The 115,395-nt window shown below is 31.4% G+C and overlaps 9 protein-coding genes across 13 annotated transcripts; 2 read left to right on the top strand and 7 right to left on the bottom strand.

Annotated features, from left to right (window-relative positions):
• Positions 1-5,339: 5,339 nt before the first annotated feature.
• On the bottom strand, positions 5,340-7,282 carry LOC114384611. Its single transcript, XM_028344316.1, has 2 exons — positions 5,903-7,282; positions 5,340-5,809 (listed from the first exon to the last, which is right to left on the bottom strand). Exon 1 carries the CDS (start codon positions 6,737-6,739, stop codon positions 6,047-6,049), a length of 693 nt encoding a protein of 230 aa, XP_028200117.1. The 5' UTR covers positions 6,740-7,282; the 3' UTR covers positions 5,340-5,809; positions 5,903-6,046.
• Positions 7,283-8,685: 1,403 nt separating this feature from the next.
• On the top strand, positions 8,686-9,485 carry LOC114384152. Its single transcript, XM_028343813.1, has 2 exons — positions 8,686-8,822; positions 9,074-9,485. Exons 1-2 carry the CDS (start codon positions 8,686-8,688, stop codon positions 9,483-9,485), a joined length of 549 nt encoding a protein of 182 aa, XP_028199614.1.
• A 5,069-nt stretch (positions 9,486-14,554) lies between these two features.
• LOC114383400 (universal stress protein PHOS34) lies at positions 14,555-18,654 on the bottom strand. Of its 2 annotated transcripts, none has more exons than XM_028343072.1 (5): positions 18,301-18,654; positions 18,014-18,123; positions 16,817-16,935; positions 16,141-16,282; positions 14,555-15,118 (listed from the first exon to the last, which is right to left on the bottom strand). In XM_028343072.1, exons 1-4 carry the CDS (start codon positions 18,512-18,514, stop codon positions 16,186-16,188), a joined length of 540 nt encoding a protein of 179 aa, XP_028198873.1. In that variant the 5' UTR covers positions 18,515-18,654; the 3' UTR covers positions 14,555-15,118; positions 16,141-16,185. The 2 variants fall into 2 exon arrangements, with proteins under 2 accessions (XP_028198873.1, XP_028198875.1); XM_028343074.1 differs by lacking the exon at positions 14,555-15,118 and adding an exon at positions 15,444-15,511.
• Positions 18,655-28,005: 9,351 nt separating this feature from the next.
• LOC114384799 (ubiquitin carboxyl-terminal hydrolase 17-like) lies at positions 28,006-34,622 on the top strand. Its single transcript, XM_028344594.1, has 11 exons — positions 28,006-28,692; positions 29,612-30,764; positions 30,847-30,935; positions 31,148-31,233; positions 31,329-31,491; positions 31,586-31,706; positions 31,895-32,052; positions 32,200-32,284; positions 32,364-32,573; positions 33,644-33,705; positions 33,826-34,622. The coding sequence occupies exons 1-11, from the start codon at positions 28,391-28,393 to the stop codon at positions 34,532-34,534; spliced, it is 3,138 nt and encodes a 1,045-aa protein (XP_028200395.1). The 5' UTR covers positions 28,006-28,390; the 3' UTR covers positions 34,535-34,622.
• A 15,641-nt stretch (positions 34,623-50,263) lies between these two features.
• LOC114384254 (AT-hook motif nuclear-localized protein 28-like) lies at positions 50,264-51,457 on the bottom strand. The gene has a single exon (XM_028343910.1). It carries the CDS (start codon positions 51,304-51,306, stop codon positions 50,545-50,547), a length of 762 nt encoding a protein of 253 aa, XP_028199711.1. The 5' UTR covers positions 51,307-51,457; the 3' UTR covers positions 50,264-50,544.
• Positions 51,458-54,628: 3,171 nt separating this feature from the next.
• Positions 54,629-62,143, bottom strand: LOC114383055 (AP-4 complex subunit mu-like). The gene is made up of 13 exons (XM_028342646.1): positions 62,003-62,143; positions 60,982-61,076; positions 60,254-60,457; positions 59,717-59,833; positions 59,434-59,562; positions 58,157-58,283; positions 57,618-57,721; positions 57,399-57,503; positions 57,051-57,145; positions 55,958-56,045; positions 55,752-55,812; positions 55,576-55,649; positions 54,629-54,965 (listed from the first exon to the last, which is right to left on the bottom strand). Exons 1-13 carry the CDS (start codon positions 62,058-62,060, stop codon positions 54,867-54,869), a joined length of 1,356 nt encoding a protein of 451 aa, XP_028198447.1. The 5' UTR covers positions 62,061-62,143; the 3' UTR covers positions 54,629-54,866.
• Positions 62,144-75,580: 13,437 nt separating this feature from the next.
• On the bottom strand, positions 75,581-78,478 carry LOC114383738 (beta carbonic anhydrase 5, chloroplastic-like). 3 transcript variants are annotated; one of them, XM_028343470.1, is made up of 7 exons: positions 78,260-78,478; positions 78,019-78,146; positions 77,840-77,895; positions 76,872-76,932; positions 76,542-76,624; positions 76,339-76,461; positions 75,581-75,982 (listed from the first exon to the last, which is right to left on the bottom strand). In XM_028343470.1, the coding sequence occupies exons 1-7, from the start codon at positions 78,273-78,275 to the stop codon at positions 75,805-75,807; spliced, it is 645 nt and encodes a 214-aa protein (XP_028199271.1). In that variant the 5' UTR covers positions 78,276-78,478; the 3' UTR covers positions 75,581-75,804. The 3 variants fall into 3 exon arrangements, with proteins under 3 accessions (XP_028199271.1, XP_028199270.1, XP_028199272.1); XM_028343469.1 differs by having other exon boundaries at positions 75,581-76,017; positions 76,339-76,444; positions 78,260-78,453; XM_028343471.1 differs by lacking the exon at positions 78,260-78,478 and adding an exon at positions 77,041-77,154 and having other exon boundaries at positions 75,581-76,017; positions 76,339-76,444; positions 76,872-76,925; positions 78,019-78,093.
• A 3,676-nt stretch (positions 78,479-82,154) lies between these two features.
• LOC114384627 (transcription factor bHLH30-like) lies at positions 82,155-83,477 on the bottom strand. Its single transcript, XM_028344333.1, has 2 exons — positions 83,022-83,477; positions 82,155-82,913 (listed from the first exon to the last, which is right to left on the bottom strand). Exons 1-2 carry the CDS (start codon positions 83,229-83,231, stop codon positions 82,401-82,403), a joined length of 723 nt encoding a protein of 240 aa, XP_028200134.1. The 5' UTR covers positions 83,232-83,477; the 3' UTR covers positions 82,155-82,400.
• A 10,543-nt stretch (positions 83,478-94,020) lies between these two features.
• LOC114383013 lies at positions 94,021-96,695 on the bottom strand. Of its 2 annotated transcripts, none has more exons than XM_028342586.1 (2): positions 95,508-96,695; positions 94,021-94,597 (listed from the first exon to the last, which is right to left on the bottom strand). In XM_028342586.1, exon 1 carries the CDS (start codon positions 96,542-96,544, stop codon positions 95,531-95,533), a length of 1,014 nt encoding a protein of 337 aa, XP_028198387.1. In that variant the 5' UTR covers positions 96,545-96,695; the 3' UTR covers positions 94,021-94,597; positions 95,508-95,530. The 2 variants fall into 2 exon arrangements, with proteins under 2 accessions (XP_028198387.1, XP_028198386.1); XM_028342585.1 differs by having other exon boundaries at positions 95,504-96,695.
• Positions 96,696-115,395: the final 18,700 nt, after the last annotated feature.

The following is a 115,395-nucleotide window of genomic DNA, read 5'->3' on the forward strand; positions in this document are numbered from 1 at the left end:
AATCTTAAATTTAGACTACATATCATCGTAAATCAATTTCTTATTAAGAAAATTTAGTAAAATAATATTTGTATATATATATATATATATATCATACAATTTTAATTTTTACTTACTATAAGGATATAAAATAATATTTTTATATCATCAATTGAAATTAATAGGCTTTAAATTTTCTAAAGAAAATAAAAAATATTAATTACATCATATATATAGGAGTTGTGTATGTCTGTGTGTGATTAACAACTAATAGTCCTCAAAACAATTTTCAGTTTCATATATGCAAAAGGCAGAGATTTGGAACATAGGTCATAAAATCCGCAAATAGAGGTGCTGTAAATGGTCCGACTCAATTATCTGATCAATAGATTACGATTTATATCTCAAGATTAATCAATTTCCCATTTGATTTGAACCTGAGAACCATGCTTTCCGATGGCATGAAAGATATATTGACTTTAATGGGGTGTTGGAGGTGCATGAACGCTGGTGCATTATATTCGGACGTGGCCGTGCGAGAAAGAGCAAACAACATGAGAGAGAGAAAGAAGGGTTCATAAAATAAATTAAATTTACATAAGTATCCTTTAATTGACATCAGTTGAAATATAAAAATGAATGGTTTTTTGTCCAAAACAAAAAGATGCAAGTTGCTAACATAGACCTTTTAATTTTTAAGTGATTTATATATATATATGAGTTGCTCTAGGAGATTTTTTTTCCTATCAAGGTTACTGACATATTGTAAGTAAAATTACAGATGTGTTTCTTGATGTGAAGGATTATTTTTTTTATAAAGCTTTTATTGTAAATACATATTAAATTGTCAGCAATTTTTTTATTACAATCAAACATTGTCTTACTAAATAATATGTAATTATAATATCAACACCTTTTGTTACCTCTCCACTCATAGTATTGTATAAAAATTGAATATAATAATAAAAAAAATAATAGTATTATCCTTTTAATATTTATATTTATTTAAATAGACTTATTTGTTAAGTCTAAAAGATTTTTTTTAATGGTTTCACTTTCAGGTTTAGTTGTTTTAACTATAAATTTTTAAAGAATCTTTAGTCTAATTTATTTAGCAAATAAGCATCTGTGACTTGGTTTTGAAGCAAGCTAAGATATAAGCCGTACATCTATTTTCATCCCTAAATGAGAGCAAGTGACTTTTACGTCACATGTCTTTTGCATTCAAGATTATTGATGAAAAATTGTAATAAGTATGTGCTAAAAAAAGGAGTTTTAGTTGTAACAAAATAAAACTTTAAATGTAATGTCTTGTAAATTTATGGTACCCCTAGGAGTAATTGTTTCGATCTGTTGGTACGTGTTGGTTTTTTTTTTCATTTTACTACAATGCACGAAAATTGATGTAGCAATTAATAGATCAATAATCTAATTCCATTGAATTCCTGGCTGGCAAAGTCTTCTTGTTTTGTAGAAGTTCAGTTGTTTACGCTTCGTTGAACACGGAAGCACGAAAATAGCCCGTTAAAAAGGGACAACACCGACCAAATTTTATTCCCAATTTGAAGAGCGTTTGTTGTTATTCCTTCACAGTTAATTTGTACTATTTTATAATATAAATATTTTTCTTAATCAAATTATAATAAATTAAAAAGTTATAGAAATGACCACTTAAAATAGACGAAATACTTGTTACAATATTGGAGTACTAATATCCCCATTTGGCTCGGAAGAGACTTATCGAGAAAACTTTGGAAGAAGATAAACTACATAAAAGTTTATGTTATGTGAGACTTCTTTTCTGATAAAAAAAAAAAACAAATGGAAATAATTTTTTGCTTCTCTCACCGGGGTTATATATATATATATATATATATATATATATATATATATATATATATATATATATATATAAAATTAAGTTTTTTAAATTACCCATTCGTTTCAATTTAAAAATTACATTATATCACAATTTAAATTATTTATTATAAATCTAAAATAAATTTATATATATGTTAAAATAATTATTTATCATGGATATTTTTAAGAATATTTATTACTACTTTTAATAATAATAATTATTTAAAAATTACCATTTATCTCCGCACGGACTAAAATACTTGTACTAATTAAAATTAGAAGTATATTAATAAACATAAAAAATTCATGTAAGTTTAATGGGACAATGATATGTTGTGAATAACAAACGACAGAAGAAAATAAAATGAAAAATATAATTAATCTTATTTAAATTTGTTAAAACTGTGTTAGTCGTTTAATTATAAAACATTTAAGTTTTAATGGAATTATTATTTTTATATAATTTATATTGATATTTTGAAATCTTTATATATAGGATCTTATTTATTGTTTTGCCACAGACCCATGAAATCCTAGGACGGACCCCTGGGTTTCCCTCACACAATAGTATTAGGGTAGGAGTGCAAAATCATGTGAAACCAGTGAAATATGACATGTAAATTGAATTTCATTTACTTTTTAGTTTTTACCTTTTTCTTACATGTTTTGTGTAACACGGGCTCTTGGTTCTTCCCCACGTTGGTGAAAGACTCGCTAATGTTGGCCATCAACATCATCTTGATCTACGCTTTTGAGTGCGTTAACTCTGTTTCTAGTGGGTCAATATCTTCGCCTAAAGTATATTGGGCTTGGAATGTGGGCTCTTATAGTTGCTTTCATAATTTTGGTACGACATTTCTATCCTCTATCTCCCAAAGGACTTCAGTGAATAAAAATATTCCTTTAACAGCTACCTCATTTAAAACCACTATTCCAAAATAGAATAATCTTCTGAAATAACTATTTTAGAGTATAATTTTTCGTATTACAAAATACTTATGCTGGAGTAAGTTTTTGAAGTGTTTATTCTATTCCAGAATATGAAAAATTGTTACATAATAGCTATTTGAGAAGAGTGTTGTATTCCGAAACGATTATTCCATAATAGGATATATTTTTGGAATAACAATTCTAAAATATAATTTTTGTATTCTAGAATAGCTATTCCAAAATAGATGACAGGAATCCCCTTTCCTTCTTCAAACTAGAACCTATATTGCCAAGCCGTCATGCTATCGTGTGTCGTGTGTGCACCTCTGTGCCACCGTGCACCACCTTCTTGCAACAACTCGGGGTCACCACGTGGAACGATAGGAAATGTTTGAATGACGGTATTTTTGGTGTAGTTGAAAAGAATGACTCTGTTGTCAGCAAACATGAAGAAGTTGTTTCTTAGTGAAGGTCGTTGGTTTGAACAAGAAAGGGAAGAGAGTAAGCGTTTTCAGCAATGGTGTGGGTTTTGGGGAAGAATTCTTGGTTGAATTGTCTTCGACCATCGATGGTGATTTGGTGGCCATCTGGGAAGAGGTGGTTGGTGGAGTACCAATGACGGGCAGAGAAGGTGGAGGAGGGGAATTCAAGTCAATAGCAAGTGGTGGTGATGGTGGGTAGGGGGAGAAGGTGCGGACTTTCTTTTTGTTGTCATTTAAGCCTCCGACTTGGATGAGGATGTCGTTGGGTGCTTGGGCGGCATAGGGAAGAAGGAGAGGAGGTGTTAGGGTTTACGATTAAGACTTTTTTGGAGGTGTAGGATTCATATTGGTAGGTGCAGGATTCATATTTTTCGTATTTTTTTTATTTTTGGGGACTCAAATTTAAATTTTTATCTTTTGAGAATGAATTTATCAATCCTCTACACATTTTGAGACGAAAATAACTATTTACCCATTTAAAAATTAATATAATCCAAGAGTTTAAAATAACTTTCCATTTTAAAATAGGGATGGAAACTAACCTGAGAGACCTTACGTGAGCTCCCGACCCTCTTTTCTACCCCCTCTCTCTCCTCCTTTATCAAAGATACTAGATTTTTTTTTTAAATCTTATTCCATTGTAATCCTACCATGTAATCATATCATTCAAGAATTATTGGATCATATTTTGGATTTTCCATGCCAAGGTTTTACTTGTTTACATATTTTTTATCCATCTAGAAATTAATTTTTGAAATAACAATCATTTGTGTTATAATTTTTTTTAACCTATATATATCTATCTATACAACATTTTTTTTATAAAAAAAAACTCTTTATCATATAATCTATTTTATCACACATTAATTCTTATTCTTTTTATCTCTTTTCTTTTTATATAACATGTTATATAAAACTAATGTACAACCATAGTCCTATTTCCATTTTGTTTAGTTGCAGAGAAATGCTTCATTAATCTCAAAACATTGTGTTCATTTTATTCGGACACAAGCTAATTGTATTATTCATTTGCAAGGACATCAAGATCCTATGTTAGTCACTATGTTTTTTTATTTCAAATTTTTTATTATAAATGAAATACTATAAATCTTTTTCCTTTAAACAATAAATAAATGAATAATGTGCAAGTACAAGAAACATTTATTTAAATTAAACGGTACACAATTCTATGTTTGGCCTCGCGACCAATAGCAACATTAACGGTTAGGAATTAAAGCGCTCACGCAAAGATTTATGAGGAGCTAATAAGCTCTTAAATTAATCATGGATATTGTATATATAAGTTGGTTATTTTAGTTCTTATATTTTAAAAATCCTCCTTTAGTCTTTACTCTTTAGCTTTAAAATGGTAAATTATTTTATTTTTTAAACTTTATTTTCACTATTGTATATTTGTGTTGCACTGAAAAAAATAAAAGTGAACGAAATTTTACAAAGTTGACCGCCAACTAAATTTTTAAATTCTCAAGGACTAAAAATGTATGATAAATGCAATCTCGAAAATTAATTTGAGGATTTGATCCATTTATGAGTTTAGGGTATGTTTAGTTTGTATTTTTATTTTTTGTTTTTATTTTCTGAAAATTATTTTTATTTTCAAAAAATTAGAACTCTAAAATCATATTTGATTTTACTTTTTATTTTCTGTTTTCAATAAATAAAAACATTGAAAATGTGTTTGATAAAGAAAATGTATTTTTAGATTTATTTAAAATTATATTCTTTGTCATCTTGTTTTCATTTTATCCAAAATGAGATTCTTGATTTCAACTGTAAACGAGATTTTATTATTTTCAGTTTTTGGTTTGTTTGAAAAAATATTTTACTGAAAATATTTTTAAAAATCCAACCAAACATATTTTCATCATTATTTTCCATTTTCAGTAAAAATAAAAATAAAAAATAACCAAACGAAACACACTTTTAACTTTTCGTTGCTCCTTTCCCTCATGAACTGTATCATCAATTTCTATCATTAAGGATTCAATTGGAAAAACTTGAACCAGATTTTGCCTTGGTTTCGTATGATCAATATAGATGCATGTTAATTTATGCTTGGCATAGTGGTTCACACACAAATTAACTTCTTTATATGAAGCACTTAAATATATCAAATACAATTAATTCCTAGCTTGCAACCAGTTCAATGAAAACAAAATAAGGGGGATAAAATACAACAGATGCATATTCGTAGCTTCAACATCTACGTGTCATAGAATATAAATGATCACACCATAATCTGAACTTTGACCATAATTCACCCCTCATTGAACAGTGAACACATTCCTCAACTGTTACACCATGGTGGTCATTATTTTCACAATCAACAAATTTCATAAACATCCACAAAGCAGTCACATGAAAAATATGATTAAACTTTTAAAACACGCCACAAAAGAAAAGAAAAGAAATCAAAGGGACAATAGAGAAAATTAAAACTCCTTGGCTTTTTGCTCCTCAGGGGCCACCTCCACTCTTGAATCTCTCTAACACTCTTCACCCTCAACTCCATGTCTTCTTCATCTACACCACTCTCTCTGTGAAACACAAATTCTTAAAACACCCTCTTACATGTTTCTACCAAAATAATCAATCAATCAATCAATGCAAGGTTTTAAAAAATGGTTCACCTCCACGATTTCGATCGCCACACCAAGGTTTTTAGGTCACCACAATCATATCAATTGAAATCGCAACCATATTTGTTTGCAATTTCTCATAACATCAAGAATCACAATGAAACCCCAACTACGACCACAATTTAAAACCTTGAATCAACCCCACCATTGATGCACAGCTACACCTTCGTCTCTCAACTTCCCATACAAAGCCAAGCACTCCCAATAGGCCCTTCCATTCTTCCTCTTCCTATTCCCTTGTTGTGGCTTGCACTCCAAGAAAAGCTCATCCACCAACATTATGGCCTTACTCCTCATCATCTCCTCCACCACCTCAGTCTCAGATTTCATCACCACATACTCTTCCTCCCTCACATTGTTCCTCAACCAATCCGACATCTCTATTTGTGGACCACCCTCCGCCACTGTCTCAATCTTATACATCTCAAAGTCCTTGTTCCTCGTAGGGTATGTCTTGCGAAACCAATCAGTGGCACTCCCTCCATCCTTCTCTGGCAGGCCCACATCAATGAAAACGCGACGAGGGTAACTCTCAAGAGAATCACCCATCAAATCAGGCAAGTATTTCGTACGCTTCAAGTACACCCTTGATTTCCCTGAAGCTGCACGTGGGGGCTCAAGAAGCACGTCTTCTAGGTTTTGCAATGCAGCTTTCTTTGCCTCTGGCACGTACCCTAATAGTTTTCTTTGCGTTCCAACCTTTGTTTCCATGTTGATGGCAACAGGGTTGGGTTTGGTTTCTTGTTGTTGGGTTGAGGTCGAAGATATCAAGGTAAAGGAAGCTAGAAACAATGCCAAAAGCAACACACGGTGAGAAATCTTCCTCATTTCTCAATTAGGTAACCAAGATATATAGTTGGTTGGTTTGTGGCTTCAAAAGCAAGTGTAGGGGATTCAAAAGAGAAAGAAACACAAAGAAGATGACGATGATGACGACCACAGTGTTGAAATTTTAAAGAGAGTTGTTATATATATGTAGAAGAAGAAAGAGAGAGGAATACAAAAGAAGAGATAATTAGAGAGAAAAGAGAGAGAAAAGGGGTTGTGGAATATTGTTTTAGCGAGTGCAAAACCTGGCGGCAGTGTGATTTCCACCCACAAGGGACATTCCCTCGCTTTCAAATGATGACCACAGTAACAGCAACTCCCTCATCCGCTGCATCTCCATGTTTTAAACTTATGATCCTGGTCGATGAAGGTGGTTCAGGAGCTCATGATGTGTTTTTTCTGTTACCAAGGCTCTTTTATGTTAGGTACTTCACCTTCATCGATCTAATATGCATGGAGATGTGGGATGGGGAGAGAGTTTTGAGGCTTCGTGGTGCGATCAAGTTTTGTATTTTTCTTGGTCTCGCAGTTTGAATTAAAGAGGGGTGCGGATTTGGTAGGAGATTGTGCGGGGGTTATATGCATGGGAAAGTTTGGAAATGGTTGGTGCCACGAGAATTGAGTTATGCCATTCACTAATGGTTAAGCACTATTTTAATTATTAGTTATTACAAATATATCTTGTCTTTCTATATATCATGCAAACTCTATAATGGTGTGGGGGTGGAATTGCTCCTATGAAAATGGGGACAGTTAGGTTGGTCTAAGTTGGAAATTTGCTTTGCTTAATTTTGTTACTAGAAAAGATAATGTGCTATTAATGGGTGGACTACTTTTGACAGAAATTGGTAGTTATACAGATCCTATTATATGTGTCTATTACTTACTCGCTTTGTACCCGGAAATCACATATATAGCAATGTTGTTAGTTTTAATTATAACTGTAGCCACTTTATTCAGTGGACCACGGGTGAAGCATTGGATGGGCTTCTCCACGGCAGAAAGCGCCTAAGTTTTACTATTATAAATAGTAGCAGAAAGACCAAACTGGTTTGTTGGCAATTTCTATTTTTGGTAAGAAAAGAAAATTTTAAAACAATTAATTTATGACATAATGCTACTTTAAAAAGGAAATTGAAATCATAAATCTCCATTTATTACTATGCACTAAGTTGGGAGTGAAAAGGATCAAGAAATGTATACACTAAAGTTGAGGAGTGAAATGATCTTTGGTCCACCAAGGGGATTGTTGCTCCTTTACTTGATTATGTCCACAACTCGGATATTAATATGACGATCTGAGATGTGTTTGTTGATGGCAATTGGAGCTGGAACTTTGTTTGCTACTATGGTTCCTATCTGGCTGAAATTGGAAGTTGAGGGGATGATCCTTAACGAGGGGGTAGAGGATTTTATTATCTGAAAAAATGCTATCAATGGTGTTTACTCTGCTTCTTCTGCTTGCCATTGCCTCACTCAAGCGTGCTTGCCCACTGCGCCTTTGTTGGGAACTGGATCCTGGGTCTGGAAACTCCATGTTCTAGAAAATATAAAAATTTTCCTTTGGCTCAGCTCATCAGAGCAACCCCACTTATCTTTTTCTTGTTACTCACCATTTGGCCACTGACCCTTCTTGTTGTAGGTGTGGAGCTCATTTTGAATACATTTTTCATTTACTTAGTGTGTTTGGATGGGTGTTGACAATATTGATTTTGTAAAATTGATTTTGAAGTAATATAAATTATGTTTGGATGTTTTATTTAGGGGTACAGTTCACTACAAAACATTAGATCTAACGTAGAAGCTACTTAAAGGTGTTTCAACTCAGAATCAATTCTAGATCCAAAATCAATTTTGAATTCTTCTCCAACATGAAACCAAACATATGAAAATGTATTCAAAATTAATTATGGACTCAGAATCAATTCCTCAATGCCAAACGAAACATGCACATAGAGACTGTCCAAAGTCTGCCAGATTCTGGAACCACCTTCGTCTGGATGTCAATCTTCAAGATCAGGATATGGAGGCACCAAACTGGCTGCGTTTTTTCTGCATGGGTGCGCGTGGCATCTTATTTGTTGTGGGTTGCTAGAATTTATGGAAATCAAAGAATGAAGAAGCTTTGAATCAGACTTACGGTGGTGATTGGCAACTTATTCATCAAACCCTTCATCTCAACACCCTTTGTATCAATCTGCTGGGGACTCAACCACATCCTCATCAGATCCATCTCATTTGTTGGTTCTCTCCTAGTCACGGAACGTTAAAGCTGAATACTGACGGAAGTTAAAGAGGTAATCTTGGTGTATCTGGTATTGGCGGAATCATCAGAGATAGTAATGGATCGTGGGTTCAAGGTTTTGCTGGTTTATGCGGAGTCAAGACCAACCTCTATGCTGAACTACTGGCCATCCTCAAAGTTCTTCAGATGGCATGGGATTACAATGGTCAAGCTCTTATTTATGAATCAAACTCTCGCACTGCTTTGTCCCTGACATTGCATGGTGCAGATCATACGCATCACTATTTTCCTCTGATCTCAAGAATTAGGAGCTTCCTTCATCACCCTTGGGAGCTTTCCTTTCAGCATGAGTTTCGTGAAGCCAACTACTGTGCGGATTGGCTTGCTAAATTAGGAGCTAGTTCTGCTAATCATCTTCTGGTTTTTTATAGTTGTCCTATAGCTATGGCTCACTTGTCATTTGCTGATAACAGAGGGGTTCTGAACCCGCGTGGCTTGTAGTTTTGTTGTTCTATTTTTTCCTAAAGTATAAAAAAAAAGTTGGTATTGTCTTTATATATGTTGTTATAAATTTGTGGAGATTGGTGATATTTACTAACTTCACTTGAAAATGAATCTTCGCTTAGTCTAATATATAAAAAAGAAAATTATAATAACATGATTTAAATGGTAGTAATTTTTTATATAGAGTATGAGTATTTTTCATTTCAAACAATATTGTTCAAAACGAATGGTACCACTATGGACAACAAAACTCTTCCTCTAAATATTTAATACAATTGCATACTCAGAATTAGAGATTTAAGGTTAATAAGCTGAAATTATTTTACATAAATTGATTCATGTGCTCGATGGCAGTGACAACAATTGCTCCAACTTAAACTTTTATAAAATAAAAAATATACATGTATTATGAAAATGCACATTGATTCAAAATTGTATGAAAAGAATCAACAATTTAGCTTGTAATTTTGTACATGTATAAGAACTTGTTGCATAAGAAATTAGTGGAGAATGTGTATTTAAAATTTTTATTGAATCTTAGAAGTTTTAATCATGACATATAGAAGATTTTTTGTTAAATGAGAATAATTCCAAATTATCTATGGAATTATGACCCTTCTCAATATTAATCCCTATCCTTTAAATCATAATTTCTAGTGTCATACCCACATTATACATTTACTTTGTCATTTGTTTTCATTTGCTTCCTTTATCATTATCATCACCTTCATTATTGTTATCATGATTGTCACTATCACCATCTTTCCTTCACTTATTACTACTATACCATCTATCATTACCAATGTCACCTCTTCCTTTCACCTCTACCCCCTACACCATTGCTTTTGCACCATAATCTCTACTACCATAGCCATTAGGTCATCACTAATTGTCGTCACCATTGCCCACCATTGCCCCTTACTTAAACACACCATTGTCATTATCCTACTTATGTTACTAAACTCAAAATCATACTTAAGATCAAGAGGAGGGGTGAAAGATTATAACTCAGAGGATTGTAACATGGACCATAAGATCCTACCTAAAATGCAAATTATACTTACGCATATAGATACAAAAAAAATAACATAGATAAAGACAATAACCTCTAAATAATAACATTAAACTAACTTAATTTCAAGCATAACCATAATTCATAAGTCAAAAAGATTAGGACCAATATATAACACACAACTTAAGATAATTTTATACCCATTAGAGTAAAAGACTTTAAAAGTAATCAATCAAATTAGTCACCAACAAAACTGTTAAATATTAATTTCACATCACACCTATAACATTATAATCCAAGAAAATATTATCTAACCATGATTTTTAATAAATAAATAAATAAGTACCTTACCAAAAAAAACCAACATCATTGCAATATTAGTTTATAAAATCATTAAGGCTTAAATATGAATTTAATCCATCTAAATTTCATTTTTTCAATTTTGATCCCCATTAGTTCTTTTGTTTATTTTTAGTTAATGAAAATTTATTCCTTTTTAATTTTAGTCCATATAAGTTTTTTGTTTTTAATCGATGTAAATTTGCTTCTTTTTTTTTCATTTCAAACCCACTTGTAATGAGTCACAATTTAAATGGGTTAGCCCGACTAAGACCACAAAATAAATGGTCCAATTTTTTAAGATCTACATCCACTCCGCATAACTGGTAATTTATAGGCTAAATTGTAGCCTGATAATGGAAAAAAAAAAAAAAAAAACTGTTTGGAATTTCACAACTGGTAGCTTATAGGCTAAATTATCACTACTGGGTTTGGAATTTCATAATGTAAAGTTGTTGACTTTAAAGGTTTCGAGTGCCCATGGTTTTGATCTTCTTGTTGTTGGGGCACTCCGACCACTAGAAGGCGCCGCCTGAGTTTGCGCCCGACTAAACCGCACTAAGAAGTGGTGCATGGTGGAGCGTGTGGAGGTTCTAGCCTCCTCAACCACTTGGGTTATGCATCGTGTGAGAGGCACACCATATTCGACGATGGGTCCTGACGAAGAAGAGGATGAGACTCCATCGTCGACATTCACAATCTTCTTTGTGCCGCAGAAAGAAAAAAAAACATTCTAGACCTCGTCTTGATTTAAAAAAACTCATATAGTAAAACAAACCTTTTATGGAAAGACAAAGGAAATAGTTATTAGAAGGTGATCAATGTGCTAAATTCAATGATTGTGACGTTGTCGTTGTGTATCCGTTGACCAAGTGCTTGTTTAGTTCTAAAATAAACTCCTCGATATTAATTTTAAACCAATTCCCATAACAATTATAATAAAGCAAATGATGAGGAGGATTATTAGGATATTGATTAAGAAATTAAAAAAAGATTTTTTATTAAATATATAAAATTGTGTTATTCAAGATTTTTTTATATTCTTTTATAGTATTTATAATAAATATTTTTTTTAATTTATTAATCAATATACTAAGGATACTTATCAGTAGCACCGTAATAATAATCCACTTAAACCTTTTATGTTAATAATCAATGATAAACAAAAATGAAAACCACAAATTCATAAATTGATGTATCATATAGATACTACGACTTCGAAGTTACCAAAACTAAGTATAATCAGAAAAAAAAAAAAAAAAAAAAACCATTGCCTAAAACAAAACAAAACTGAACAAGATAGGCACTGTAAAATACGGATATCTTTGGTTTGCAATTGAAATTATTAAGACACATTCTAATTCAGATTCAATAAATAAAAAGTAAAATAAAAATAAAAATAAAAGTCTTATCCTTTTAAAAAGTACTTTTACGTTCAAAAGTATTTTTTCACCTCATTTTTAAACCTGCATTATATTTTTGTACGTTTTCACGTTGGCTTTCTCTTTCATACGTTGTCCATGACAATAACACACTACCAAGTTTGAAGCAGTCTTTGATTCCCATTCGACTTCAACACTATCACGGTTCATGCCACGAAATTCCTCTCCTTTCAGTACCATTTACGCGTCTCTTATTATAATTTCATGGTTTACTTGTATTATTTTATAGTATGTTCCACAAGGATATTCAAAAAATTTATGTGTTCCTCAAAATTTCAACCACTAGAATATTCTTCATGAACCTATCACATTCCATTTCAGTCAGAACCAAACTCCTTAATTATCTCTTTCATTTTTGTTTGCCTTTTGTCTATTAATTCCCCGCCAAGTCTATTAATTCACCCTCCTTACCAATTCTACTAGAGTTTCCATTTTGGACTTGGATACTCTCAGTAAATAGTACTAAATTGGTATGCTTCCATTGAAACACTTATTGAGGTGATGATATTCAGTGGATTGTTCGGTCAAAACAGCTTTGGTTTGTTGTGTTATTATTTATTATTATTTTCCTCACTTATCATAATAAACTATGCATGTCAATGTTATTGTTTCCATTTTAATTAACCATGCTCAATTAACCAAGAGAATATTCTTTATTTTATTTTTTCAGTGTTTTGCTTACCATGTTATATAACTTAAAAGTTTCAAAGTCACACCTCTTGTGTAAATTGAAGTAGAAGCCGAATTTGTGCAGGCGTTGAAGAAGCCGAATAATGGGGTCTGTTTGCTCGGCTGAGAAAAATAAAAACAAAGAGGTTGGAGGGAAAACCTTGGGGAAGAAGCTTAAGAAGTTAAAAAGCATTGCAAAGGGAAAAGGAGATTGTTATTCAAATTCAAGGACTAGTGATCGTGGTACAAAGCAAAAGGAGCGAAACTCTGGATTTTCCAGTGAATTCAACTTATCCAATCCTAGTCGAAAAGAAGGAAAAGAGGTACTTTCCCTCTGCTGATTTTTGTTTCTAAAGCTGAGTTAATTTGGTTGAGTGGTAACAAAATACATATTACTCTCCTGAAACGTAGAGTAAACACATATTTTTCTAAGATATTGTTTGTGAATTGAAGTCGAGCAAATATTATACATAATAACCTGTGATTGGATAACTGTGTAAAATATTTTTCCAGAACATTCTAACCAAATTCTTTTTTAAATTTGTAAGGGACTTTCTTACTGTAACAATGTTTTGTTAGGAAAATAATTATGAGTTAATGATATATACGTGTGTGTGCAAGTTAGCTTGCCCAATGCCCAAAACTCGTAGGGTCCTACAAGTTAGTGAGTAAACTAACGATCCTAACAAATCAATAAAGAGTTGGGTCTTCCTGACAAATTACTGGCTTTAGGGGTAGGCATGGATTTAACATCACTTATATTTTACCTTACTCAAATTTTTTTATATATTTGGAATTAGAAAGAAGTATTCCCCAAGATGTTGTGGTCACTTCAATGCCATGAAAGTAGTGGAGCGACTTTGAGGGAAAAATTATCATTTGGGCCTAAAATTAGATCAAAGAACTCACTAGAGGAACTGCATATGTAATTATGATATCATCAACTTAAACTAAGATTATCGTAATGGATAGAGCAATGTGTCTAATAGAAAGAGGAATGACACTCTAGTGGAATGAAATTCAAAACTAAGGAGTGTAGTCATCGACTGCTCAAATCAAGCTTTAGGAACTTGTTAGAGACCAAAGAATGCCTTTTCCAATGTGCAAACAAGATTCTAATTCTGAGTGAACCCTGGTTTCTGCATGTAGATTTCCTTCTGCAAAAGCATTACTGAAGTTGAGTTGATGAGTGGGTCAAGACTTAGAGAAAGTAAGGGAGAGAACAATAACGGTAGCAGGCCTTGACTACAAGACTAAAAGCTTCTAAAATATCAAACCCTTCTCTCAAATTAAAGTCATTTCCAAATGAGGGCCCTTTACAACTAATCTAGCTTTAAGCTTTTGAACAAAACCATTTGCATTTTTCTTCACCCAAAACAATCATTTACATTCAGAGGCAATTCTACCAAGTGGGAGAGGAATAAAGCTCCAAGTGCAGTTTTTACAAAGAGCATTTTAACAAACTATACTTGAATTTGTTAAAATACTCTCAAGTTTTAACTAACATGATAAAAAATCAATAGTTGAATTAGTCAAACTCACATTTTGCAGTCATTGAACCAGATGCATGTCCCTTCCCATTAAAAGTAAATCAACTAGTACCATGGCACTCTAAATTTCTTTGTCATAAATCATATAAATATTTATTTAAGCAGGACACTGTCAATAATGCAACAGTAAGACACACTGCAGCCAACACTAGCTGGATTCTCAATTTGAAAATTTGTACATGACAAATGTCAAATGGCCAGTTTGTTGCATATCACAATCACAACTAGAACTGGCTCTGACCAAGGAGCAATAGTAATGCAACATTTCTGTACAACATTGTATAAATTCAGAACGAATACAAACCTGGAGGCAAATATCTCTTTGAACCATTTGGGACAACAATTGACGTTGTGACAGCACAGTTATAAAGCACTCTTTAACTCCAAGAATTTCACACACACAGCAGAATTGTCCACAGAAAGTGAAAACACGTACTTGAAGCAGGGTCTGGCCAGCATTGGCTCAACAAAAGACACAAGCTTCAAAGCTGAGGTACAACACTGGTCTAACAAAGCAAGCAAATTGCAAGACGAAAAAGCCTTCGACATAATTAATTTGGCAAGCAAGGATGCAGCGTCAGCAACTGAAATATGGCACTGACAACCCACCTAAAGAACCTAAAAAATGAAATCGAAATTATTTCAGAACCCTACTACTTTGTAAATTGTAAGTTATGGCAAGATTCTGCTGTAGCAAGAGTTCTAGAAAATATAAAAGCAACTAAATAAAAAAATATTAGTCACATTCCCCACTTTAAAATACACCAAGTTATTTTTGTATTTATATTTTAATTAACTGGGACACATGACTAAATAACAACTTCTAGTTGCTAAGGATAACAGCATCTTCATAAAAACAAGAGTACCAAAGGCATATCCGAGTATGTATAAGTGCATAGCAAGTGCGAGGTGTGACTTATGAGAATGTAATGAGTTATGTATGGATGATCTATCAATTGTGTGAATATGTGACAGGAGTATGATCTGAGTTGATTCTGATTGAAGTATGTTCTGTATCACACAAGAGAAATACAGAGAAAAAGATGGATGAAGGTATCAAAACACAACCAAGGAGGTAAGTCTTCTTATTAGAAACTAGGGAAACTAGAAGAAAATTTTTTTAGAAAGAAAAAGTGGTATTTTCTGTCCTTCAGACACCTTCCTATATTTGACGGAACCGTAATTTAATTCAAATCATTCCTTAGATAAATCTATTTCCGGCTCATAGCTTACATAAAAAGAATAAAAATTTATGGCAATATCACTCATAGAAGGTCCTAATGATTCCAGCTTCCAAGCCATATTTTTACTCCAACTTCGAATCCTAGTTGGCATGTCCTTTCAAATCAAGTCATATGTCAACTTTCCTTTAAGTACATTACACAAGTAGTCCTGACAGCCAAAATCAGTAATTGGCTACAATTTTTGAAGATTTAAAAAGTTCAATAGCACAGAGGGTAGTTATCAAATACATTTAAAAAGGCCTAGGAAGTCAATTTTTATCTGCTCTCCATGCTAATTAGATTGATTAACAAATGAAGAAAGACAGACCCCTCAGTTCTTGTGCCAAATTCAACTATAATACTCGTATCTTAAATCCAAAACAATCTAAGGGATGCAACATAAAAGTGCAGCCTTACCTACTGATCAAGAGACAAGAATCATGGTAGCATAGTAGAAGTGCATCAGTTTCTCTTATTGACAATGTCCTTTTCCTTGATAATAATGACAGGGCATGGAGAATGGTGGGCGCAGTAGTTGCTTACACTTCCCAGGAACATCCTGTAAGCCAAATTCAAATTTTTTAAAACAAGAATTGTCCAAAATGCTAATAGAATCAGATCTATTTGTATCTGCAGATAAAGGACTAATGATAAAGAAAAAAATTATATAAAAGGTTAAGAAGTTGGTTGTGTATTGAAGGCCTTTATAACTTTATAATCACATCATCACTAATGGTTGGCATCGGTTTATAATCACATCACTTCTCTGATATGGACTATGATTGCCAATTTGTCATCTACTAGCATCATATATTGCCAACAAATTTGGAAACATTTTATTGGGAAAGGCATGAAAGCATTGGAGTCTGAAAACTCGAGGTTCTACCCCAGTATAACAACAGTTCTACAATGTCCTAGCACTTGTTAACATTCTCAAAAAGGGTATAATAGTCCACATTGTTTATAAAGTCATTTTTGTGATGTGGTCCAAATCATGCTTTGCTTACTACGATAAAAGTATGTCTATATGCCAGTGTGAATTTATGGACTACTTTCTGGCAAGTATGCAGATTTGTCACTAGTTAATTTGTACCTCTTAATGGGGCCAAATGCACGAGACCCCATCACAAGCACATCAGCATTCAAATCCTGAACTGCTTCACAAATCTTCTCCTTTGGATCTCCTACAAGAACATGGGTTCTGACCTTACTCTGCCATAGATAAGAGAAGAATCAAAAACAGTAAACAATAGCTGACAATAACTTGAAATGGAACACTTGCATAAAAAGGTAGTGTCCCACGGTGTCGTGGCACTAATGTTTTCGGGTTGAGCTTTGAAGGAAAAATTAATAAATATTTTTTTAATTTGATAATTTTTTAAAAATAAGAAATAAATTAATAGATTAACATAAATTATTTGTCCTAATATTATACAGTACTACTATTTATTTTCATAAATATCAGGAGTATATAATTTTCTTAATTTAAAAATAAAAAAAATCACCCCTCCCTTCTCTGAAACCCCCATTCCCAAACACACCCTAGCTTCTAGCAATTTTCATAATATACCACTAGGCACTAGCTAAAGTTCTTTAGAAAAGTCGAAAGAGATTGAATCTTCACTTTCATAACTAGATTGTGAACATTATTCACTTTAGTCATAATTCGATAAACTTTTATTTTGTGTCCGAAATTTAGGGCTAAAATGAAAGTTGTGTAAAGTCGAGTACGAAAGGACATAATGCTTACAATCGGACAGACAACAATGGAAATGTACTTCAAGAGAGAGTGACCAAAATAAAAAGTCATCGGAAAATATAATAAACTTTTAAAAAAAGAACAATATGATGAACGGATTCAGAATTCTGAAATATATAGAAAGTAGAGACAAGGAAAAATGTTGAATAGTAAAAAATAAGACAAATGCTAATAAATTTCCTTATAACATTAGCTAAGTAACCAAAAAAAATATTTGTATTGAAATGTGTTGCGTTATTTTTTTAATTTTTTTTACGTTTTCTTATGTTTTTCATAATAAAGGAGTACTTTCTTCTTTTGATTCATACTATGATTAACATGACATGCATTTAATTAGAAACATGTCTAAATTACATTCGAAGAATAGATAGCCGTAGCCACTATCCAATTCCATCGTTTTCAAACATTTTTTATGGTAAACTGCGTATAAAAGAAATAAGTAAAAGAGAAAGCTACAAAGCACAAAAGGGTCAGAGTCAGATTTTACAAAAATAAAATGTAGTGAGAAAAAAAGGAATAAGAAAAACGCACGGTGAGGTTGAATTCGGAGCAAATTCCGAGGGCGTGATCGAGTACGGCGTTAGTGATGCGCTTTTGGTGCGCTTCAATGGCTGCAGTGAAAGCAGGAACTTCGAGATCACCTGAAGAGAAATCAAAGAAGTATTGGATCAATGCATTGACTTCAACTTAGAGAAGATAATCGATTAGATAATTAAGAAAAAAATATCGCGGATTCGATCCTGTTAATAAAAAACTTAAACTCAAAGATTGAATTGAAAGGTTAGGATGGGAATTAGAGAGAATGTAATGTACGGAACTGGGGCCACCGAAGGGGATGGCACCGGGATTGAGGCCAGTGGCGATGGAGGGCGGGGATTGGACGTGGAAGACGGTGAAGGAAGGAGCATCGGTGGAATCGGGTGCAGGGGATCGGAGCTTGAGGTTGTTCAGTGCCCAACGCAGCGCGTTCATGCTTTCCTCGCTGCCATCCACAGCTACCAACACGCAACTAAGGTTTCCTCCACTCGACATCTCTATCAGGTTTGGTTTCTCAGATGTGTCTGTCGTGTTCGCTTCTGGCCGATGATGATTGTTGTTTCTCTCTCTCCTCTCTCTTTTTCTTTGACTTTGCTTGCTCCTGTTCGATTCGGACACCTCTTTGACTCGTTGCTTATCAAATTGTTGGCTTTTATTCACCGTTTTTAGAATTAGTTAAGGTAGGAGTTAGTATTGAGTAAATTATTTATTGAACCAATTACATTGACAATTTTGATAAGATAAAATAAAATATATATTTATTGTAAAATTAAAAATTTTAACCATCAATTTTATTTCAAATTATTTTAAATGATACAATCCACTCTTTAAATTTTTAAAAGATTCAATTTGATATTTAAATTTTTAAAAATAAATCAATTTGATCTCTAAACTTTTAAAAATTTAATTTAATTTTTAATTTTTTTTAAAATAAATCAATTTATTCTTTAAATTTTTATGAACTTGAGGATTAAATTAAACATTTTTAAAATTTATGAATGAAATTAATTTATTTTTAAGAATTTAAGAATCAAATTAAATTTCTTTGAAAATTTGAAAACCAAATTAATCCGTTTAAAATAATTCAGAAAACAATTAAGAATTAAGTTATTTTAAAATGTACTAACAGAAAAAAATTCCAAAACTCGTTCAACGTGATATCTTTTCTTTATTCAAAGTTCAATAGATGGATCGTAGACATTAGTTTATTTTATTTTATTTTGGAAACCACTTATTGTTTATCTTGTTCAAAATACTACATTTTATTAAAATATGGTGTATGTTGATAAATACGTCATGTGTATTAGTTCCAAATGAAAAATAAAAAGCTTTTGTAAAAAAAATATCAATACATTCTTCTTATATAAACATGTCATAAAATCACTTTATAGGTGGTTGTACCACATTTTTTTTATCCTATGATTTATTCAATCTTTACATTAATACCATGTATTTTTCACACTAAATCAACCCTCTTCCTAATCAGGAGCTCCCCACCACTTTCACCACCAACAAGTGAGTTTGTCGTTGTCACTATCGTCATTACGTGTAATAATTGTTATTCAAGAGTACAAATGTATTAAAAAGTAGCGACATGTCTCTAATTTTATGATTTCTTTTGTGAGATTTGTAAATAATTGATTTTGTTTGAGTTTTATATAGTGGAGGCTTCATTTTGATGATTGATATTGTTATTATTTAGATTTGTAGGTTTAGGAAAGGAAGATTTGGAAGTGTTGCTAAAGAACTCGCTCAGCGAGCCAAATTAGCTAAGCGAGGCTAATCCGCTTAGCGAGGAAGCCAACTCGCCTAGCAAGAGAAGACCCCTAGAGAATGTAAAGTCAGAGAGCAGCGTGCTAAGCGTGCAGCCAATTCGCTCAGCAAAACCATTGTCTCTTCTCGCACTTAGCGCATCCACATGCGCTAAGCACCCAATCACTAACTCTCGCTCAGCGAGACATGCTCGTTGAGCGCACATTCATAATCTGAGAAGCCTAAAAGTCTTTAAAGTTGAAAAAGAAAGGGAAACCAAGAGACATGCAGTGGGGGTGAGAAGAAAAACAGAGCATCAAGGCTAAGGGAAGAAAAGGAAGTTGTTTTCTTCATACCCTCACTTCACCACTCCATTTATATCATGTTTTTAACCTTGTAATATGGAGAGCTAAACACTTCATTGTTGGAGAGTTTTTCCACTGAGCACTCTTTATGTAAAAACTCTAACTATCTATTTAATATTATTTGCTAGTGTTCTCTATTTGTATCTGTGGTTATTTTTCATATATGTGGCTTGATCATCCATTTATATACTTTGTTAGGATTTAAGTGTTGGGAAATGCTTTTAGTCCTTAGAACTTGGTAGAACAGCTATAAGCCTTCATTTCTAGGAATAGTGTGAAGTAATCTAGTAGAATTTGCATCTCATGCGTTATGTGGCTCGCTTAGACTAAATTTGTTGAGGAATCAAGAATGAAACTAAGAGGGTTAAGCTCTTTCATGTGAGGGATTGCAGTTAGAGTAAATTTGACGGTGCAAGAACATTGGGATAATGTTAAATAGAGAAAAACTTCATTAACCACGTCAAGAGAAAGTTCAGTAGAAAACTCTCCAACATATTCACCTTGGTATTTGTTTCGATCCAAACTCAGCATTTATTTTGAGCATTTGTTTTTAAGTTAACAAAAATTATTATAGTTTACTTGATGACGTGAATGAGTTGCTTCATTTCATTTTACGTCAACTAAAAATTGTTTACAAACTGAATATGCGTCATTGAAGAACAAGAAATTTCCTGTGGATACGATACTCGGTCTTACCGTTTTAATTACTACTTGAACGAATTGGTGCACTTGCCAATCGACCAACAACGTGTTATCAAACACTCATCCATTGCTTCCACCATCATCTATAGAAAGTCCATTGGTGTACATATATCAATGTCGTGATAATAATTGCCACTCTAATCGATAACTTCGATATGATTATCATTGTATTGCATACAAATTCATCTTCCTCTCTCACCTCATGAAGGAGAACAAGGCCTATGCATACCCCACCTTTGCATTGCCAAACTACACATCCTCATCTTCGCCTTGTCGGAAAGATTCAAATACATGTGTATTGCCACCACCCTTTGCTATTGTTGTTTTCAGGAAGGGAGAAGATGCACATGCACCCATTGTTCATAATAGTCTATTCCAGTTTCATATTTCCTCTTTCTTTTTTCTTTATTGTTCTTGTTTGGCATGTTTTGGATCTAGTTTCTTCTAGGATGAAGGATTAGCTTGACATTGATGTAAAAGTCACATAAACCCAATCCTTCAATTTTGCTACCACAATTGACTATCCATCGCCGACCATAGTTGCATGTGCCTCGTCGAGGTTGTGAAATTGCCCAAACTCGTCTTATTTGACATGATGATTTTGTTCATTAGAGTTTGATGTTGTTGGTGATTGGAGTTATTATGCATATTCATATTGATCTTAATTTGATGAATTGTTCTATGTTTAGTTTCCATAACAGGATTTTAGATGGAGCTAATTAAACTTAATTGATGATTGTCTAGTTTCTTGCAATTAAATTTAGATTTCCAATTCATTGGGATAAAGTAGGGACATAAGGAAGAAGGGGGAGAGGGGAGTGAAGGAGGAGTTAGTGGGCAACAATGGTAATGGGTGGGGCCATGTCGAAAATCAATAGAGGTGGCAAACAGAGTGGAGGCTAAAGACTACAAGGACTTTGACTAGAAAAAGCTATGGCAATGAGGGAGAAGAGAAATAGTGTTGAAGGTCTACTATAGTAAAGTGGACTTCTGATTAATCTAAAGGCTAAAATTACTTATTCACCAAAGATAACTTAGTTTGTTGGTCCACGCTAGACACCGCCTCTTATATATACTTTAATACAATCTCTTCACCCCATATTATATTAGTGTGAGTAAAACTGAGTTTAAATCTTTAATTGTGAGTAAAATTGAGTTTAAATCTTTTATGCATCGTGCGAAATAATTTTATACCCGTTAGATAAATTGGGATTAAAATCAACGATTAATATAAGTATGGATTATGGTGAAATGGCCTACACTAGATAAAATTAAAAAAAAAAATATTCTCCTTTTTTTCTCTCTCCTCGAAACTTTTCAATTCATAGTTTGCAACCACTCCTTCCTCTCCGACACCACCCCGTCATCACCACCACAAAACCCTTCATCGCAGCCTGAAAGACCGTTGTTGCGTCACTATAGAGGAACCACTCACTCTCGACATCCCCAGTATTGAAATTGGACCACCTACATCGGATTTGTTTTCAAATTTGATGGTGATTCTTGTTATTTTCTTTATCTTAGATCTGGCTATTTCTCTCAAACACACATTTCTTAGTAGCCACAAAACATAACCTTAGATCTAGGAAAAAAATAAACTCAGATCTAAAACGCAACTCCAACATTTGTACGTTCTTGAAGGATTTCATCTTCGCCACACTCAAATCACAAACAAAATGCGTCATCAACCTCATCTAAAAAAGAAAAAAGAAAAAAAAAGCAATCCCAGATTTGGAACACATCACCATGCTCAGATCTAAAACAAAATAAGAAACTTATCTCTAAAATGCGACCTCAACATTTAGCGCGTTCGTAGAGGAATTATTCATTGTGGAGCTTAATGCGCGAAAGGAACCATGATAGTTGCCACGTTGAGACCATGACTAGATGTAGACTTTGACTATGAGTCCTGGCGAAGAAGAGGATGAAACTCCATTGTCAGCATTCACAATCTTCTTTGCGCAGGCAGAAAGAAAAAAAAAACTTTTTTTAAATTTGATCAAATGTGTGCACTTTCACGATAGTCCTCATATTTTTTTGTTTCACATGATGCGTGAGAAGTTTGGATTACACACTCTAGACCTCGTCTTGATTAAAAAACAATTCATATCCAATGGTTACAATTAATTTTACACCACTTTGGCACCATGCATAATAAGTTTGGGTTTTGTACCCTAGACTTTGTCTACAATGTTAAGGTATAATAATAGTAATAAAAATAAAAGTAACGTCACTTTCTTCATTTTTTTTATAGTCCTTTTAATTTGTTTTTAATTTTTAATATTTAGGCCAAAATTAAATGGTTTGTGAGTCAACTTGTTAGCCAGCGAACCAAAATCATTTTAAGCCGTTGGTTATGTGGACTAGACTAAAAAGACTTGTATCTAATTAGACTCTATGTTTAGATGCCTATATCATGTGCGACCCGAGCCTAAACGTGTCATCTTTGTGCCTTACCCACATACCCAACTCTAGTACTAACGGAGGACGATAAAGTCCATGTTTGACCCCACCCACCCTATGGTAAATTTCAAAAATAAAATTTCTCTAACTGATTTTTATAGAAATTAAGTATATAAGGTGATGCCTGATTTTACTGTTTGTTTTGTGTTTTTATTTTTTGAAAATAATTTTTATTTTCAAATTTTTAAGTTTTAAAAAATATGTATTAAGAAAAAAGTATTTTAAGATATCACTTTGTTTTCACTATTTTAAGAAAAAGGTTGAAAATGTTGATTTTTTATTTTTAATATATTTTTTTAAAAAATTTCTAAACAAATGCATTTTCATTCTTATTTTTTTGTTTTTTTAAATGAAAACAAAAAATTACTCAAACCAAAAACCATCTAAGTTTTTTCTTCTAATTTAAAATTCTATACATTAAGAAAAAAAATCAATTAGTTAGTCTATATGAATTAAATCTTGCAAATAAAATTGAGATGGTACACAAAAAAAATGAGAGAGCAAAAAATGGTAATGAATCGAGCAAACTAGTTAAGAACTAGCAAAAATGGAGTAAAAATTGCTGCCATGAATAACGACTCTTATATGAGATATACTCAAGGATTCTTATTATTTACTATTTATCGTGAATTTGTTTTATAAAATATGTAATATGATTCTTTTATGTTACTTCCAAATTTTAGTTAATTTCATTTCATTTTCTTTTATTTTTTATTTTATTATATTATTTTAACACATTCCATGATATTAAAAATATATTTAAATATTATTACTTCAACCCCAAAATTAATTTTTGAATAATTGAATCTTGAGTTAAAGTCTTTATAGTTCAATTAATAACTAGTTATAGTTTTAAAAATATTGTTTAAGACCCGATCTAATTCTTTCCTTTCTCCCATCAAACAGCCACACCATTAGGAGAACAATTAACATAAAAATATAAAAAATAATTAATCACATAGTCTTAAAAATACATATTTAAACATTATACTTCTATTATGGTTTAATTACGATTGAATTATTAAATTTTAAACTAAAGTCTTTATAAGTTCGAGTTCTAATATTCAAATATTGTATGTGATCGCAATTATTATTGTCTGTCTTTTCTTCCTTCTCTTTTACCACGTGGTTTGCACTTGGAAGAATGAATACACTCTAAATCCCACAGGCACAAGACGTATTATTTCATAGCAAATCAACTCACGTATTTTATCCCAGACCAACTATCTTGATTTTCCTTGCTAGTATTAGGTACATACATTGAAGTTGATGTTGAATTATTGGAGATAATTTTATACTTTTCATATATGAAATTGTTATAGTCAAGAACTTTGTGTAAATGATATAAAGTATTAAGATTTACACAATAAATATTTTTTTACTGATAAATATATTTTTAAGTATATGTAAGAATGATTATAATATCCTTAAAAATTAAAGTCAGGAATCTAGGAAGATCATGATTCATGAGGACTAATTTGAGTAGAAATTATATGATCTTGATTTTTCATATGGCATGGTCTTAATTTTTTATAAATTAAAAAAACATGATTATATGTCAAATGTAAATTAAGCGAGACCACATCATTTTAAATTTCAGCATAAAAACATAATGTAATATTTTCTCCAATTTGAGACTTAAGCTTTTTAAAGAAAGTCAAATTTTGCTTATAAAAAAAAAGTCATTTTTTTTAAGGAATCTATCCTTATAAGTTACTATAACAAGTTAACAACAATGAATGTGGCAAGATAGACTCCAGATAAAAGCTTTTTTTTAATCAGCAAAATGGAAATATATATTTGATGAATGTGGCAAGATAGACTCCCGATAAAAGTAATAATCGAATGTCAAGATCAGAATTTTTTATTTTTTTATTTTACTGAAAAATGATACAAAGCTTAAGCTATAGCTGCGGGAAAAAAATAATCATATTTCCGCATTACAAGATCAGAGTTTTCTCAAGGTGATACAAAAATCATATTTGTGCATTGAATGATTGAAATGTAAACCTAAAATCTTTGAATATCATTAAGTTTTTTCATTTCTATTCATGTCGAAGAACAACATAGAAAGAGAACAGAGGATTCTAGCTCAAAGTCATTATCAACATCTTTTCCTAGCCGTGCCTAACTATAAATTTGAGATAAGTCATACAGTTCCCCTCTATTTATACATGATACTCTTCGACATCATTGTTGATGTGTCATGATCTCATTAGTTCTTTTTCGTCATGTCACTGTGTGTTCTCAATCTTGTCCCCCTCATATGTAGTACAAGGTGCGGTGTCGTGTGCCTTTGACATGTTAGGTCGAGTGATTCTCTAATTATGTCGCCATGTCCCTTAGGTATTGTCCTATACCATACATTCCATCACTTCATCTTCTCGGCCACAACGAAAGTTGGATATCACTTTGTCTACCTGATAATATCGAGACTAGTCGGTCATCCTGAATCTTGCCTTATATGAATAGGATCTTGTGGCATAAGCACACATAAGAGCTAACCGTCTTTTCCACCATGATTGGTATCCCAAGATATCTATCCCTGTCAGCGTATAGTCCCTTCAGCATTAAGCCTAATGACCTAAATGCTTAGGTGTAAGCAATGACATATGCACTTATTGAGTTGTCAGGGCAATTGTCCCCCACAAGATTTTTTTTCCAATTGTATATGTATAATAAAAAATATAAGAAATAAAATAAAGTAAATAAATTGATACTACTTTTATTACTATATTCTTTTCATTTTATATAGTATTGAAAATGAAAAAAATTGTAGAACATTTTCAAAGTATAAAAATGCATACATGACAATTATAATTTGTAGAAATCGAAGTATTTTGGATTTTATTTGTCATGCATTATGTGTTTTATCAAACCTTGTGATATTTTTCTTTGGCTTAAGTGTAATTTTGGTTTCTATTTTTTAAAATCCATAAATTTGGTCTCTTTATTCTAAAATAGAGATATTTAGTCCTTATATTTTTGAAAAATTGTAGTTTTAATCCCTCTATTTTAAATAGAGACGTTTAGTTTTCACTTTTGCAAAATTTGCGATTTTGATCCTTTCAAAATATTAATTAGTAAGAGATTAATTTGATGAGACCTAAAATTAGTTATGTGACACGAGATTATTTATTTAATTCATATCATAATCAACGTTAATCTTCTAATAGTCAACACTTTTAGTTTGACTAAATGATCGAAATGGTAGATTTTGCAAAATTGAAGATTAAATGTTTTTATTTTAAAATAGGATGACTAAAATTATAAATTTTGAAAAATATGAAAACTAATGTCTCTATTTTGAAATAGAGACTGAAATTACATTTAAGCATTTTTTTCTTTTGTATAAATCATTTCTTGTCCCCACTAAGAATTTTTTTTGGATATAATATTGGATGTAAGGTCGGTATCTTATGATATTTATCTCAGTGAGTGTACCGTCCCTCAAGTATTGAGCCTAATAACATAAATGTTTGAGTGTAAGTCATTCGATGTTCTCACATTAGCATTCCAATATTTATCTCGAATGATGTATAATACATTAAACTTAAACCTAATGACATATATATTTAAATGTAAAATTGATATCGCAAGATACCTATCCCGGTTGGTATACAATTTCTAATGCCAAAAAGGAAGGCTTGAGCTATATATCTATGAGTAGTAAAGAATGAAGATTTTAAGACATTAAATTATCTCATATAGTGCATTCTATAGAAGCTCTTGTTTCTTTCATTATTTAAAGAAAAAAAATACTTTTTTTATTTATTAGTTATCATTAAGCCTGCTTTGTACTTTTGACTATAACATTATTTCTTCTTTTATCATGTGAGTTCTAACTGGTAAAATCTGGAAAGTCTAATAAAAGAATATTTTGATGAAGAAATATACGCAATGACTACAAACAATTCAAAGATAATGAAAATATTAACTGACTGGTCAAAGATTGGACACAATAAACTACTATCTATTTTCTATATATTTCTTAAATTTTATAGAAGCTTGTGGATTTACTGTTCATTACTTCAATGCTTTTTATTTCTACATATCCTTATCTCAAACAAAATTTAATGAAATAATCTCATTTCTTATCTTAAAGATTACAAACAGAAGACATTAACGTGTTGATTTCCTCGTAAAAACCGTTACACACCTTATACTCAAGGACACATGAAAGATTAGTATTTTTAAATTAAACCAAAGTGCTGAATTCAGTAATTAGGCTCTATTAAAATAAAAATACTATATACTTAGTTAAAAAATTAAAAAAATATTTTTATTAAAATGGACAAAATTATATTATTTATGATTTCTTTTACACTCTTACATTAAAATAAAAAATATTTATTACAAAAATCATAAAAAATATAATAAAAAATTATCAATAACATAATTTTATGTTTTTCAATAAAAAAATTTCTTATTTCAGTTTCTTATGTCCCAAGAAAATTTAATCAGATGGACCATTAAAAAAAAAAAACAGAATTTATCCGAGTAGGAATATTCGACAAGAGAATATGTAATTCAGTCCTTTCACTTCACTGTTCCCTAAGCTGAGGGTAACAAAATTCCTTTCCGTCGACCCTCAATTTCTTAAATTCCGTAACGACCTATCTCAACAATAAATAATTAATTACACATTATTTTATTTACCGCGTCTTGACCAGGTTCTTTTCTAGTTCTCTCTCTTCTCAAATTCTTTTTACCGTGAAATTCCATTTTCTTCATCTTTCTAAGCAGTAGCCAGCAATTTCCCTTTCTTTCTTCTCTCTTGCCCGAATCGCAAGTCCAAACACAGTTTCAATTCCACCATCTTTCTTCTTCTATTCCTCTTTTCGTTTTTTCGTTTATAAATTCTAAAATTCCAAACACAGTTATTCACGCATGACATTTCACCAATCTCTCACTCTGCGTCTTCGAGCTACATATGCCTCATCCTCTCTCGCTCCGCGTGTTCTTCCTCGCTAATCTCACCGGCAACTACGTCACCGCCCAATCGAAAAGAGACTCTTTCCGCGATCGCACTCTCCGTTGTTACTTTCCACGCGCCCCCGCGGCGCGTCGCGTTGCCTTCGCTGGATAAATGCGTGTCACCATCGATCTAGGGTTCTGGAGCCTGGTCGTCGTCGCGGTGGTCGGCCTCATCGTGCCGGCGATCGCCTTCGTCGTCCGGCGCCAGTGCCAGCGGGCGGCTGCCAGGGCAGAGGAGATTAAGAGGCTCCTCGTTCTCGCTGAGGAGGAGTCCGTGAGGGCCGAGTCAGAGTCGGAGGCTTCGGTCTACCAGCAAAACGGCATCGTTTCAGCACCGCCGAAGAACAAAGTATGCGCAGTGTGTTACTCTCCCACCACCACGCGCTGCGCCAGGTGCAAAGCGGTTCATTACTGGTACGCTTTTGATTTCAATTTCTTCTATGCAGTTGGGTTTTCTTTTTTCTTTTTTTCTTTGCTATATAGTGTTGCATGATTTTTTTCTTTCTGAGTGAACTTGGCGCTAGTTAAGCCTTTAGGAATTATGAGGTGATGTGTTCAAATTGAGGTGCTTTTATTGTAGAAAAATAAAATAGAAAAGAAAAATTGAACATTTCTATCCTTTTGTTTTTAAAGGCTTTCGTTATTGCTGTGTGCCGGATAAAGATATTTTAGTTTTGGGGGTTTGGGTTTTGTGCTGTGATTTTTTTTATCTGTATGGTGTTTGCTATTGATTTCTTGGTCTTAAGTGTTTGTTTTTGTGGAGTGGGTTTTGTGTTGTGTTTTTAGCCTACGATATGTTACCTTTTCTAGTAAGCCGCAGATGAAGAACACGCAAAAATTTGGTTTGAGGTTGGGATCATTCAGTTGGTTCATTCTTGAGTAGAATCAACGTTTGCGAGATTAGTTGGTTGTTCCTTTCTACAAAATGATGGGGTATCGTGTGAGGAAATAAAAATTACGTATAGCACGTCACATCCCAGTCCAAAGGAGAAGCTACTCTTTCTTTATAGCTTTTAGAGATCACATATGAAACGCAAGTTCCCCTTGGCAAATGCGAAATCAAATATGCGCTTTATAATTTTCTTCTTAAAGTTTGGAGGATGAAATATGATCGCTGGAAATATTGCGTTCATGGTCTCTCTTTTTTAAAGACTCTCTTTAGGTGTTTGGATTTTGTGTTCTTGCAGTTTGTTGAGTGATTTAGCTGACTTGATGGTCCAATCCATATTACTGAGTTTTTAATTCATTGTTTTTTTTCTGCATATTTATGTCTTTGTATTTTTTAAGAAGTTATCATGTTAATATTGCTTATCTTTGTTTTCATGTGTTTCAGTTCTGGAAAGTGCCAAATTGTTCATTGGCGCCAAGGTCACAAAGATAAATGTCATCCTCCCAGTCCAACTTGCCAGACTGAGGATCTGGTAAGTGATCTTGGAAAGAAGGTAGCAGAACCAGACTATCGTGGAATCCATGATGAGAAGTCTCAGACTAAAAGCACAGAGTATGCAACATCATCTGAGAAACCCCCGTTGTCTGATATGAGGTGTTCTCCTGATATTTCACGTGCAAAGGATGATAGTGTAAGAGTTGAGTCTCTTCAAGAGGGAAATGTTACAGGCTCTAATTCTGAATTATCTAGTAACTCATTCTCTGGATTCTCAGCTTCCACTGGTGCTAGTGAATCATCTGATGATTCTTCTGTCTGTGAGAGTGTCACCTCGAATGAGTATGAGAGATGCGAGGGACATAATTTTGTGGACCCCACCAATGACATTTCTGATACCACTTCAAGTCGTAATAGCATTGGCGAATCCATTCCATTATCACCTAAGTTTGCTAGTTTGGTTGATTCGGTTGATGGTTATCCTGCAATGCATAAATTAAATCAAGTTAGGCCTGCTTTTGGTAAAGAAGAGAGTAAGCTCACATCAAATGGTAGTTCTGGTCTGCGTATACGGAAAGGGGCAGCAATTGAACCTTCTACAGTGTCTTCTGGATTCTGGAATACAACTCGTGATTCCACGAGGATAAAAGATGGCTCTAATAGTGAGCCTCTTTCATCCCACTCTGATGATTCTGCTCCAAAGTCAGTTAATAATATGCCATGTGCAAGATCAGCATCTTCAGAAAATGAGGGTGATTCTTTAGGTTGTGCTGATGCTTTGAGCATCCATAATTTGCAAACAGTTGGTTCTAGGGTATCAAATCATGTTATCAACCCTGGTAGCACCTTGAAGTCATCAGAAAGTAGATGTCTGCCACATGCAGTTGCTGATACTAAGTTAGTTTCTAGAACTGAAGAGCATTCACATTATAGTACAAAAGGTGGGAATAATGGCATCCTATCTGGCACTGCTACTTCAAATTCTAAAAATGACCTGAAAACATCTGTTCTAAAAGTTTCTGGTCAGCTTAGAGGATCAAGGTTGTCTAAACCCTTTCCATCAGCTGTTGGGAGTTATATTACTGGAAAATACAGTGATAAGGTTACACTTGAACAAGTCTTTTTATGTTCTTCTGTGCCTTAAGGAACCATTATCTTACATTGTCTATTAATATTTGTTGCAGGGTCTTTTTCCATATGATTTGTTTGTCAAGCTTTATAATTGGAACAGAGTGGAGTTGGAACCATTTGGCCTTATAAACTGTGGAAACAGGTAATTTTAAATTATTTTTTGTATATGAGAAATAGTGTGCATTATGTGTATTGCTTTATGATTATATGATGTAATTTAATAGTGTGGCTGCATTAAGTTCTTCCCTGTTAAATAGGTAATTAATCAATGTAAATTGTTAGGTTCTTGCCACTTATATAGCCTTATAGCCGTAGGATTTACTTCCTTTTATTAATTTTACAATAATTTTGCAGCTGTTATGCTAATGCTGTACTCCAGTGCTTGGCATTTACACCTCCCCTGACTGCTTATTTGCTTCAAGGACTTCATTCTAAATCATGTATGTATGCAATCACAGTTTCATATTGGAATCATCTGATATTCTTGAATACTGTGTAACTGTTCCCTGGGGTTAATATTTAATGTCAATTCCAGGTGCAAATAAAAAATGGTGTTTCACCTGTGAGTTTGAAAGTTTGATTTTGAAGTCAAAAGACACAAACTCTCCCATCTCACCTGTGGGCATACTTTCTCAACTACAGAATATTGGGAGTCAACTTGGTAATGGAAGAGAAGAAGATGCACATGAATTTCTAAGGTGTTGTTTACATCATTGAATCAGTGTACATTTGTATTTCATAATTCTTGTTTCATATTTCACTTCAATTTAATGAGTCATACACATTTGACAGGCTTGCTGTTGAGACAATGCAATCTGTTTGCCTTATGGAATCTGGGGATAACATGTCAGATTCATTGAAAGAGGAAACTAATTTAATGGGCCTAACATTTGGAGGTTACCTCCAATCAAAGGTAAAATTATTTTTCCATCTTAAAAAATGCAGTTATCTGCAATTTTTTCGTACCTTCTCCATTTATAGGTGCAATACATTATTGGGCTGTTTTCAAATTCGAAATAGATAATGGTATTATTCTTGTCATATGATCCACTAGTGCAAGTAAGATGGGCAATGAACATAAAGCTGATAATGTATTGGCAGATAAAATGCATGAAATGTGGAGGGAAATCTGAGTGTCAAGAAAGGATGATGGATCTGACAGTTGAGATAGAAGGGGAGATAACAACCCTGGAGGAGGCCCTTCAACAGTTTACAAGTGCTGAGACTCTGGATGGAGAAAACAAGTACCACTGTGTCAGGTTAGTTGATCTTGGAGAAGCCTCATGAAAACTTTCAATATTATTATCAGATCTTACCTTTTTTTCAGTGTGGTCATCTTTGGCACATGGTTTGGACTACTAATTATTGCAGTTGAAAGAGTTTCCTTACATTTCTGTGTTGAGCAGGTGTAAATCTTACGAGAAGGCCAAGAAGAAAATGACAGTTTCGGAGGCACCTAATGTTCTTACTATTGCATTAAAGAGATTTCAGGTATTTGTGTTACATTTATGGATAAGATTTTATCACCCATCTTGTGTGAAGATTTAATATTTGTTATGTGTTATTGCAGTCGGGAAAGTTTGGGAAGCTCAATAAACCTATTCGGTTTCCAGAAATACTGGACTTGGCACCTTTCATGAGTGGGACTAGTGATTTGCCTATATACAGGCTATATGGGGTAGTTGTTCACCTGGATATCATGAATGCTGCTTTTTCAGGTCATTATGTGTGCTATGTGAAGAATTTCCAAAGCAGGTGGTTCAAGGTTGATGATAGTGTGGTATGTCTTAGTTTCCATTTATTTGCATATCTTGAGAGCAAATTTCTTTGGTTCTTAATTGTACTTTGGATTTATGCTTTCCTTAATTAGTGGTTCTTCCAATAAGATCATAAGCTAAAGTGATCCTCTGTAGGTTGTTATAAGCAATATTTGAGCAAAATTTTAATTACACAATCTTAGTGGATTAATTTTGTTTTTTCTATGAAAAGAACTTAAGACTTCATTATCAGTAATTCTATTTATAATCCAAATAAAACTCTTAACCATAGCAAGGTACCAGCCTGAACAGGGCTTCATCAATGAATGATTAAGGCCAGGGAAACAGCCTGATTTGAGTATGAATGAAAGCTGCACAAACAAATTTGTTTCATAAAACCAATGCCCTTTCTACCTTTGAGCTGCTTCTGGGTTCAGTGTTTGAACATGCAAATCAGATTTCTACCTATGATTGCAAGAGAAAAAGATTAATTCTGGGGAAATAATTTTTTACGTGCTTTCATAAAGCTGCAAATAAAAAAAAGTGACTATTCTCAATAAATTAATCCAAACATGCATGATAGACAAAATGTAAAAACTGGCAGAGGTTCGTGAATGAAAGATCCCATGGCCAATTTGCTGCCAAAACCTTTTCTTACCTTTCCTTCAGATTTACTGTTGGTGTAATGTCAATTTTCAAAGTAGCAATTTAGTCTGTGTGGAGAGCTTAAGCTAATTAGTGAAGGTTGAACTTTTATGTGTCTGTTAATTCATTGAAATTTACATGAGAAGTTAAACCATTCAAGTCAGTTGAAAAATTAATTCTGCCAATGAGGAAATTTGCAAAACCCCTGATGTGGCTATATTAAATCCCACATAGATTGCATAGAAGACTTAATTTTAGGTTAGTTATTCACTAGATTTAGTGAGTTTGACCACTACACTGAAGGATACCAATGTTGGACTTGCAGTGTGTTTGTGGATTTAAGACACTGTTTCTCTGCAATAATTACAAAGTCTATTTGATCTATTGATATTTCCACTGCAGTTGTCGCTTAGAACTTATTTAATCATCTCTCATACTTGTCTTGCAGGTAACAGCTGTTGAATTGGAAAGTGTCTTGGCTAAAGGAGCATACATGCTTTTTTATGCAAGGTAGCCCATCTGATTATTGATTTCTTTTTTTGTTAACATCTTATTTTTTTGCTTCTGTGTAAGGTTTATTTTTATTATATTATCTTATCTGCATCTCTGACTATCTGAACCACCTGGTAGGTGCTCACCTAGGGCCCCAAGATTAATCAGGAACAGTATAGTATCTTCAGACTCAAAATGGAAACTCAAGGGAAAAACTGCCACAATGAAGTTGAGGCGACTACCTACCGGTGCTGGTGTTAATTTGACTTCTCCAGATGGTTCACCCTCCTTAGATACACTCTATTTGAAGTTTCTCCACCCGAAAATGATTTTGGAAGATGACTCGTCAAGTGATAATTCATCCCTTATCAGCAGCAATTCTGATGAAGGTTCTTGTAGTACAGATAGCACAAGTGATTCAACCGGTACAGATGACTTTGCAGATTATATTTTCAGTGATGCGGGACGTGGCGCAGGCGGCATATTGAGAAATTCTGATTCCAGCATCTCCCCTGCATTGTCATCCTCTCCCCACTCTAGATATTTTCCCTCTTCTGATATAGACCATGATTCAGTAGTTTTGCCACATTCAACTGGGTTCCAGCCATCTCCTTCAGACGGTCTTTTGTACAGGAACAGAGTAGTGGATGTTAAAAGGAGTGGGGGAGGTGTTTTTCATTTTCATCCTGACACAAATATAGAGCATAGGAAGTTAGATACAACTACAAGTAGGAGTAACTGCAGTAGTTTTAGGGATACTGACTCTGTACAGAGAGCAGGATCCAACCATTTTAATGATAGAAATTCTGGTGTATCATATACAAATTCTAGGGACAGAACGGATTGAAAATTTTATTGAATACCATACCAAGGTTTGGTGGCCATGAACAGTAAATTATAACACCATGGAAGCTCCACGTAATGTGTTGTTGTAAGCAGCGTTCTATTTTCACCAAGACTAAAGTCACACCATATGTGCACATCACAAGTCACAATCCCAATCACAAAATAAACTACTAATTATGTTACCAAACTATTGGAGTGATTGATCGATCCTTTTGGGTATCGTTTACAAACTTATTTTTAAAATGGGTTTGTTCTAATGGATATTACTGACGTGAGTTTTTATGTAATTTTTTATTTAAAAAATTAAGGAGAATGAGGATGTGACTTTCACGTAAAGCAGCGATTGCAAATTATGTTTTCAAGGCTAACAATTACATTAATAAAATTGCAGCTGTTAAACACAATGATGACTAATAAATAACTAATGATGCAGTATAAAACAACAAAAATGGATTAGCTCCTTGAGGTAGTAGGAAGAAACAATAACTAAGAATTACTGATTCCTGCAACCAGCTTGAGAAACAGCATAATGCAGTTGTTGGTTCCGGTATCCCTTGACATGTGAACTGCACATGCAGGAAACAGCAAATAGAAATTGCTATTTCTTTTATGCTCTTTTTAAATCTCCTATATGGCACTCTTATATGCAGAATAATAGGCACGTAAATATGAGACAAATTAAAATAGGCACGTAAATCTTAAAATAGATAGGGAATTTTCTTAAATTTTATTTTTATTATTCGTTACCACCTTATTTATTCCTATTCGAACAAGTAAAAGAAATAGCAATAGGAGAGATACGGCACACTAGTTCATAAAAGCCTTATACGATGATGATATTTTAGTAAAAAAAAATTAGATATAATGAATAATAAATTATAAAAAGATAGAAACAAGTATAAAATAAGTGTAGAAAAATGAATTATAAAAGGAATAAGAATTGTTAAATAATATTTTAAGCAAAATCAGTATAACTCAGCAATACCACATAAAATATCAAATTTATTTTTTAAAATGATAAATTATAATATCTATTAACTTAAATTAATATTTTCATATAATATAATAATATTTTAATATTAATATAATTTGAAATAGTAAAATATTTTTATTTTAAATTTGCTAGAAAATATATCTTAAATTATACATTTGCTTGAAGATTGCTACTTCCAATATATTTGATGTGACATTGGACAAAGAAAAGTGGTTGAAGTAGCCATTGACGAAATAACAAATAAAATTTGTTATTTCTATACAAACTGTTACACTTGGGTGATTGATTGTGTTTCCGAAGTTAGCTAGACAACTGGTACCGATGATTGGAATGAAACAACTATTATACATGTCACATCATCAAATTTTTAGTTCGATTTAATATTTGATCAAAATAGATTCATATCAGTAAATATGTTTTATAATAAATTCATTTTAAAAATAAGTTGATAAAAGAAACCCAAAAGAGTCCATCACTCCAAACTATTGACTTCTATTCTAAATCGTCCTTAAAAATAATAAAATTATTTAAGTAATTTCTAAAATATTGAATATTCATCAATTTAATCCTTATTTGATATATATCAGTAAAATTCAAAAACTAATTTGAATGATATTTCAATATTTAAGACACTGCTTATTAGCATAATTTCTAATACTTTTAGGATACGTAAATAATTTTTCATAATTTAAGGACCATTTAGAAGGAGCAATAATACTTTAAGGATCAAATTAACTATTTATTCCAAAATAAAACAGTATCTCGAGGCTCGAAATCACATGAAAACAACATCTCAAGCCCAGGAGAACTACATAGCAAGGGCAAGTGAGGTAGCATCTTGAGATTTCATACTTGAGTTATAGAGGTGCAAGACAAAACGAACTTAATACTCTCTTTGTTATATTCAAATGCTTAAAGGTCTTCTTGTTTGGAGCTTGTATTATTCTTTTGATCAATATAAAGTAAGTTCTTTTAACATTTCTCATATCTTGTACGATTTATGAGGGAATGAATTGGAAAAATGGATTAGGGTAAAAATTGGAGCTCTTCATATATAGTATGATTGACATGACAATAGAAAGAAAAAACAGAATAATTTTAGTGGATCCTACCAAAGTTTGTTTTCACCTATTGGAGACAAAATATAATGGAAATGAAGTGGGGTGCTGTAAGTCAATTAGTAGTAAAACAGCAAGTTACTGTGACACATCACTCCACAAAAGAGAATTTATAAGAACAAAAGTAAAAATGGGGTTGGGGTATCTTTTTCTCAATTGATATTTTTCTCAATTGATATTTTTTTCCTCAATTATCTCCTAACTAATCACATTATCTTATTCAATTTTTTTGCTTTTTGAATAGATCAGATATTTTATTTTATTTTAGTTTCTTAAAAATTAAATAAACTTTAGTAAAATAAAAATAATTAAGTTAAAAGGATTTATATCTTTAGATTGAATTTAATTTTAATTACTATAAAAATATTTTTCGTACACTTTATTTATTATTTCTATGTTCTCTTTTACTCATTTAAACAAGTATAGAGTTTTATTTTATTTCTATTCATCTAAACAATATACTTTTTCTATTCTATTTCTTTCTCATTTTTTCCCTTTCTATATTTCACTTTTAATGAGACAAAGCGTGAGGATTGAAAGATGCTTAGGATTATATATATATAATAAAAAGTCAGTTACATCCAACATTATTTTTTTTACAGGTACATCAATATTTTTAAGACTTGCTCTTTTTTTTTATTGATAAGACTTAGTTTTTCATTCAATAAACTTAGTAATATAGCTAGTGATTATTATCTGGAAATTATTTGTAACGGAAGTGATAATGATTATTAAAAAATCATTTTAGCTAAGACGCTACTGTACATCAATGGAGATCCCATAAGACTTCAATAAGACTTGTTCACAAATGCGGATAAAATATAAAAAACTCAATCGTATTATCTCTGTCAATTAAATTTCTTACAGATGTCTATACTATTAATGACATTTTAATGACTATTAAGAAATAAAAAATCAATTAAGTCTTTAAAATACCGATATCTCTTTAAAAACACTTAGAGAATAAAGATGTATAGATTAAATCCTGTACCAAAAAAATTATACTGTACAAAAAAAAAACAAGTTAACCTTTATAATTTATATATTTTACGCTTTAATATTTGATTTTACTTAAAAATTACGTTAACCCAACAAAAAAGTAAAGAATTTTCAGTTAACAAGATTTTACACTAACTAATGCGCTGTAGTCAACCAACTGAACTATAAATCTCTTAATCTCTTGACTAATAAGATTTTGCTAAACATAAGAAATTACATTTTAGAAAATAAAATATACTCACAATTGTTGTTTAGAAAAAAAAAATCAATGATTAAGAATTATAATAAAATCAAATATATATATATATACAGAAAAATTTAATTTCAATTTCAATTGTTAATTTTATAAACAATAATAACTATTATTACTATACTTCATCAATAAAATACATTTCTTTCATTTTAAAAGAGTCAAATTTAATTTCATGTAGAAAGCCCTCTTTCTATAGAGAGAGAGCCGACTTAAAAAATAAAATTGAAAATATTATAGATGCACTTTAAAAAGTAGTACATGATAATCATTCATAAAACAATACAAATAAATTGTACTATTTTTTAAAATTATCATATTATTTTAATTTATACTAAATAAAACATATCATATACTAAATGGGAGAAATCCTTATGATTTATGGAGTTATGTAAAATTTTGTTATATTTACAATGAAAAATAATTTATTTAATTTTATTTATGTAAAAATTTCTTCAAACAATAACAATCACATATCATAAGAATAATCTATGGCTGAATGGATTCAAGAATACCTAGATTGAATTAAAGAATACCTTCATCTCTTAAGTCTTACCTATAAAAATAAGAGAGTTAGTGTGGATCCAATTTGTCAAGTTGCCCAAAAATGGTAGCAAAAGCTCTAGATCATGTCTATTCAATTTTATGAGGACATTGTCGCTGGGAATCCAATCCATTCGATACAGACAGACAGGACTTGAGGTTTGTCCCTTTGTACCCTTTTCCTTTTTGGGGTTACGAATTTTATCGCGTTCCCATTATCGTATTTCATTTTTTTGGTCTAAAATAATTGAGTGATGAGTGAAGAAAGGGAAATAACTATTAAGTGTTTCAATGCTCTAATCACTGATGTGATAACTATCTAATATGCATATACATACTTATCCATTTGCTTGCTGGTGTTGCCCCAAGTTGCTGATTAGTAATTAATTGTGCGTTCTTTTTCTTAAGTGTGCTCTACTTTCTTGTTAAGCAAGTTAAGGTGGAGAAAATAATAAAAGCAAAGGAAAAAGCAACTCTTTGACGTTTTTTTTCTTCTGTTTTTTTTTTTGGAAAAACAACTCCTTAATAACGTTGAAAGTGCTTATCAATTATCAGTTATCAGGATTGATTTGTTAATTTTAAAAGGTTCTACAATAGTACCAATAAAGTTTTATAATTGCAATGGTGTAAAGAACATGTTTACTTTACATAATTTGTGTATATAAAATATACAAAAACAAACACATGTATGTGATAAAAATATATATGTTTTCGTTTATACAGTGTTAGTACTAAAATTCAGGGTCAGTCAAACATCTTTTAGGACTCAAAACAAATTTTTTGGGAGACTAACCAAAAAAGTTAAAGATCTTGCCAAAAAATAAAAATGATTTTTCGTTTTCTCTAGTATGGTTTGAATCCTTTTCTCTAAAGAAAAACTACATCTTTTAGTTACCACTATATTAGCTAGATCAATTGATAATTAAAATTGTATAGTACTAATGCTAAAAAACTATTTTTCTATAGTACCTAAAGCAAATACTTGAATTGTCTTATGTTTGTATTTAAAAACTTCATGCAACTTATTTAAGGTCTCACTACCAAGATAACCCTAATGTCTTTTATTTTCTTTGTTACACGTTTTAACAAAAGAAAAGAGTGTCCTATTCTCATGCTAATATTGTTGGTATGCTATAGACTTGAATTAAAAGTTCCAAATATATGCATAAGCTGTTAGTAAAAGTCATTTAAAAATATTAAATGTAATATCTTTGGCCTAGAAGTCAAAACCCCAAAGAGATTTAAAAAACTATATATACAATAAGGTTGAAGTGTTCTTTCTTAACGAATTTTCAACAACATATGAAAAGTATTAATTGCCCCCTTCAAAATATAAAGTAAGGCTCGGCACATCTACATTTTTTTGAATAGGCAAATATGTATTGATAAGAAGCACCAGGGGTGCCAAAATACAAGAGTAATTATCCTCCAGTGCTATTGAGAAACACTGCAACAATACCAGCAGAATCACAAATGATTTAGCATCAGAAACTGTCCAGGTATTAGTGTAAACAATTAGAATCTTGCTACATACATCAGTGTGAGTATATGGAAAGATGTAATTGCTACACAAATCCCCGTGTACAAAATAATACCCTTACAATCCATCAGATCGTATAGCTTACGCAGCAGCTCTCATGACACAATTAGATTTACACAATAACATTAGAGTAACATGTACATGCCTATATGATCCATATTAGAAGACAAGCTGCAAAAGAAAAAGGAAATTAAAGAAAACAAGAAAGAGTGTGGTTACTCACCGACAGCGAACATTGCGGGTCTATTAAGTGTTAACCTTTTTGTTTTGGATTTATGACTAACAAATCAGTCACATAGGGACAAAGTTCAATAATAAATTCTAGCTTAATCACTCCTCTCATTCAAAAGTTATAGACAATTGATCTTTTCGGCTGAAAGATGTTTTTATGAGACTCAAATACTCTATTTTCTTTTTTTATTCCAATCATTCCTTTAAATAAAAATAATATTAACTGACTGTTAATTAAAAGATGAGCACCCTTGTAAGTTTTTAAGGTTTGATACCTACATTGAAAAAGGCCATAATGAAAGATTTTAATATATGGGTGATGTTACATCTTTTTATAAATTTTTTCTACAAATGTTCTTAATCTAAATAGTATTTTATAAAGAAAGTAATATATATATATAGAGAGAGAGAGAGAGAAGAATTATCCCTTATTTAATATACATTAATTTGATTATATCACTAATTAATATGGAATTTCCAACCCGTAGAACATATCTTTGAGTAGTATCTATATATGAGTATCATTTTACGCAACATACCAACATCTATATGAGGAGAACATTATCACCCGCCGAAGAAAATAATTGTAAAGGATTAATATGGCACTTGACTTAATTTTCAATATTTATACAAAAACAACAGGAAGGGAATATGTGAAATTATAGCTCCCACACCTAAAAGTGTTTTACGTATGGAATTCGACCCCTTCCGTGACACAGAGTCCATTTGTCTCTACCCTAGAATAGAATCTATGCCACAATGAAACTCTTATAATTAGATCAATAAATTGGAATGTACCCAATACTATACGCGTTCTATTTATATGCATGGAAGTACATACGGATCGATACTACAAGTTACGTAAAGTACTCCTGCCTCAACATTAAATCTAAATGATATAAATTGTAGCCCTATTAATATAAGAACTTAATTAAACCGTATATCCATTTACACCCATTACGCATTTAGGATGCATCTTCTAACGCAGCCATGCATATCATTAGCATTTGTACTTCACCCAAAAAAAATATATCACACACGCATATATTGGTAAGCATATTGTAGTCCTGATCATTACAATTCAAGCCAAGGTCTAATATAATAAATTTTTATGCGGATCATATTAATGAACAATTATATCTATTTCAATATAATACAACAGTTATTTATCACCGCTAAATTTACTATATTTGAATGCCACTATTAAATTAATACTACTAAAATAACAAAATTGTAGACTTTATTGTGCTTCATCTATAATTCACATCCAAACAGCGTCAACAAAAAAGAAAAGAAAAGAAAGATTTTTTATCTATACTGTGACTCAAGGTTTTGCAGGCAGCATATTTATCCAGTCGTAGAAAGAAAGATAAGGTGTGCATCACCGCAGTGCCCCCACTTTATTTATGCCACTATAGTAAATGAATTCCAATTCAATGGACATGAAAATATTTTGGTTTAGCTCATTTTGCGTGAATGTTAATGTGAACAGGTGTAAAAATAAATGTGAACACTTTAATTTTATGATATATAGGATTTAGGTGTAAATTTAAATTTAATTTGAAAATACAAATCTAAAAAATGTACAAAATGTAGAATATTCTTTTCATCATATTATAATTGTCGTCTTCTATTATTTCATATAAGTCAATCATATTTAATAAATATTTAATAAATAGATGAAAGAAAATAATAATTTTATAAAACTAATCTTATCATTATTAATTTATTTTTTATTTTTATTTTTCATGTTATTAATTAATATTATAAAAGATACAAGTAAAAAAAATATAATTAATATTATGTTAAAAAAATTAAACATAATTATTTTAAATATTATTTTTCTTACATGAAGATTATTATACAGCAGAATGAATAATTAGTAAATGTACTTTATATATAATGAACACAATTTATTTAACATTAATTAGATCGCTTGATTATGGTTTTAACTCTTCGTGTTCTGGGTTTCGTACGATATCACATAGACACCGTAAAGGAAAGTTATTTGGTTTTCAAGAAGCATGAAAATCGCAGTTCAATTACTATAAAAAAAATGCAAATTATTTTAGGAGTCTTACGGGGTATTTTGCGGGAGATTTGGCGGGAGAGAACTTTTTTATATTTGGGAATTATGATTATTAGGAATAATGATTTTTGAGAATATATAAAATATATTTGATTAATCTTAATATATTCCATAAGGATTAACTATTCATGTAAAATACTCTCTTTAAACTCATATATAAAAAAATAATTAATTTTACCCTAATTAAAAAAATTAATAAATATCATTTAATTTTTCTAATCTCATGTAAATATAATATTATTTTTAAATATAAGTGTAGCATACGTAATTAAAACTTTCTCGCTATTCAAGAAAGTTGAATTTCTGTCCCCTTAGGAATATTTTGCTGAGACTGTAAGCTAAAATTAATTATTCAAAATCATAATTTCTGAGAATATTTTATTAATTACATGTTATATGAGAATCATAATTTTCCAAGGTTCTAAAAAATAAAAACTTTTCGTGCACTCTCATATTTTTCCAGATTCACGTATCATGTACTTTTTAGTAGTAATATGTTTATTACGGTCAGAATAATCACCCAGAGAGGGGAAAGTGACACATTTCCGATTTAGAGAGTAGAGAATCATACATGCATGGGAATCAAACAAGGTTTGGTCAATATTATTACCATAAAAAATACAAACATATTAACACGTACACACACGCTAATTAATAAACAAATTAATTAATATGTAAACGAGGATCAGCAAATTAACATGGGGGGTGATACGATGCATGTATTGCAATAGTGGACAGTGGGCACAAACATAATTGGATTTTGCTGCTGCCCATAAATACATATCACCAAACGGAACTTTGCATTGAGGTTACATCATATGCATACATATAACTATCCAAGAAAGCTTTCTTGTTTCTTGTTTTGTCCCTTCTACCCTAATTATAATTAAGCACCAATGCCAAGACCCACAACTTTACTAGCTTATAGCCACCAATATGATGAGTAAATATTTGGTACCCTATAGCATCTAATGTCAAAGTTATTACATTTAATTTAATATTTTTTCTTATTTTTATTGCAAAAAGTATTTATATAATTAAGTGATATGATTCTAATAGAAATGTACTAAATACAAAAAACGGCTTAAAAATATTATTGTTTTCTTATTTTTTTTAAACATGAAAAATATGAATTAATACAAGTCATATTAATAGAAAATATTTTCTTCTTAAAAAGCTAAATCCATTATTTTATTATGACACATCTATTAATTAGTAATTATTTTATTTATCTCATTAGTAGTTTTTTATTATTTTATTTATCATAATTAAAATACATAAATTATATTACTTATGCATATGTTAATTCCTATTATCATATTATGAATATATAACATCGTCAACAATTTTTGTTATTCCAGTAAAAAAAATGTATTCAAAATTAAAAAATAAAATATTGTTTAACATAAATAATGTCTTAAGTAAAAATTAAATAAAATGTCTTAAAATTATAAAATATAAACTTTAAATAATTATTTTAAATTATTAAAATAATTTCATTTTATTTTAATAATGATGATCACTTGAAATAAATACAAATAAAATTAAATACATTAACTTAATATATAATTTTTATCTTAAAATAAATAAAAGATAAACTTCAAATAAACTTACAATGATATTAATAGATTATTTTAATTGTTTAGAAATATCTCATCTTAAAATTTGTTTCTAGATCCATAAGTTGAGTTGGCCTTGGGTGGGGGAAGATTCAAACCCTAGAACGTACCGCACATAACAACAGTCAGTAATAGTAAATGAGCATAAGAAAGGCTAAAGTGGGTTGGTAAACGAAGAAAATCTGATGCTTTGTTTTGCCTTTTCCAATCTAAATGCAAAAGATATGTAATGTGCATAAACCAAACGTGGAATCTGGTTTTGAAAAAATTGTGGACGTTGCAAATTAATCGACGACACACAAGAGAGGCAACAAAGTCAATATAAAAATGAGGCAACGAGACATGCATGCACGAATCATTAATAGGTTTTGGAGTGGGCAAAAGGAAAATGGAATGGTATTAGTGTCCTACTAAGGTTTGAAATTTTTGACATGGTACCAAGGTAGCAACGATTAATAGAGGAAGATCCCACCTACTTTAAATTAAGAAATAGCTCAAAGTGTTTGACTTTGGGAAAATTTTCAAGCAAAAACAAAGAGAGTTTTACCTTTCCTTTCTTCTTTTCTTCCCCTCATTCCCTCCCTAGCATGCAACACCAGATTCACAACAACAGATCCGCACCGACTTCGTGACTTTGACAATTTGAACATCATATATGCCTGATGCTTCAGAATGCATGGTGCACTCGCACTAGCTAGACCCATATCCATGACACCAGACCACTATTGAACAAAGGAGTTTTCCTATCTAGAGGAAAAGTTGTTGTTGGGTTTGTTCAACGATGGCCAATCTCAATGTGGTGATCAATGGTTGCATCGAAACAATTTTTGGTTTAGGGAAAAAAGAAAAGGATTAAAAAAAATTAAATGTTGTCTAAAATTATCTTCGATGGCAATAAATAACGATCATTAATAATATATTATAACATTATGAGCATCATATCAATCTAAAGAACATTATTAATGATTCATGATGGATCACTTATCAAGGTGATCCACCAAAATAATAACAAAAAATCATATTAAAAATAATATAAGGAATAAGAAAGATATAATCATTATAATAGTGGCAATGAAAATGTTCTTCTAATTGGAGGAGAATATTATTTAAATGTTACATCTAACAATAGCATTTTGGATAACAAACTCAAGAACATCCTTCCATGTTACCCTTTCTAAGTGCTCTGGTCATCATATCAAAGAGGAGAATTAATTTAGTATGGGGAAAAAGGACAACCACGTCATAAGAAAGATTATTGGCATTGGTTATGTGACTTTGATGTATGAAAATAAAGCAAGCTTATGCAGAAGGAGGTAAGACATGTTCCACATAAGTGTATGAACTTTACCTTAGGAAGAAAGTTAAATGAAACTAGGATATGATTAATGATAAATTAATTTGGTGCTAACATATGGCAACTAAAAGTGGAAAAATAAACAGTCGAGGAAGCATGATCTTATTTGTGGAAATCAGGAAAGGAACCTCTAGATCATGAAAGGAGAGATATGCAAAGCAAAGATGCATCAACTTTGATGTTAAGACCAAGAATGCATTGAACCGATGAACTCAGTCTTAAAGAGGGTTGAATTATGATATCCTTTAAATATTTGTCAAACCTGAAACTTTGATAGCTTTTTGAGCTTCTTTCTCGAGTTAAAAAAAAAAATAGTTAGAAAAATATTCGCAAATGTTTAGCAAGTTTATAAAAACAAGCTTCTAATTAACTTCTATCTTGTATAAAGTGTAGTATGATTACAAAGGTGTAAATCCATCAAAGCATAATTTAAGCCTCATATCAACTGGATGGCATGAGCATATACTTTTCTTAATATATTAGCCTGTTTTCTAATTAACTTTAGATCATTTTCTTCTAATTATCATTCTTTATACCATGTCTAAATTTATAACTATTACTTATATTTTTATCTGCATCTTGAACTTTTGAAATGATATTTGACTCTATTATTAATCTCTCAGAAAATATTTTAATTGGTTTTTAGGAAAACGTATATATTCATTATTAAAATTGTTCTTTTATTATTTTTACTTTTGATCTTTTAATTTTGTATTGTCTCACTATTTTATCTTTTCCATTAATTTATAACTAATAGAATCAACAAAAAGAATGAATTTGTTCAACAATACATGATTAAATGACCAAACTAAAATGAAAGATATTAAAAAAAACTATATAAAAAAACTAAATGCTAAGTTAATAGTTTTATCTTAAAAGCAATTATCATATATAGAGGGATTACAACTTACAGCTTACAACTTACAATAGCAGTTGTTTTTTAATATGTTATTCCCGATGGCTAAATAACGAACACCCAATGTAAAAATACTAGCGTTGATTATTTTTAAAAATAATAAATAATTAAATAAATTTTTTGAAAGGATAAAATATGATTTTTAAAAAATAAATTATTCCTGTCATTTTTTTTATTATTTCAAGCATATATTTAGTGGGGATATATTACAGCTATTCTGAAATCTGAATTCTGACCCCACCATCGTTTGGTTGAATCGCAGAATATTTCAAATTATACGACCAAATTGATTTGATTTGTCGCTGATTTTTTTTACCCAAATTCATGGTCAAAGTTTTGCCCAATTTCCCAGTCAAAGCTTCACAGCTGTTAGCTCACTCCATTTTATCTTGCAGCTAACCCCGTTTTTCTTGCCCTACGGTTTTTAATTTTGCTATGTTTGTGGTTGTTTATCGAAAAACATGATAATAAGAGTCCGAAGCAGAGAAATAAATATGTTAAAGGAGAAATACGAAATTGATTGAAATTAATTATTAGAGTTACTTAGAAATTAATTAGTATACACCGAAGTATAGATCCTCTTGCAATTACTTCTTTCAATTTGTGTCAATAACACTTTCTCTCAAGTTTCTCTTTAATTTGGACTCTCACATTTCTGAATAATGAATCTCTCAGCCTCATGGTATTCATCAATCATGAAGAGATTTTCAATTCTATAAATAATCTTGAGAAAGCCCTCTCTCTGATTTTTCGTTCAATTTTTCTTTCATTTTACTTTGAATCGTTCTCGCAGTATAACTTTCACAATTTTATTTTCTCTGCTTAATCGATGCACTAAGCTCCTAACTAAGAGGTCATTTATCTTTACGTTTATTGTCAACTTAAAGCTAAAGGTTTTTGAGATTACTTGATTAATTTGACTAAGATTATATTTTTCTAGTAATTCTATTAAGACCATTCTAACATTGATTATCTTGGTGAATTTACATTAGCATATATTTATACAATTCTACTTAGAAACATTCAATTTTGCATGTTGTAACATTGATTCACATCACACTAATAAACTATCGCAATGCAAGTCCTCTCCTTTACAAATGATTTTCAAAAATGAAAATAAATCAAGATAAAGATCAATATACAGTTTAATTAAGGATGTAGTACTAACTCAATTATAAAAACACCAAAAGACAAGTCTTCAAAAATAAGTAAATTCTCTATTTCAAAAGAAACTTAGGTATATATCTAAAATTCATGAAATTAACAAGATCTCAATGATATGAATTTTTTTTTCTTACAATTAATGATGTTATGAATGAAACACCATGAATTGTAAGGTTGTTGTTATTGATGTTTATATATGTCAATAACTTAAATATTATCAAAATTGAATCGGTAATTGAATCGGTAAAGACACTAGTTCAAAAAATCAATGATTCAACTTAAGTTAAATTAGAGTCAAATTGATTTTAATAAAATATTTTTTTAATTAAAATATTTTAATATAATATCTTAGTATTATTGAAAAAATAATATAATATACATAAATTAATAATAATAAAAAGTAAATTTCATTTAAAAGTGTCATAAGTCATAATATATAGTAAATTTAATCTAATATCTAAGTTCATCAATACAAAATAAAATTCTTTAAAAAGAATAATTTTAAGTGAAATTGATAAAACCGGATAACCCATCAAATATTATCGATTATCGATCAATTCAGCGATTTTTTAGTTGATTTAAAGATACATCAATTTTTTTAAAACATTGGACCAGACACATAATCAATTCCCAATTGAACTAACCGATATGATCCGTTTCAAAACCATGAATATTATAATACTACTAAGACTTCTAAAGATCGAGCTCCCCAAAAGTTGTGAATTAAATAAAGAAAGAATTTTAAATGAAGGATGCAGGATCAGCAACGTTTTACCTTGATCATAGTGTTACTAAATGTGGTAAAATTTTGGCATACTTGGTCCTAAAATAATTTATCATAATATAATTGAAGCATTAATGTATCCTTTTAATCATATATAGTTTGACATATTTCTTGTAATTGGTCAACTTATCAAATAAGATACTAGTATACTAGTATAATTCTTCATTTATATGAAGACATTAGATTGAGATCAAATATATAATTCAGTATCTTAAACACTATTTGTTTTCATGAAATGGTATGACTCTCTCAAAACAATTCTACACAATCATTTCAATGCAAACCTTCACATATAATAAATTAGTAAAATCTAACCTTCACATGTAATGAATTAGTTAAATTTTAATGTAAAAGAAATATCAGCAATAATTTATTATTAGTTGATTGTGTAAAAAAAAAATTTTACTAACTTTTTCTCATCGATCATTGTCTTTTTACATAATAAAAAAATTATTTTGGTATATTATTTTCTGTACAATTAATTATTTTTAAAATTACTCATAAAACTATAATTCTGAAAATAAGAAAACAGAAATAGCTTAAAGGAATTTGTGTATTTTTATTTTTAAATCTGATGATACTATCAATAAATATAAAATAAAACACCATCTTCTAAAATAAGCTAAATGGAAAAATTGTAACCAATATACTTAAAAGATAGATAAAACAAAACACAAGCAATGAACATAACCACACCCAAGAAAAAAAAAAAATCAATGAAACCCCAACATCATAGTTATTTTCTCATAAGTATGGCGGCCATAAAATAAGAACAAGGATTCCTCATACTATTATGATGATTTGAATTCGCAAGAAATTGGCATCGATCAGTGAAGACTTCGTAAGTAAAGGTGTATAATCAAGCATTGATATAATGCATGATACCATCATCACTGTTGAAATTTCAAACCATAAACCAAGCCAATCTTGTAAGAGAAATCTCTTTCATGTATGTCAAATTAACAGGCTAGGAAATATCCATTATCCGCACGAAAACAAAACCTGACCCCATTAGTTCAATCACCAACACAAGACCCCAGTGTGATGATGCAATAAACTAGAGAGATTTCACAGCTATAGTTATGCACGTCAAATTCACTAAAATGATGTCATTATTTAGGGAATTTTCAGTTCCATCAGCGTTGAGAATAAGCTTCCTTCCACCCTAATTAATGATGCAATAAACAGTCACGGAGGTAGGAGCAAGTGTTCAATATTGCAACTTACACTTGGCTTTTACTTTTCAACACAAGTTGAAACCAAAACAAGAGAGAGAAAGGAAGAGACAAAACAAGTACAGAAGAGAGATCAGATATAAAGCAAGCAAAGCAATGAAACGTAGAAATAAAGTTAGGGGAAGGAAGGGATTTTATTATCCCTAGCTAGTGGATGATACCGCAACACAAAGACACCAAACAAAAGGAACAAGAAATGACTGCTTGTGATGTTAGAAATGGCAAAGCACAACCCATGCCACGTTCTCCACTGCCATTCACAGTAGCACCACTCACTATCTTGTTGCAACCTACCTTACACACACTCTCTCTGCGTTATGTTATACACTGCAACCAGCATCATCAGTGTACAGTCTTCAATGTAAACACCATTATCCCATAACCTCCCAATAACCCACTATGCAAATTGTAGCCTCTTGTCTAAAACCAAAACAGCAACTTTTCTACTAAGCCAAATGTGGTCCATACACAATAGAAAGTTCCATTCTGGACGCTTCACGTAGTAGTATATTAAAGTTTACTTCAAACTTTTGTTTTTATCTTCTTCAAGTAATATTTTAAACACAATTTAATTAAACTAATCACACCATGCATATAAACAACCAGACCAAGCAAACCCGGCGTTCCTATAACTTAACCTCTCTTAATTAGAAAAATAATAATCAGAAACCACAAGTAATCTGAACAAAAAATAATTCAAGACTCAGAACACAAACCCATTAATTAGACAATTTAAAATTCAAAATTGAGATCATTAATTAAACTAATATAAATAACAAGTCTCTTAATTCACCATTGAATAATAAGACTAAAATAACAAAGAACATGAATGAACGAGAGTTTATTAAACTTACGATCAAACAAGCTTTACCTGAATTAATGAAGCCATAACAAGATGAACAATAAAATCATATAATTTTTCTTTCTGTCGAGCAAAATCATAATGCCAGCATCATTCCTAAAAAATTAAAAAGAAGTAAAGAAAGAAAATCCAACGATCAAGTAGTAAAAACGCATTAAGAATTACTCTAAAAATCTAAGTTAACAGCAGCATTACATCTAAAGAAACAACTCAAGAAAGAAACCGAACAAAAATCCCCATAATCAACGAAACAAAATTCACAACACAACGCCAAATTAATAGAGTTCATTGATTGATTCAAAATAAATGATTATCAGAAAGGTGGTCTAGGGGTTGGAGCCCAAATCACATCCGAAGGACGGTGACAGCTGTACATACTAGACTCGGCCGGAGACTGCCCGTCACCGCCGCCACCAGAGGTGTTCTGCGCGTCCTCCTCCGACGAAAGCCGGTGATACGACGGGTTGTTGAACGACGCGGCAATCACAAACACCGTGCCCGCGGCGAGGAGCCTCCCGGCGACGAGTCCGCCGACGATCTGCCCCTGCGGTCCGGAAAGGGACACGGCGAGGGCGTTCGGAATCGCCGCCGGAGAACCGTGGTGGAGGAAGGTGGCGGACATGGAGAGGATATTGAAGCGGCCATGGAAAGTGACGGTGGCGACAGAGGCGCCGGCAGGAGTGAAAGAAGGTTGACGGAGAGTGACGTTGGCCACGGTTCCGGAACCGGTTAAAACGCAAAGGCCGGTGTTCTTTCTGCGGCTGAAGCGGGCTAGGGCCTCAACGACGCCGCTTCCGCCCGGGATTTCTAGAATGAACGGGCTCATGACGGGCTCGGGCTCGCACGTTATTATGAGAGGCGGCTTGGGCCTGTTTTTGGATCCGGATGGGCGTCCTCTCGGGCGCCGCATTATTTCACTTGTGGTCTCATTATTTTGATCACCGCTCAAACCAGATTTTTGGACGGTGATCAAATTGAGACCACAAGTACTTGGGATGTCATCCTCTTTAGAGGATTGACATTCCCGAGAGAATTGAAAAGGTTGAGGCTGTTGTGAGTGTAGCTTTGAGAACATTTTTGAGAAAACAGTTAAAGAAGTTGTTATTCTTGTTTGATCACATCACATGCATCTTGAGATATTCTTTGTTGAAGTGTTGAGAGAGTAAGAAAGAAAGATTGTGGGAGAAGGATTTGGAATTGTTTATTGAAGAGAGAGAAGGAAAAGGGGAAGAATGAAGATGGAAGCAAGTAAAGAGTAATGGTGGGGCCCAGAGTGAGAGATAAGACTGGAGAGAGAGGTTCCGTTTTGACGTAAAACTTTCCTTCTTGCTGTCACAGTTTCTACATTGTAATTCTTCGCCGATTCAAACATTAATGAATAATCATTGAGTGTCTCTTGAGTATACAAATTTGTAGAAATTTATAAAAGTCATTCATATTTGAATGAATAAATTTACTTTAATGTATAACATATTTTTTAAAAAATATAAGTAAATATAAACTATAAGATTATGTAACTACAAATGTTTTATTCATCTAAAATTTAATCTACATGATTATTGGGATGATATAAAAAAATTTCAAGGATTGGATTATTAAAATTTAATATTCAAATAATTAACTTCATTTGAAAGACCTTGCCAACAACTTATTTGGGGTAAATTTGTTTAAAATTAAAATAAGTTCTTCTAAAAAAAGTGCTTTTTAAAAAAGTGATTTTTTAACAAATACGCAAGATTTGCTTCTTAAAAAATATTTTAAAGCAAAAATAATTTAAATAAATACACCAAAAAATAAAAAAATAAAAAACTAATTATTTTATTTTAAAAAATATTTTTAACGAATTGAATAGATTTAAACAAACATATTCAATCATCTTATATTATAAGTACTTTTGAGTATTTGGGATAACTTATAAAAATATCTTATGACTGGTCCATAAGATGTTTTTAGTTTATTTTCATAAGCTCTCCAAGATAGTTTATACCACTATGTGGAGCTTCTAAAAATCCCCACTTTCAAATCCCCTAGAGCAGAAAACATAAAGCGTGCATATTTTTTCAATTTTTTTAGTTTTGTCCTTCAAATAAAATTTATTATTAAAATTCATAATAAATAAATATAAAATACACATACTAAAATACTATATTAATTCATTTGGTTTCAGTATGTTAATTTCATACATTTTTAAAATATCATCTACTTGATTCAGTAAAAGGATAAAGTGATAAAGGCAAAACGTGCGAATATTTACAAATGTGAACGACAATATCCTCTTACGTACGTAATAGAATATCTATCAGACTATCAGGAAATCAAAATAGAAACTTGTAACAAAATAAATCAAAATAGAAAATCATAAGCACATAGGAAAAAATTATAAAAAAAGAAAATCCATATATATTTAACTTCATGCGTATAATTTAATTTTTTTAAAAAAAATCCAAATCACTTGACCATATATACAGAAGTCATATGAAATTAATAGGATTCCTTGTATAATTTAGATCCAAATTTTGGTTTGATAATCGATACCTAAATTGAAAGGGTTAATATCAACACGTAACTGAGAGCGTGAACCAATAATTTTCTCGTTTTTAAAAAAAATAGACAAATCATCATTCTCAACAATGATTTATCAAAAAAAAAAATAACAACAACTTTTATTCTAATACAAGTCCAATAGTTGTCTAAAGAAAATACATTAATTTAGATTTAAAATTTGACCTAGCTTCTTTTTTTTTTTTTTATCCAAGAGAACTTAAGTTAGACATTCTTTATATAAAGCATTTACTGCTGTGTTGAAGACTTTTCCAGTTCTTCTCACTCAGAAGTTTACATGCGGGATAATGTTTTTGGTGTTCAGTTTCTTGTTCTATTTCTATCTCATTATGTACAAAATAAAAATAATTATATAAAAAATCTAAAGAGTAAGCAGTCATTAAAAAGAAAACCGAGACTTTAGAAAAGTTAAACTAAAAAACTTTTATGGAACATTGTTTTAGACACGAAATTGAATATAAGTAGACATTTATTTTAAGGTATGGAACAAGATTTCCAGAGTAAATTTGAGAATATTACATTCCTATGTTTAGTATTTGTAAAAATATTATTGAAAATGATTAGATTTCACATTTTTTTACTTTTATTTTTAATTAAATAAATTTCTTTTTTTTTTCACTTAAATTTATAATTGTCAAACAAACATGTTGAAGGAAATATTATTCCCATGCATAATATTTATGGAAAAATGATTTTCAGAATAAAATTTCATACCATGAAACAAATGTTCGTAAGAATATTTTTACAATAAGGAGTTTTTTATTTATTGAAAACAAGGTATTTTAGTAGCCGAAAATCACGAGACTAACTATCAAGGACATAAAACTAGAATCAATATAATTATTAAAAGATTAAAAAAAATTATAATTTTCTTTTCTTTTATCCAAACCTCATTCTTTCTTATTATTTTTTCAGTAACTTTTATAATTTTAAATACTTTTTAAAAATTCACATAATCCTTTCAAATCTTATAAATCTATAAAAATCATTTTAAATCCTTTAAATTTTTATGATATAAATTCAAATAATCTTATAAAAAAATATAATAAATTATAATATTCTTACTTAATCTTTAAAATCTATAAGATTTTTTATACTAAAATAGTATTTTAAAATCTTAATCCAATATACTTCCTTAAATGTTTGTAAATTTTTTCACTGCTGTGTTGACATGTGTAAATTGAACATGATAATCAGGAAAATATGCATCGATTGGGACCCCAGTCTTCTAATCAATTTTATTTTTAATTTTAACACCTCGCCTCCATTCACTCCGAATTGGCTAATGCATGGTTTGTACTAGTACATGACTTGGTTTGAATTCCCTCGAACATAATTAGCTTAGCGTATTGAACAAAATCAGAATATAATTATTATACTCGACTGTTTTCTTTTCCTTTTTGAAGCCATAACTGAATATTAAATAAATGCGGAACTACCTAGGATTTTATAAGCAAATTTTAACTTCTTTTCCTTCATTCAATAAGAAGACTATGTTTAAAATACCCTTCATTTAATACAGAATTTATGTTTAATACTAAACTCCAATGAATAATAGTTTAGGAAAAAAATATTTTTAATTAAAAATAACACAATTTAATGAAATTAACTAATTTAACGAAATTACCAAAATGATCCACTCCCGAGATAACTGATTTAAAAAACTATTCTGAAGTGCAAAATAATTTTTGAATTGTCCAGAGTCACAACTCTGACTCACAAGCATAGAGCTAGCCAACAGACAACCCCCTTTTAAACCTTGTGTCTGAAGGAATGAAGAACCATTGGATTACATATTTAACAGAGAGATAGTGATCGTTTATGAGATGGGAGAGTAAGAAGAAAAAACTGATGTATTTCATCCAGGTTTTATGACCAGCTTGTTATTGTGTAATGAATGATAAATAAGGCAAACTACAAACGGCATCTATACTCGACTTAGAATGTAATTTACAAATAAAGAATAAAGTAAAAAATCAAAGCATGTCTGTAAACTGTAAAGAGCAATTGGGGGAGGAAAATAAAAATAAAAAACAAAGGGGGGAGGGGGAGGCCACAGTGTTCTTAACAGCATCATATACGAGCGACGTAGGAATTTGCCTGTGTAACATATCTAACCCACCGGTATGGCTCATGAGTTGCAGATTTCTTTGCTATCTGCAAATACTTTACCTGCATTTTGAAAATTTATTAAGAACTTAGTACATTCAAATGACACTTGTTTTTTATTTTACCGGTAAAACTTCGGTTATGCAATGCTCAACACACGTGTTCTGTTTTATCAAATGGCTTTTAGTACTCATAGATTTGATTTCTCAATCGATATAAAGAAATACAAAACATTTGATATTAGCAGAATTCCTAATTTAACTGGCCCAAAACATTGTCTGTTTTTCCAAACTGATTGAGAAAGATAAGGGGAAAGGGGAGGAGGCTGTTGCTCAAATTAGGGGTGGTACGGCTAGTATTCCATATATAAATGATATGAAATTTTCCTTGACGTTGAGTATTTAATTATTATTAAAAGGAATTTATACCATGTTCAGGGATAGTTGACTACTAAACATGGCAGCACAAAAAGGACAAACACAACCACATGACAAAATAGAGAACAATAATCACAGTGATGCATTCTAATATGAGACTAATGTTCAATACAAACAGTTTCAGGGAGATCTCAGAATGAACACCATCAAATCAATCTACAAGAAGTTTGATAGAGGAAGGTGTTTGATCAAATCAAAACTAGAAAAGAATCAACAAGTTGACATGATCACTTTACCTGAAGCCGTGAAACATTATGCATTGGTATAGTAAATGTCATGCTAACAGGCCCTGATTCTTTCGTTACATTAACTGTCAAAAAATAAATTTGCATAAATATGATATATTAATCACTCTACCAAAGAATAAGTAAACAATCCATTGTGTGAATGCACCAATTACAAGCATAAATACCGGGAGATTCCTGAGAAAAGGTTAGTTTCGCTCGTAGAGTGTGCTCTGATCCCCCGACAATCTGTTTCGTAGAACATATGAGTGACCATTTTCTCCAGGAAAAAATAATGACCCAAATCATACACTTCAAACTTTATTTGAAGAATGTCAGTCAATGACACGCAAAAAAAAAAAAAAAAAGCCTGAGAAATGACAAGAAATGTGACCTTTCTTAAACTCCATTCTAGCCTCTTATTTGCTTCCTTAAAATCAGTTGTTTGTCCAACAGCTCCAGGTTCCAGCTCAAAACTAACCCTGAAACATTTCCATACAACTTACATTAGCAACTATAATACAGCCATCATTTATCCATAGGGCAAAATGAACAAAAAGCATGATATGCTAACTTTAACAGTACAGTTATAGAAAGTGCTCCTCAAAATACTTGATGATATTCCTTTGACCTTTATTAATTGCTTCGTTAAAATCTACCATATGCAATGCAAAAGTCTTGACCTAATAGCTCAAGGTTTTAAGAGAGTCCTTGACACAATCAAATTCTTTGATTCCTCCAATATTGATATAATGGTCCCTTGAACTCTTTTTTCCAACTACACTAGTTCAGATTTCATACCTATATGTCATGACTTGTTGGGTGAGAGCACGTGAATGGTTCTATATGTAACACGGCTCCTCACACCAAAGCCCTAAGGGATTGAAGTGTAGACAAGGCACACTCCCACCTACTTTGTGCTGAAATTTAACTTAGATTTGGAAGGGGCAACAAGAATTAAAATCTAGACCATAGGATCATAGAGGATCTAATATCATATCAGCCAATTATCCCAAAGCTCAAGACATTGGGTGAAAGCACATGAATAGTTTTATATATAATCTAGTGAGTGCGTACCAATGATCATAAGCAACTGATACAACTCTAGAGTCTAGTCATACACAAAAATTGACAATTAATTGTGTGTTCAAAATCCCTTTCAGCATAACCAGTGGTCAAAAGCAAACCTATTGCTCCAAGGGGACTAGTTAAATATCTGATTTTAATTATAAATGTTATAATTAGGTCCCTCTAAATATTTTTTCCTAAAATCAGTCAACAATCCCTTCCAGACTCCAGAGTTCTATAAACCCAGCTCTACTGTTCAAAACCTATTAGGATAGGTGCTTTAGTAAGACTATTATAGCCAAGACTTCACAAGACATCAATTTCTGAAAGCATCAATATGTTTCCAATTAATGGAAAATCACTTTCAAAGATAATTTCTAGTAATTTTTTGAATGATATAGAGAAGTATAGAATAACACCTGGAGGTACATTTTGGTAGTGGCATCTGCACTTTGATAGTGTTTGCTGTTACACTTGAGGCAAACTCAGCACTTACTTTAAGAATTACTTCTGCCTGCAATAGCAATTTCAAAAGTTTTGGTGACTGCAAGGAAAGACAAATGATATGTGTGTGTGTTGATACAATGAAGATAAGGGAGAGGGAGATTTTTTATAACATCTTCATACTTTGAAACCTTTTATTTGAATTTCAAATATTCTAACACATCTAAAAAATTAGTCCGGTTTTAAATTGGTGCAAAAAGAATTATGAAGTGGACATATAAAGAATAAGACGAAGAAAATAACTATTTAAAAGTAGGCATCACCTTAAGTGACCCTGCTTCTTCAATCAAAGCATTAATACGAAAAGGAGGCCTAAATTCCTGTGTCAAACGATAGTTCATGACTGGAAATTCACCATCTGGTGGTACCTAAAATTGTGAGTGTACCATCAAAATAAATAATCAAAAAGGAAACAAGTTGATAAAATACCTTTATATCCTAAAATTTTGATTATCAAGACTACTTTGGTACTCGCTACTCACCAGGGATAGAGTTCTGTCTATATCAAAACTATCAAGACGAACAGATTCATGGAAATTACAGTCATCTAATATAACTGTTCCAGAGTCAGATGAGCTCCTATAACCTGCTCTAGAAACATTTCCATATAAGTATCAAAACAATTACAAATCTTGGAAAACCACAGGAAAGAATACTTGAATGTCTAAGAAAGTCAATAGGAACATATACAAAAGTAACAATAATGAACAATAGAAAAAAAATTAACACAATGCCCTCAATGTTAAGTCAACGAAAAGGTTCATAGCAAAAGCATCATTGAATATGCAACATTGGTTACCTTAATATACAAGGAAATATTAGTTGTTAAACAAAATCCATAAGATCAACGTAGGGTTTCAACTTTCAACTGCCCCAAAAAAATCCATACATAAAATAGTCATATTTATCCATACATTCTCTTTCTTGAAATAGGAGAGTGAAATCCTAAGCATGAACACTCAATTGTGAAGGAGAACAGAGAGAACTGGGCATTAAAAACCAACAAAAAACTGAAAGCTACCGTAAGCTGGTCCCTGGCTTCTTCCAATGGAGAGGTCATCATTAAGTGCTAATCGAATTTCAGGATTGCCAGAAAGATAACTCTTCATTTGTATGGTGCCATCAATCTCAGAAGTCAGTATATATCCCTGATCAAATCACATTAAAAATACTAAGAATGATGAACAAAACATGACAAGTGAATCATTTGAAAATACAAACAACAATAAACAAGCCTTATCACACTAAGTAGCACATCAAACACAAATTAACAAGGGAAAAAAAGCTTACATGCTAGGGGATCAGGTAAATGGATTAAACATTGTCATTTTATTCAAAAACTAAGTTTTTAAAGGTGCATAGATCTAGATCTTTTAGTGGCTTCTCTTTTAAGAGTTCCCCTTGGCCTTCCTCTACCTCTATTAGGCTATCGATAGGACCCAGGACAAAAGAATGAAAAACATTAAAGCAAAGCAGACAGATAGAAGAAGGGGAGTAGAAGATTTCATTCTGAATTGTCGGTGTTGTGAGAACCAAGCGTTAGCCAGCTTTTGAAAGGGGAAATCTTTGGAAGGAGAATCCCCTTCTCTACTTTCATTAGTGACACTGATAATTCATACAGTCCTGTCTTTTCTTTTTCGATTTTCTCTTCTTTCTTAGTCCTTTCTCATGGAAAACTCAGACTTTGTTTTTGGATTTGTAACAACTATAATCCATCTAATTGTCTATTTTCAATAGAGCTTCTATTGGACTTATCCTCACATGGCCAAACCATCTTAGGTGAAATTCTGCCATATTTTCCTCAAAACGTGCTACTTCTACTTTCTAATACCTTATTTCTAATGTTATCTTTTCTTGTATGTCCATTCATCCACCACAACATTTTCATTTTGCAACACCTTGATTATGCTCTTGTTGGAACTTTAACACTAAAGATTCGGTACCATCAAAGTGCTAGTTTACTATGATGCATCAAAAAATTACATCCAACATCGACAAATTATGTTTCTTTAAACAAGTTAAGCTTTTCCACTCTGCATTTAAGTAATTAGATGGTAAATAATTTTAATTGGAATTGATGGTTCTTTACTTGGATTAACTTAGTTTCAGACACTAGAGTCAAGAGTAAAATTTGATCTCAGATATACATGCTCTCACACATCATAATTACATTTCGTCAGTTAGCATACTGAAAACCATAAGCAAAGCATCTATACTCATGATACATGATGGATGAAGCAACAATTGAACAACATAATGAAATTCAGTCATTCAATATTTTAAGATGTATTTACTAACACTGGAGCTAAAAGTGATGCTGATTTTCTCAATTATGTCTACAAAAATCTCTTCCCTCTTTCTACCCCCAGGCTCTGTAGCAACAACAGATTTTGTGACAGCTATCCCTGGCATTCTTTTTGTTCCTTGCTGCATGCAACCAAAATTAAGAATTAATAATACCATAAATAAGTGTGTTAGAATAGTTGTTTATTATCTGTCTTCAGCTTTTATAAAGCTGTTTTTGATTATATGATTTATTCTGTACTTAGGCAGTAGGGATTAAGCATATTAAGCATCATACCGTAAAAATTGCAGCAGGTCCAAGAGGTGACAGATGTGCAGCATCAATTACAAGCGGCTCATTGAAAACATAGGACTTCAACAATTCAGTAGATGTTGTTTGAACATAACCAAAATCCTTCAAACAATGTCATTGGGTCACTCATAAGTAAGATTTTTGGAAACATGACTTATTGACTATGAATCTCAGGTCAAAGGAGTAAAACATAAAAAAAAAAAAAACAATTGCAAATAGGCTCTTCAGTTCTTTTTTAAAAAAAGGAAAACCAGATACAACTTTCACCAGAACTTTTGGCGGTTTGTACTTTTTCTTGTACACTACCCGAAAAATATTGTAAACATATCGGTTCAATCTATCAGCGGCTACTAATATTAACTGTTCAAAAAAATAATATTTGTTTCAAGACTCAAGATTAGATTAAAAAAAGGGAGCCAGCCTGGATAAAGTGATAATTTAATTCAATGAAGCATTAAAGTTAAGAAATCATGGGACTTTTAAAGAAGTAAAGAACCAAATAGAGCAAGAGAGGAAACTCACAATAACTTCATCAAGTAATTCGTACACAAGCACAAAGTTTTTCCGTAATGAGTCTTCATTGAGAATCCCAAGGTAATCCTTAATAACTCGAGCAATTCTTTGTAAAAGCTCCAAGACAAAAGAAGGTGATGTATTAACCCTTGTAGTTGCAACAAACAATAAGCCAACAACTTTCACATGAAAGTAATTTACACCATCCACATTCTGTCAATGAACAAGAACACAACACAAAAGAAATCAGCATATTCTAGCAAAGTGTAGCAAATGACATAAAGTGAATAGAAATTCACAGCTTCAACAAAAACCGTTTTATGAGATCTATACACATTTTTAATTTGGGTAAATTAAACATTATATTACTATCAACACCATAAGCGGATGACATTGACAATAAATTGAAGGCAGGGCATAGCAATAGTTAGCATGGCTGGTCATTCATCAACCAAGAACCAACAGACCAGAATCTCTCTTCACCCTCCCCATTCTAAACATTTCAACCTTTTCAACTGTATGATGCAAAGCAAATACGTGGGTCTGTGGGTATTCTAAGGTGGTTTATGTCTCACAAAATTAACTACATTATAAGATACAGAAAAAACTGACCTAGGGGAAACAAGGAGATGCAATTATTACTTAATAATTATTAATAACATTCCAATGTTCCATACTCTTTCAAGCTTAAAGCACATTATAATATGCTCTGCCTGATTCAGAAAGATAATACCTACAAAGACAGGTGGTGCCTCCTGCAGTCCTCCGTCTTCCCAAAACTTTACTTTGCGAAAAAATATCTCTGCACTTCCCTTCTGCACTTCACCACGATCTGTAATCAACACAATAAAGTAGCAATAGTCAGAGAGTCTGATAGTAAAAGTTCCAACCATTGGGATAGGATAACATTTTATTCAACATAAAAACTAATATATTATTAAATTTTTCTAGTGATAATAATGTTCAGTTCATTTTCACTCCATCCACCCTTCTCAAAAACACTTGCAGATTAGAAGCAGCCCTATGTCTGCATTCCATTCCGCAGCATATATTAATATTTTAAGGTTCAATCTGCTTGACCTAGGAAATCTAAAATTAAAAGCAGCTACAACAAATAGGAAAAATACGACTAGGAAAATGAAACAGAGAAAAGGTAAAACCATAACCACCAACTAGATTTTGAACTACGGTTCGAGAAACTCCATGGTTAGCAATAGTGCAATCGCTCCTAAATTTTTAAAAACTTAAAGCTAATACAAGGATAATATTAAAAAAAAAAAACACTTTCGGGAGTGTGTTATAAGTCAGCATCCAATACAGATCTCAACAATTATCTTCTCTTGAAATGCATTTCCACAAACAGTTTCCTAACTCTAACGAATCAAGATGCATTCAATTGAGCTCGAGCCAATGCAACAAAAGGTGCAAATATCTCACCGAAACACATCACTGTTCAGATATTTAAAAAAGTAATCAGCTACGCAACTTTCGTGTTTCTCAATCTTGCCAGGGAAGTAATTAATAATCACTTAGCACGCTATCAAGACGTGAATCAAGTAAGTAAGATCTGGATGCGTGAACTCGAATTACCGATTATTGAGTTAGAAATAATAATCTTGCTACAGATCAGTAAGCTAAACTAAAACACTCTAGCTGAACACAAATCCATCGAAACATTGGATCGAACAAACAGCACCAGATCCAAAAACAAAGAAAACAAAAATCGCGAAGCAAGAGTGTGATTCAGAGAGAACTAACAGTCTCGAAAAACGATGTTATCGCCACGCTGCGACAGAACGAAGAATTGCGAGATCATGGCTCCGCTCGATGCACGCACCTCCTGCAGCTGCTGCCTTCGTAAATGGCTAGTATTATTTTCTAAGCGGTGAACATTTCTCGTTGCAATTAACGGCTGTATATATATTTTTTTCAATTTTTAACTACAAATCATTTTCGAATTCGTTTATAATTTTTGGACTTATTTCTAGATGGATTTAAAATGTATTGGTATAATAATAACTTTTAATTTTTAATTTAACACTTGTAAAACAAAATTTTTATTCTATACATTTTTATTCAACTTATTTTAACAAATTATTATTTGTTATGATTGAATTTGAATATTTTTTTAAGGAATAACCATTTTTTTTCGTAATCAAACTTTTACGTAAAGTTCTTTTTTAAATTATTTTTATTTACTATATTATTTATTTCATCTCATATTGTTTTCCGTGTTATTATTTATTTTATCTCCTTTTTTTTTACGTATTTAACAGATTTGATGCACACAAGACAAGAATGAATAATAGTAAAAATTTGTTAGGGTATGTCTGGAAAACCAATCAAAACACATTGATGAAGGAAAAATTTGTGTCAATGAATTTGATACTTTGATAGTTCTAGCAGAGTACCTGATACTGTTATTGATCTTCTTTTCAACTGTCATACTGGATTTGGATTATCTAAAGTAAAGATAAGTATAAAAGAAAATTAAAGTACATTCATTCTTATTTGAAGTAAATTAAGTTTATCATATGTATTAATATGAAATATGAAATATGAATTAATGTTATCTTTACTTTCTTATTTTATAGATTTTTCTCCTTGAGAGGAATTAAATTCTAGCTGTTAATGGGTTTAGTTCAACCGAGTACATAAAAGATAAAATAAAACTTTCAAGAGCTTTTGGATTTGTATGATGGGAATCAAAATCTGAAATTGTGATTAAGGGATAGTAGCAACAAGTGGACATTAAGGAAGCAGTAAAATTTCTTGATAAGACAATGATTTGTCACCATTATTTTTTTTTATGGATCAATATTAATCATTAATTTTATTTATTAGTAAAAGAAATTCAAATTCATGATATTTTTTTCTTCCCTCAACCACCAAGTTTACCTTAGAACTCCATTTGTCACCAATGTGCATATATGAAATTTGTATGATGACGGAGTCGGAACAATGGTAATGAAAAATAAAGAAAAAGAAAAGCCAAGCCCTCTAATGGCAAATTTACTGTACAGGGCTTGTTTTACAAACAATTTATCAAAGGGGGTTCGTTTTAAAACAAATAACATGCAGGGTCTGTTTCCGACGTGGGTGCCGCCATTGACACTGGCGGGAAGCTTGAACCGCCAGTGCCAATGGCGGTAAGGTGGGTACTGCTAGTCACAGTTGCGGGACATGTGCTGAGTAGGAGAGAGGGGTGAGGGTGTGCCGCTGTTGCTGCTGGCGGGAGAGGATGAGTAAGAGAGAGAGGGTGGGTGTCGCTGATGGCGTCTGCGGGACAGGGTGGTGCCGCCAATGCCAGTTGCGGGACACCTTCAGCTAGCAGTCCCGCCATTAGTGCTGGCGGGACAGGCTTGATGGGACGCGTGAGAAGCCTGCACACCTAGGGTTCACATGACTGAAACATGCACTGCACCTAGGGTTCACATGGGTTTACGTTGAAGGCTTTGCAGACTTGCATTCTGAAAAGCATGTGAACGTTAAAAAATTTTGAGCGTTGGGTTTAAGTTTTCAGCTATAAAAAATATGTTGAACTCATTCTTTACTTACATTTTTCCCTTACTGAGTTTGCTTTGTCTTTCTTTCTTTTTCACTTGAGAGATTATTGTACTGTGTTGTGGTTGTTGTGCTGTGTTCGTCGTGGTTCAAATTTCTCTAAAATTTAGTGCTTGTTGTTGTGCTTTCATCCTTCCTTGAAGTGCCCTTAGCCTTATCTTGGACATAAATTCCTGGTAAGTAAATATGTTAATATATATTATAAGTTTAAGTTAGTTAGTATTAGTATTAACAAATATTCTAAGTTAAGTTAGTTAGTATTTAAATAGTAGCTTAGTTATTATTAACAAAAGTTCTAAGTTTAAATTAGTTGGTATGAGTAGCTATTCTGTTATTATTTTTTAAGTACTAATAGATATTTCAATGTTAGGTTAATTAGTATGAAAATATTATTTGGTTAGGTTAATTAGTATGAAAATTTTATTTGGTTAGTTAGAATTAAAATTTTATTTAGTTATTGTTATTGTATATATTGTTAGATGTTATTTGGTTATTGTATATAATATTTTAGTATTAGTAGTAATTACAGCATAGCATAGAATATTATTATTAATTTTTTTATCAAAGAATGAGAATTTTATTATGAATTCTAGAAATATCTGTAAAATAAAATATATTCTAACTCAAGAAATATAAAGTTTTCTAAAATAATTATTCTTTCTTATCAACTTGTTTCAATTATTTTTCTAAATTTATTTTATTTGTATACTACATATGTTGTATAGAATCTAAATTAATTGTATTCTTAATTATTGGTAGAATTAAAATATATGATGTACTTTTGCATGGGGTTGACAAACTAATTATTCTTATGAGTTTTAAATAAGAAATTATTTTATAACTTAATCTCTCGAAAAAAAATTGTATAAATAAGTATAATTGAAAAGAATATTATATATTTGTTTAGTTAGTATAAAAATATTACGTGTATATATATTTAGTTGTTGTGTATATTCTTAAATTTTATACATGTCATATTAGCTTTGTAGTATTAGACATATATTTAGACGTATGATAGTTTAGTCTAATAAATATATATACATGCATGATACACATACGTAATATTAGATTTTTTAGTATTAGGCACAAGTTAATATTAGCTTTAGGTATATATTTATAAATTTTAGACACACGTAAATTTTTAGTTTTTGTAATATTAAATATTTGACACTTAAATAAATAATTGTAATATTAGACACTTGACACACGTAAATTTATCTTTTTAGTATTATAATTTTGTATTTTAAATAAATGAGTTGATAATTTAATATTATTTGAGTTAATTATTTTTTAGTTAGAATGGTATATATATTATTTGTTAGTTTTAATTTGTACGTTAATATTATTTGTTTTAGAAAATTTAAGTGATTGAATATATGATACATTGTATATTATTATTATTTTTGTATATATATTATTGAAATGATTTTTTGCATTTCAATATTTGTTTGTATTATAAATAATTTGTTAGTCCATATTTTATTCAATTATTTATTTGTTAATTGTAGAAAAAAAATTACTAATAAATTAAAGTTTTCTTCACATGTATTTTAATTTATGTATAGAATATATTAAAAATTGACCAGTTTGATTTTTTACAAATTTATTGTTATATATTTAAAGTTTACTAATAAATTAAACTTTTCTTCACATGTATTATATTTTATTTTGCAGTAGCAATGGCATCTTCATCATCATCTTCATCACATATTAACATTAAATCTGGCCCCATCGATACTGATGTATTATGGATGCAACCTAAGCATGTTTCAGAACATGTTTGGAATGGAGAAGAAGAAAGGAAATTACATATCAGACAAGCTGTCCTCACGTATCAAGGGGAAGAACAAATTCCAGAACAAATTTTTCTTTTTCTTCAACAATCTGGTTTTGGGTGGATTATGAAGATGGGTTTCTTAAAAATAAATGCCTCACTAATTAGTGCTCTGATAGAAAGATGGAGGCCGGAAACACATACGTTTCACATGAGATGCGGAGAGTGTACTATCACTCTACAAGACATCTCTGTGTTGTTAGGTATAAGTGTGGATGGTTTACCATTAATCGGCCCAACAAATCTTGATTGGGCTGATTTATGTGAGGAATTATTGGGAGTCAAACCACAAGAAGGTGAAATTAAAGGTAGTGTAGTTAAATTAAGTTGGCTGGCTCACCATTTTGATCAAATTAATAATGACGACGACGAAGAACAAGTACGAAGGTTTGCCCGTGCATGGATACTGAGATTTATTGGAGGTGTCTTACGTGACTTTGAAGAATGTGGCAGATATGCATGGGGAGCTGCCGTACTTAGTTTTCTATACAGAGAGATGTGCAGTGTCACCGATTATAAAACTAAATCAATCGGAGGTATGTGCATCTTACTACAATTGTGGGCATGGGAACGATGTCCCATGTTGGCTCCAAAGAGGACTCCTTCCCACATAGAAAATACACCACTAGGGCACAGGTCAGTCATTTTTAACAGCGTCTTTCATTTTAATAGAATAAATGGTTTTAGGGTATATTAAATTTTATTCTTTGTAGGTGGCTGCGACGTGGAAACCAACATATCGGCAATGATGATGTGAAAGTTTTTCGTCGCAAGTTCGATATTATGAAACGTCATGAGGTAAGAACCATGCTATTGTATTTGTAAAATAAAAAATTATATGTCTTATTTTACTACAATGTTCACAACTATGTTGTTATATGCAGTTTGTGTGGGAGCCTTACCCATCAACCATTATGTCATTGTTGCCTCCCGTTTGTTTAGTCGGAAGTCTCGCGTGGTACGCGGTGGTACCACTAATTTGTTTCCAAGTTATTGAGTGGCACCAACCGGACAGAGTCTTGAGACAATTTGGGATGCAGCAACCAGTTCCAAAGTCTCCTTCACAACCCCTAAACATTCATGGCATAACATTAAAGGGGAAACATGACAAAAATTGGGGGCAATTGTTCGCCCCAATGATTCAGCAGTGGAATAATCGCCATGCATTTAGGGTCGACGCTTATCCCCGACAAGAAGGCCTATTGAGTTTTAACTCGGACTACATGGTCTGGTATAGGCGAAAGACAAAGATGTTTGTTGACCCAGAAAATGCAAAGACGGCTACATTGGTATTTTTTAATTTTTTTTCAAATTTTAACTTGAACTTTTATTTAATGATGGCCATTAATTTTGTTACCGTTACAAATGCAGGGTGAAGTTGCGGAGGCATTACAATACATGGTGTCTCCTCAAGGGAGGAAAACATGCACATTTGATGATCTCGTGCCTTATGTGGAAAAAATTACAATTTTATCCGAAGAGCAAGAGAGAGTCACTGAGCCAGTGTCACATGGTCCCGCATCAGAGCGTCGATTTCCCGCACAACAGTTTCACATGCTTCAGTCAAGTATTGAAACTCAGGGGATAGCCAGAAGAAGGGACACTGTTGAAGCGGAAGAATATTCCCAACAAATGGCGGAGCGTGGCCATGGAATGTATTACACGCCACAAACATTTGCTGAGTATCCGACACAGATGTATCAGTATCCTTTTCAGGGTCATGACACTGATACTTCTGCAACCCAGCAATCGTTCGGTGGTTTTGCGGAAACACAAGCTCAATTTTCATGGCCCACAATGACCCCTTCACAGCAATATCATGGCCCAATTCCAACACCTAATGCCCCGTTAGGAACACAATGGAATGTACCGGGACAAATACCTAATACGGGTGACTTATTCGGTGTTGATTTGCGTAACGCATTTTTTGCGGAGGCTGACGAAGAAGAAGCGGGGAGGCATCGGGGCAGAAGAAATCCTGATCGCCAAGCACGAAGATGGGATCGACCATGTGGCACATCCTCACGGCATCACGGACACCAAAATGAATGATTTGCATGTCTCCGTTGATTAAGGCTTTATTGTATATTTGTAATTTGACATTCATGGCGTAATGTATGATATTCAGTTTATTAAGGCTTACTTATGGATAGAATTTATGTCGCGTATCAAACTATAATAATCAATGAACCCTAAACCAAATAACAAAGGTAGCCAAAGGGAAAAAACTAATGTTTCCAAGTAATGATGAACTTCAATGTGAACTAAACCCTAACCCATAAAACATAAAAAGTATCCCATAACCCTTAAAGATGAAACACTAACCCTAACCTATAAAATATAAGCACTTAGACCTTAACTGTTCCAAACTAAACCCTAATCCTAAAATAAAAACCTAACCCTAACCCCTAAAAATTAGCCCTAACCCAAAAATGTTCAGCACTAAACCCTAGCCCAAAAATAAAAATAACCTAAACCTCACCCATAAAAATTAGTCCTAAACCCTGAAATTTTCATAACTAAACCCTAACCCTAAAATAAAATAACTAAGCCTAACCCTATAAAATAAAAACTAAACCCTAACACTAAAATAAAAAAACCTAACCCTAACCCCCTAAACATTAGTCATAACCCTAAAATGTTCATAACTAAACCCTCACACTAAAATAAAAACCTAACCCTAACCCCCTAAACATTAGTCATAACCCTAAAATGTTCATAAATAAACCCTAACACTAAAATAAAAACCTAACCCTAACCCCCTAAACATTATTCATAACCCTAAAATGTTCATAACTAAACCCTCACACTAAAATAAAAACCTAACCCTAACCCCCTACACATTAGTCATAACCCTGAAATGTTCATAACTAAACCATAGCACTAAAATAAAAAAACCTAACCCTAACCCCCTAAACATTAGTCATAACCCTAAAATGTTCATAACTAAACCCTAGCACTAAAATAAAAAAACTAAGCCTAACCCTAAAAAATAAGAACTAAACCCTTACCCTTAAAAAAAGTAATTTTATTTCAACTTCTAAATGTAATTGTATTTCCCTAAAAAATAAGAACTAAACCCTTACCCTTAAAAAAAGAAATTTTATTTCAACTTCTAAATGTAATTGTATTTCCCTCAAAAATAAGAATTAAACCCTTACCCTTAAAAAAAAGTAATTTTATTTCAACTTCTAAATGTAATTTTATTTCATTAGAAGTACACATTCAAAAAAAAGTAATTTTATTTCAACTTCTAAATGTAATTGTATTTCCCTAAAAAACAAGAACTAAACCCTAACCCTTCAAATAAAAAACTTTGCCCTAACCCTAAAATGTTCAGAACTAAACCCTAACCCTAACCCCTAAAAATTAGTCATAACTCTAAGATTTTCACAACTAAACCCTAACCCTAAAAACAAAAAACCTAACCCTAACCCGTAAAAATTAGTCCTAACTCTAAGATTTTCATAACTAAACCCTAACCCTAAAATAAAAAACTAAACCCTAACCGTTATACATGAGTTAGCCCTAACCACTAAAATAAAAAAAAGTAACCCTAAAACCTAACATAAAAAGAACTTAACACGAACCCCTAAAAAATAAGCACTAAACCCTAAAATAAAAAATAAGAACTAAACCCTAACCCCTAAAATATAAGAACTAAACCCTAACGCTTAAACCAAAAAACTAACCCTATCCCTAAAATATTAGAACTAAACCCTACCCCCTAACAAATAAGAAGTAACCCCTAACCCCTAAAAAAAATAAGAAGTAATCATAACCCTTCAAATTAAAAAAATTAACCCTAGACCTAAAATAAAAAAAATTAGCCCTAACCCATAACATATAAGAAGTAACCCCCAACCCTTAAAAAAATAAGAAGTAACCCTAACCCTTCAAATTTAAAAATTGACCCTAGACCTAAAATAAAAAAATTAGCCCTAACCCATAACATATAAGAAGTAACCCCTAACCCCTAAAAAAATAAGAAGTAACCCTAACCCTTCAAATTTAAAAATTGACCCTAGACCTAAAATAAAAAAACTTAGCCCTAACCCATAACATATAAGAAGTAGCCCCTAGCCCCTAAAAAAATAAGAACTAACCCTAACCCTTCAAATAAAAAAACTTAGCCCTAATCCCATAGTTCTAAACACTCAAACCTAAGGCTTAGACCCTAAACACTAAACCAAAATACTTAGACACTAAACCATAATGACTAAGTCCATAGTTTGTCATTGTAGATAGTTAAAAAAACTAAGGTAGACAAAATACTTACACACTAACGTTTCTAACTAACGATCAACACCAATGTCACTCAACCTCGATTGATCCACTCCATTTATTTCAACTTCTAAATGTAATTTTATTTCATTAGAAGCACACATTCAACAAAAAGTAACTGACGATTTCATTGAAGACCAACAAGTAAATACATTGAACAAAACCTAAAGCAATACAAGTCAGTCATGTAACATACATAAATCAATTAAATGAATTACTCCCACAGTCAGATTGCATTGGACATCGGCGCCTATTGTGCCCTTCAGCTCCACATCTACTACATTTTTGTCGGTGGTCAGATGGTTCGACCCAATCCATCTCATTCCTTATCCTTGTTGATTTTGGCCGACCTTTCGCACGAATTGTAGTTGGGTCAGGGATTAGTGTCCATGCCTCATCAGAAGGAGGAATTGCCGCTTCATTCCCAAGAGGCCACCACTGTGCGGAGTATGCTTTTAAGATGTGTTCATTGGTGTAAACAACATCTATATATTGGTAGTAGTTCATGCTCACGTAACCACAAGCTGCAATAATGTGTGAACATGGATAGTGAAGCGCAGAATACCTTCCGCATTGACAATAATGGCCATTCAAGTTAACTGCCCATTTTTGTCCGCCACGTTGCGTGATAGGATTAAAGGTCTCCTCTACTTCAAACCTTGTCGAGTGGATATCGTACACATGAACGATGTGCGAACAAGCTTGTTCTTGATTTTTCCTAAGTTCTGTAACAAGCTTAGAACAATAAACTTGGCCTTCTCTTAATTGTCTTTGGGCTTGGCGACCACGATCAACAAAGTACTTTCGGCACCTACTATATGTTGACTTGACCAACGCTGTTATTGGAATGCTGCGACAATCTTTCAACACCTTATTCACACATTCTGATAGGTTGGTTGTCATGTGACCATATCGTCGTCCAGATGTATCGTAAGCCATGCTCCATTTTTCCTTTGAAATGCGATCAATCCATCTTGCTATGGCTGGACTCAGTTGACGAAATTTTTCTAAGTTTTGATCAAACACATGCTTGCAAGGAGTGTACGCTGCATCAAATTTGTTATCATCAAAAGTTGTACGTAGACATCAAACTCAAATTAAATTAATGTATAAAATCAACCTTACCCAATTTCTTGAACATCTCTTTTTGTTTCGCGTTGTTGAATTTGCGATTGAAATTGCTGGCTATGTGTCGGACGCAGTACACATGATAACCGTGGGGAGGTTGCCAACCAAGATGTTCGTTAGCGACAACAGACTTTATACTCGCGTGACGATCAGATATTAGACAAATTCCATTCTTATATGTGACGTGTTCACGCAAGTGGGCCAAAAACCATGACCATGCTGTTAGCGTCTCGCCTTCGACCACGGCGAATGCTAGAGGAAGAACACCACCATTTCCATCTTGCGATGTGGCCATTAACAGGGTCCCACGGTATTTTCCGTATAAATGTGTGCCGTCAACTTGTATGATTGGCTTCCAGTACTTAAAAGCCTCTTTGCATTGACCAAATGTCCAAAATACTCGATGAAACTGATGATGTTCGCGACTTACCCTATTACCAACAATAAAATCGTCATGTAGTATTTGAAAGTAAGAGCCAGGAGAATGATTTTGCATGTGTGTTAGCCATGACGAGAGTTTCGCATACGACTCTTCCCAATCGCCATATTCAATTGCAATCGCCTTTTGTTTGGCCATCCATGCTTTTCTGTATGAAACCTTATAGGAAAATTCACTATTTATCCTTTCTTGAATCAAAGAAATTTTTATTGATGGATCTTCTCTGATCATGCCTGTAATTCAAATACTAAAATAAAATTACAAATTAAAATAACAAATAACACAAAAGTAGGATAATATGAACATAAAAAACGTACCTACTACGCAAGTCGCAATTAAATTTGAATCAAGCTTCTCATGGTCTTGTGTCATAGTCATATTTAGACATGTGTGCGGTCCACCCCATTGTGTCACTTTCCATGCATCAGTTTTTTTGGATAAAATTGCCCTCATATAAAAAGGGCAAGGAGACTCTTCGGTGTTGTTGGGGCAACAAACGATATATTTGTGTGATTTCGTTTCAACAACCTTAAAAGTTTGATGCACCTTCATCACATATTGTTTCAGTGCATTTTTTACCGCATCTTTACTGTCAAAATCCATGCCAACATATAATTCTTGTCCAACATTAAAAGTCGTTGGCATGTCCAGACCACAAATGTCCTCCTCGTCCGGATGACTCCAATTGATATTATTATAATGCATAGCATCATTCCAAAATGGATTTTGAATTTGTGGTACACCTAATAATTTAAAAAAAAAATCATGTCAACAAACTACTCCTATTTAGTTACCATTAAATACAATTCTCATAAAAAGATAGATGTATTCAACTAATTTTGTATTTCACAAACATTTACCTTCGGTTGGGTGAACAATTGAAACTGGTTCAACGATATCAGTGACTTCATCGTCTGTATCATATATTCCATCATCACTATCATCTTCATTGAAAGACTCTTCAACGTATGAGTTAGATGCAAGGTAATCGTCATCATCATCATCTTCATCATCATGTAAATTACTTATATTTCTTGGCAGTTCCGATTCATGATGAGATACATTACGTCCACATGACGTAACAGAATTTGCAGCATGAAACATCGAACCACCAGCAACATCCTTTTCTACGTACAATTCTAGAACTGACATTTGTTGTTGTTGTTGAAAACTTTCGATCATAGTTTCAACATCTTCGTCATCACAAATTTGCAATGCAACATATTTTCCTGAAACTAAAAATCTACAACTTATAGTAGAAATAATTTCATTATTTTCTAACTTTACCTTATCTCCAATTTTTTTTTTCAAAGCATTGAAACTAATTCCGCGTTTAATCTGAATGGCCTTTTTACTGCCTTCAAATATTACACCATCATTGTCTTCATATACTCTTCCATTGAAATACAACACTGTAATAATTGAATTCATGATATACCTACATCATCAAAATTAATAATAATTAATCATAACAATAGGAGTTTTAAAATAAATAATTACTCATACTAATTTTATAATAAAAATTCTAATTAAAAAAATTAATTCACTTAAACTTTGCCTTCAAATATTAGTCTAACAAATAAAATCATTACTTCAATTAAATATCAAATATTTATTTGCTTCCTCTATTAAACTTAAACTTCACATTCATACTTTATTCTAAAAAAAAGTACTCTAATTAAATAATTTATGAAAAATTCCTCAACTTCAAAAAAATTCCAGACAAACACAAAATGAAAGGGTTATAAATGAAAGGATTACACTTAAAAAAATTTCAAACGAAACATGGCCAACACGCCTAGGCGCCCCCATATTTGTATCTTCGAAGTCGTTTTTCAGTACTAATTAACGAGAACAACTTACTTAACTCAAATGACATATATTCGGTAATGAAGGATATATCATATATATATACATAAAATTAGTAGGAAAGTATACTATCTATATATAGGAATGGAGGACACAGACAAATAAGGCGTAATTTTTCCTCCATCTCTACTTAATAGTCTCAATGGTTAATTAATTAAATTACATGCGCGTATATGTAAGGCAAAAAATACTCGGTGAACAACTAATTTGAAACTTAGTGAGACAAGGAGATAAAAGAAATATATACAATCCAACTAAACTTCTTTTATGATTATTAAAAATCAATAAATTACTAATAAATATAGTAACAAAAAATTGTTATTCCCCTGTTAGTAAATTTAAATGACGGGACTTTTAAAATTGGTAATATTTTTTTTATTGTTTTTATAATTAAAATTAAAATTTCTTTTTGTTAACTTATACTAAATTTTATTACAAGTAAAATAAAACTTCGTACTCAGAACAAACAACAAAATACTTAAGAAATAGCATGTAATTATTTTTTGTCTTAAATTAAATTATATGTCAAATAATAATTCAGACGCAAAAACCATTAACAAAAAGACTTACAAATAATTACTACTAATATTTTTTAAATTTAAAATGTAATTTACAAAATTAATACACTTAAAGTTGAGCTTCAAATTTCATTCTAACCATAATATTTGTTACTTCAAAATAAAAAATTTGTACATCATAAATAAACAAAATGAAAGAAAACTTTAATTAAATAAATATAAAACATCCTTACTTACTATAGAATCAAACTTCAAAACTCTTTCTTCCTCTTTCACAATACTCTGGTCTCAAATTTATACAAGTGTGCAGAGTGTGATTGAAATTTGCTCTATTTAAAGAATTTTTTTAGCAAAGAGCTACGTACGCAAATTTATACACCATTATTAAAGTAACTCTGTATAGAAGTCACCTCCTAGATGCCTAGCTCTTTAAGCTGCCATACATGCATGTGATTTCTGATTTCCCTATCCAATACAGTGCCCTATTCTCCTCCCTAGCCTGCATAAAAAAAATTTCAATGCATGTGAACCGTAGCTGCATCAGGCTTGAGTCTCATCATTCAGGATCACTCTCCAAGCTTCAGTCCCATCAAACCTATCACGTGGAGTGGTATAAATTATTATTATTATATACAAAACTGTATGGTTGATTTATGGGAAAAAAGTGTAAGAAGAGAAAAATAAGGAAGGAAAAGGAATAGAAAATATATAAATGATATTTTTTTTTCAAATTGTATGATAAAAAAGAAATAAAAGATAACAAAATTAATAAAAACTGTGTTTAAAATTGTAAAAAAAAATTAAAACAAAAAAGATAAAAAAAAATGAGAAAAAATTTGTTTAATTGTGCCTTGAACCCTAGCTTCAGTCCCATGTGCATGAGAAGCCTATCCCGCCAGCTCTAATGGCGGGATTGCTAGCTGAAGGTGTCCCGCAAGCAGTACTGGCGGCACCACCCTGTACCGCAAACAGCATTGGCGGCACCCACCCTACCCACCCTCTCTCACCTGTCCCGCAGATGCCATCAGCGGCACCCACCCTCTCTCACCTCTCTCCTATTCAGCACATGTCCCGCAACTAGGACTAGCGGTACCCACCTTACCGCCATTGGCATTGGCGGTTCAAGCTTCCCGCCAGTGTCAATGGCGGCACCCACGTCGGAAACAGACCCTGCATGTTATTTGTTTTAAAACGAACCCCCTTTGGTAAATTGTTTGTAAAACAAGCCCTGTACAGTAAATTTACCCCCTCTAATGCATAGTATATATCTCTGCACCTATCCCTTTTTTATTATCACTTTCTGAACTTTTCTTTGATTTTGGAAAACAGAATTTGGCTCAGGATTGTCCTTTGTGAATTCCAAGGTTTATCTGAATTTCAAAGTTCTCACTTTTTAAGTTTCCATAGCAAGACTCAATTTAATTAAGTCCCTAGCCTCTACTAATTTCGCCATATCCCCTTCTCTTATCTATACTCATATCATTATTTGCTTGAATTAGAAATGATTTTATTATTTATATATTCACAATTCAATATACACATATACATACCATATATCTATTTTGATTCTATGCCCTTACTTCTATTATTTTTTCATTAAATTTGAAATATTCGAATGGTCAATTCTTTTTTTTATGTTAGCTTTTTATCTTCTCTTTCCGAACCGAAAATTTGGGAATCTTTTTGTTATGATCTAGATAGAGGGGAATTTTTGTTCTTCTGATTTGTGTTGCTTCCGAAAACCATAATTTATACAGGAGCTTCCTTAAATGTTACAATCATGACAAAGCTAACACGGCATTTAGAATCAATCATTTAATTTCTTTAATATATTTTCAGGCCAATACTAACATGAACATAAGATTTATCTAGTTGTAGGATTCAGCATGAAAGTTATGTTTCAAACTTCTTGGTATAGCAGGATTCAGCACCAGAATTCTTGTTCTTTGACAACATAACTGCTTTCTTCTTCTTCTTCTTCTTTAACATTGCATTCTTTAAAATCAAGGGTCCATTTCTCAAACGAGCAATTGGAAAAATTATAATGCCCTCCATGTAGAGAAAGCAACTCTCTTCTTACTCTATCTTCTATCCAAGGATAACTGAGCAAGTTCAATAATGATTGGTTAATAGATTCCTGCCAAAAATTGAATGAGCATCACTTGCCTTCGGAATCTAGAATTTACTTGGTGCCACAGAATTATTCTAAGTACATCTGATTATGTTTCACCATATTCAAGTCTAAGAGTTCTTAGTGGAAATTCACATATAATGTGTTTGGATAATACACAAGAATAAATTTTATCCCCGCAAAATCTATGCGATACCATGAAAAAGTAGAAGTAATTATTTCTTGCATTATCTCTATCATGAAAAATTAATTGGTTATTTCTCATCACAAAGCTAATCCAAACATAAAATAATTTGGCTGAGCATAGTGCAGTTACATGATGGATACCTTCTCACAGAATTTGCATTGCTGATCAAAGCTAAGATGAGCTGTGGCAGCTTTTGTCCTTTGTTTGGCAAGTTTTCCATTGGCAACCCACTTGTGTGTGAAGTTTCTAGAGGATGAATGAACCTTAATGAGAATTAGAGATGTAATAACAACTGTTTTAATGATGAAATAAAAATTGAGGTGTAGTAGTTAGCTAGAGATACCCTGATTCTACATCTTCTTGCATATTCATCAAAGCTTCAATTCCAGCGCAGCTACTATGACCAATGACTAATATATTCTCAACCTAAAAATTTCAACAACCATTTTGAATTACGCAGTTATATAGGGTATGACCTTTTTTACAACAAATGCACTAATCAACACAGAATAAAATTTCCAAGTCTTCTTCCACCCCTTTCATAACAAAGGGATATTCCTCTATCAAACTCTCATTTTAGACATTCATTTGCATTTTCAAAAATTCTTGTTTTGGAACTTACTGAGAAATGTATGATTATTACAAGACGAAAGATTTATAAATTAGTGAGTACCTGAAGAGTAGTTACTGCAAACTCAAGAGCAGCATTACTTTCTGATGGTCCATTCTGCTCTCTAGTATAAGAAAGAAAAAATTATGAGAGAAAAATAAAAATTAACAATAGTTTGAAAGCTCCCATTAGCTATTTAGGCAGAAATAAAAAGAAGCAATTTTGCAAATACCTTCATAACAAGTACAAGATTGGCAATGTTACGTATCATAAAGACTTCTCCAGGTTGGAATCCTAATATGTTAGAGGGGCATACCCTAGAGTCTGCACAAGCAATTACCATAGACTGTACTTGGATTTATCAGTTAAAGACCACCATAACCAATAAATTAAGCTAAAATATGATGTTTTATAGATTATTCATGAAAAAAAGAGTGAACAGTTTAGAAACAAATAAATTAAATATCAAATGGACTAGGTAAATCTGTTATCATCTTTGAAAATTGAGCTTCAGCAAGGGCTTGAAAATGCTCCAACTCTTTTCTGTCTAGAAGAAATATAGCTTATAAGACCCTATACTAACAAGAAGAAAAAAAAATTTGCAAAGCTGAAAAAATGTACAACCAGACTCTTACATATATTTTTGGTTCTTAAAACTCAGAAACCTCTGTTTTATCAAATCAAACAAGTTTTGATAGCCATCAATTTCAGTCATATTTCCTTTATCAAGACCTTGGTTTTCTTAATTGTGTCTGACACAATTACTATGACTCTCTGGTTGTTTCTCCCTACAGTTAATGAAGACAAATAATTGTAACAATCAAATCTTACTTCCTAGTCCACATTCAAATCATTCAGCCAAATTCACAATTTACCACAGACTCGTCACAGATGAATGCGCATATAAAACATTAGTTTAACTGTCATAATTGAAAGAAAGAAAATTCGCAGTTACTTTTTTCCCGAAGCATAAATTCACTCTTGAAGGTTCAACAAAATTTATGAAGGTAATATCAGGAACTTCAACTTACTTGATCAAAGGCAACGATGCTGCTGCACGGCAACGGTCCATTTGTACCCAATCCATCTAAAAAATCCAACAAGACAAGAGGAAAGCAAACAACAAAGCATTGAATCAAACATATAAGAAAAAATTAAGAAGTAATGTTTGATTAACAGCTTAACATAGGACTATATTGGAGAAACTCACAAAGTTTGGCCAAGGCCTTGCTATGGAGGAGCTGGTTGGAGCAGAAAAGCATAAGCACCAACATGAGTCATAGACGTATGAACCCACTAAAGGTGCCTTTGAACAGAGAAGTGAACTTATTCTGGACCCTGGAATACGCATCAGCATGGAATGAAATTACATTATTAAAATAATTACATAAAAAAAATTAAAACAACATCTTTGGACAATTGAAAATTGCTAGGTGAAGCAATGTACTCACTAATTGACCAAACCATCTCTTCTCCTCTCCAACAAATCGTGACTAGAGACTACAAAGTGCAAAACTCCCTTTGAAGTACAACGCATGCCATATTTATCCTTATTTTCATTATCATTAAATTAATTAACTTAATGCATGTGTTCTATATTTAGTATGAATCTGGGTATTTTTCAACCAAACTCAATATTAATAATTTGAGGTGTTAAGATTCATTTATAGATCTTTTTTAATAAATATTTTTATACACAAATTAGGATCAAACCATAACGACATGTTTATTATAGATTTATCGTTTAGTGTTATGTGATGGAGAGATGATTGTGGGTATTGATTGCAAAACGATAAGAGTAGGAAGGATGATATGGAAAACACTTAATTATAGAGACATATCCGGTGGTTACACGTACGGTGCAGTTATCCCATTTTGTGGGATTTCCTTACAGCCAAACATCTATGGTATGTTGATATGTCTATTATTGTCTCAACCTTCAAGTCACTTTCATAGTTTGCAACGCTATCTACTCTTTTTCTTTTTTCTTTTCTTTGCCCAAACTATATCTTTTTTGCTCCTTATGCTCGTGTCAATCTTCGGATAAAGAAACTTTTGTACAGAAAATTATTTAATAGACAGATAAAAAGTGAAGATATAATGTGTGTAATTTGATGATTAATTTGATAGAGGATACAAAAAATAATATTATAAAAATTTTCGAAAGATATTATTATATAAATAAGTAATCTCAATAAAAATATGTGTATTTGGTTGCTTGCGTTTAGTGTAAACTAAGTGCAGTGAAATAACAACTGTGAACTAAATAATATTTGCTTTTGTGTTATTTTTTGGCTTATTGTGATTTTTAGTCCATTAAACATACTTATTTTGTTTTAATACATTAAATTTTAAATTTAATATTTTAAGTTTTCAAAATATTATGTTTTGTTTGTTAGTATTTTAAATTTTAGAATAATCAATTTAATATTATAATGATTAAAAACTGTCATTATTTTTATTTTATTTCAAAGGCAAATAAAACTCTTTTTCTTCAAATACCACCACCATTCAAATTCAAACCCCAAACACAAAATTTAGATTTGTCATACCTACTCATATACACTTCTATGCATGACTTTGAAGACCTAAATGTAACACGCACAACACCATCACTGGTGCATCACCATCGTCAACAACATGGTGTCATGCATATGCAAAGATTACAAATTTAATTGAGATACTTACCAATTGAGATTCTGGTAAGTATGCGTGACACAAATTTGTTGAAAATGGTGGTGTTTGGTAAGATGTGGTTGCTATTGTTATATTGTTATTAGGTGATGAGTTGAGAGACCTGAATTAAAATTTAATAGACTAAAAGTTATATTAAACCTTATTTTTTAATGCAAAAAAAGATTATTATTATTATTAAAAAAAACACTTAGATTTAGCACAAGAGGTACCAAACCCAAGTCAGAATATACCTGTCAACTGAATACAAAAAAACTGGCCGGCTAAAAACCAAAAAGAATAAGAATAAAGCTTGTAAAAACGATAATAAAATGATATAAAGCAAGCTCTACTCCCTTTCGAACCTCCTGCTGCAGCACCGACCACGGATCAGCTTATAGTCATTGCAGAATCAAGCCAATAACAAAATCTACATTCTCATTTTGCAACATAACAGAATCTTCTTGTTTTATTTTCTGATTTTTGTGTTATTTATGAAAGAGTTGTGTTATGTATACAACAACTTGTAACACTTAGTCATATGATTTGTTGTATAAATAATATTATAAGGAAATTTGACATAAATTCATCATGTGAAAATGTGCATCCTCAACATAGATCGTGTGTTGGAAGTATAGCAAGACAGAGTAGCTTTGCTTGATAATCAATCACCTCATTGATCCGTGTCCCAGTTTTGATTAGGCTTTAAATATGTCTTTGGTTACTCAAAGGTTAGCATTCTTATTTTTGATACTTGTAAGTTCATTTTTTAATTTTAGTTTTTATAATTTAATTTTTATTTCAATAATTTTTTTTAGTTTACTTTTAGTTATTGTAAATTTATATTTTTTTAACTTTAGTTTCTTTAAGATTTTAACTTTTTTCATTATAATTTCAATAAATTTGTGCATGCAAGAACCCAAATTTGAAAAATATAAGTTTCCAGGTCTAGAAATAAGTAAAATAACTTACAGAGATTAAAATTAAAAAAAAATATAAACTTACATAAACTAAAAATAACAATTTTTTTTTACAAAAACTAAAATTTAAAAAATACAAAATAAAAAATAAAAATATATTTAAACCTTTTTTTACCCGATTCACATCAACGATGCTTGATCATATATATAAGTAATAATCATTGGTAATCAATTCCTAAAATCACACAACCACCATCAGAAGCATGGACATTGCATGTGAAGGATACTTGATGTAATTTACATATTATCTTCTGAGCAGATGTGACAAGGTGGTGATTTGTGATGATCAAGAATCACGAAACATGCAACTTTGTTATTTAGAAATACCTCAGTGCAACCTTCACCAAGTACACACAATTTCAACATATAATATTTGTTACTTTGTTGATTGAATGACTTAAGTATTGTAATCTTTAATTACAAGTACATCCCCTCTAACGCATAATGAAGTATGAGTGGAAATAGATCAGCCCATAGAAGTGTGAGTGGAAATATTGTTGTATCAACCATTTTATGTATTCATTAAAGATATCAAACTTTTTTAAATACTAATTTTCATTTTATTTATCTGAGAAGTAAAAGTGGAGATAGGGGTCATGGTCTAACCTATATTAAGCCCAGGTCATGGAAGGCTCTTGTAAATTAAAGTCTTTTAGTCTTAATAAAAAGACTTATTTAAGTAAATATAAATTAAATAATAGTTTTTGTTAATATTATTTATTATAATATTAAATTTGTGTAATATATTAAAATCACAAACACATTTATTTTTTAAAATATTAAGCATGTTGACATATACAAAGAGTCAAGTTTATAAATTTATTGAAGGATAATTTAATGTCTTTGGGCCTTATAACAAAATGGGTTTTTAAAAAGTTATCATTAAGATTAAATTAGACCTTGAAAAAGGTTTATATTGTATAAATAAGTTAGACTAAACTTATAATACCTAACATACTTATTTTCACTTTTGCCTCATGTTTGAATAGTAGTGATTTTAATTTAGAGAGCAATTATGAGTGTAGTGAATAGTTTATGGAGTAGCTAAATAGTAAAATAATGAATAATTTAGAGAGTAGTTAAAAGATAAAACATTCTTATGAAAAAATAAGACTAAAGGGGAGTATTTCCTTTATTATAACTACTAGTTGAAAAAGAGGCACTTCAGGCCTCTATCTTTATTTTTAAAAAATAGTGGTAACAATTTTTTTAGAACAAAATAATGGTAATTACATCTTGAAGGTTTGTGAAGAAAATAAAAACAACTATATATATTAAAAGATAATTTTAAAATAAGAAATGTGTATATCAAAGAGGATAATTCTCTTTATTAATAATTATAGATTATAATCTTATAGATGGTAGATAGACTAGTAGAAAAAGAGGCACATGTGTCTCTCAACATTATTTTTATAAAAAAAACAAAACATATAAAATAGAGAAATAAGAAGTTAAAGAAAAAAAATAAGAATGTACAATTAAAGGATAAAACTTCAGCTATGTTATTATAAGAGTGAAATTAGTTATCATGTGCAACTGAGAAATAAAAAACTTTAAAGAAGAGTAGAGATTAAATAAAATAATTACCATTATATATTAATCTAAAGATTAGATTTTAGACTCTTGTATAGACTAAAGCAATAGCCTACCTATATAAATAATATGGCATCTCCAATACTACCAACCCGAAAACTAACCAAACATGTAATTATTTCTTTTACCAAAAAAGGAAACTAATCAATAATAATAGTATTATAATAACTATCAAGCCACCATTCTGAACTCCCACGTGTCTTCATTCTATGCAATACTAAGTTTTCTCTCTCTTTGTATTTTACTTTTTTTTTAAGGAATAAATGACACGTGGAAATAGACTCTGCTGGGTTGTTTCCTTTTTTTTTTTTTGTTTTTTGCACAGGCACTGTTCTAGTTAGTAGAATTAGCAGAAGCTCCCATTCCTCAGCAAGAAGTCAGAGTCGACCTCACAACAATCCCTACCCCGTTTCTGGCCCACAAAGACTTGGCCCATTCCAAAGCCCACCAAAGCCCGATTCTCCACCACAGCCCTCAAAGCCCGTTCCAGCGCCCCAACCTCCTCTTCCTTTTCCCACTCCACCACCACAACACTCTTCGTTCTTCCCCCAACCGTCATCGTCTCCGCGCGAACCGGTTTTGCCCGAACCGACCGGATCACCTGCCCCACATCCCGGTTCAGACCGGCCCGGTCCTCGCAGCACACCGTCGCCTTCACCCGTTTCGGTTCGCCGCCGTCGCAGAAACTCACCGTCGCCTCGTCGCACTCTCCCGGAAACGGCCACGCCTCCGACCGGACCGAACCCGGCTGAGCGCTTCTCGAGGAGGACGACGAGTCCCCGCGCGCCACGTCATCGGCCTGCTTCCTCAGCCGCTTCACGTGCTCCACCACTTCCCCCAGCAACGACGCCTTGTCCGACTGCAAAACGACACGATGTTTGAATTTACCTCTCTGCCCTCCAAGCATACAGAAGAAGAAGAAGAAGAAAGAGGAAACAATGAGAATGGAGAAGTGTTAATGAATAACCTTGGCGGCGTTAGGAAGGAGGGAACGTAAGGTGGAGAGGTGAGAGTTGATTCTCTGCCTGCGTCTCCTCTCAGCTTCCCTGTGACTCTTGCACGCTTCCGTTGATTTCCGCTCCGTTTTGGATCTGGCAGCGTTCAACTCCATCGGAGAGTGGGCAGCGTGGTGGTCCAGCCAGCGCTCGAAGCCGTAGAATCTCCGAAACGGGACCATCTTTCTTTGTTCTTGTATCTTGGTATGGAAAAACGAAGAAGGAGAATGATTTTTACGAGTGTGTGAAGAATGTGATATTGTGATGCATTGTGGTTGTGGGTGGTTTAGGTATACGGTGTACGGAGAATTGGAGGCCAAGGGATGAGGAATGAGGGACCAAACTTCAACTTTTAACTGTTGTGGAACAATGGGATCCCAACAAAACAAATCACCACTATGGTAGCACTTTTTATTTTGTTGACAAAAATTAATAAACAAATAAATAAAGGAAAATGTTTGATATAGCTAATGTGTTATCATATATATATATATAAGGATTTATGATAAGATAAACAAAATTTAAAGAAATAAAAAATTATCAGTACATATCTGATTTTTAATAATATATTTTTTATTATAACATTTTAAAATATCATTAAATATGTATAAATGTTACTGATATATTTTTTTGATATTTTATTTTCTATAGAAAAATGAACTATATATGATAAAATATCATAAAAATATATTAATAGCATTTATATATATTTAGTAATATTTTTGAAATGTTATCAATATTTTTATTAAATTTTTTATAAAAAGAATATTACTGAAAATCATATATTTAATAGTAAGTCCTGATTGAGTATTTAAAATGGAGAATAATTTATATATAATTACACATAAATAAGATGGTGGAAGAAGGAATGGGAATGAGAAGAAAGAAGTGAGAAGGGATGTGTGTGAGGGAATGAGTGTGACCTTTGAGAGACCCGGGAATAAATTAGTGCATGTACATGTGTCTACTATGAGAGACAGGAGTTGCTCAGAAATTACTTTTCCACATTCTTTATTGTTTCTTTTTTTCTTTTCTCCTGTTTGTTTGCAGACATTGAAGCATCAAAAGTGGTGGTTTTTTCAATGGTGTTATGTTATCCTTTTGGAATTAATTTGACTGTAGTTTTGTTGGTGCTAGGGGCTTGAATTGATATCTTATGTATGCGGTAAATAAAACAAAGTTGAATGTTTTTCTTATTTTTAAATTATTGAGATAGAGTAAGTATGAATTGAAAAATTTAATATAAATATCACAATTACAATTGAAAATTGAATAAATAAAAATGATTTTCTTCTTGAAATTAATCAATTTTCAATCATTTTTAAAAATGATTCAATATGAACTATATTGAGCTAACATATATATTTATGAAATTATTAATACTTCGGAAATTTCAATATTCTTTTGTAGTTAACTTTTGATTTTCTTGTTTTAAAAAATGATATTACTATTAAACACCTAAATCAACTTGTACAACTTAATCAAACTTCAACCCTAAATATAGGAGTGCATTAAATTAATATTTGAAATTATATACGTTGTAGAAGATATTTATGGCTTATACCCACAAAAGTTAATGCCGTTGGAGTATGACAGTATTGTATTTTAAACTAATGTTTATTATATATTTTGAAATTTATTTAGTATTTACTGTCAACATGAGTTTTATTATCAAAATCAATCCAGTCCTAATATTATTGAGATCCACTATTAATAAGCATATTTTTATTCTATAACATGATCATATTTTTTGTTATTAAAATAAGACCCGGATCTAAATAAAAGACTCCATAAAATATTAATGGCTTATTTGATATTAACCAGCCGAAAGGAAATATAAAATTGATTTAATGGTTAAAAAAAAGATAAAAGAAAAAAATCTTAAATTCAATCCTTTTGTTGACAAAAATTAACAAAGTGATAAAAAGAAGAAAAAAAAACTATGAACAAACTAAAAAGTCCTCATGATACAATCTGGGTACATAATTGAATGATGTATCTCCAAGGAGGGTTTAATAAAAAGGGAAATAAAAGGGAAGAGAAGGATTAGGGAATAAGAAGAAGTAGAGGACTGAATTACTACTAATGCTGGCAAAAGTGGTGGGAAAGGGATAGTGAGAAATGTGGCAATTTATGGAGTGGAGATAGTGGTGGTGTTGGGTGCAAAAAGGGAAAGAAAGGAATAATGCAATCATTTTTCAAAGGGGCAAAAGGGGGCACTGTTATTTATTATTATTACTGATAGCCTCATACTACTACTGCAGCTAGCAAGCCGGCGCCGACACCTTTGTTGAGGGAATAAAACACAGGACAAAATGACATCCAAGATTTTAAGTCAGTGAGAATAAATTATAAAAAATAAAATTAATAAGTTTAATTATATAAATATAAAAATATAAAATTTTATTTACAAATTTAATAAATTTTAAAAAATAAAGAGATGTAAGTACATCTATCTCCTGGAACCAACTTAGGTTCGCCACTGACAGGATAGGTTGTTGTGAATTGTGATGATGTGCTAAGCCGACAACCTCTTTTGGATCGCTTGTTCTGTAATAATCTGTATAGAGTAGTAAGTATATATTTGCATACTCAGTCTTCTCTACGTATCGCTTTCACACAACCCCTTTTTGTTTCCCTATGGTATCAATCAATATTAATTACCATTTCCCAAATCTATATAACAACGTATATTGTTCATAGCATGCATGTACTCAGCTGAATGCATGCATGCCCTGATCTGGCTCTTCTGGCCAACGATTCAGTTAATTTGCTTCTAACTCTTTACTTTAATTTGTTTGTTCTTGAGGGGTTAAAAGGAAAAATAATACCAATATAATGAAGTTAATAAAGTGAATGGGGTTTTACAGTCATATATACATGCATGGAGATATGTACTGCATGCATGCTTGCATGTTTTCCATGCATATGGTACACATTTGGGGCTCAGAGACTGCATATACAAGTTAGTATTTCTTTCTTTACTACTAGGCATTATACATGTTATATTTTTTTTATAAAACAAAATAGCATTGATATCTTTAAAAGAGAATAATTATAATCATTTATTCATTTTCTTATTTATTTCTTTTTTTTTTTACTTTTTCATATTTTGGGTATATACCATAAATATCTTCCAAATAGGAAATTCTTATTAAAAAATTGAATAAGATCATTATGAGTAATGAAAATCTTCTTCAGAGTATTTAACACAATTATTTAACACAATTATATATTAAGGGTTCAAATTTGAAATTCCTAACTAATTAAATTAAAATAATCTCACAATAATTAATATATGTGTTCTACAGTATTATTATATTACTTATTTCATCTATAATTTTCTATCTCTATTCTTTTTTATCTTTCTCTTACTTACTCCATTTTTTTAGGTAGACAAATATCACTATGCTTTAAAAAAATAGCAGAGAAATTAATGAAAATATTCACAATAAAATACTTTCATACATATAGTTATGAAATAATAAACCTTAATTAACATATTATAGAAAGCTAACTATATATATCTGTCAACTCCAACTGTATCAAACTTTTGGTTTAATTTAGTTTTATTTGTCCAACAGCAGACCAAGGGTTTATTATAAGTTACAGTAAATTTATTAGTCGCCGTGGAGATATTTTAAGATTTAGACCAATTAATTGTAGTCCAAATGCATTTTCTACTTCGTGAGTTATATATACATATACAGAATACTTACTACTACAATTTGGGAGCTTATATATTGAAGTGCTGTTAACTATATTCACTTTACATCTTATATATATTCGAAAAACAGATGGTACATCATTAATCTTCTGATCTCACCCCACCATTAAACTATCGTAAACAACACAAACTTTTCTTCTATTCTACAAGAGGTCAATAAGGAATATTATATGCATCTAAAATAATATTCTTACTAATATCTTCCCTCGTACCCTAATTAGGTTAGAACGCAGATGAACAGATAAAGCTGGATGGATATACATTATTTGGTCACTCCATTATTCACTGACATATATGCATATATATTCTTTCTTCCCCCACCTATTGGGTTTACCACATTCCTTCCTTCTTCCTAGTGTGGCAGTTTAGCTCGGTTACTTTTGTAATAACAATGAATAAATAAATAAATAAATATGAAAATCTGAACATTATGCATGTGAATATGTCGGGTGGGTCCCAACAAAGGGTAACAATGAAGAAGGAAAGATCAACATCCTATGTCAGTGCTCCGGCTGCAAGGAACAGATGAGACTTTAGATGGTATTACCCAACCAGCAGAAGGCAGAAGGCAGATCATACAGCTGAACTATGCTCAGATAATTAAATATGATCATATATATATATATATATATATATATGCTAAGTGCATGAGCACAAATTAATTAATTCTAGTATATATAATTATTCCCATTTATTTATTCTCTCGTGCATATTGTTTTTTTCCTCCTTCAAACAGTAGTAGTTTGGATTCATATATGCTATGATTTTGACATCTCCATGATGCAATGAGCATGTCTCCCAGGCTCACTATTGGATTCGATCTGTCTCCAATGCCTGATGCTTATTAATTCGACCCCACCCTCTTCTAGCTAGCTTCTTGCACTGCTCATTTTTAGCTTTCATATGGTGAGCCCCTACCTATTGATCCACATACATGCCCTTTGTTGCAATAATAAAACAAAAAGGTAAAGGGAGAAGCCAATGGTGTATAAGGGATTCATTGAGTTAAAATTCATTTTGATTATTAGAACCAACTTTGTTCGTTGTTTGAAGAGGTTGATGATATAGGACACAGAATAGGGAGAGACTAGAAAGAAAAAAAGCTTACATATTTGTGAATTTATTAGCGACATTTCTAGATTATTTTATGTTGTTTTTCTAAACATATTAAAATTATTATTTCGTTTCATATATTATATTTTTATTTAAATTAATTAAAATGTAGCATATAACTAACAAAAAAATTATATATATTGGATCGTGACTCATAGTAATCTGTATTTAAATTAATTACAATTATAGATTTTATATATATTGAATCATGTCTCATAGTAACTAGTAACACTATGTTTGAAAATGTAAATTTAGACTTGTTTTTGATTTGGTTTTTTTGTTGTTCTTTCTCACATGTTGTTCCTTTAAAATCATATAACTTTCATAATTTTTAAAATTAAATATTATTATTAAATATTAATATATATTAATATAGTAGTTATTATAAAGTGTTATTTTGATGATGAGATAACATGAAAGAAACAATAAATAAGTCAAATCCTTGTTTTTATTTTTATCTTGTTTTTATCCATTGGATGCACATTGAAAAACGTGTCACAAACAATTTCAACTGCATAGCAAACATCTATAAAATTCAGTGCAAAAATTATTTTGCCAAAGGATCAAAATCGTTGATTTTGTTTTTATTGTTGGATTTGTATTAAAATAAGGCGTCATAGTAATTTTAAGTACAAATCAAACATGCAAGAATTTGATTTTAAAAATTTAGCCAAGGAGAACTAAAATTACTTAGGTCTTAAAGGAGGCCTGCGAATCCTTGGGGTTTGGGGGAGAAAAGTTCTTCCATAATTTTGATGACCCTCTTGCTTAACTACACACACGAACACACAGTATTTTAACCATAGTTAGCAATCATTTTTCATGTACTCTTAATTTCTTCTACGCGAAGATGAATTAATTGGTGCAGATTCTTCTCTTCATTTACATCATATACAAATCCCTCTCTAAATTAAGAAATTTTACACAATGAATTAATATATCTACTTAAATCTTTTCCCAATCATGAAAAAAAATCTACCTAAATTTTCTGTAATTAGCTTCAATGATGAAATTAAAAGGATTTACAAGTCTTAAATCTTTGTCTGTAACTTGTAAGAGACTTTATCATTTGAATCAGCTAAACCTTGATTTCAATATTCATTGATATATATTCTTAAAATCAATAGCGATCATATAGTCGATCTTGAATTTCTTATGTACTTAATAATTATTTCTAAATTTATCATAAATATTATGGTATCATGATCATACAGTACTGTAAAAAAAATCATCACAGTAGTTTTTCAAGGATTTTTAATTTATCACAAAAAGTAACTCTTGAAACATCTAAAACATTTAATACATTTCAAGTGATAATAATAATTTATTGACTGTTTTATACTCTGAGAATTAATTTAATGATAAAAAAATTAATGAAATGACACTATTTTTTAGACGAAAGAAAGAGTTTGCTCTTTTCTTTGTATGGCCACCCAATCATGAAAATGTTACCGAATCAAAATTATCAAACTCGAGAGTTTACGTGAACTCATGAAAATTTTATAGATTCGACTCGTAGACTCGTAAGAATTTATTTCATATAAAAAAAATAATAAAATATCTACAAATAACAAATCAATTAAACATTTCAACAATATAATAAAGTAAAATAGTAAATCATAAATTTCATAATACTTAAATATCTAAGTCTAGTAATGCATCACTATTAGATAATAATTTGTCGTTGTTATAGTAGTATTAGATTATTCTCTTCGAGAGTTTGATGTCACTAAATGAAGGTATGTTGAACACTAAATAGATAAAAAACAATTAAAAATTACTTACATTTTGATCTAATTTTTTTAACTTACTAACTCGTTGATCCGATGATAAATTTAATTTTTTTTAATTTGCTGACTCGTTGACTTAGTGATAAACTCGAGAGTCTATCGAATTTACTTAGAGTTTATAGAGTTTACCAAGAGTTTATTAAAAAAAATTTATATGCGAGTCAACTCACAAAAGATTAATAGACTCGTAAATTCATAAAAGTTAACGAATTAATTCGAGACACGGAGGCCCGATCAAAGAAAGCTTTTGCTTCCATTGCAAATTCCAATATTCAGGTTTCAAAATTTCATAAAGGTAAAAAAGGGGGAAAGAAAGATGCAAGTAAGAAGAAGGGGGAAAAGGTTGAGACAAAAAGTGTGACTGATCTAGCAAATTGGGGAAGACTGTTAGGGAAAAAGAATTTCTCACAGTACCAAACCCTACGGATGGTCTGATTTTTGTCCCATAAAAGCTGCATGGCTCCCGTTTGTCGCTATGCCAACTCTCAACTCTACCATATGTATGTTTCCCTATCATGTCATGTTTCCACCCTCAATAGAACTAAAAAAAAATAAAAGTACATGCTTGTTAAAGGAGCAGGTCCTATTAAAATAATGTAATAATAATGGGCTTATAAAAAAATGTAATTAATCATGGTGTTATCATCATTCATCGATGTCCCTGTGTAATGTATACTTTTGGATCGCTATGGTTAAAGTGCAATGTGTTATGAGGCGAATTGAACACGTACATATTTTAAAAGAAATTAAAACCAGCGGTACGGTTTATAATTTTATAAAGGATTTGATTTCAGTATTAATGTAATTTTTGTTAGTTTAATAACCACAAGAACATCAATATAATTTTTTTTAGCCTATAAGGTTATAAAAATTATAAGAATCTTCAAGGAATAGATTTTAATAATTTTATGTATTTGATCGTGGATATATTTTTAAGTGAAGGGCGTGAGACAAAGAAAATTTGAACACGATATATACTGTACAATGAAAACACATTAGGTACTCACTTTCTCTAAAGATAAAAGCTACATGAGCAAATTTCATAAGCCTTATTTGTATTGGGCAGATAACATCAGCCTTATTTGTATTTAATTAGAATTATTAACTAAATTAGATGTAAGAAAAATTTCATAATAATTATATTCAAAAAACTAGTATTGATGAATGGATATTGACGGCTGTGTGGGGATCTTGTTTTATTGGCTATCCAATCCAATCATATTAAATTAGATTTTTAAAGTATTTAAATCAAATTTGATCTAATTCAATTAAGATTTGATCATAAATAAATTGAATAATAAATTTTATTTTTTAATCCGACTTAATCCATATTATATAATTAAATTTATTGTTATATATAAATTAATTATCAAATATAAAATTCATTAATTTTTACCTCACATAATTTATTAAATTAAACCATCCATTATTTTTTATTTTTTAAGTTGTTATCTTTATATCTGTTTTGATTTTGTTTATATTTTCTCATACTAATCCAATACTTTATTTCTATCTCGTATTAGTATTGAAAAGATTAATTCTATTAGTCAAATATTATCATAATTTGATCTCTTTTGATATTTTTAGTCATTATATGCTTATAAAACATTAGACAAAAATAAATTATTATTCTAAAAACAATTATTTCTTACAAAATAATTTTTTTCTCAAATACCAAAACTGATTAACCCAATTCAACTTAACTTATTTATGATCGTTGAATTATGTTGGGTCTATAAAAAAATAACATAAATTCAATTTAACACGTTAAATTTTAAGCATGTTAGATAATAGGTTTAATCAAATAAGATCCAACCCGACATGTGAATACCCCCAATTATAAGAGTTTTATCATAGGTTTTGATTGTTTATTTTGATAGTTTTATCATATGAATTTTTATCATATCATAAAGTTATCAAAATAAACAAATTTTCTTTCTTAACATATATATAAATAATATATATAGATACAAATAAATATTTTATATTATTGTTTAATCATAAAATATGTGATAATTTTATTTGTTTTTATAATAATTATTTTATAAGTTGTGTTAATAATTATTTACTTGTGTAAAAAAATATACTAATAACATCGTATGTCTATAAACCTTTTTAACATCCCATCGTCGGAGAAGAATGAAGGAATTTTGCATTAAAACCTGGAAGATAAAAAGCTCCAGGGTGTTTTTCCAGATTGGGATATATTTGTACTCTACAGTCTTTCTATTATTCTCTTGACTTGAAATAAATGCATTTTATGATGGTTAGTATCGTTTTTCTTAAAAGGCAAAAGATATTTTATTGATATCATCACTCAGTTTAGCACAAGTGGTGCCCAACCTAAGTAAGAATTTATGATGATTATCATTAATATGATTTCTCCCTTTCATTTCCAACCCAACATTACTAAATTTTAAATTCGTGCAATTTAAATTACATATTTTGAAATTTGTATTTAATAAATTTTTAAAATATACGTACATAGATAAAATTATCAATTATTAACATTTCAACTCCTCACCATATCTCACCTCAATCGGTAACATTTGATCTTATTAAACATTCTAACTACTAGTCCTTTTTATTGATAATGGTGCATGATATTTCTAACCTTAAAATTTTCACATGTAACAACATAATGATTATTAACAAGCGTGATTAGTGCTTCTCTGAATTCATATAGTCAATATATAACTGAATTCACACTCACATATATCATTTAATTTTATTAATTTTAAGTAAAAAAAATAATGTTATACTTAAGTTCTCCTTCATATTGTTTGTGCTTGCGTGTGATTAATTCTTGACATAGTTATGATATTGTACGCGAATAAGAAATTGCATAGTTTTGTTATATATTATGATGTAAACATATTGTTTGTGTTTGCGTGTGATTAATTCTTGAAAATATCTTTCAAGTATTGGATAATGTTTGTATTATATAATAAATACTTTGTTACTAATAAAAAATATTTTGTTTAAAAGAGACCCCATAAGTGTGTTGTTAAAAAATACTTAAAAATATTTTAAGTATTGGATAGTTTTTGTATTATATAATAAATATTTTTTTATTAATGTCCAAGGTTCTGAGATATGTCATGGAGTGTTTGACCATTTTATGACAATGCCACAGAAAACAATTTGTTTAGGTTGTCAATATTTTTTTTTTGTTTTTTTTTCTAGATGTTCATTTCTAGCAAGACCCAAGGCCAGTTCTGGTGTTTGAATTCCTTTACATGTCATTTTCAGTGTGACTTAAAAAAAATAATGAATGTCCCTATTTATCCTTTCCCGTGTGCAAAGTTTTTCAACTTAGAAAAAAATGACAGCTTTAAATGACCATAATGACAAAGAAAAAAAATTGAATTATGTCTTATACTAATGAATAAAAAAAATATTATGAATAGTTTTAGGCATTTTGATCTAATTTTTTTTCCGATTAATGGATGTAACTCAATTAGTTAAATAATATACAAATAATTATAAATCTTAATCTTTGATTTTTATGAATAAATCTAACTACTTCTCATTTGTAGTCCAATAAGTCTTGACATTTTCATAAGAGGTATTTGTGTTCTTGTAGCACAAATCTGGATTTGGATGACATCATTAAGACCGTTTTAAAAAAAACTGAATTGAATTGTGTTAAATAAACCAAACAATTTTGAATTAAAAATTTAACTGAACTGTTCGATAGTTTAGTTTTAAAAAACTGAACTGCTCCAAAACCAAATTGTTTGAACCGAATTAAATAACCTATGGGATTATTTGGATGAATAAAAAATAGAAATAAATTAATAAATATCATAAAAAAAACTTTTTTATAATAAGAATAATAACAACTTTGTAAAAAAAAATAATAGTAATAGTAATAATAATTAATTTGACCAAAAAAATTAAACTTTTTACCAAGATATTTTTCCTAATAAATAAACTAATTTTTATTTTTTTATGCTGTATAAAAAACTATTTAATATTAAAATAATTAAAACTGAACACAAACAAACAAACACACACATCCCTCCTCCACACCCAAACTTTCTGAGTTTGGGCAAAAGCTTTTCCCTTATGGACTCCACACTCATTGCCCCTTCTCTCCCCAACTTCCTCTCACTTTAGAGGGAACGTTTTCCCTTGATAACCTCCACACTCATTCAAATTCTCCCCCCAAATAAACAGAGAAGGTATCTCTCCCTCACAAACTTAATGTATAACCTCTAAACCCAAAGTTTTTGATTCTGCAAAAACCTAAATCTCAGGTTGAAGCATCCTCTAAATAGAATTTTCTTGAGAACAGGTATTACAATGAAACAAGTGCTCTGAAAAAGGTAAATAAGCTTAAGCACAGAACAAAACTATATCACAAGTGAAGAAACTGAAGTATTTGGACATGGTAATAACTACTACAACAATAATGAATACTAGCCAAGTTACTATGAGCACTATATATGTTCATGTTCCCAATTTGTATTCTCAAATGGATTGATAAGTTTACAAAGCACTTGATTATCCCAAAAATAGTCATCATGAATAGCCAGGATCCAGATTCACAATTTCCATGCATTCCTATTTCCTGCAGTGAGCGAATTGGAACAGTTGGAAAAAGATTATACAGCTCATATTTTATCTCTGTCAATGGGATTTAAAACTTGTATTCAAAATTTGAATTGATTGATCTCCATCCAACGATTCCAGTCCGTTCATTATGTGCAAGAAGAAAATTGTGACAGTTCACAGTTGCAAAACCAGATCCAAATAGCCATTCCAATGAAATCACAAAGCCCAACAAGGAGAAGACCTAGTAGCTGGCTACAGACAACTCAACTAAAGGTACACTCATCCTCTTCTGAGCATTTTTCCTTTTTCTCAGCAGTGTCCACTTGGGGGTTAACACGCATGATCAATTCACAAGCCACTGCACACATTACAGAGCAAAGTCAAAATTACTTCAGACTAATTCGGACACACATGCATGTTACATTCAACAATTCAATCAGTAATCCAAAATCAACTCTATCAAAATCTAAATCACAAATGGGCATTTAAGCATTAGTTTGGGACAGCAGAGCTTCCCACCCTCTCATGTTAAGAAATTTAAGTTTTTAACATATTGGATTATCGGTGCAAATCTTCCAAAAGTACATTCAGAATAAAAGATACAAAAGTATTCCTTCTTCCATAGTGTTGAACACCATCTACCTCTAACGGCAAAGCAATGGTTATTCAAACATTGAACACCCTCTAATAGTAAAAACAAGGGTAATTAAAACGTTGAACTAATGGTAATTCAAATCTTGAGCACCCTCTAACAATAAAGCAATGGTAATTCAAACATAACTTATAATTTCACAACTAGAGATAACGGAAAATATAATGTCAGCACCAAATTCATGATGACCAACCAAGGTTTTAACAAAGGGGGCAAGATCCTCTCCATTTCTTCAAGTGTACAATATAACCACAATTACAATCCCATCAGTCGCATTTACAAGGATCACAATGCAATCCACAACCACAATTCAAAATCATGTTGATGACAGGAAAGGTGTTGACTCTCCGGTGTTTAGGCAAAGCCAAAGTTTTTCTAATTTTTATTTTTGTTCAAAATCACATAAAATAAAGTTAAGGGCATTAAGGCCATGTGAATCAAATTTCAACTATAGATATCCGGCCACATTGTTCTCTCCCCATCAACAACAAGGCATACAATCGAAACCTCACAGCGAAAACCACAGAACCAAAAAACTACCCCAATTCAAGAGACAGACCATACATACAATAACCAGAGTTAACCATATCTACAAAAACAACACAACAGTACCTACAACAATCCAAAAACACCCCCTTCTCACGACGGCAATGGATACTTTCTCGGCCTCCCCCGTTTCTTCGGCCCTGTCCCCGATCCAACCCCGTTCGTCATCGCCGCCCCCGAGCTTGTCACCCTCGCCGTCGCCACCGGAGTAACACTCCCAGCGCCATTCTCAGCCGGCACCGGCATCCAATTCGGCAGCGAAGAAGCCTGTTGTGGCGGAGGAGGTGGTGCCTGCACCGGCTTCGCCGCCACTGGAGCAGCTTCTTTTTCCGGCGGAGAACCGAAGCCGCCAACAACAAACCCCACGGGGAAGAACCCCCAACAGCAATAATAAGCCTCCTGTCCCGGAACAAGCGGCGGCAGCGACGGAACCGTGACGCCGTGAAAGGATCTATCACAATTCTGGCACCGCAAGCAATAACCCTCGTAAACCCTAGGGTACTCATACAAACGATAACAATAAGGACACGCGGTCCAGAAAGTAGAGCTCCTTTTCCTCCTCCTCCGCCTCCTCCTCGAATTCTCGTCCGCGAGAATGTCCTCGCGTGCCGCAGCGCTGTTGCGGCCGGCGCTGGGCCCAGGCCCAGGCCTCCGGACGGGGAGCTTCTCCTGCTGCTGGACCCATTCGGGAACGGACAAATCGACGCGGGAGAAGAAAGTGAGGTCCTTGTCATAAACGGATTTCTTGATGGGGTCGGATAAGAGGGTCCAGGCATCGGCGACGAGCTTGAAGGCGTGGCCGGCGAGGTGAAAGCGGGACTTGTCGGGGTGGAGGAGGAGGGCGAGGCGGCGGTACTGTTTCTTGATGAGGTCGAGGTCGTCGGAGCGGCGGTCGAGCTGGAGGACGGCGTACCAGTCAGGGTGGCTGTTGACGCGCTTGTCGGCGGCAAGGAGGACGTCGACGATGGCCATGATCTGGTCGGAGGCTTCAAGGAGAGGCTCGGTTTCCTGAGCCAGGATGGCGAACTCGCGCGAGCCCATGAGATCGCGGTTCTGGAGGAGCTTCTCGGCGATCCCCAGAAGACGCACTGCTTCGGCGCTGTGCATTCTCAGTGAAGGAATTGGGTTGCTTGGCTCAGTGATGTCGGAGGAACAAGTGCACACTCTTTCATGTGGAAAGGGGGCATTTTTATTTATTTTTTTTTAAGTTTTTTTTCTTCTACTATACTACTAGCTAGCTACATTGAACTAATGAATGTATCTCTTTAATTTGAGAGGAGAAAAAATAGAAAAATGAATGCATGTAATAAATGAGTCAATAGAAATAAAATAATGAGTGAATATTCATTTTATCAGATGTGTGAAATTATGATAAATTGGTTTCTAAAAGAAATTTTTTTTTAATTCTGTGCAAAAAAAATACTGTAAAGTAATCTGGTTAAATTTGTAAGATTATTTTGTCATTAAGTTTTAATGTTCAAATATTAGTTTATTAATAAGTTATATTTTATGAGAATCAATTTGACATTAAGATGTAAAGTTTAAGATTTATTAAATTATTCATAGGATTAATTGTCGCATTTCTTGCATATTCAATAACAAGATTTAAATTTTTCATCTTTTAGAACTCAATTTGACATTTAATCACGTTTATATGATAAATTTATATAAAAAGAGAGAAAATAATTGGAAAAAAAATGAAAGAATAAGGTTATACATTCATAATGTAAAATAATTTTGCATTATTGTTATTTAATCACATTTATATGGTAAGTTTGTTGGCTTTGACTTTTATAATAACCATCTAATTAAAAAGCCATATCATGTTATTTGATTTGTGATTAGATGATAATGTAGTAATAGAAATGTCAATGCATAAAAAAGAGAAAGATAATAAATGTAGTGAGTGAAATTATAATGCGTCAATTTGTTCAAACTTAAAAAATAAGTGAGTATAAAAAAGTGATTTCTTACAAAATTCATAAGAATATTTTCTTAAAAATACTAGAAAATAATTTATTTAAAAAATTATTATCATTGTAGGTTGTTTTACATAAAACAATACAAACTAATAAATGGATGAAAGATAATACAATTTTAAAAAATTAACTTTATTACCATTAATTCCTTTTTAGTTTTTGTTCTCCATAACATTAATATTATAATGAATATAAGTAAACAAAATAATAATTAATGTTACATTGAAAATTAAAATAACATATTTTTTGACATTTTTTTCTTTTTACACTAATTATTATGATGAGACTAAAGAGGTATAAATTTTAGAGAGTTTTATTTCATTAGTTTCTTTTCTTATTTTATAATTAATAATGTAATAAATGAGTCAATAGAAAAAAAAAGGTGTAATAAACAAGTCAATAGTAGAGAGAAAGAGAGAGAAATGCTTTTGTTTCCTTTTTGTTTATCTTTTAAGGTTTTTGTATAACCTAATATATGTAATAAATTTTTTGAATAAAATAAAATAGTAGTGGATTTTTTTTATCCTTTTTCGTTTCTACCCCATAAAGTGCATAAGTGTAAATCAATTAAAAATTATTCTCTTCATTTTACTATGATGTTTTAGCAATAATTAAAAAAATTATTCTAAATTAGTTGTAATTTTACAAAACCAATGAAATATTAATTTTTTTTTTCATGGAATACCCTTGGTGAAAGTAATTGTTACTAGTTAATTAATTAGAGAAATAAATGGCATTTTTAAAAGTTACATGATGATTTTTATGAAATTTATGATATTAATCGGATTTCTTAATACATGTGTCAAAACATTAAACATCATGTAATATCCAATTTAAAGAGTATCTGAAAAATAAGAATATAATTAACAAAGAGTAATGTTAAATATAAACAAAATTTTGTAAAAAAATCCGACAGTTAAAAAAATGGAGGAAGTAGAAAGAAAATTGGATTAAAATGAAATGGAAGATAAAGTCAATATATGTTTATTGTTTTAAAATTATTACCAAGCTACTCTCTAATAAAAATTTTAATATATTTTTTTATTGTTTAGAGCATCTTTAATAATACGTTTTCTTTTATTGGTTAGAGTATCTTTAATGGTATTTATATAAGCTATCTAATTTATATTACCTTAATTTTTTAAGCACCTCAATTAATTTTATTTTCAATGGATATTTTCATTAACAAATTATTTAACTCGTAAATATTATATTTCTCTTTCCTACATTTAATATAAAATTAAGTAACTCATGAGTAATAATTTTTTAAATAAGTAATTCTATCCAAATTTCAGTAACTTCAAATTACATGTGACATATTAAAATAATATTTTATTTGTTAAACAACCCATTAAATAAGTCCATTGTAGATGCTCTAAAAAATTATTGAAATTGATAAAATTTTGTGGGTTTCACATCTTATTCGATGCTTCAACATTGAATGACCATTAAACCCAAGGTAATAAATGTAGTAAGAGAAAGATGTTTAATAAAAAAAAAATATAGTAACTAGTAAGAAAAATGATATCGGATCAATTTATTTTAACTTAAAAAAAGAAGTGAGTATAAAAAAGTAATTTCTTAAGAAGTTGATAAGAATTGTTTCTTAAAAATATTAGAAAATAATTTACATAAAAAATAGTTTATATTTTAGATAAACACATAAAAGAACAGAAAAAAAAATACTTATTTTATTAAAAAAAAGACTTAAACAAATAGGTCTATTAACACAATTTTTTGAACAATTCTTTTTTTATGGAAATCAATTTAGACTGAAATTTGTTACAAACTAATTCCCCTATGTCATTATAATTGTCCATGTTACTTTACGCAGACAAAAAAAAGTAATATATGGACGAAAGAAAATATAATTTTACAAAATTAATCTTATAATCATTAATTTATTTCAATTTTCATTATTGATATCATTAATATTATAATAGATATAAGTAAAAAAATAATTAATATTACATTAAAAAATTAAAATTAAAATTATTTTGGGATAATTTTTTCTTTTTACGTGACCGTTATTATAAGACAAAGAAGTATAAATTTTAATTAGTTTCTTTTTCTGATTTTAAAACTAATAATGTAACAAATGAGTCAATAGAAAAAAAAAGTTTAATAAATGAATCAAGATAGATAGACTGATAAACTTTTTTAATTTCTCTTTTTATGTATCCTTTAAGGTTTTTTCGTAGAAACATTAATACAATAAATTTTCTTCATTAAAATAAAATAGTTTTGGATTTTTCTATTTTATCCTTTTCGTTTCTACTCCACAAAATAATTGAAGTGTAAATTAATTAAAAATTACTCTCTCTATTTCCCTATATATGGCGTTTTAGCAGCAAACATAATTGTTCTAAATTAGTTGTCGTTTTACAAAATTAATGAAACATTAATTATTTTTTCCCATGAAATACCCTTACTGAAAGTAGTTGTTACTTGGTACTCGCTCCGTTCCAGAATATGTAACATTTAAGGTTTTTTTCACAAGTATTAAAGAATGCAATTAATTTATTCAATTTCAAAGAAAATATTATACAACTTCTTAATATATTCTTCATCTTTTTAATTAATGATTCATTTATTTTTCCTATGCACTACTCTCACTAAGTATTTATTAAGGATATCCTTAAAAAAAGTATTTAATATATTATTAATTATGTAAAACAATATATATTTTGGAATAATTTTTTTTCTCTAAAATGTCATATATTTTGAAATAGAGAGAGTAATTGATCATTAGAGTGATAAAGAGTATCTTTAAAAATTAAATGATAATTTTTATAAAATTCAAGATATTAATTATTAACCAGGGTAACAAACAGAAATTAGAAAAGAAAAATAGGCATGGAGTTCAGTGTGATTTGGCCTAAAGCAAACTATGGGCCTACACCTTTGATCAATGGAGATTACAAGTATTAGTCGATCAATGGTCAACCTCTGGTTTCATCAGTAAAAGTAATGAGGAAAAGGTGTTGAGATTAAGAAAGGTACTCTATGGGTTGAAACAGGCATCTAGGGCCTGGAACAAGAGAATTGATAAATTTCTCTGATTCTGGTTTTGAGAAATGTTCAGTTGAGCATGGTGTGTATGTCAAGCTTATTGACCAAGATTAGGAAGCATTGTTCATTTGCCTATATGTAGACGATCTACTCATAACTGGCAGCAGCTCCAAGAGAATTGAAGAGCTGAAACAAAATTTGAAAAATGAATTTGAAATGACTGATTTAGGAACCATATCCTATTTTCTGGACTTAGAATTTTAGCATTCTGAGAAAGGTCTATTCATGCATCAGAAAAAGTACTTACTTGAAGTACTGCAGAAGTTTAATATGATGGACTGTAATGTTTCACTTACACCAGCTGAGGTGAATTTGAAGTTGGATAAGTGTGAGAATGAGGCTGCGGTGGATGGAACTGTATTCAGACAAATTGTGGGAAGTCTGAGGTATATTTGTCATACAAGACCTGAGTTAGCATTCAGTGTTGGGATGATTAGCAAATTCATGAGTGATCCTAGGCACTCTCACATGGTTGCAGCCAAAAGAATTTTGAGATATCTTAAAGGTACACTGAATATGGGCATTTTATTCCCACATCAAGATGAGAATGTTAGACCACATCTTGTGGCTTATTCAGACTCTGATTGGTGTGGAGATGTTTTAGACAGAAGAAGTACCATGGGATATATATTCATGATTGTTGGTGCACCTATATCCTGGAGCTCAAAGAAGCAAAGTGTTGTAGCTCTTTCAACTTGTGAAGCTGAGTATATTGCAGCATGTTCAGCTGCTTGTCAAGCTTCATGGCTGTTTTCTTTGCTTCAAGAACTTGGAGTCATTACTGGAATGGCTATTGAATTGTTAGTAGACAGTAAATCTGCTATTGATCTAGCAAGGAATCCAGTCTCTCATGACCGAAGCAAGCACATTGAGACTAAATTTCATTTTCTGAGAGATCAAGTGGCTAAAGGAAAGGTTAAGCTAGTTCATTGCAGAACTGAGGTTCAGCTAACTAACATAATGATTAAGGCTTTGAAGGCTGACATATTCAAGGAGCTGAGAAGGAAAATAGGAGTTCAGAGTTTGGAGGATTAAGAAGTTTTGTTCAATAAATGTTGCTATATTGTTCTTGTTGTTGATTCACTATTTTTGAATCAAAGGGGGTGTTAGGGATAATTCAAAACAGTTACTAGTTTATTAGTAATTGATGGTGATTAGTTAGTTGAGTTAGTCTATATATATAGACATATCATTACGTGTAACAGAATATATACAATACAATAGAATAATAGAAATTTTCCTCCTAAATCTTTCTCTCACGAGTTCATGTGTTTAGATTGATTTCTGTGTTTCTTGTTTCTCCTATTTGCTCCAACATTGTATACAGTCGGTGCACGACAAGACTAAGTTGGCTCTAGCTACATCAACTTATGCATCAGATAATTCAGATAACATAGCTATCATTGAATGTTTCCCAATTAGAAATGAAACAGGATCATCTTATGATGATCAACGAGGTGAAAACAATAATACAACCATGGAAAACAACTTTGAGCATTTTCCAGAAATTCCTGATTCTCTCATGGGAATTTCTCAATGGTCAAATATGATGTGTGTCAGCCACAACAATGGAGACCAAGACTTGTATTGTAAAGAGACACCAACAATACAATTGGATCAAGTTTCTAATGCATTAGATGACAATTCACATGTGATGATGATGATGATAATGATCTTGTGATGATTGACAGCATGGAACCTAATCATTGGAAGGAACAACCTATGAAAAAGAGGCGGCTGCAAAGGTGAAGTGATGGACTCCTGAAAGAATCCAATTTGTAGTTGGTTGTGTTGTATTCATATAATTTCGCATGATTTATAGGTTCAGCTTTGCCAACATTTGAATAGTTTCTTGTTGTAGTGATCAACATGGCATAGCTTACATATCTTTTTGATCATATATGCCATTTCTATAGCTTACGGGCTTACGGCTATTTGGTTGGCTGAATTCATTCGCCCATTCTTTTTGGTATTCATTCTATAGAAAATAGATTGTCATGTAAAACAGTTTCTTATATGGGAATGGTGTTTTTGCCGTTTCACATTTTTATTTGCGTAGAATAAGGCTTAAAGTTAGTTCGCCTAGCAAGCCGGCCGGCTTAGTGGTTGATATTTTTACTTAATAATTACTAATATTTTAACCTATATACTACACAAGATAGATAGATGTTTATTTTATGCAACTACAATTTATAATAAATAATTATTTTTACAATATAAATTGTATTATAATTAAAAACTATAATAAACAATTTTTTCATATATAATTATATTTTAGATTTATGATAGAAGTTTATTTTTAATTAGGCTTAAATTTAATTTTGGTCCTTTTATTTTTCTCAATATGTAATTTTGGTCTATCTATTTTAAAATAGAGACATTTAGTTTCTCTATTTTAAAAAATTTCTAATTTTAGTTTCTATTGCAAAATAAAGACATTAGTCATCCTATTTTACAAAATTTTAATTTTAACTATGTTTTATTTCTTTTATTTTGATTCAGTTGATCCTAAACCTAACATATTCATTTAAGGTATCATTACAGAATGATTTAATTAATTATAATATAAGAAATAAAATAAATAAAACATAGATAAAAATGAAGATTAAACCAAAATTGCTGATTATTTTAAATATGGAGATTAAATTTGTGAATCTTCTCAAATATAAGGACCATATGTTTATATTTTGAAATATGAGGACTCAAATCATACTTTTTTTTTATATAAATAAAAGGATCAAATGTCTTTATTTTAAAATGGAAGAACTAAAATTACAGATTGAACAAAATAGGAGGATCAAAATTTCATTTGAGCCTTTTAATTATTGATATTTTTAAAAAATTAAAATAAAATTTAATTTAAAATAAAAGATGAAAAAGATATGTTATAAGAGAAAAGATATGAAGGAAATTTTCTTAAAATGTTCTCGTTTAGAAAAAAGAAAATTCTCTTAAAAAGGCTTTCTTTAAAGATAATTCTTAAATGATCCCGTTCAATATAGCTTTTCTACTTAAACTTACGTGGACAATAAAATGAGTTTTGCTTCTTCAAACAAATGACTAATAAGTTGACTCCTTATAAACATGTTGAAAAAATTCAGTTATTTATCAATTATATTGAATATGGTCTTTAATAAACTGTTCTAGTTATTTTATTTTTCCTTTTAAATTTCATTTAACATTTTAGATGAGTAAAAAATGTTGTATAAAAATATAGTATTTATTTGAGAATGGTAATGTTAAATTTTTTTTTATCTGCAATGGTAATGTTAAATTTTCATCTTATATTAAAATCACACCGTAAGAGGTTTGATATCTGATCCATGTGTGTGAAAAAAAATATTTGTTGGAATATTTGAAATCCTTGATGAATGTACATCAAGAGATTAGTTCTTTCTTGATAGACAAATACTCGAGTTTGTCCCTTTTTTAAGTTTTAAAAGTAAATTCATAGAAAATTCCTTTCATCTTTTTATATTAAATATTGGTTTGTTTCATTTTTCTATTAAAGAATAAATCTATTTTGAGTAAAAAAATTTAAATGTCTCCTATGATCAACGAAAAATCAATAGTGTTATTAATTAATTTTAATTATAATATGTTATATTACCAATTAGAATCTTCTAATTAATGATTATGTGATTATAATTTAGTGAGAATGAATATGATGATGTCCGGTGACGTATAGACAAAATCTTATTTTATATAATATAATAGATAATAAATAATAGATAACATTTTTTTTATATTTTTTATTTTACAATACACACACTGAGTTAAAACTTATAACCTTGTCCATACTACTTAGTTCCATCACTAGGTCAATCCCAGAGATATTCTTTATAACATTTCATTTAAGTTTCAATGTTATATTTAGATCTGTATCAATTGACTTTGGTTCTATGTTAAAAAAAAACTTATTTTATTCTTAAGAGTTTGTTTTAATAAACAACAAGTAAATTCAAACTTTACATTCAATAACGTAAATGAGACAAATTTAAATATTATAAACTTAATTTTAAAAACTCCAAAGAGTATATATGTTTTGTAACAAAAACAAAGTATGTCTGTAATGATAAAACAAATTAATTTAAGATAAAAGAATGGATAAAAGTTATCGTATGATAAGTTTCATATTTAGAAATTTGTTTACCCTCCTTATTTTTTCTTCTTTTTATTTTGTTTTTAGAATATCAAAATAATAAACATTACAATACTTCATGAAAAGATTAATTGATAGAATATATATATATATATATATATATATATATATATATATATATATATATATATATATATATATATATATAATGAGTTAAACAAGAGATGACCTCAATTTTTATAATTTTAAACAAAGTAATTACGAATTTTACGTGTGACATATATAAATAGATGCTATATTGATTCTTAATTTTATAATTTTAAAAATCAAATAATTTTCTCTTAATAAAATAAAAAAAATAACATAACCATCTTTTAATAATCTTAACAACGTAACTAAAATTATATTATATCTTTAAAATGTCAAGAATTGCTTCGGAAGAATTTTTATGTACAGTGATCATACTGAGATTTGAAGTATATTATCCAAACCCAAGGATAGTAAGTATAGAAACCACTAAAAACTCCTCATTAAATCAACATAAACTCTTATCATATTTTTGGAATGACTACTTTGAAACCAATGCTACTCCAAGCAACAAAAATAGAATGCAAGGTAGAGAGAATTAGCACTACCAGTCTCCAATCTCTAGCACTATTTCTCTGCAACTAAAATCTCAACCGTGTAAACATTCTCTTTCATTACTAATATCTAATAATTGTGTAATCAACAATCCAAATTAACCCTAGTGTACTATTTCGTTCGACATATATCTCCAACGTAATTTACTACAAAGTAATTTTATGAAGCTAGCTTATAGCTTCACGTCGCAAACGTATAGTTTCTTCCTTCTCAATAATTTCTAAACCCTAATGGTGCAGTATCGATCGATTCAGAACGTTACTATAGTAAACCTTGAACTTTCCTCATTCCTGTCACCTCTCACACACTTCTCAAATTCTTCATCACCTCACCCGCAACACCATCATTACTATTACTACCCCCTCCACGTGCCTCCACGTGACTATCTCCGACGTCAAGAACAACACATCTCGCAGCTGAAAATCACTCCACCGCTAGAGCTAGTTGAACCGGACGATACAACAATACAGTGCTCCAACCTTCCGCACAGGTTGGATACTGTTGTTGTATGCCAAAGAACACACGAACAACATCCGTCATCTCTGACCTAAGACAAAAAAAACCTGTGTTCTGTGCCATCCAACGATGTTGTAGCGGTTGTTGCTGCCGTGGCAACGTCGCTTTGGCCTCTTTCGACGTCCGATTCTCCCTCTAAGTTTCACTTTGGCGGCATCACCGTCATCCAAGATGAGGACAACCTCGCGGGGCTCAACCTTGTAGTGGCAGAGCGGACGCGTGGAACGCGTGCTTGCACTTGGGCAATAGCCTCAAAACCTCGGGATCCTCGAACCTGGCTAGACAAACCTTGGAGAAAACCCAAATCCCACTGGAGATCAAATCAAAATTGAATAAGTGAGGAACAACTCTTAAGTTAACTTTTAAGGTTGAGTTAGCCCTAATATCAAATGTAAGAAAACTGCACAGTTTCTTAATTTCATTTGCCCCCTCAGCGACCCAAACCTAAAAATCGGTAACGCTTCCAGAACATCATGGTCGACGCTGGAGTTCTTCCGCACGTGCGAGGGCCGGAAGTTCGTGTTAACGTTGAAGGTGTTGGTGTCGTTGCAGTGCTTGATGTGGATGAGGAAAAGGAAGGTGAGGGAGAACGTGGTGGTTAACACGACCACTATATATAACACCCGTGCTTAGCTTGAACGGATCCGAATAGGAATAGTGACCGATCGAGGGAACCGGGGATGATGACGTGGCGGCGGTGCTGCGTCGCGGAGGATGAAGGGGGTGGTGAGAACGAGGAATAGTGTTGTAACTGTGAGAGTTTGGAATAGGAGGAAAGAAGTTGCACCACCCATGTATATGTTATGTGTGGCAAGTGAAACCTGATGCTATGTTTTGTTGTTGCTATTTATTTACTTGTTTTTTATATTTTATGTTTTTAGGTTTAGCAGGTGATGACACTGGGTTTGGTTGGTTTGTTGTCTTTTTCATGTTTTTCCTGTTTTATTAAAATAACAATGAATAACTATTTAATGGTAAAATTTAATTTTAAAAATCATAAAAATTATATAATTTTAAAGAATAATACAAAGACAGTACAGGAAATACAACAGAGAAGTCAAATTCAATAACACTGATGTTGTGTATGTATAAGGTGCTTTGAACAGATTATTTAAATTACGTGGACGAGGCTGATAAATAAATAAAAAAACGTGGGACGAGGACTCCGAGAGGGTTAGGCTTTGTTGGGAGAGATTCTAGTCATTCTACGGTAGGAATTCACGGGAACAAAAATGTTATTTGTACATCCAAAGTACTAGTTGTAGTTTTTTGGTACATACAATACTAGTTAGTTTGATACCTATTAACTAACAATTGAGACAAAATAATGAATAAAAAATATAGATATCAAATATAAAAAAGTTTAACAAGTATTAATTAGATAGTTAAAAAATAGGCTGTTAAAAATCATTATTCTTCACAAGAAATATGTGTATGCATGCTAGTAAGAGAAAAGATAAATGCCTTTAACTTCTCAACTTTTTTTTTTTTTATGAAAGAAAGGTATTCTTATAGTGGGAAACCACAAAATTATTCACTAGAGACCTAGATATCATTGAAGTGTGTTTTGCTTTTTCAAACAAAAATTTCTCCCCATACTTATGACAAAAAAATTAAATACTTGATAACATACTTAAAAAGCTAGTTTATTTACCAATTGTGTCAAACCTTCAACTTTAATTAACCATGCCTCTTTCTTCTCCCATTTCTCACACATCTCTTTGATCAACGCCATTAAGCAAGGCAAGTCCAATGCTCATTAACATTAATCTAGTCATCCTCTATGCACAAGTAGAACTGTCAAAATAAGTATGATCCAATAGGCCAAAAAAATAGGTCTGATTGGAATATAGAAAACATGGCCTAAATAGTATTGGATTTTTTTGGTCTGCATGACTTGTTTAAACTGTTAGGTCAAATGAGCTCGGGCTGTTCCTACGACACAATAATACACATACCCAACTTCAACAAATTGTTTTTACAACTTTGTTGTGTTCGATCTCAATTTTGTAATGTATAGATGTCTTACCTCCCTTTACAACCGAGTATTATTTAATATTCGCATAGTGAATATACACTACGTACTACATAGCGATCAATGGCTATCCCAATAGGAATCTGTATTCTCTATTTTTCTTATGAACGTAATATTGTCCGATTTTGAAAAAAATATTGCATTATTATAAAATTGCTGGACCACTACACATGAACATGAAATAATTGAAATGGTATGTTCCCAACAATAATAAGTTTGTGTTTGTGTGTTTCATAAGTCATAACAGAGCCCTAATATGATGCTACGAGAAAATAAGAAAATCCTCATTGTTGAATAGTGGGCTTTGTGGACGATTGTAAAGAAATGTAGTCATGAGCCATATACTGCAAAACTACATGATCCTTTAAAATTTCATGGAGCCCCGATCACATGCAATATCAACGTCAACTGCAGTTAGGTGCCGAAATACATCTTTGGTATAAAAAAAGTCTAGTAATCTTTTTAATCAAAACATCATCCAAAATGTGCATTATTTTGGGGAGGGATATTTTCGAACTTTTGACGTTGGAATTATAATTTGGGTCATCTTTATTTGAGGAAGAACGAAGGTTACCACTATTATCAGGGTTGAAATTGGATTCCTCATTTTGATGTCTATCGGAACTAATTTTAGCTCCTAATTTTGGACTAACCTTGGCACTTTGATCCAAATTTTGGGATTTTTCTTTTAGGATATCTTGATTAGCTAGCAAATATTTATTCCCCAATGTGGACCTCAACATGTTCAACTCCAAATGAGCATCATTTTTAACACTAAGATCCTCTACAATAGTTCCCAAGTAGTGGGGAGACTTAGGGGGTAATTTGTTTCAAGTTTTTACTTCTTTTAGGAGCATGTGATTCATAAGTTCGCTCGACATCTTTACTCTTATGACCTTTAGTCTGGAGGTTGGAATCTTTGACCTCTTAAGCTAGGAGATGGGAAATAGATGTATCGGGAAAAGTTAGTTATGCACGTTAGGAAAAAAAGGTATAGGATTTAGATTAAAAAGTTGGATAAGAGCATTTCTAGACGAACTGTTCTCCACAATAAAAAAAAAAAAAAGGAAGGTTGAGTAATAAACAAAAAGAAAAGGAAATTGTGAAAGAGAAAAAGAATTACCAATAACTTATTTCAAATAAGAAGGATTAGTGGAAAGAATGGCTATGCAATTGAAAGGGTCGTCAAAACTCTTCAAAATTTGTTAACAAATTAACACGTAATATATTTTCTCAACTATAGAAATAGTATTGTCTAAAGTGATAAGCTTGTCAAGTAGCAAACATGGTAACGGAGTTAGGATGAAGGACCAATTTCACATATTTTTTAAAATTTGAGGATCAAAACCAATGAAAAATAAAGATTAAGGGCCAAAACAAAATTTAATCAATTTTTTTAGAACCAAAACATATTTAATCGTATAAATTATTTTAAAAAACTTAAAAATCATCAAGACCATAATAAAAAATTTAAAATTACATTTAATTCTATTTTAAAAAAATATATATGTTTAAGCCTTATTTAAGTTTTTGCCCACCAAAAAAAAATGTTAATGTGATTTTTATCTATCATCAATTTAGCCCTCTATTGTTGAAACCAACGATGTTAATTTTATGATTGAAACAATGGTCTTGCTTGACACTAATTAAGAAATTAAAAGAGATAAATTTATATTAAAAATTATGTGAGAGCAATGTTATAATAATCGATTCAGTTCAATTGGTCTAAATAGGATATGGTGATCTAATCAGGTCAATTTTGCTATTGGACTATTTATACATGTGGTCTGGGATAACCCGGGCAAACCCAACCGTTTTGAGGGAACCCAGCAACTTGACCGATTTTACAAATCCCGACTGGGCTAAGCATGCAAAAAAAAAAAACCACCTTTATGGCGTTGTTTATATGTCTCATTATTATCAATCCAAAAAGAATTTTAGTGCGTTTGAGACTAAGTGTTTGACAGTTGGCACTATCCCTAAAAATCTCGTTGTCACAACCAAAGACCCCTTTTCTTCATCTTCATACTCGAACTCGCCGCAACGCCACCTGGGTTTGCACATCGTCGCACGAAGCCACGAACTCACCGCAACGCCACAATGCTGCACACCTGGGTCTGCTCTTTGCAACTCGTTGCCGCACCTAGGTCTCATTTTCGGTGGTGAGTTCTCCTCTTCTCCTTCACCCAACTCCAACTAGGGTTGTGCAAAAAAATCCAAATATATATAAAACCAATCCAATCTAATCCACTTTAAATCCAATTAAATGGTCTAGTTTCATATCCAAATCCATTTTTTGGATTTTAAATCCAATCCAATTAATTGGATATTTGTTTGGATTTTTAAATCCAATATATTTTTTTTTGGACAACGACTAGGTTTTTTGGCCAACTTCGGTAAGTGTTATTTTTTTGCCAACGTCAATTGATGATGTTTTTAAGTCATCATTAGTTGAGACAATTTTTTGGTTAATGTTGATAAGGGTTTTCTTAGCCAACATTGGTCGGAACTATTTTTTGACCGATATCGTCCAAAGTATTTTTGGCCGCATCAGTCAAGGTTATTTTTTGGTTGACATCAACCAGTCTTTTTTTGTCGATTTCTGTCGAGATTATTTATTGGTCGACATTGGCTAGGGAATTTTTGGTCAATGTTAGATGAGACTATTTTTTTGTCGACATCGGCTGAGATTTTTTTGGCTGACATTAGCCGAAGACATCGGCAAAAAAAAAAAAATAGCTAACATTGGCCAAAATATTCTCCCAAGTGACATCAATTGAAAAAACCCTAGTTGATGTAAGAAAAATATCCCTAGTCAAAGCCGACCAAAAGAAATTGTCATGGTTGATGTTGGCCAACAAACCCTAGCTGACACAAACAAAAAAATAGTTTCAACCAACGTCAGCAAAAAAACCTAGCTATCGTCGACCAAAAAATAGTCTCGACTGATGTTGGCAAAAAAATATCAACGATCGACATCAGAAAAAAAAAAACCTTACTGATGTCGGCCACAAAAACCCTAATTAGAGTCGGCCAAAAACTAGTCACGGTCAATGCTGATCGAAAAACCCCTAGTCGATGTCGGCCAAAAATTATCACCGGCCAACATTGACTATAAACCATAGCGAACCTCAACAAAAAAACCTACCTAAGATCAACCAAAAACATCATTGATCAATGTCGATCGAAAATGCACTGGCCGACATCAGCCAAAAATAGTCCTGGTTGACATCGGTCTAAAAATGTTTGGGCCGATGTCAACCGAAATTGCCATAGTTGAGGTGGGCCGAAAATACCTTAACCAAGATTCATCGAAAATAGTTTTGACCAAGGTTGGTTGAAAATAGATCTTAAATGGATAGGTGCTAAGTTTTCACTTTTTAGCATTTAATCAATAAATTTGTAAAAAAAAATTCCTTATAACATTTAAGTAGATATATATTGGATATGACCAAATCCATATCCACTTAAATGGATTGGATATTAAATACAAATTGTTTTAAAAAAAATATGGATATAGATTTAAGATCTAATCCATTTAAGTATATATGGATTGGATTCTTAAAAATTCAATCCATGCCCACCCCTAGCTCTAACTCTATTTTTTGCTTGGATATTCTCTCAATTATTGAATTTACTCTATACAATGAAGCTAGCTAAGATACTTGAGTCTTGTAATCCAACTCCAAGTTGTGGCACTTCAAAAACTACTAATGCAAACCATTGAAATTGTTTCCTTACAAATTTCTTCTTTGATTCACTGAAAATGAAATAAAAAATTTGCAGCTTTGGAGTTCATCTACTAATTATGAAGTGGATTCAATTTTTTTTTATATGTTGCTCTAACACTTTGAGTGCTTTGTTTGTTATTCATGATGCTAAGCTTCCTTGCATTTTATTTTACAACACCCATGTTTGATGAAATGCCACCATTCCTTTTTCACTTACAATGATAATTGTGGATGATACCACTATTAGTTCACATCAATTATTTCCACATGCCATTATTTGTGTCCACTCAAGCATTCCAAAAATGATTTTATTTGTACAAGAATGCTCAGTTTTAATAGTTTGTTGATTTAGTCACTATAAATTTAATGCACAAAAGCTAGAGAGACACATGTATAGAATATGAGTCTCAATTCAACAATTATGTTTGACATGTTAAGAATATGAATAATCTTTGTATATCCATTATCCAGTTCTTCAATATTTTTCATAACTACTAAGGTTCGAGAATCTAAGTTAATGTATTTATTTGGAATTGAATACCATATATGATCACTAACTAATTAAGTTAGTTGTTTTACAATTTTAGCTATTTGGAATTTCTTTGATTGTTAATGTTTGCAATTAAACTTGAAGATGTCATCTGCTGAAGCCTCATCATCTCAAGAAACATCCACTCCAAATACTTCTCAGAATGTTAGAGGCAAAAATTATCCAACTTGGGGACATTGTAAACAAATTAAGGGACAATGATGTGTATTTTTTGTGATAAACGAGTTACAGTGATATGTATTTATTGTGATAAACGAGTTAAGGGAGGTGGTACTAATAGGTTTAAGGCTCACTTGACTAGACAAAAAGGCCAAGTAGAGGCTTGCAAGAAGGTTCCTATTGATGTCCAACATCAAATGAAACAACTACTTGAATAGTTTGAAAAAACAAGAAAAAAAAAGTGTAAGAACAATTCGGTGAAAGTAATACATTTGAAATGGATGGAGACCCTGTGAGAATAGTTGAGGAACTCCAAAATCACCAGTTTCTTCCAAGTCTCAAAAGGGGGAGAACACTCCTCATGCAGATGACTATTTCATGCTTAGAACAACTCCTAGAGCTCAACATAGCTTGAAGAGTGTGTTGCAAAATAAACAAACTGTAGAAAAGTGTGATAGAGCCATTGCAAAATGGATGATAGATACTTCAGTGTCATTTAATGTAGTTAACTCGACATATTATCACCCTATAATTGATGTTATTAGTAGCATGAGTTCAGGGTATAAAACCCTAAATTTTTATAGAATTCGTGGTCCTTTGTTAAATAAATGTGTTGATGAAGTGAGGAAGCTTGTTGAAAGTAACCAAGAAGTTTGGTAGAAAACTGGATGTACTCTGATGGTTGATGGGTGGACTGACTGCTCTAGGAGAACTCTCATTAATTTTCTTGTTTATTATCTTAAAGGGACTGTTTTCTTAAGGTTTGTTGATGCTTCATATGCTTCTAAAACTATTGAAATGTTGTTTAAGCTTTTCAAGCAAATATTATATGTTGGAAAACACAATCTAGCATTTTGGAACTCATTGATAGGTATACACATGGAGATCTTGAGTTGCAAGATAAATTAAATGAAGGCATGAAGATATATAAAAATTCAGAAGGATATTTTGCAAGACGAGCTGCAATACATGAATGGAACACAATTATGCCAGGTAAATTAGTGTTTGATGCTCTGATAACATTATTGATTTGTGATTTATTTTAGTGAGTCATAATATATTCATTATACTGACTTATTTATTTATATATTATATTTTAGATCAATGGTGGGATTGTTATGGATGTAGTTCTCTACAATTGCAAAAATTGGCTATTCGTGTTTTAAGTCAAACTTGTAGTACTTTGGGTTGTGAAAGAAATTAGAGTGTATTTGAACGAATCCATTAAAAAAAAGGAATAGGCTAGACCATCAAAAACTTAATGACCTTGTTTATGTTCGTTACAACTTGTGGTTACAACGAAGGTATTATATTGATTATGCTTTGATTGTTTACCTATTTTGCTTGGGTTTTTTTTATTGTTGATATATGAGCATTTTTATCAATTTATGAATCGACTAAGGCAACAAAATTATGACTCAATCAATTTGGAAACCCTTGATGACCATTCTAATTGAGTGTTGGAGGAGTCACCACTATTCTTAACTCGTGAAGAGGTGGAGGCTTTAGGTAATGATCTTGCAAACATGTTCATCTAATCAACTTCAGATGATATTGGTATGTTTCTTAATAACATTAGTATTTTTTTAGGTACCACTTATGTACTTATGTTAATTACTAATTTGCATCTATAATGATGTTGCCATAGATAAATTAAATATGGATGAAGATGAGGATGATGATGTGCCACAACCACCAAGCAACATCATGGAAGATGTTAATCCAAATGAAAGCAATATTGGTGAAGAGTCTCATTCTTTTGATGGAGAAGGATCACCTGAAGTTGACCCAACATTGGCTTCTTGGATATAAATTATGGATGTTGTCATGTTGATGCTATTTGTGTTTTCATTTTAAAACTTATATATGGACTTGTGTAATTGTGTTATTGAATTATTATTTGTGGACTTGTGTTATCAATTTTGATACTTCAATTGTTATCTTGGATTTTTGAGTGCAGATGAATTTTTCTTAATCAAATAATGTTAGTTATATACTTATATATAATATATACATATATAATTTTGAATTTTTAATATATATTGGGCCAAATCGGACCAATTATTGGTTCACCGGTTGGACCACTGACCCAATGACCTACTACCTTGCTCAGGTCAATGACCGAACCAATTTTCATAACATTGTGTGGGGAAACATTTAAACATTACGAGTGTTTGGTTTAGTAGATAGAAATAGAAAAAAAATAAATAAATTCAAGTAAAGTGTAGGAGATATTAGATTCACATTGGATCCACACAACTTCTTATATATTTCTCTCCTTTCTCTCAACCAAACACACCTTATAGGAGAGCACATTTTTTCACCTCCTAATAAAATACTTATCTCTTTTACTTTATTAACCAGTTTCCTTAGACCACTGGTTAACATTTGTCCTGAAATAATTTAGGTAAATAAAAATAAGGTTTAATAATCAATTTGGTTCCCAAATTATTTTAAAAGATTCAATTAATTGGTCTCCAAGTTTTTAAAAGATTCAATTTGGTCCTCAAGTTTTTTTTTTTAAAATGCATTAGTATAGTCCTTTCTGCAAATTGGATTAACGCTCTTAGGATTGTGAACGTTGGCGGTTTTCTTTTACGAATAGTGACAGTTTTTAATTGCCACTATATTTATATTATTTCTAAAATAAACATAGTCACCTCTGTTCATCGCATCACCTCCATGCCCAACACCACCACATCTCACATCCCTTACTCTACCTCACTTGCACGCACGCGAACAGAACATTGTCACTATCTAACACGATTTAGATGTTTTTGGGCTTGGTGGAGGCGGATCTCTAACGTAACCACTGTTCACAAAGCCCCACCCACCTGCCACAAACACCCAACGTGCGCACCACCGTTACACCATCACCAATGCCTAACCAACCATCTCTACATGAACCAAGATCTAAACCAACACACAATCCATAGTAAATTGAGAACTCAGAGTCGTGTATAAACATTTCAAGGCCTTAGGCGAGTATGCTTAAAGACTAATAATTTAATATAATTTGTCAAAACTTATTTTTTTACTGATTACAAAATCACTATTCAAAATTTTAATTAAGCATTTTTAAACTTTTACTATTAATATATAAAACCTTAAAAAACATTTAATTTATCTTTTAACATAGTTAATATCAAAGAAATTTTGAGTAGTTTTAATT

This window comes from Glycine soja, chromosome 14, assembly GCF_004193775.1.
Source record: "Glycine soja cultivar W05 chromosome 14, ASM419377v2, whole genome shotgun sequence".
NCBI classification, from domain to species: Eukaryota; Viridiplantae; Streptophyta; class Magnoliopsida; order Fabales; family Fabaceae; genus Glycine; species Glycine soja.

Excerpts from the sequence above, each read along its gene's own strand:
- LOC114384611 (XM_028344316.1), bottom strand. The coding sequence starts at position 6,739 with ATGAGGAAGATTTCTCACCGTGTGTTGCTTTTGGCATTGTTTCTAGCT.
- LOC114383013 (XM_028342586.1), bottom strand. The coding sequence starts at position 96,544 with ATGCACAGCGCCGAAGCAGTGCGTCTTCTGGGGATCGCCGAGAAGCTC.
- LOC114384254 (XM_028343910.1), bottom strand. The coding sequence starts at position 51,306 with ATGTTCTCAAAGCTACACTCACAACAGCCTCAACCTTTTCAATTCTCT.
- LOC114383400 (XM_028343072.1), bottom strand. The coding sequence starts at position 18,514 with ATGTCGAGTGGAGGAAACCTTAGTTGCGTGTTGGTAGCTGTGGATGGC. Across the intron at positions 18,124-18,300 it reads CATCCCCTTCGGTGGCCCCA|GTGATCTCGAAGTTCCTGCT; the intron begins GTTCCGTACATT and ends ATTTCTCTTCAG. Across the intron at positions 16,936-18,013 it reads GCTCCGAATTCAACCTCACC|AGTAAGGTCAGAACCCATGT; the intron begins GTGCGTTTTTCT and ends TATCTATGGCAG.
- LOC114383055 (XM_028342646.1), bottom strand. The coding sequence starts at position 62,060 with ATGATCTCGCAATTCTTCGTTCTGTCGCAGCGTGGCGATAACATCGTT. Across the intron at positions 60,458-60,981 it reads AGGAGGCACCACCTGTCTTT|AATGTGGATGGTGTAAATTA; the intron begins GTAGGTATTATC and ends GTTCATTGACAG. Across the intron at positions 55,813-55,957 it reads TAGAATGGAGTTTAAGAAAG|ATTGTCGGGGGATCAGAGCA; the intron begins GTCACATTTCTT and ends TCTACGAAACAG.
- LOC114384152 (XM_028343813.1), top strand. The coding sequence starts at position 8,686 with ATGCACATAGAGACTGTCCAAAGTCTGCCAGATTCTGGAACCACCTTC. Across the intron at positions 8,823-9,073 it reads CGCGTGGCATCTTATTTGTT|AGATAGTAATGGATCGTGGG; the intron begins GTGGGTTGCTAG and ends CGGAATCATCAG.
- LOC114384799 (XM_028344594.1), top strand. The coding sequence starts at position 28,391 with ATGCGTGTCACCATCGATCTAGGGTTCTGGAGCCTGGTCGTCGTCGCG. Across the intron at positions 30,765-30,846 it reads CTGGAAAATACAGTGATAAG|GGTCTTTTTCCATATGATTT; the intron begins GTTACACTTGAA and ends TATTTGTTGCAG. Across the intron at positions 31,234-31,328 it reads AGGACTTCATTCTAAATCAT|GTGCAAATAAAAAATGGTGT; the intron begins GTATGTATGCAA and ends TGTCAATTCCAG.
- LOC114384627 (XM_028344333.1), bottom strand. The coding sequence starts at position 83,231 with ATGGTCCCGTTTCGGAGATTCTACGGCTTCGAGCGCTGGCTGGACCAC. Across the intron at positions 82,914-83,021 it reads TCCTTCCTAACGCCGCCAAG|TCGGACAAGGCGTCGTTGCT; the intron begins GTTATTCATTAA and ends GTCGTTTTGCAG.
- LOC114383738 (XM_028343471.1), bottom strand. The coding sequence starts at position 78,082 with ATGTTGGTGCTTATGCTTTTCTGCTCCAACCAGCTCCTCCATAGCAAG. Across the intron at positions 76,926-77,040 it reads ATCTTGTACTTGTTATGAAG|AATGGACCATCAGAAAGTAA; the intron begins GTATTTGCAAAA and ends ACTAGAGAGCAG. Across the intron at positions 76,625-76,871 it reads TTGCAGTAACTACTCTTCAG|GTTGAGAATATATTAGTCAT; the intron begins GTACTCACTAAT and ends TGAAATTTTTAG.